The sequence below is a fragment of the Chiloscyllium plagiosum genome, unplaced genomic scaffold (assembly GCF_037043375.1).
Source record: "Chiloscyllium plagiosum isolate Xiang-an unplaced genomic scaffold, Cpla_swu_hap1 HiC_scaffold_20, whole genome shotgun sequence".
Classification (NCBI taxonomy): Eukaryota; Metazoa; Chordata; class Chondrichthyes; order Orectolobiformes; family Hemiscylliidae; genus Chiloscyllium; species Chiloscyllium plagiosum.
The window spans coordinates 50,955,113-51,099,291 of NW_028270158.1; the positions used below are offsets into that span (position 1 = coordinate 50,955,113).

The 144,179-nt window shown below is 41.7% G+C and overlaps 3 protein-coding genes and 1 pseudogene across 4 annotated transcripts; 1 reads left to right on the forward strand and 3 right to left on the reverse strand.

Moving 5' to 3' along the window:
- Window positions 1–316: 316 nt before the first annotated feature.
- Window positions 317–74,383, reverse strand: LOC122560550 (uncharacterized). Of its 2 annotated transcripts, XM_043711292.2 has the most exons (20): window positions 74,053–74,383; window positions 57,091–57,199; window positions 49,286–49,415; window positions 47,230–47,323; window positions 46,718–46,868; window positions 44,855–45,026; window positions 37,366–37,491; window positions 35,574–35,639; window positions 33,706–33,828; window positions 33,023–33,178; window positions 29,767–29,820; window positions 29,444–29,661; window positions 27,803–27,882; window positions 25,990–26,082; window positions 25,569–25,649; window positions 21,372–21,479; window positions 15,621–15,742; window positions 10,112–10,234; window positions 2,557–2,614; window positions 317–1,917 (listed from the first exon to the last, which is right to left on the reverse strand). In XM_043711292.2, exons 2-20 carry the CDS (start codon window positions 57,179–57,181, stop codon window positions 1,843–1,845), a joined length of 2,121 nt encoding a protein of 706 aa, XP_043567227.2. In that variant the 5' UTR covers window positions 57,182–57,199; window positions 74,053–74,383; the 3' UTR covers window positions 317–1,842. The 2 variants fall into 2 exon arrangements, with proteins under 2 accessions (XP_043567227.2, XP_043567229.2); XM_043711294.2 differs by lacking the exons at window positions 47,230–47,323; window positions 57,091–57,199; window positions 74,053–74,383 and having other exon boundaries at window positions 49,286–49,418.
- A 19,969-nt stretch (window positions 74,384–94,352) lies between these two features.
- Window positions 94,353–122,051, reverse strand: LOC148146620 (uncharacterized). The gene is made up of 6 exons (XM_087998071.1): window positions 121,969–122,051; window positions 118,735–118,814; window positions 115,611–115,631; window positions 108,339–108,385; window positions 97,969–98,097; window positions 94,353–95,832 (listed from the first exon to the last, which is right to left on the reverse strand). Exons 1-6 carry the CDS (start codon window positions 122,049–122,051, stop codon window positions 95,590–95,592), a joined length of 603 nt encoding a protein of 200 aa, XP_087854197.1. The 3' UTR covers window positions 94,353–95,589.
- Window positions 122,052–125,570: 3,519 nt separating this feature from the next.
- LOC148146621 (uncharacterized) lies at window positions 125,571–129,007 on the reverse strand (annotated as a pseudogene).
- Window positions 129,008–136,170: 7,163 nt separating this feature from the next.
- bud31 (BUD31 spliceosome associated protein) lies at window positions 136,171–143,667 on the forward strand. The gene is made up of 4 exons (XM_043711295.2): window positions 136,171–136,317; window positions 137,750–137,872; window positions 139,790–139,956; window positions 143,443–143,667. Exons 1-4 carry the CDS (start codon window positions 136,224–136,226, stop codon window positions 143,491–143,493), a joined length of 435 nt encoding a protein of 144 aa, XP_043567230.1. The 5' UTR covers window positions 136,171–136,223; the 3' UTR covers window positions 143,494–143,667.
- Window positions 143,668–144,179: the final 512 nt, after the last annotated feature.

The window sequence follows — 144,179 nt, forward strand, 5'->3', positions numbered from 1 at the left end:
AAAGGAGCATAAATCAAAAAGACAGCTAAAAAGAAACTTAATACCTCTGTGGACTGGCCCTGTTTCATTGAAAAAAATGCTGAATTCTGTTTTCATGTTTGGGCTCTGGAAGAGTTGAAAGCTTCTATGTTTAGAACGTGATTATGTCAGTGCACCTTTTTACTAAGAAAAATTAGTATTCTGTTCTGTAATAAGTGAAGGGTCCAGCTGTACTCTCTTTTCAAATTCAATGAACATTCCAAATAGCGTTGGACACCATGAACAATTCCTTACCAGACACAATGGACTCCAAAGTCAAACACATGTGCAAATGATGTGTAGATTCTTTAAATTGAAACCTTTATTGAATTAATACATTGAAAAACAGATTTTAAAAAGACAAACTTCACAGAACCTGTAGAAAAATATAAGTTCTTCCTAAAATCCTGAAACAAAATTTTGTGCCTATTGCAAGTTTTAGCTACTGCAACTAAAGTGATTTAGTTTGTGAGCAGGCCAAGGTTTCCTTTCTGGAAAAATAGCAAAAACATGAAGTGGTACCAACAGCCAGAACCACACACTCAATATGCAGAGACTGTTAACGACCATAAAAGAGAGGTATAAAGAGATTGTCTACTTCCTGTGAACTTTTCCAAAAGTTAAAGAGGCCTTTTTTTTTAAAAGCCTCATTAGATAGCCCTTAATTAGAAAGGCACCAAATTCGTAGATGCATTCTGAAGACAGTGACAAAAAGAAAATGCAAACTCAAAAAGTGAATGATGCGAATTCACAAAAGGACCCAAAAACTTGCATTGAAGTACATTCGGAAATGCAAGAATAAAATTGAGTTTTGGGAAATCTCAGTACATTTCAAAGGTTTTTCAAAAAGAAAATTCTATATTGCATACGCGTCATTTCTTCAAAATTTAAAAGGCACAAAGCCAAGAGCAGGAGACTGCAGTGTCAAAACAGTGCAGCTGTAGCTCTGCTGATATACAACAGAGTGTAGTAAAAAGGAAAATCAGAATCAATATAAATACAATGTTCGGGAATACAATTCCAGCCAATGCAATGTCTTATTTAAAAAAAAGAGTATGGACTCTCAAGTGAAGAAAACACTCTTGAAAGGATTCTATAAAATTATAATGCAGGCTTTTATTTTCACAGCACCAAGCGTGAATCTCCATTGTATAAGACACAATGAAGTTTTGTATTGAATAAACTAGAATGATTTTGGCATTCTAGCTGATCTGGCCTAACTATGAGAAACAAACACAGCAATGAACGTTAATTAATGGTCATCTGAAAAACACAGTTCTCTTAATTTCCATTGAAAAATAGAAAATTTGTTCTTTACTTTGTAGCACCTGCTTGGTATAAACACACTGTATCTTATGATCTTCTTGCTGAAATGCTAAATAAATAAGACAATTTCTTATTGTGTGAACTGAATATTCCCTTCCTTAGTTCTCAGTCACATTTTGTAAAATACTTGACTACTCTGAAACACAATATATTTAACCTGGTAACTGAGAAAATATTTACATACTGGACATCTTAACACCAACATTTTAATTGCTTTCTGATGAAATGTTGATATCCTTCAAGATACTCCACCTATGAACAGTGGAATAATTGTCAAAGGAGCCAGATTTTTTAAAAAAGACTGTAAAGATTCCATTTGTGTTGAGTATTCACTATTGTATAATAATTAAAATTGAGACATTTGATCACTGTAATGTTATTTAAGGACCAAATATCAGAATCATTGATATTCAATTATGCATGCTCACTGTAATCCACATTTTCCCACAGAGGTAAATGAGTTGGATATGTCCCAGGACGTGTCCATTTTCGCCCCTCTTAAATTAGCTGGCTCAATTTATTCCGTAACTCTACAAACTGGGCAGTGTTCAACATTTCCATAGCTGGTATAACCTGCAGCAGAGAAAGAAAACAAAACTTTATAATAAATATTCCAGTGGATTCTCTCAATCTCAAGGATGCGCAGGGTAGGGGTGTGTGGCCACGCTTAAGTGCCCATAGTGTCCTGGTCTGTGCAGGCAAAAGGTGTATGTGCGTGTCTGGGTGGGATGCTCTTTGGAGGGTCCGTGTGGACCTCAGAGGCCAAACAGCCTTCTTCCATACTGTAGGAATTCTATGATTCTCAAAATGGTTAAGTGCTATAAAAAATTCAATTGAAATAGTGTTTAACTCCCAATGGAAGTGTGAGGACAGGAAGATGGTCCAATACAAACATGTACCATGTAGAACACAGGCTTGAAGCCAGGAATGTATCACTGGAATACACTTGTACAAGATGCCTTATATAACATAATGGGGCAAGGCTCTGTGGATGACCAGTTGACTGCAAATGGTGCAAGACAAGAGATATCATGAACAAGCAAGGTAATGAAATAAAAATAATTCTGAGGCCCAATTGTGAGAGGATTGAATATAGATGTAGATTCTGAGGAACTACTACATCATTACTCAAATTTCATAGCCTCCCAAAACTGCAATGTGCATCAAAGATTAAAATCAACATTGTCAAATTCTAAAAAAGTGCAAACATACCTTACTTTGTAGAAAACTGTGAAGAGTTTGTGTCCAGTGATGTCCCTTGTTTTTGAATCTGTGGAAGAAAGTGGTCACAATGAGTATATTTATTTGTTGTTTACAGTAACTCCAGGGAATTAAATCTGACCTCGGTGACCCAGTATCACACCCAACAAGATTAACAAAACAAAATTTCCTCTGCCTGCTAGCTGCATTCCTGATGAAGGGATTTTGCCCAAAATATCAATTCTCCTGCAGCTCGGATGCTGCCTGACCTGCTGTGCTTTACCAGCACCACAATCCCTTGACTCTGATGTCCAGCATCTGCAGTCCTCACTGTCTTCAGTCATGGTACCTACAGTTGAAGGCTGGCACTTATACCACAGTGACTGACTTCACAAAGATAAAAGAATTAAACTAACAAGCGCTGCATACCCTTGTGAAATCTTGCAAAGACATACAAACAGATTTTTGGTGAGCAAAGACAGACTTTAAAAAATGCAAAGGAAATGTCAAGTATAGCAACATTCTGCTCAGAGAAACGAGAGAACTGTTCAAAAGGATGGAAGAATTTAAGCTCAAGCATAGAAATGTGTATTCTTGTAAAGTATCTGCACAGAACAGGTAAGACATGAAGTAAAGGATGAATAAAAATATTTTGCCAACTGGGTGGTGTAGCAAAGATGTGGTAAGTACAGGGTTATGGAAGTTAAATTAGAATTGCCATGTTGGGAGAATGCTTTAGATTCTTATGAATTAAGTTGAGTGTAAAACCACTGCTTCCATCCAAATGATGTCCACATTTGAAATTCACACAATGTGGCAGCACAGTTTAAAGCAAACGAATACAGATATTAAAATTTTTCATTTACAGGAAAAAATTCTTCCTGAATGTAGAGACTGCATGCTGTTAACAACTTGGAATAGGGAGTTTCCTGCTTTCAGCCTCTTCTCTAGATGCAGCAGTGACCCTGATAATCTTTAAAGTGTTGAAGGAATTCTGCAGCCTGAACATAGTGATAGTTTTTCCACTTAGAGGAGTCCAAACCTGAGCCCATAAATGTATAGGGGCCACTAAGGAATCAAAAAAAAAGATTTCTAGAGAAACTGCTTTACCTCAGAATGGTTAGAACGCACTACTACGTGGAATGGAATACCATTTAAGGGAAAACCTAAATAAGTATAAAGAGGAAGAAACTTAGAGAAGAATATAACGATTTAGGGAGACTAGAGTGGAAGGATAAACATATCAAATGATATTTCAGCTGAATTGCCGGTTTCCATCCTTTCTTAAATATGTGCAAATTATTAGCAAATGTGCAAAGCCATCCATCCAGTCAATTTAAATAATGGTTCATACTTGCACAGAATGGAAAGGATCAGCTGGGCAGAACATCTAACTAATGAAGGGGCCTGGAGCACAAATGAACAAGTTGGCCGAATGCATTTTGGAAAAGACCAAGAGGCTAAGTCTGAGACTGAGGCTCTTACAAGAAAACAGACCTGCAAGAAATATTACGGAGGGAAGATTTCCAGGAATAAGTGGAAGACAGAGAAAGAGAATTGAGGATATTAGATGGTTTGAAAATTGAAATAAGTGATTGGCAAATGAAAAGAAAACTGGCAGAGAGACTTGGAGGAAGCCATAAGTCAAGACTCTGCCTTTGGAGAGAGCACACACCACGATGATGATAAGAAAAATAGAACTGTGACAGAATTTTTGCAACAAAGAGTGTCCTATTAACTTGTTGACCAATTCATTGGGAATTGTTTAAAATACTAATACCAAGGTGGAAGCTAATCATCTAAAATTCTTCTCTGCATCCAAATGAGTTTTAAGCCTGTTTTAAGTTTTGCCATTATGGGTTTCAACAAACTCTGATCTCCCTAGGTTTCTCTATTTGTTGAACATTTTACTCTACATCTCTTGGAGATCCATTACTTAGTATGGAACCAGAAGTGTTTTCCTATCATTACTTGGTCAACATTGAGGACAATATCAGAGAAATTTGACAGTGTTTGCTGAGACTTTTCAAAACGTAGAAAATAAAATTCTAGGCTCTGTCTCACATTGGAGAACACTAGCAAAACCATCAGATATTATCAATCACTTGATCCTTACCAGATTAGGAGGAGAAAGTGAGGTCTGCAGACGCTGGAGATCAAAGCTGAAACTTTATTGCTGGAACAGCACAGCAGGTCAGGCAGCATCTAGGGAACAGAAGATTCGACGTTTCGGGCACATGCCCTTCCTCAGGAATGAGCAGAGAGTGTTCAGCAGGAGAAGATAAAAGGTAGGGAGGAGGGACTTGGAGGAGGGGCGTTGGAAATGTGATAGGTGGAAAGAGGTCAAGGTGAGGGTGATAGGTCGGAGTAGGGTGGAGGCGGAGAGGTCAAGAAGACGACTGCAGGTCAGGAAGGCGGTGCCGGACTGGAGGGATTCGGCTGAGACAAGGTGGGGGGAGGGGGGATGAAGAAACTGGTGAAGTCCAAGTTCATCCCCTGTGGTTGGAGGGTTCCCAGTCGGAAGATAAGACGCTCCTCCTCCGACCGTCGCGTTGTTGTGGTTTGGCGGTGGATGAGTCCAATGACCTGCATATCCTCGGTGGAGTGGGAGGGGGAGTTGAAATGCTGTGCTACAGGGTGATTGGGTTGGTTCGTCCGGGTGGCCCAGAGGTGCTCTCTGAATCGCTCCGCAAGTAGGCGGCCTGTCTCCCCAATATAGAGGAGGCCACACCGGCTGCAGCGGATGCAGTAGATAATGTGGGTGGAGGTGCAGGTGAATCTGTGGCGGATATGGAAGTTTCCTTTGGGGCCTTGGAGAGAAGTGAGGGGGGAGGTGTGGGCGCAAGTGTTGCACCTCCTGCGGTTGCAAGGGAAGGTGCCGGGAGTGGAGGTTGGGTTGGTGGGGGGTATGGATCTGACAAGGGAGTCGCGGAGGGAGTGGTCTCTACGGAAAGCTGATAGAGGAGGGGAGGGAAATATATCCTTGGTGGTGGGGTCCGTTTGGAGGTGGCGGAAGTGACGGCGGATGATGTGCTGTACATGGAGATTGGTGGGGTGGTAGGTGAGGACCAGTGGGGTTCTGTCCTGGTGGCGGTTGGAGGGGCGGGGCTCAAGGCCGGAGGAGCGGGAAGTGGAGGAGATGCGGTGGAGGGCATCGTCGATCACGTCGGGGGGGAAATTGCGGTCCTTGAAGAAGGAGGCCGTCTGTGTTGTGCGTATTTTGAACTGGTCCTCCTGGGAGCAGATGCGGCGGAGACGAAGGAATTGGGAGAATGGGATGGCGTTTTGGCGGAGACGAAGGAATTGGGAGAATGGGATGGGGCGGAGACGAAGGAATTTCAATCAAGACCCTCACCCACCCTCTGACGACCCCTTCTCCAACCTCCAACACACCCCGTCCACCTGGACACCCCGTGCTGGCCTCCTACCTGCCCTCGACCTCTTTATTGCAAACTGCCGCCGCGATATTAACCGCTACCTGAACTCCCACACCCCTCCCACCCACTCCAACCTCTCACCCTCGGATCGCACAGCCCTCCACTCCCTCCGTTCCAACCCCAACCTCACCATCAAACCAGCTGACAAGGGAGGAGCAGTAGTAGTTTGGCGCACCGACCTCTACACCGCTGAGGCCAAACGCCAGCTCGCAGATACCTCCTCCTACTGCCCCCTTGACCATGACCCCACCCCCCACCACCAAACCATCATCTCCCAGACCGTCCATAACCTCATCACCTCAGGGGACCTCCCATCCACCGCCTCCAACCTCATAGTACCACAACCCCGCACCGCCCGCTTCTACCTCCTGCCCAAAATCCACAAACCTGACTGCCCCAGACGACCCATCGTCTCAGCCTGCTCCTGCCCCACCGAACTCATCTCCTCCTACCTCGACACGGTCCTGTCCCCATTAGTCCAAGAACTCCCCACTACGTCCGTGACACCACCCACGTCCTCCACCTCCTCCAGGATTTCCGCTTCCCCGGTCCCCAACGCCTCATCTTCACCATGGACATCCAGTCCCTGTACACCTCCATCCCCCATCACGAAGGACTCAAAGCACTCCGCTTCTTCCTTTCCCGCCGTACCACCCAGTACCCTTCCACCGACACCCTCCTTCGACTGACTGAACTGGTCCTCACCCTGAACAACTTTTCTTTCCAATCCTCCCACTTTCTCCAAACAAAAGGAGTAGCCATGGGCACCCGCATGGGCCCCAGCTATGCCTGCCTCTTCGTAGGGTATGTGGAACAATCCATCTTCCGCAACTACACTGGCCCCACCCCCCATCTTTTCCTCCGCTACATTGATGACTGTATCGGCGCTACCTCGTGCTCCCACGAGGAGGTTGAACAGTTCATCCACTACACTAACACCTTCCACCCCGACCTCAAATTCACCTGGACAGTCTTGGACTCCTCCCTCCCCTTCCTAGACCTTTCTGTTTCTATCTCAGACGACCGAATCAACACGGACATCTACTACAAACCGACCGACTCCCACAGCTACCTGGACTACACCTCCTCCCACCCCGCCCCCTGTAAAAACGCCATCCCATTCTCCCAATTCCTTCGTCTCCGCCGCATCTGCTCCCAGGAGGACCAGTTCAAAATACGCACAACACAGACGGCCTCCTTCTTCAAGGACCGCAATTTCCCCCCCGACGTGATCGACGATGCCCTCCACCGCATCTCCTCCACTTCCCGCTCCTCCGGCCTTGAGCCCCGCCTCTCCAACCGCCACCAGGACAGAACCCCACTGGTCCTCACCTACCACCCCACCAATCTCCATGTACAGCACATCATCCGCCGTCACTTCCGCCACCTCCAAACGGACCCCACCACCAAGGATATATTTCCCTCCCCTCCTCTATCAGCTTTCCGTAGAGACCACTCCCTCCGCGACTCCCTTGTCAGATCCATACCCCCCACCAACCCAACCTCCACTCCCGGCACCTTCCCTTGCAACCGCAGGAGGTGCAACACTTGCGCCCACACCTCCCCCCTCACTTCTCTCCAAGGCCCCAAAGGAAACTTCCATATCCGCCACAGATTCACCTGCACCTCCACCCACATTATCTACTGCATCTGCTGCAGCCGGTGTGGCCTCCTCTATATTGGGGAGACAGGCCGCCTACTTGCGGAGCGATTCAGAGAGCACCTCTGGGCCACCCGGACGAACCAACCCAATCACCCTGTAGCACAGCATTTCAACTCCCCCTCCCACTCCACCGAGGATATGCAGGTCATTGGACTCATCCACCGCCAAACCACAACAACGCGACGGTCGGAGGAGGAGCGTCTTATCTTCCGACTGGGAACCCTCCAACCACAGGGGATGAACTTGGACTTCACCAGTTTCTTCATCCCCCCTCCCCCCACCTTGTCTCAGCCGAATCCCTCCAGTCCGGCACTGCCTTCCTGACCTGCAGTCTTCTTCTTGACCTCTCCGCCTCCACCCTACTCCGACCTATCACCCTCACCTTGACCTCTTTCCACCTATCACATTTCCAACGCCCCTCCTCCAAGTCCCTCCTCCCTACCTTTTATCTTCTCCTGCTGAACACTCTCTGCTCATTCCTGAGGAAGGGCATGTGCCCGAAACGTCGAATCTTCTGTTCCCTAGATGCTGCCAGACCTGCTGTGCTGTTCCAGCAATAAAGTTTCAACCTTACCAGATTAGGCAACAACTGGTTTCCATCCCAAGAAGACACAAGTGAACCATCTATGATAAGACCATAAAATGTCCGACCATCAGATGCTGGAGCAGAAGTAAGACATATAGCCCATGAAGTCTGCTCCGTTATTCAAAGGGATCATGGATGATCTGATAATCTTCAACTCCACTTTCCTTTCTTTATGAAAACCCTCAATTCCCTTCCTGATTAAAAGTCTCTCAGCCTTTTCGTCAGACAGCTTTATGATCACTCATTTACTGGTACTAACTTTTTAAAAGTTAGTTTGAATTCTGAAATTGCTATGGTTAGTTTTGAACTTGTGCTCGCAATTATTAAATCTACACCAACGCACTGAAGCTTGTATTTTGTAGGCTGATTTCAACTAAGGTAAACATTGGTTTCTGCAACCCCCTCAGCTGAGCACAGCTGGAGGGTAGGAAGAGAAATAAACAGAATCAAGCTTCTATTGAAGATCCTGATGGTTAAATAACAATTAAAGATGCACACATTTCAGCAAGCTGTCGGGGACATAAAACCCTTGGACCTGTACGTCAGCAAGGAGAAGGAAAGAAAAATACTAATTTCTAAAAACATACCATTTAAAAACACAGGATTGAATTCTCAAGCTTGGATATCACCCAGGAAAATAATGGTATGGGACTCCCTGGGTAAAGAGCGGTCTTCCAATTTTAAAGATACAAAACCTACAGCAATGTAGTATTTTGTTTGGAATATAAACAAACAGGTCACAAATATTACAGCACATCAGATTGCAAGAGAAATCACTTTTCAGCGATTCAAGTGCCTATTAGCACCTAGCTTTTGAATGATGCATTACAATAATATAAAATATAAACGATGATCTCTGAATTCCATTGGCCAATTTAATAACTTGCCTCCCATAGAATGAGAAAGGGACCAAAACAGTTGTCTAATTCAGATTTGTTTCATGAAACCTGGCCAATTGTGTGGGTTAGGTGATCACTGCAGCTGGTTTAAGTCAAAAACAGCGTTCTGAAATTAATGTTTGACCAGCCAAGGGCAAGGAAACCAGTCAGACAGGCTACATGCGAAATATACAAAGATCCTCATCTATTGATTTGCACAATTACGAGAATCTTCACACATTAGAGATGAAACCTCAGCTACAACCATCAAACCTGAAAACACAGCCCTAGCAGACAGAGAGTACAAACAAGAAGTTATTTCAAGGTAAACCAGGGGAGATGGATTTGAGAATGCAAAACTGAACAGGCTCAAGGAGCAAGGGGCCTGCTTTGACAGCATTGATCTGGAAGTAATATCTTGGAACAGAGAATTTAACAGATAATTTCTGCAGTCCAGTTCTGCTGCTGACAGTCCAAGAAAGCCAACTAACCACGGGCTCAAGTCAAGAACTCTTCATTTTAAACTCCAATCATTTATTAACTTTGTGCCAGCCACTTGAGCCACATACACAGGTACAAAGGCTGTATGTTTGCCAACACATCTTTTATTACTGTTCGAAAATAAAGATGTCTTTTCTTTCACTCAAGGAAACCTTGTGGTTGGCTCCTTGTTGCTTACAATGAAAGCAGTTAAACTACATTTTTAATTAGGGAAAGGTGTGGTTCCAAGCCAAAACAAACTTAAACCTTTGTTGCAAACAGTTAAAGAAGCTAAATTAAAAAGGGAGTTGGCTTACTCCTCATTTGATTGTACGGGTGTGGGTAGTGCATCTCTTCATGTGAATTACTTTTGAAAACATCGCATTAAAAGGCCAATACATTTAAAACCCACACGCCAAATACATTTTAAAAATCATCTCACATCACAAGGCAGCCAACTGGAGACATCTGACATTACCTTCAACATTTAAACTACATCTTTGCAGATCCCAGAAATACTCACTCGTGCCATGACTCCACAAGAATGGTGAGCACAGGGATACTAACAGATTGGATAGTTGCTTGTTTAAAAGTCAGGAAGAGGGTCACCAGATCAGAGACGTAGTCAGCATCATGACGCTTAAACCTAAATAAATTTAGAAGATAAAATAAAATAGCACATTACCACTTTTCTCTCAAAGATTTTAATAACAGTGCAAGAATAAACCCAGTATGAAAGGAGAAGAAAACCACAGAGGTATTTGTAAGAAAACAATGACAAACTCCAAACAACTGAAACTGAACTTTCAAACACATTCTTGAAAAAAGAATTAAAGGAGACAAGGGGTGGCTCAGTAGCTAGCGCTGCTGTGTCTCAGTGCCAGAGACCCAGGTTTGATTCCACAGTTGGGTGACTGTCTGTGTGGAGTTTGCACATTCTCTTAGGGTCTGCTTGGGTTTCCTCTGGGTGTGCTAGTTTCCCCCCTCAGTCCAAAGATGTATAGATTAGGTGGATTAGCCATGCAAAATGCAGGGTTACAGGGACAGGGTAGCGTCTGGGTCTCAGTTGGATGCTGTTCGGAGATTCAATGGACCTAATGGTCTGCTTCCACACAGTAAGGATTCTATAGGGCAGAACTGCTGAATTCTTCTCCCTCACCCCTATTCAGTGAGCACGAAATTATCAGTGTATCCAAACTGAGCTCTATTTCGTTGGTAGAACAATTTCCTCAGGAAGACCAGTTTTTCACATACCATTTTAAATGAAATGTTTAGTAAAGTTAAGGTATAGTCAAACTCAACCATAGGGCTATCCTTTCGTTAGAGAGATGACAGGTGGTGGTTTCACTCAAGGGTAACCACGCCTCAGGTGAAGGGAGAGACTAAGAAGGACAGTCCTTCATGATAACCTCAGTGCGGGGTTTGAAACTACTGTTTGTATCACACTGCATTGCAGACCCAACATTCAGCCAACCAAGCTAACTGAGCCCTGAAATTCCTTATTAACCTCAATTATAATGGTATTCTGTTTGCACACAGATTGGCATCACTGGTGACCATTAGTCATTGTACGATAAATTGAAAAGCTCTTCACGAAACAACAGTCAGCTATAAGCGTAATTGACATGCAATAAATCAGGTCCTTTGACAAAGGTACGTGTTATTGGATAGTTAATTGCAATTACAATTACAGTAATCTTGAGAAATGTTTAAGATATGGGTGATCATGTGAAGTGAATCATAGAATCCCTACAGGCCATTTGGCCCAACAAGTCCACACTGACTCTCTGAACAGTAACCCACCCAGGCCAATTCCCAAACCCTGCTCCTCTACATTTACCCCTGACTAATGCTCCTAACATACACACCCCTGAACACTCTGGGCAGTTTAGCATGGCCAATTCACCTAACATTAACATTTTTGGACGGTGGGTTGAAACTAGAGCACGTAAAGGAAACCCACGTGGACATGGGTAGAATGCGCAAACCCCACACAGAATCAAACCCAGGTACCTCATGCTGTGATGCAACAGTGCTAACCACCGAGCCACCTATTCAAATACTTGAATAAATGTGTATGTCTTGCAACCACAGTCTTGCAAATGTAAAGTCAAGAACTCAGGCCAGCAGGGTTGGCAAGTAGCAGGGGTTAAACAGAGCCAGCTGACACTGTCATAGAATCAGAGATGTACAGCATGGAAACAGACCCTTCAGTCCAATCTGTCCATGCTGACCAGATATCCCAACCCAATCTAGAGCGGGGTTTGGGAATTGGCCTGGGTGGGTTACTGTTCAGAGGGTCAGTGTGGACTTGTTGGGCCAAATGGCCTGTAGGGATTCTATGATTCACTTCACATGATCACTCATATTTTAAACATTTCTCAAGCTTACTGTAATTGCAATTAACTATCCAACAACACGTACATTTGTCAAAGGACCTAAATTTATTGCATGTCAATTACGCTTATAGCTGACTGTTGTTTCGTGAAGAGCTTTTCAATCTTTCGTACAATGACTAATAGTCACCAGTGATGCCGATCTGTCAGCACCCGGTCCATATCCCACCAAACCCTTCCTATTCATATACCCATCCAAATGCCTCTTAAATGTTGCAATTGTACCTGCCTCCACCACTTCCTCTGGCAGCTCATCCGATACACGCATTAAAGACTTGCCTCTTAGATCTCTTTTATATCTTTCCCCTCTCACCCTCAACCTATGCCCTCTAGTTCTGGACTCCCCAACCCCAGGAAAAGACTTTGTCTATTTACCTTATCCATGCCCTTCATAATTTTGTAAACCTCTATAAAGTCACCCCTCAGCCTCCAACGCTCCAAGGAAAACAGCCCCAGCCTGTTCAGCCTCTCCCTATAGCTCTAATCCTCCAACCCCGGCAATATCCTTGTAAATCTTTTATGAACTCTTGGTATGATGGAGGCAGAAGCAGACTGGAAGGAGTAAGAAAAAATGAAGGGAAGAGGAAAAGGCAAATAATTCCCAGCTGTCCAAAGTTCAATGGTGCAATACCTTAGCAGGGATGACAGTGGAGGAACAATGGCAAATATTTCTGTGTATAATGCAGAAGTTGCAGGATCAGTTCATTCCAAAAAGGAAGAAAGATCCTAGGAGGAGGCATGGGTGGCCGTGGCTGACGAGGGAAGTTAAGAAACAAAGTTAAAAGAGAAAAAGTATAACATAGCAAAGATAAGTGGGAAAACGGAGGGCTGGGAAGCTTTTAAAGAGCAACAGAGGATTACTAAGAAAGAAAGATGCGGAGAAAAAATGAGGTACGAAGGTAAACTGGCCAATAATATAAAGGAGGATAGTAAAAGCTTTTTTAGGTATGTGAAAGGCAAAAAAATGGTTAAGACTAAAATTGGGGCCTTGAAGACAGAAACAGGAGAATATATTACAGGGAACACAAAATGGCAGAAGAATTGAATTGGTACTTCAGATCTGTGATCACTGGGGAAGACACAAGCAATCTCCCTGAGGTAACAGTGGCTGAAGGACCTGAACTTAAGGGAATTTATATTTGCCAGGAATTGGTGTTGCAGAGACTCTTAGGTCTGAAGGTTGATAAGTCCCCGGGGCCTGATGGCCTACATCCCAGGGTACTGAAGGAGGTGGCTCGAGAAATCGTGGATGCGTTGGTGATTATTTTCAGATATCGATAGATTCGGGATCAGTTCCTGCGAACGGGAGGGTGGCTAATGTTGTACCACTTTTTAAGAAAGGTGGGAAAGAGAAAGCAGGAAATTATAGACCAGTTAGTCTGACCTCAGTGGTGGGAAAGATGCTGGAGTCTATTATAAAGGATGAAATTATGACACATCTGGATAGTAGTAACAGGATAGGTCAGAGTCAGCATGGATTTATGAAGGGAAAATCATGCTTGAGTAATCTTCTGGAATTTTCTTGAGGATATAACTCTGAAGATGGACGAGGGAGATCCAGTAGATGTAGTGTACCTGGACTTTCAGAAAGCTTTTGATAAAGTCCCACATAGGTGGTTAGTGAGCAAACTTAGGGCGCATGGTATTGGGGGCAAAGTACTAACTTGGATTGAAAGTTGGTTGGCTGACAGGAAACAAAGAGTAGTGATAAACGGCTCCATTTCAGAATGGCAGACAGTGACCAGTGGGGTACCGCAGGGATCAGTACTGGGACCGCAACCTTTTACAATATATGTGAATGATATAGAAGATGGTATTACTAATAACATTAGCAAATTTGCTGATGATACTAAGCTGGGTGGCAGGGTGAAATGTGATGAGGATGTTAGGAGATTACAGGGTGACCTGGACAAGTTAAGTGAGTGGGCAGATGCATGGCAGATGCAGTTTAATGTGGATAAATGTATGGTTATCCACTTTGGTGGTAAGAACAGGAAGGCAGATTACTACCTAAATGGAATCAATTTAGGTAAAGTGGCAGTACAGAGAGATCAGGTTGTTCTTGTACACCAGTCAATGAAGGTAAGCATGCAGGTATAGCAGATAGTGAAGAAGGCTAATAGCATGTTGGCCTTCATAACAAGAGGGATTGAGTATAGAAGCAAAGAGGTTCTTCTGCAGCTGTACAGGGCCCTGGTGAGACCACACCTGGAGTACTGTGTGCAGTTCTGGTCTCCAAATTTGAGGAAAGACATTCGGGCTATTGAGGGAGTGCAGCGTAGGTTCACGAGGTCAATTCCTGGAATGGCGGGATTACCTTACACTGAAAGACTGGAGTGACTGGGCTTGTATACCCTTGAGTTTAGAAGACTGAAGGGGGATCTGATTGAGACATAAGATTATTAAAAGATTGGACACTCTAGAGGCAGGAAACATGTTTCCGCTGATGGGTGAGTGCCGAACCAGAGGACACAGCTTAAAAATACTGGGTAGACCATTTAGGACAGAGATGAGGAGAAACTTCTTCACCCAGAGAGTAGTGTCTGTGTGGAATGCTCTACTCCAGAGGGCAGTGGAGGCCCAGTCTCTGGATTCATTTAAGAAAGAGTTGGATAGAGCTCTCAAGGATTGCGGAATCAAGGGTTATGGAGATAAGGCAGGAACAGGATACTGATTAAGGATGATCAGCCATGACCATATTGAATGGTGGTGCAGGCTCGAAGGTACTCCTGCACCTATTGTCTATTTTTTTCAGTCTGAAGTCTCTAACTGCTGCTCTACTTGGTCAGATTTTACTGCCAGGAGTTGAGGGTTGGTGAAAAACATGCAACAATCTTCACCCTAATATGGCCGTTACCAAGTTATTAGGTGAGGGATATCAGAAAGGGATTGAATGAGAAACAATTTCCTCAATCATGGTTACCAAAGAGCTCATTTGACTAGTCAGCCAAGGCAGGGGAAACTGTGGAATTCACAAATCTGCACAATTATCAGACTTGAACTTGGGCTGATTGTTTCGACCAGAGTTAGCTTGCACTCACTGGGTTCAACAGAACAAGTACGAATTTTAAACTGATGAACGATTTATTTGTTTTGCGTTATTTCAGTTGCAAGAAAGGTTTTTTTTTTAATTAGGCAATACAGCGTTCTTGCTCCAGCCTGGGCTTGGCTGGTGGCAGCAAATGCTGTTGAGGCAATTTATTTCAGGTTCCTATTCTAACAGGTCGCAGTAGCAACCTCATTGCTGCTGCTGGGACAAACAAACAGAGGAGCCTGCACAACATCCACAATTGTTCAGCAAACTGCCCTAAACATTGGTACAGAAGTTTACACTGAGTGAAACTCAGCAAGCACTTTAAACCAATGGTGAATCACAATGTGCCTACTTAATGCCTCTCTTAGGAGGCATTTTCCCATTGGAGGTAATATAATGCTGAACTTGTCAATGTATTTAGAAAGATAATATTGTGACAATTTATGGTGGTTATGGAGTTGATACTATACACAATATTTAACAATGCAATTCCTCATATAGTGCACAGCTTACACTAAAGCTTTTATCAGCCTTCAACATAACTATCTAAACAAAGTACTGGGTGTTGAGAGATCTATCAACAGCAGTTAAATTATACTTACGCGTCAATCAACATGGTTTTATATACATAAATATTGCTGCACAGCATGCCACAGAAATGATGCAAGATGTCCTCTTTCATGCTCAGACAGTCAAACAGGAGTTTCAGGGCCCAGAAATTTTTCTAGAAGTTTAACAGAGAGTATTAAACCAGCATAAAGAAATTCAATCCTGACTTCTTGCATCATGCATCACCGAACAGCAGTTTGGAATGTGGTGCTGAAATGGGCTAAGTGGACCAAATGTCAATGGAAGAACATCTGGGTAAGAGCGATCTCAAATTACAAGGTTTAGATTAGGTACATGTCAGCAATGGTGCAAAGCGAGGAAACCAAAGCCACAGTACTCTCAGGATGAGAGAGATAGAGAATGTGCTAAAATAAGTGGAGGAAACACAATGCAAGTCAAATGAATTCTTTAAGCAAGAATCAAGACAACTACAATAAGTTGATAGGGGAATTGAAGAGAAAACATGAACAAAGAGCATCAGAAAACAGAATGGCAATTAACAAAAAGAAATTCAAAAATTCACTGCAATCATAGAAATAGTATGAAGTAAAATATTATTATGAAGGATGGAATGTGAGACAGGCACGGCTAGAATACTGAATGAGTACTTTGTACCATTGTTTATCAAAGGAAAAGTACTGATAATATTGATTAAGTGAAGCTAGTAGGGGTAAAGGATGCACTGGAAATCAATAGTAATGATATATCAGAAAGTTATAATTCTACAATTCTAAGTGACACAGCAGGGGAATAAAGTTATTTGCAAGGTTTGAGATCAGAAAGTTACATTCTGTTCCAAGTTCCAATTCCTGAAATATACTACATTTCAATGGTGGGGTTTGAAATTTGCAGGTTGACAGTCAATTGGGCACATCACATTTACAAATGTTTCACAAGTGACACACTTTAAGCTCACACTTCAACAGGCTCACACTTCAAGGGAACCAAAGCTGCTTAGAGTGTTTTCGCACCCTCCTCCCATATCACATCAGCTCTACACCCACGATGACAGAAAGATAGCATCTAGACCACATATTAATAATAGTTTCCAGATACCTTCAAGTATTTCTGTCCAAGAGGCACATGACTATACATTACCCTTTTACAGCAGCCCTTTATGTATAATTTCCCAAATACAGATCATCAGGACAATTCAGCTAGCATTTATTTCCATCTTAACCTCTAACCCATTTACTCTCTTCCCATCTAAACATATTCCACTTGTTAAAATGGTGCAGTTTCAGCATGAGCAAGTTCATGCTGGTCACCTATCTGGGCATGCAGCATCTGGTACACACTAATTCTACAATATTATAGATGCTCTAATATTTAAGAGTATTTTTGCCAGAGGGTGCATTCCTCTTAAAACACAGAGGTCAACCATGCAGTTTTCTTTGAGTTTGTTGGACACAAAGAATCAAAAGTTTCAAACCTGCTAACCAGTTTGCAAGCACTGAGGGCTTTGATGCCATCCTGTGGCCAACAGCAAGACTGCAGTGCAGCAACACAAAATACCAAACACGTACAAGGCTCGATTCCAGAATCCAGACCGAGACTCAGTTTTACAAATACGGGGCAAATGCCAACCCTGGAAATTAACATATGGGACAAATCCATCATCCAAGTTCAGTTTGTAATAGGGGAAGCAAATGGAAAGCTGGCCTTTATTTCAAAGGGAATGGAGGATAAAAATTGGGAGGTTTTGCCAAAACAAGACACTAGTCAAACAACAGCTGGAATACAGTGAAGAACTTTTGATTCTTTATCTCAAGGAATAAATACTGGTATTGGAGGTTCAGAGAAGGTTCACTAGGTTGATACCAGGTGTGGTGAGATTGTCTCATGAGGAGAGGTTGAGTAGGTTCAGTCTGTACTCATTAGAAGAATGAGGGGGATCTTATTGAAACTTACAAGACTGTGAGGGGATTGGCAGAGTTCTTTCCCCTGCGAGAGAATCTGGGAGCTGAGGGCATATCTCAGAATAAGTGGTCGCACATTTAAGACAGACATGAGGAAGAATTTATTCTCTTAGAGGGTAGTGAATCTCTGGAATTCATTATTGCAGAGGCTGGGTATCTTCAAGGCTGAGACAGATAGAATCTGTACAGGAATCACAGGTTATGGGGAAATGACAGGAGGAAAGTGAAGCTGAGGCCTATCAGACCAGCCATGATCTTATTGAATAGCTGGGCAGACTCAAATAGACCGAATGGCCTCCCTCTGCTCCTACATCTCATAGACAATGCTGTAAAAAAAAAAAAGGACGGGTGGTCAGCCTGGTATCAATGGCAATGCTCCAGAAAGACAATCAAAAGGATGAGTATGGCACAGAGGCTCAGTGGTTAGCACGGCTGCCTCTCAGCGCCAGGGACCTGGGTTCGATTCTAGCCTCGGACAACTGTGTCGAGTTGGCACATTCCACCCCGTAGGTTTTCCCCAGGTGCTCCGGTTTACTCCCACAGTCCATCGAAGTGCAGGCCTTTTGGGTAGAGGGTGGGTCAGGGTGGGATGCTCTTCTGCGGGTCGGTGTGGACACTATGTGCAAAATTGGCATTAAAATGTAATGATCCCAAATTCCCAATTCCAATTGAACTTTAACTGGAGTAGTTATATGGATAGTATGGCAATGTGAGCAGGTCAGAGATTAGGAATTCTGTGGTGACTAACTGACCTTTTTTATCCTGAAAGCTTGCCCACCCCCTCTACAATGGACGAATCAGGAGTGTGATGGAATATTCCACATTTGTCAGGGTAAGTGCAACTCCAATAATACTCAAAAAAGCTTAACATCCAATACAAAACTGCTTCTTTGATTGACACCTCATCCACCTTCACTATCACTGCACAGCTGCAGAAGAGGGCACCATTTGCAAGATGCAAATTCTCCTCAGGTCAGCATCTTCCAAACTTGCAACCTCTACCAGAGGAAGACAAAAGGAAGCAGATACAGAGGAACCTCAATTATCTGGCATTCGATTATCTGAAGTTCGGATTATCCGGACAAGATCTCTCGGTCCTAATGCTTGGCTAAACTGTGTTATCCGGCACTCGATCATCCGAACAAAATACTCCCTGCCCAAGGCAGTCAGATAATCGAGGTTCCTCTGTACACAGGAACACCACCACCACCTACAGCTTCCCCTTTAAGCCATTTATCATATTTGCATGGAACTATATCACTGTTTCTTTATTACCACTGGGTCAAACACTTTGAATGGCCTTTCTGTGGGTGTCTCTATGGCTCCAGGACTGCTGCAGTTTAAGAAGGTTATAGTCCGATAGGTCTATTTGGAAGTACAAGCTTTTGGAGAGCTGCTCCTTCACTGGGTAGCTAGTGGAGCAGGAAGGCCAAGTTCGGTAGCTATAAGGATGGCCTCAACTGGGATCTTGGATTGATGTCACACTACAGGTGACCCAACTACACAACACACACTCTCGCACATTCTCTCTCTCAGACGCACACACCCTCTCACAGACATATACTCTGGCGCACGCACGCACACACACGTGTCTACTGGATGAATTTGCATTTGCAGATACATTCTATTTTGCTCAAAAAGCACACAATCTGTAGGCAGTTAGTCTATGTGACTTTTTATAAATTCCTACTTTGGAAATAGAAGCAGTTTGACTCAACGTTGGAATACAGACAGACTCTAACCTCACATCTTCAATGCATTGTCTGAGCTGAGATGTCACTTTTTCTTTTATAAAACCATAAGTTATCCAGGGACTGTGAAAGCAGCTCTGGGATTTATTGATTAATCAATCAAAACCTACATCCCTATTCTAAGTGATTAAAGAATAAACAGCAATCTAGGTTAGTTCAACACATCGCATCAATTGTATGACACGTTGATCTCTTACTATAAATTCTGTGTCCTATGATCCTGCCCCACTAACGATCTGACGAAGGAGCAGCACTTCGAAAGCTTTTACTTCCAAATAAGCTGTTGGACTATAAGCTGGTGTTGAGGTTTTTAAACTTTGTCCACCCAGTCTAACATCAGCACCTCTAAATCGCAGTTTTAAGAAGGCAGCTTACTGCCAACTTGATGCATTAAACGTACAATAACAGAAATAGGTGGTGAGAAACCTGTAAACAAACTACAAATAAAAATTGTGACTGTAAGAATGGTTCACATTATTGAAGTATTCAGAATTCAAAGTGGAAAAACTGCAAATGATACGTGGGCTAAAGCTTTTTTGTTAAAGAGATGTAACAGTTGTCTTCATCACAAGCTTAAATTATTCATGTGGTTTCCCAGTACAAAAAGGAACTTTTGAATTGGGAGATAATGATATCTATCTGCAATATCCCATGCATGTCACATTGCCATGGGAATATATTGCAGTGAAATTGTTTTGGGATTGGGTTTTGTTCATATATTTTCTCTCTGAAAAAGACAGTTACTTTAAAGACTTGAAACAGTTTGGGAGACAGAGAGAAACCCACCAGGAAAAAAATAGGCCAGAAGAAAAATGGCAACTAAAACTTTTTGGAGGTGGGACGTGCACAATTAAGGAGAGTTGGAGGGTCATCTAGCTAAATGCTGTTGAAATGGCTGCAAGAAAGCTCACATCTATCCATCTGGGTTGGCTCAGTGGTTAGCACTGCTGCTTCACAGTGTCAGGGACCCAGGTTCGATTCCGGCCTCAAGCAACTGTCTGTGTGGCATTTGTACATACTCCGTGTGTCTGCATGGGCTTCCTCCAGGTGCTCCAGTTTCCTCCCACAATCCAAAGATGTACAGGTTAGGTGAATTGGCCATGCTAAATTGTCCCATAGTGTCCAGGAATGTGTAGGTTAGGTGTATTAGTCAGGGGTAAAATGTAGAGTAATAGGGTATGAGAATGGGTCTAGCCAAATGGCCCGTTTCCACACAGTAGGGATTCTATGATCTCAAAAGAATAGCAGGTGCATGAAGAAGAATCAAAGTGAATTCTTGAGACCTGTGGCACATCTTGGTTTGGTTCCAAACATTAAGGATCCATCAATATCCTGCCAAGTATAAAGGAACTCTTGGGTGGAAAAACAATAAGGGAGGGGGGGGGTCCTGTTGCGACTTTTGGGTTTTAAGAATAAACATTGCTTGGTTTAACTCGTCTTTTTGTTCAAAATGCAAAATCTTATGGCTAACAACCCTGAGTTTCAATTTCTTTTTAAAAAACAAAAAATTGTTGCTGGTTTCACTCAAGATCAGGAGAAGATGGAACCAGGCTAACTCTATAATGCTACACCAAGTACATATGCCCTATGAAAAACCACAGTCTTGAGGACTGATCTGGTTGAGGCCACTTTGAAAACTCCATCTGGGTATTTTCAATCAAAAACATTTAGGAAACATAGTTACCATCTCCCTCAACTGAATGCCAGCTCTCAGTTTATGATTAGGAACTAAAGATCAGGAAAATGTGGCATTCAATGAGTAGAGGTCTTCAGAAGACTAGAAGGAATAGAGGAAGAAAGAAAATTATTAGGATTAAAAAAAGGGATAGAAGATCAAATAACAGAATAAAGTAACCGGGTAAAACAAAGTTAAAATTAGTGTAATTGTAAAATGGAATTCTAAATAGTCAAAATTAGTTTTTTTAGAATAGAAATTGGAAACTAAAAAGATGGTGAAGGAATGAAGAAAACACCAGCTATAGAATCACCATCTCCTTCAAACCAGAGAAGAGTTATAAGACAGGCAAATTTCAAAAGGGAAATAAACTAATTACAGTAATTTTACTGTTCTTACCCCATAAGCTACAACTAATGGCAGAACAATGTTGATCACAGAGAGATTCTGATGAAGCATCTGGGCAGCAGCCACCGTTACAAGAATCAATGCAGATTCTCTGTGAAACTGTAAGAAAAGATATTCATTCATCTAATAAGCCATGGAAATCAATACAACGTTTAACTGCAGTTAAACCTTTTGAATGTCTGTAAAACAAAAGATATGCTTAAATAACTAAAAAGTCAGCACTTTCAGAACAAACAGTTGGAAGTGATATAGGATTGTAATACCTACAATTTATTTTAGTCCCAGGCTTTAGGAGAGAGATAAATTGACTGCCGTTCTTGCAAGAGTTCTTCATTGATCAAGTGCAAGAAGTGTAGGTGTAGGTGGTGTTTGAGGATAACACTGGAGAATGATGTATGGTTCACCTGATCAAGTAACTAACCAATACTCAAGTCTATGTCAGTGCATGAACAGGGGCAGGTAGTGGAGAACTCAGAATATGTAGAACCACACAAAAGACAACTGACATATTTAGAATAGCAGTTTTAAAAGTCATAAAGTAGTAACTGAAACATTCAGTCTGGAGTAAATGTACAGGTTTCCGTACAAATTAAGGGAATGCCCTGGTCAAAACCCTTAAGAGAGTGACTATTTCCTCCTAAAAGTCTCCCTGGGGAGAAGATGCAAGAACTTGGAAATAGTTCCAGCTCCGGTTTCTCATCCAAAGTGAAAATTTAACAATTTAGATGTCAATGGCCTGGTAGTATTAGCACTGGGCTCTTAATCCAGAGACCCGGGTAATGTTCTGGGTACCCAGGTTCGAATTCTGCCATGGAATTAAGAGCCTAATGATGAACATGACAATGATGATTATGACTTTGTTGGAAAAACCCATCTGGTTCACTAACGTCAAGGAATGTGAAGGAAACTGCCATCCTAACCTGGTCTGATCTACATGTGACTCCAGACGCTCAGCAATGTGGCTCACTCTTAACGCCCTCTGGAAAAATAGGGATGGGCAATAAATGCTGGCCTACCCAGCAATGCGCTTATCCCATTAATTAACCAAAAAAAGTCCAGAAAGGGAAAACAGGCCAAACTAAGAGCCCAAAAACTTGGCTATTGAATAGCGTTGACATTGCTTCTTGGAGCATCTAAAGCAGGGAAAGGACGAGTGCTGAAGCATAATTAAATTGCAATAGTTACTGCAAGCCTGCTTGCATCACTGATACTTCTGCTTGTCACAGCATGGCTACTGTGGAGCATCTGAACTGCTCCATGTCGCCCGACTATTCCCCACTCACTTAAATTATTTGTCTTTAACAAGGTCCTTAACACATCTAATTAGTTGCCTGCCTCATGAGGGTGGGCAGTCTTTACAGACCCTGAAAGCACCACAAATTGGCTTGAACCAGTAAGCCAACATGCTGCTTGGAAATACCATTTTCAGATCTGAACTGATTACTTTGGCTTCTGAACTGGATAGGTCCTAAAATCTCCCCAAATAGATTTCCACTAACTCAAAGACTAAAGGTTCCACAGTGGGATGTGTTATTCACTGTCATATCAAGTTACCACACAAAACAAATATTCAGACTATCAGACAATAGAATGCATATGCATAGAACATGACTGTGTATTAGAGGCAAACCGTTTTAAAAGACAGCTAGTACACTATGTGGAACATAAGTTGCATGTACACCATTAAAATTGATTGCAAAGATTAAAGTTAAATGTGGGATTTAATATAATGAAAACAAAGCACATCAGATAAAATTTGAAATGAATTACTTAAAGTGATTTTAGATAGCTAACCAGGTCTTTAAAACGTTATACAGGTCACTAAATATTTCATTGAGGCTGCAAGTAGCAGATGGCTGCAGTTTTGTTTTCAAACTGTTGACATCTCCAAGTTTTACATATGGCATACAGCTGCCCAGAATGGAGTTTGCTGCACCTGTGCTTACACAAACATCCTGAATACCTCTCTCAACAGGCAGAATTCAATTGTTTAGACAGCGTGATCAATAGCATCCGCAATATTAAAATAATTTACTAATAATAAATAATAGTTTAATATTTAATTTATAACTTAAAATAATTAGAGGTGGATTTAGGTTCAATCAATTTAGATAGCTGGTATGACATACTGAATTTATACTCTGCAAGTTGAGGTACAAGCAGGGATCTTCAGTATCCTTCACTTCAGAGTCAGAAAGCACCCTGACTGCAGGCTCACACTGCAAATTTACCACTGGTTCAAGCATAAATTCTAAACATTACCAAAACAACAGCCAAATACTGCAGATGCTCCAAGTCGGAAATAAAAATAGAAATTTCTGGAAACACTTAATAGTCATACAGCACTGTTGGCAGGAGAAACAAAGACAATGTTACTGATATTCGGTCATCAAGCCAAATATCAATTCATTGTCTCCACAGATGCAGTCTTACCTGCCAAGTGTTTCTAGTACTTTGTTTTCAAAACACAATTAATTTACCAAGAACTTTTGAAAGAAAAAAGCATGACATTTAGGAATTAGAAATATAAAATTTAAATACCAGGCCAATTAACATTTCAGAAGAAAAACAAATATCTCAGAGACAACTTAAAGTAAAAATTTGCAGACGTTGGAAATCTTCATAAGAAACAGTATTTGCTGGAGAAACTCATTAATCTGGCACCATCTGTGCAGAGAAAGCACAGTTAATGTTTTGAGTCCAGTGATCTTGCTTCAGAAATTCATTGCCAGATCTGAGTTTCTCCAGCAATATTTTGTATGTAAAAAAAGCTAATAGGGCATTGTGGTGGATCAGTGGTTAGCACTGCTACTTCACAGTGCCAGGGACCCGGGTGTGATTCCAGCCTCTGGCGACTGTCTGTGTGGAGTCTGCACATTCTCCAAGTGTTTGCGTGAGCTTCTGGATGTTTTAGTCTCCTCCCACAGTCCAAAGATATGCAGGTTTGGTGGATTGGTCATGGGAAATGTAGGGTTACAAGGATAGGGTGGGGTGGGGGGGTCTGGGTGGGACACTTCAAAAGGGATGGCATGAACTCAATGGGCCAAATGGCCTATTTCCACACTGTAGGGATTCTATAATGCCAGCTCATGAAGCTTCAAACAAAAGGAAATTAATCTTTCTTCTTTTTCGGATGTTCAAGTTAAATAGTGTGAATGTCCAGCATTCTCTATTTAGCTTTGTTATGATTGATGAAGACTCAGTTGCACTCATTCGAGAGATGAGTTGTGTACTGATGAGAGGAGCACAAGTCTGAAAGTATGGGGATCGAGTAGTCCTATACTGGATGTTATTCTAAGAATGATCAATGTTCCAAAATTAGTATACAGAATGAACAATTGCTTAATTGCAGCATATTTTGTTTAGGCTGTAATTTTAGAGTTTCTTTTTAAAAAAATGCCAATATTCTCCAGCCCATGTCATTTACCCCTTAAATTACCGTATACTCAAGTAAGAGTTGAATTTTTTGACCACTTTTTAAGGTTAAATTTATGGGGTTGACTATTACATGGATACCACTTTTGAGGGGCTGAAATTCATTCCTGTCAAAATTCATAACATAACATTAGCAGAAGCCCAATTGATCTCTAAACCAAGAAAGAAAATAATGAATTATGGTAATTCTGAAAACCTGGAGCGGAATATAACAGCAAGTGGACTGGGTGACCAGGAGCAGAGTGGAACAACCGGCATACTGGAAAGCTGGAGCAGGATGTGACAGCCAGCACACTAACTCCTAAAATGTTGATCTGTTACCTGTGAAGAACTAGGGTCAACTGTTTCATGAGATATATGGAAAGATTCCAGGTCATTTGGCCAAAAATAGGAGGTCGACTTATGCGAGATTGACTATTACTCGAGTATATACGGTATAGCTACCCATTTAGCATTAAGTAGGGATAATTAAAAAGTGATATGGGTTTGATATGTATTATACAGGAATAATGTAATGGAAAGTACTTTGCATAAAAAAGGGAGAAAAACCAGCTGACTGAAGGGAACATTGTCACATTGTTGCAAGTCTAGACCAATAAGAGAGGGCATTTATTTACAGCTCACCGGTAGCTTTACAAAAGAAGCTGAATTATTCTAATGCTTTTAAGTATTTAATACGTGGAACTAAGAGGATGTACTGCCTTTATTATGTACAACCCTGCACAGTATTCAGACAAAAGATCTTTCACCTACCGCAGATGAAAAGGCTTTAGGTATGCCCACTATTCCATTCTTCAGATCTTCAATGATCGCTGCTGCATGGACAGTTGTGGTCTGAGAAGAAATAAATGTTTTCAACATTTTTTAAATGGAGGAAACCATTTCTAGATGACAATCTCAGGACAGGCAATAATTGCTGGGTTTTACATCCTCATAATAAAAAAGAAGAAATACAGATTAAACTACAGAGGAACCTTGGTTATCCGAAGGACATGGACGGGGAGTATTTCGTTCAGTTAATCAAATTCCAGGTAATTGAATGCCTGGTAATGTAGTTTAGCCAAGCATCAGGACTTTGCGATCTTGCCGGATAATCGATATTCGGATAATCGAGGTTCCTCTGTATACCACCTCACTACAGACCAGCAAGTTTCAGCTCCTAGAAGTTACTTACTTTCACAAATATATGAGGTGGTACCTGGAGCACATCTTCTGTCAATGTCAATGAATTGCATTGAATTTGAATCAGTCCGCTCCAGCAGTGAACCTGAACAAGGAAGAAATATTTTTACACACTCCAATTCTGCTCAATAAAAGACTTATGCGCAAGCAGAACCCGTCACTTATCAATTTAGACGCTCGCCTGAATGTAGGGTACGCAGCATGCAGAAATGTGCTATTTGGCCTAACCAGCTCAAACCAGTTTTAATCACCCACCTAGGTCTCCTCCCATTTATCATCATTTAAATCCATTATTGTGACCACCTATTCCTTTCTTCCTTATATGTTTCTCTAACTTTGCCTTGAACACATCTATATGCTTTTCACTTCCACTCCCTGTGGTAGTGAGTTCACAACTCTTCAAGTAAAGAAGTGAAAACAGGAGCTGGACACTTCACCTGTGGAAGATTGGATGCAGGCGGTTTAAAAGGCCCACCTTAGTGCTCTGTGACTTTATCTCAGTTGTGATATTGAAAGCAAAGCAAAGCATAGTATTCTCACACTCCTCCACTTACTGTCTATGACCTATTCATGCCAATTCAGATGCTCTAGAACACTGTCTCTCCACTGTTGGTTCATACCCACCATGCCAAGTTTTCATACTTCTACGACCATCCACCCAATACACACTCGAAATAAAAAAATAAATTAATGGGGACTTACTGCTTTTGTTACAACCTGTATTTCATTCTTGGCTGACAGCCTGGTCATCCACTTGTGTAATGAAAGGGAAATCATTTTTGACAACTTTTGTTCTGCCATCTATTTGGTCAGTTGCACAATGTTTACTTACACCAGATGAAGATGGTTCAAGTTTCTGCAATTGGTACAGTCAAAGATCTGAATGACCGAGTCTTTTATAGAGCTATAGTAAAAGCAGGCTCAGCAAGCTGAAAGTCTGGACAAGTTACATCTATTGTATTATCACTACCTTGTCTTGCCTCCCCAGAAAATTCAATAAGACTGATCAAGTAAGGTCTTCCCTTTTAAAATCCAAGCCAACCATTTCATCATTATTTCTTTCTTATCTACACCTTTCTTAAATATCACCAGGAGTAGGATACTATTATTTTCCCCCTCACTCTGTTGTTAAACTGACTAACCTACAAGTCACTGGGAATTCTTCCCTCACACCCATGATGCAATTCCAATCACCCCCTTATTTCCCATTGTAAACCCACTGCTTTGCTGGCAAGGAACAAGGTCAATAGTTGAATTAAAAATTATCGATGCACAAACATTTATTAATAATCATACAGACACCTCAATGCATTTGCACCATTGACAGCAGCAAGAGTTAACCCACATACTACAAGAGCCAGACCTATCCTTGCCCTAAGAAGTGAATATTAGACAGATCATAACATATTCCAGTCTAGGTACAGGAAACAGATGGCAACAACTTAAACCCAAGTGCAGAGTATGGCTAATGCAGAATATAAAATAACAAAATTTGTAAGAAAACTCTGCACTTTAATACATTTGCATAGCTTTTTAAAAACTTTTCTGGCACAGGAAAGAGAGGTCTCACACACACACACACACACACACACACACGTCAGTGTGTTTGCGATAGTCATCAGCAATATCTATGACAAATAATTCTAATGGACATTGATCCAGAATATGGATGTCATGTTGTAGGACAGCAACGATGATGAAATACTGAAAGCTTGAGAAATAAAAAAAAATACAAAAAAAAATTCGGTAGTTGACAACTGGAAAATGGAAAAATGCAGTAAAGTACAAATCAAAAATGTACTTACAGTTCTGTAGAGTACTTCATTCACAAATAGGATCCTGAGTGCACACTTTAGCAGTAAACAATCTTTTACCAAATTAGCACCTTCAAACAGAACAGATAATGTGGATAAAATCAATGGAAGCAAACTCGCAAAACATACAATAACACAAAATGCTCCAATTATGGCTCTCTGCAAATTACAACAACTTTTTATGCTTTAAACCAGACCTGATAGCAGGCACAGCTTTTCATTTCTCGTTATTAATAATGATAAGAGCACAATAGAGAGTGGTGACCTAACTTCAGGTAATCAGGATGTAAGCGAGGCTTGGGTAGAGATCAAAAATGATAAAGGTTAGAAGTCACTTGTGGGGAGTCTTATACAGCTCCCATAACAACAATAGTAGGATGGAGTAGAAGGGGAAAAGTCATGGGATAATAAAAATAAAATACTGCAGAAATCAAATATAAAAACAAAATACTGGAAACTCAATAGTTCTGGGTGCAACTGTGCAGTGACAAATGGAATTAGCATTATGAAACCAATAACCGTTTGGTACTGAACCAGGCTGCAAAATTATTATTATGCTCTTGACAAAAGGAGGGGAGGGGCAATGAACGTAATGGATGGTGAAGTGCTCAGAGCAAAACCACAAAAGGAGGAGCTAATGGTGGTAAATGAGAGATTGTGATATAAAATGATTAGCTCGGCTGAGAGCAGAGCCACACAATCAAGAATCAGAGATGAGGATGGAAGACAGTTTTCACACTCTGAGGTTGTTGAATCCTGAAGGATGTAAAGTGCCCAACTGGAAAATGAAGCGCTGTTTATCCAACTTGAGTTGAGCTTCATTAGCTTCTCTCATGTTCCTTGTCCTTGCTGTTTCACAATCTTTCTGAACTAACATTTTCAAATACCCTCATTGATTCTCCCTTCCATGATGTTCAGCATTTCTTTGATATTCCTCTGTCCTGGACTTCACTGATTCTCTTTGTTCCTCTCCTCGAAGTTTTGCATCCCTGTTATTCTCTGAACTCCATTTTCTTTGTTCTCCTGGGTGTTTCTCCTTTTGTCCAACTCCTACTCATTCGTCAAGAACCATTTCGCTAGGCCTGGCTGCTCCAACAGGCTGACCTCAGCCCTCAAGTACTCCTAAACTGAACAGTCACAATTTCTGTCTCTGGGGGCCAAGTTCTGATTTGCTTCAACAGATAACATTGGACGAGATTCAGCAGCTGAATCTGGAGGGACAGCAACGTTGTTTGGAGGAGAAGCTGTGGTCTTTTCCTCTCTTCAATCACAGCAGTGCTCAGAGTTTCCATTATTAGCAATAGCTAGCTTTACTTTAAATATCCTTTTATGAAAAAAAAACATGATTTACAGTAGCTCAGAGCACCTTCCTAATTTGGGTTTAGGAAGAGTCAGCTTTGTGGATTTCTGACCAGCCAGGCTGAAAACAATATGAATTCTCTCTCTTCTGCTCAGTTTGACAAATGCATCTAAAACTATACCTAGCAACTTTAAGAAGGCATAGGAGAAAACTGGAGAGGAGAGAATGGAAAGATTGGAGGACTAGGTGGATCTAAGGATTAAAAACAATTTTCTTAGAGTTCATCAGTTTAAACATAAGTTGATTTATTGGGTTAAAATCTAGAGGCTGACCTTTCATAAATACCCATCTTCCTTCCTCCGAAAGTTCACAACCAACGGGTACAGATCCAGTCTTGAGAATTTTCAAGTATATCATGTATTGGTAAGATGTTAAACGGCAGGCTGTGCAGCAAGAAAGGTTGGAATTAGAATGAAATGATTGCGTGGCAGCATGAAAATCTCCACACTTGCAAAAGTAGAATGGAATTTTATCTTGTAGGGCTCGTAACCTGATCAAAAGGAAAAAAAAACAACTCATGCACTGTTCTAAGAATTTTCAGTGTACTTTAACTCAAAATTATTTAATCATTTTAAAAAATGCATTACATACTAACTTTAATGTGTCACTGCATTTTACCACTCGTAGGTATCGGATCAACTCCCTGTATCTGAAAGAAAAATGTATTTAAAGCTGTCAGCAGATTCTTAACAGCAAATTGCAGAACTTAAGCAGCTCCAGACATCAAACAACTATAATCGCTCTGTGCATAGAGCTCTTAAAACAGGGTCCGCATATTAGTCAGTAAAATACTACTAAGGTGTTAAGGACCAGACCAGACTCCTAACTTTTACATCCTTTTTTGTTTAAAAGGGAGGTTTGAGGTGTTGTGCTCCATATGATTTGATTGGTCCACCACTAAATTTTAATCAAACAGTCTTGCACAGTTAAAATACAAAGAGATGAATTTGCATAACTTCACAACTGAAATACTTAGGATAATGTATTACTTAACCACTGATCATTAACTGTTCCAATATAGGCAACATCCTATAAACACACTCTTGGCAAAGGCAATTCAACAAAACTATTAATCTCATGTGCTGTCTCTCTCCAGTCAGTAGAAAGAAGCAATCTGCCCTTTTTGAATTTTTAAAAGGGAAGCCTCTTCGTTCTAACAGCAGAAGACTTCATTCTAACAGCAGAAAACTCAAGCTTTAAGCTCCAGCAGCCAGCAAAAACTACCAACTAACTGAAAGCAAAACTAAAATTCTCTGGGTCGGTGAGCCTAGCCCCACCCACTAATGCATTTTTTTGTCTTACATTAAGAGAAAACTCAAAGCGGTTTCCCAACAGTCTAGCTTGTCTCAAGGAGACATTTCAGCACCACTGTGACAACACCTCCCTGCAAGAGAAACAGGAGAGAACACACCTCTTGAAGGCACAGTATTGTCAAAGGCATAAGCTGTTCGTCTATTACCATGTAGGAGGTATGAGGTGAGGATCACTACAACAGTAATCTGCACACCACGCAGTGGGTCTAATTCATCTGTGCACAAAATTGGATGATAGATGGGCATCAAAAGTTACTTACAGCCTACCAGTGAAAAATTGTCACCCCCTGTTTGAAGTTGAAGAGTGCGGTGGTGCAAAAGCAGACAGCATCAAGGAGTAAGAGAATTGACATTTCTAGCACAAGTCCATCACCATGCTTATGCCCGAAACGTCAATTCTCCAACTCCTCGGATGTTGCCTGACCAGCTGTGCTTTTCCAGCATCAGCAGTCCTCATTTTCTCCTAGTACATTATTTACACCTTGTTTGAACCCAGTAATAAAATAATACAATTAAAACAAATCCATATTTGAATCCCTACAATGATATCTATAGTAGAAGTTCAAGTGCAAATCCAGATATAATTAGCACTGTTGGATAATTACCAAAAGTGGCTCAAAGTCCCTATTCAACATGTCTACTCTTAGAACTAAGTCAGCTGAACAATTTATACTTTTTTTTAAGAATCCCTACTGTGTGGAAACAGGTCCTTTTGGCCCAACACATCCACAATGCCTCTCTGAAGATTATCCCACCCAGATCCATTGCCCTACATTTATCCCCGACTCTGCACCCAACCTATAGATCCCTGAACACTATGGGCAATTTAGCATGGCCAATTCACCTAACCTGCACATCTTTGGATTATAGGAGGAAACTCACAATGACAGGGAAAAGTGCAAACTCCACACAGACAGTCGCTTGAGCCTGGAATTGAACCCGGGTCACTGGTGCTGTGAGGCGGCAGTGCTAACCACTGAGACACTGTGCCAACAGACTTGGAATTATAACACAACTCTGACAAGTGTCTCAAAGTGAAGCAGTGCACAGTCTGTTATGTTGACAGCTCAGGCTGGTTAGCTTTTGGTGACAAGTTGATAAATGCCAAGTACATACTTTGCCAACACTAAATATTTTAAGAACCTTGCATTTTCAAAGTTCACTTTGCATCAACTGGTATGGTGCAATGCCAGACAGTGTGGCCCTACATCTGAGACAGTCTCACACTGGCTTAAAGGAACAAGGTCACATTGTGGAGTGTGCATCACATTGTTGATTCTGTTGAATTAATGTAGTAGATTAATGTTGTCTACTGTGAAGGCCTGCAATCATTTTCCCAAGGCAGACCAGATGAGACAACAGGGAGGGATAAAAGATAGGGTCTGGGCTGGTGTCATAAGTACTTGAATCTGTGAGTAGCAAGTTAGTGGATAATGCAAATGGAATTTGTTTGTGCCACTTCATTGAAGCAGGACCTGTTGTAAACCTGGATGCACTCAAAAGATAAACGTCTTTTAAATTCTAGGATCTCCACAGGAGGAGAAATCCTACAGAACTTAAAAAAGCTGGGTTTGAGGACTTGTGTGATACAGTTTGTCCCAAACTCTAGGACACAGGCCTGGGTTCAAGCCCCATCTGCTCTACAGGCATGTCATAAATGTTTGCAGAGATTGATTAAAAGTATCTATAAAAGCTGGTAAACCTGAAATTAACTTCCATGTTAAACCTGCATAACAGATTTGTTCTATAACATTATGGCCTGTAATAATGGACAATCTTCTGACAATTAAGGCAAACTTCTGCAATGTGTAAAATCACTAAGGCACGAATATTAAGAAATTAAGTATTTAAGTGATTGATTACCATTGGAATTCCATAACTATTTTTTATTTCATGACTACAATACTTTATCAATGCACATAAGCTTTGGATTTGTTAATCAACTTGCATCATAAAATAATTTTATTTCTTTCTTGACTCTTAAGGTCAACTCTTTTGCAAGATACTATTCAATGGATGCCAGTGACTTCTACAAGTGCATTAAAAGATGACAACAGGCTCCTTGGCCCATATCTATTGGGATTTGTCCTTCTCACAAACAGCCTGAATTGCCTGTGCCCACCCTATTCCCACATCTCTTTTATCCTACATCTTACACCTTACTTCTTTCTTTTAGCCATCTATCTTAATCGGATATTGTCTCATTTTCAACTGCCAAATCTGGCACTGTATCTGCTGTCTCAGTCCTATGTACGGTAAGACTCTTCCTGCTCACTGTGCTAAATTGCTTTCATTTAATATTATAACTGTCTACTTAACACCAGAAATAGACTGTTTCTATTATAGATGTTTAAACTCTCGAAGTGATTATAGGATGAAATGTTAATTTCTACAGTCACATCTCTTAATTTGAAAGCTTTGAGGTGAATACAAGAAACATAGCAAGTGCCAAATTAGACTTTTATTAAAAAAACGAACTATACTCTTTGTTAATACTCGTTGCAAAACAGAATTAACTATTATTAAAAGGAAACATACTCTTCTCTTGCCTCCATTCTTTCCACTCGTGCTTGCACAACAGTGACATCCTCCCACAACATTTCTTTCTTGCCTTTCTTCTGTCGGTGCCCAGTGATATTTTGACCCCTTAGGATGGAGGTCAGAAAAGGGTCATCCCAGGACAGCACATTAAGACTGTAAATTTATAAGAATAAATAACTTAATCAGTAATCTTACACAGTGAAAAGATTAAAGAACCAATCAAACTTTATGATGGAAGATACTTTGATCATGCACTTAACTCACAATCACCTCAAAGAAGTTAACTAAGAGATGCAACAGAGGCATTAATGAGGGGTTCTACCCAAGAAAGAAACAATGAATCGTCACTTTCAATGCAGATTTTGCACAAAATGACCATTCCTCAGGTGGATGACTGAATATCACATATCATTGCTTCATTTATTATTGCTTGCTTCTTGGTTTATCTTCTTAGTCACCTCTCAACCTCAAGGCAGTTGCAAGGAAGGAAAGCCAAGTGTAAAACCTGTTTGGAATAGAAGATTCCCTTAATCAAGAATGTAGAGAAGACCGCCATGTGGAACCTACATCAGTCTTGCCACGAAACCTTTTGAGGTGGCAACAATTCATCATTCTCTCTTCTTATTTAAAATAATACAACATTCTCAAACACAAATTTAATATTGCGTAAAAAAACTCACCAATTAGTAAATGCATAGCAGTAAGAAGGAAGTGGAAGGGTTTTATAAAAGGCCTTCAACTTGTTAAATAGATAAGGAGGGAAATCACTCAATACCAACATTCTCTGCAATGCATTGGTGATTCTGTAAAACAAAAATAAGACCATATTAAGCAAGATAATCCGCCAACATTCCTGAAGAACAATGATAAACTAGTGCAATAAGTGTAAATATGGAGAGTTTGATTCAGATTTCTTGTTCGGAAATTTTATTCTTCCTTTACTATCCTGATTTCCAACTTTGAGAGACATTAAACTCCTTTTGGTTTTATGTTTGAATTTCGTATTCTAAAGCAGGTACTATTTAGTCCTCTATAGTAGAAACAGAAGGCAGATGCATCAAATTATTGTTGTTGGCATCACTGGAAGAGAGCTGCTAGACAATTGGGATCGTCTTCCATAGACAAACGATTGGAAGTAAATTTAAAATAGTGCTCAAAAATGACATGGGGTTCGAAAAAGAGTGAACAAAGTTGAACGGTTTTACAGGTAAGAGGTCCAATAACCAAAGGCAAGAACTCAACAAAATTAGCAATAGATCCAGAGGGAAAGCTTTCTTTTTAAGCAGTGAGTTGCTGTGATCTGGCATCAGCTGCCTGAAAGAGTGATGGGAGCACATTTGAGTGTAATATTTCAAAAAGGGAAAAGGAACACACATTTGGAAAACAAAAGCTTTCAGGTAATGAAGAGGCAGCAGAGAGTGGAATTAGATGCCTTTCTCAAAGAGCCAACATGACAAAATGGCCTCCATTGGTACTATAAAATTCTACTAGCTGTATGGAGGTTACGTAGTTAACTTAGTGTTGTAATGCCCGGGATCACATTATAGGGCTCCAGGAACAGATAATGGTAGTGCGTTGTGATAGGCTAGTTGAATCACTGGTAGATGAGCTAATGCTGAAGATGATGGTGGGGTAATGTGATATGTTAAGTGTAATGTCGGGAACCAGTATGGCAGACGATAAAAGACAAAGCAAGCCAGTGTGATTAGTTATGCTAATGTTATCCGATAAGCGTGGGAGCGACAACTGTATAAACTGCAGAGAGACAAAGGATTGGTGGACAATCAGGAAGCCATTAGCTGATTGCCACAGCCTTTCTTTGCAAATTAAAGTTTGACTTCTTGAGGGATTTTCTACATCTCCTAGTAATTTTTACAGAATGTTGAGTGATTCTTCCACAACAGCTGTAAATAAGTGTGCAACAACCATGATCAATAATCATAAAATGTGTCAAAGTGCACAACCTAATCATTCAGGCTGCTTTTCCACTTGGTGTTAAATGTGCAAATCATTAAGTCAGGATTCAGTACATAAATTCAGGCAGTAAATTCAGTGGCTAAGGCATATATCTCATGAGAATTGGCACCTTTGGATTTGTTACATGATAGAGTGGAGCAAACTCAAAGAAGTTAACAACCACCTGAATATATTTTGCACCTGTAAAATCTTCATTTCTTGAAGTGCATTTTCTCAAACCAGCAGCTACAAGTAAGCAAGCTTCAACTGATGTCATAAACAGGACAGAAAATGAGTCAGGTGAAAATTACAAAAGGTTCTGAAGCACCCCTGTGGATTAACCGCGACCTTGAAATGCAGAGAGCTTACACATTGAAACCATTTAGTCCATGTTATTCCATACATTGAATAGCAAGGAGGGGAAAAAAAGCACATCTAAAAAACTGAAATGCAAAGCCAGTCAGTACCCAAACTAAAATATGTTCAATTGAGGATATATTTTGCCAGAAGCCTCAATTCCAAGGGAATCCATCTTAAAAGTGTAACAACATCCAAGATCAGCATTTTAAAATAAAATCAAGGCACACCTTACCTGCGCATAAAAATTGGAACTGCCTGCCGTGGAGACGATGTCTGGTCATCCTTGTTGAACGTTTCCCTGTTACAACACCACAGGAAATGAAATGGGCAAAAATCTTCTGTATTATAAAATGACAAGACAGATCAAGCAACTATTCTTTATAGATTTTGCTGGATAGGAATGTCTTAAGTGACCTCGTCCTGATGTGACTTATTGAATGAATGGGGTCCTACAACCAGTTACAGTATATCTGGCTGTTTAGCTTTGGGACAACCAAAAGATGAAAGGAAATTATTCAGCAACTAGCATCAGGAAGAATCTAATAACCAGCCTAAAGATGGGTTTGGAAATATATTCGCTGCTGCTGGTAACTTAATGAACACACGTTTGCAAGTTAAAATTATACTGCCCTGATTAGTTTGATACAAACGTGAGCACATCACCTCGTCTCTATGCTTCAAACAAAAGAAATTCCTTTGGCCTCTGCACCAGCTCTTGAATTATTATTATTAGCTCACAATCTGGAACCTCAAAGTTGTTTGCTGCAATTTAGATTTGGAAAACTTTTTGGTTTTATAAATTGGAGAAGGAACAAAAATTCAACTGTACACTTTCTAGAAACAGAGTTAAGGGGATGGATGGGAGAATTATCCAACTTGATACATCCTTTTCCTGCAATTGGGGAATAAGGCAGTAGAATAGTAAACAAAGTAGAGGAAAAACAGTAAAATACATGCAGTGGGCAAGTCACATTCCCTCACTCTCAACCTTTATCTGCTATCATTTAGTATGGTCTGAAAGGACCTCATGGACAAAGAGGGAACTGGTGAAGGATATATTAAATCAGAGTTAACTGTGCTTGAAATGGTTATGTAAATTTGAGGAGCCAGTAACTAGTGGGGTGTGAGATAAGTCTTTCACTATGGGTGGACTGAACAACACTCAAAGTCCTAGAATGAAGTCAGTTTTTCAAGGAGAGTGGGCTGAAAGAGCTGGAGCAAATGGAATTTGAGGGTTATGTAAAAGCAACAATTTATATGATAAAAAGTTTCTTGTTAATAAAAGGACCATCCCAAGGCAAGGTTTATATACTTTGTTGGGATAATATGGTTACAGGTTACCTACTGTGCAGATGGACACAGTAAAGAGCTCCAGTCTATTGAAGAATGTTAGCGTGCAACAGAGTATTGGCGAAGGAGGATGATTCAGACAGCTCACTGACATTAAGACTAGGTGTCTTATCTTGGATTGATTGAAGACCCTAATGTTCTCTACCAAAGATTCCAAGGTTTTTTGCTGACGTGAGTTAATCGGCTAGTAGAAGACGGGTAAATTCAAAACAACTTAAAAATCTCTAGTGGGTGGGAGGAGGTTCAGAGTGGGGCTTAACTACACCCGCACAAAACTTCTGGGCACTGGCTCGGGCACACTTCCATTGGCACCAACAACCTTTTGGTGCTTCCTTCAAAATGGCATTCTTCAGACATGAGCTCAGGCAATAGGACATACCTGTAATATCCTTTACAATAGCAAGCATGAACTCATGCTTTTCAGATGTGTATATCTGTACGTTTCAGCAGGAGCAGTGGCACAGTAAAGAACAGTCAGAGCTCTGCTCTTTCTCCCCCATGCCAGAGGAACTAAGGATAACAGTAAAGATTAACTCTTGATTGGGATCTTCGAATAAAACCTGGAACAAGAATCAAAACCAAGGCCTTCTGGCTCACAAAACGTATTAATGAACCACTTTACCAGGGTGATCATGTTCAAATTTTCAAAAAGCAAACAAAAAAAGTGAACCAACTGTGGAGGCTGTTTATGGAGGAGAATTTCCTTCGCCACTCCAATCATCATAATGGCAGCTGCTTTTGGCTTTTCATTTTCTGCTTGATTCAGAAAGTTGTTCACAACATTAAACACTGTAGTGTAACTGTGGGGAGAAAGGAGTAACATTAGAAAATAGTCAAACTATTCAAGTGACAACTCCCTGTAAAAGATCATGCCAGTTCATAGAATATCATGTACTTTGGAAAGAACAGGCTTAGTAAGAGCTAGATTCTATATTTACAACATAATTTGCTCAACACAATCACAGTATGGTTATCAAGAAAACCACTAATGATATTTTTAAACTTTTTCATGATGTGGGCATCAGATGCAAGACTAATACTTGAATAAAATTAAAATACTGCAGATGCTGAATATTTGAAACAAACAGGAAATGCAGGAGAAATTTAGCAGGACTGGCAGCATCTGTGGAGAGAGAAACAGAGTTAACACTTAAAGTCTGGCATGACAATTTTAATGATTAAAAAAAGTTTTGACAGTGGCAGAGGAGGAGCAAGAGGAGCCGCAGAAAGGTTGGAGGCTCAACTCAAAAGACAAAGAGGTTTTTAAATGGTGGAAATTGAAACAAAAATGTAAAGTAGATATAAAGTAAGATGTGAAAGAGAGTCAATGGGTCCCCTCTACTAGAAAGAAAAGGAGAACAGAGAGAATGCAGTCAGTTTCTAAAGTTGGGGAAGTCAGTTTTAAACAGAGGCTATAAGCACCAAAGCAGAAAAGGAGATGTTGCTTCCTGAGATTGCGTTGCACTTTGATGGAACATTATAGCAGGCCCAGGACAAAAATGTTACCATTACAGCAAAAGTGTTTATTGAAATAACAAGCAACTGGGTGGTCAAGGTCCATCCTATAGACAGAGCAGAAGTATTCCATAAAGCAGTCTCAGTCTGAGTCTGGTCTCTTCAATATAAAAAGGAGACAGCACCTAGCAGCGAATGCTGCTTGCACAAGGTTAAATTCGAAAAGACAGGAATAGCTTCCAGGATCTTGGCCATGTAGCTTTCTTGCTCCAACTGGGTCAGGACACTAACACCCAAATAGGTGAAACAGCATCCATGGCTTCACACAAAGGGAATGGCTAGAAAAGGGATGGCTAGAAAATGGGAAGCCTTCAAATGGGATCATGAAAATCTAGAGGCAGTATGTAGGGTGAAAAGGCAAGGCTGGTAGGTGTAGGGAATTTCAGATGACGAGAGAAATTGAGATTTTAGTCAAGAAAAAGAAGGAAGCATATATCAGATATAGACAGCAGCGATCAAGTGAATCCTTATAAGAGTATAAAAGCAGTAGGTGTATACTTAAGAGGGAAATTAGGAGGGCAAAAAAGGGGACATGAAATGGCTTTGACAAATAGGATTCAGGAGATTCCAAAGGGATTCTATAAATACGTTAAAGGACAAAAGGGTCACTAGGGAGAAAATAGGGCCCCTCAAAGATCAGCAAGGCAGACTTTGTGTGGAACCGCAAAAGATGGGGGAGATACTGTATATACTCAAGTATGTACTCGAGCAAAAGTCGATGTAAAATTACTTTTAAATTACATTACTTTTGGCCAAAAAAATCTTGTATTTTCCATCTATCTCCCATAAAAGTTGACCCTACAATATCACATTATAAACCTCTTACAAAAGGAAACTGCATGTTGTCATTAACCCACTTAAACAAAATCACATTCTTTCATTCATACCGGTAACTCTACTCGTCGCTCTTTATTTACTATATTGCGTCTCTACTCATTCATCCATCCATCCATAACTCTACTTAGCCCACCTCATTTACTACAGCATGTTTTGACTGATTGATTAATTGATTGATTCATTCAGACCAGTACTAAGTCTATTGGTACTTATCACACATGGTTCACCATAAATCCAAAAGTTAATATCGTTAAAAAGTTAATCACTTTAATTGTGTCATTATAGCCAAATAAAAGTGAGATATATTAGCTACATATAATCTTTAATTCTTTGTCAAATTTGTTAAAGTTCATTACATACGAGTGTGAATGGAAGGGAAATGGAAGACTTTGGCAGGAATGTTCACGATGCTTACACATTCAGAATTTAATAGATGTTTCATTTTAAGTATGCCATTATACCAGGCCATGATGTTGAAAAGTGATCATGTTAAATTTTCATACCAGTATGTATAAATAAAATCTCCTACCAGTAATTCATTCTTGTTTCTCTTGCTTTTATCTGGTAATTACCTTCACCATAATTCATTGTGTTTTTCTTCTTTACCCAGGATTACTTGAGCGATCAAACAGACTTCTGCTAATAATACGGTATTTTGAACCGCAGCATGAATTTCAGCCCCTCACAACTAGTTCCCATGTAATAGTGGACCTTTAAAAATAATCTAAAACATTTGACTTTTACACGAATATATGCAGTACTAAATGAGTATTGAGCATCAGTGTTTACTGTGAAGGCGGCCAAGGAAGATATAGGACGTGGTGACATCTTGCAAAATGTCCATACTACAGAGGTGGTGGTGCTGGATATCTTGAAACACAGAAAAGTGGATAAATCCCTAGGACCTGATCAAGTGTACCCTGGAACTCTGAGGGATGCTAGGGAAGTGATTGCTGGGCTGCTTGCTGAGATATTTGTATCATCGATAGTCACAGGTGAGTTGCCAGAAGACTGGAGGTTGGCTAACGTTGTGCCACTATTTAAGAAAGGTGGTAAGGAAAAGCCAGAGAACTACAGACCGGTGAGCCTGACATCGGTAATGGGCAAGTATTTGGAGGGAATCCTGAGGGACAGGATGTACACATATTTGGAAAAACAAGGACAGATTAGAGATAGTCAACATGGCTTTGTGCATAGGAAATCATGTCTCGCAGACTTGATTGAGTTTTTTGAAGAAACAAAGAGGATTGATGAAAGGAAAGCAGTGGACGTGATCTAATATGGGCTTCATTACGGCGTTCAACAAGGTTCCTCATGGGAGACTGGTTAGCAAGATTAGATCACAAGCGATACAGGGAGAATTAACCATTTGGATACAGAACTGACTTGAAGGGAGAAAACAGAGGTTGGTGGTGGAGGGTTGCCTTTCAGACTGGGAGGCCTGTGATCAGTGGTGTGCCACAAGGATCAGCCCTGGTTCCATTGCTTTTCATCATTTTTTAAAACAATTTGGACATGAACATCAGAGGTATAGTTAGTAAGTTTGCAGATGACGCCAAAATTGGAGATGTAGCTGACAGCGAAGAAAGTTACCTCAGATTACAACAAGATTTTGATCAATCAGGAGGGCAAAAAAGGGAATGAGAGATGGCTTTGGCAAATAGGGTTCAGGAGATTCCAAAGGGATTCTATAAATACATTAAAAGGACAAAAGGGTACCTAGGGAGAGAATAGGGCCCCTCAAAGATCAGCAAGGCAGCCTTTGTGTGGAATCGCAGGAGATGGGAGAGATACCGTATATACTCATGTAAAAGGTGATCTCATGTAAAAGTTGACGCATTATATTTGACAAAAAAAAATCTTGTATTTTCCATATATCTTGGCCCCAGTGGGCAGAGGAGTGGGAAATGGGAGTTTAATTTAGCTAAATGTGAGATGTTACATTTTGGACAGACAAATCAGGGCATGATTTATACACTTAATGGTAAGGTCCTGGGGAGTGTTACTGAATAAACAGACCTTGGAATGCAGGTTCATAGTTACTTGAAAGTGGAGTCACAAATAGATAAGATAACGAAGGTCGTGTTTGGTATGTTTTCCTTTACTGGTCAGAGCACTGAGTATAGGAGTTTGGAGGTCATGCTGCAGCTGTACAGGACATTGTTCCAGAAGTGGCCTAACCATTGTGTGCAATTCTGGTCTCCCTCCAATATCTGGAAGGATGTTGTGAAATCTGAAAGGGTTCAGAATAGACTTGCAAGGATATTGCCAGGATTGGACGATTTGAGCTAAAGGGAGAGGCTGAATAGGCTGGGGCTACTTTCCCTGGAGCAGAGGATGAGGGGTGACCTTATATAGGTTTTAAATCATGATGGGCATGAATAGGGTAAATAGACATGGTCTTTTTCCTGGGGGGAAAGAGGGGGGAGTCCAAAACTGGACAGCATAGGTTTAGGGTGAGAAGGGAAAGATTTAAAAAAGGGACCTACGGGGCAAGTTTTTCATGCAGAATGATGCGTGTATGGAATGAGCTGCCAGAGGAAGTGCTGGAGGCTGGTACAATTACAACATTTAAAAAGGCATCTGGACATGTATATGAATAGGAAGGGTTCAGAGGGAAAAAGGGGCCAAGTGCTGGCAAATGGGATTAGATTAATTTAGGATATCTGGTTGTCATGGACGAGTTGAACTGAATGGTGCTATTTCTGTGCTGTACATCTCTGTGACTCCATGATTTCTGAGATTATGTTATTGGTTTAGGTGGATAGGCCAAAAAGGTTGAGCGTTTAGAGGAATAAGAGGTAATCTTATTGAAACATAGATTCCACAAGAGTTTGACAGTGATATTTCCTCACCTGAGTGAGTCCAGAGATAGGGTACAACTTAAAAGAAGGCACCTCAGATTTAAGTAGATAAGGAAAAATTTAATTCTCTCAAGGTCAAATGACTGAAAAATTCACTTCCACAGTAAGATGTGGAGGCTAGGTCCTTAAATATATCCAAGCTGAGTTTGCCAAATTTTGATTGACAGGAGTTATTGGTGGGGGCAGGCAGGAAAGAAGAGTAAATGGCAGAGTGCTGAATATGAATAATCAGCCATCAGATCTTAACGAGTCAAAAACTGAAAGGATTTGCTGGAGAAACTCAGCAAGTCTCATATCTCTCACTGCAGACAGTGGAAAGAAAAGAGACCAACACAACTCTGCTTCAGAATCAATGCGATTCAAATGTTATACTGGACTCAATTAACGAACTTCCAACAGAGGCTGCTAGACCCAGAAAGTTTCTCCAACACTTTCTGCATTTTTTTATTTTCAGATCTCCAGCATCTGCTTCTGTTTTTGATTGTTCAACCCATCAACCCAGGATCACCAGTAGAGGTCAGTGTTTAGTAAACAAGGAGCAGGTAACATTTTTGTTCTCTCTTTTACTTGGGACACCAAAGCTAACTTTTCACTCCCAATGCTAACGTCAGTCTGGAGATCAAACCTGGGACTTTGTGGGTTGAATGGATAAGCTACTCACCTCCATAATCAGCTGAACCTACAGAAGAACTACTCATGCAAACCTCAAAAGATTCAGTTTCTGCTAAAAAGTGATTATTTACACTAAACCCAGACCAAAGGGTTCTTTGTCTTCAGTTTATTAGGTGGTCAGGTAGCATTTTGCATTGTATTAACTTCACTGCTATTTCATTCTCCTATACCATCAGGGTAGCACTGTTTCACACAGTCTGCCAGTTCCAAACTTTTTGCTTCCAAGTCCTTTGCAAACAATTGGGAAAAATTTTGGTCATCACCCAGAGAAGAACGTAGAAGCCTTGAAGAAAGCACAGATGAAATTAACTAGAATGCTTCCAGGGATAAAAATATTATATGGATGGATTGGGGAGGCTAGCATAAGGTAGAGCTAATAAAAGAGAAACTGAAGGGTCTGTAACTGACTAGAAAGCACAGATTTATGGGAAATGGCAACTAATCAGTGAAATGGGAAAAATTATTTTTCACATGATGAGTGACTCAGTCACTGACTAACTGGGCGGACACAAAATTGAAACTGGAATTGTTTTTTATTAAAAAGATTCATTCACTCAGGACCTGGGTGCCACTGGCTGGCCAGAGTGTATTGCCCATTCCTAGTTGAGCTGCCTCCCTGGACCACTGCGGTCCATGTACTATAGGTAGAACCACAATGGCAACAGAGATTTTGACCCAGCGACACTGAAAGATCGACAACATATTTCCAAGTCAGAACTGTGTGGGGTTTGAAGTGGAAGTTGCAGGTTGTGGTGTTCCAATGCATACCGGAATAAACAAAACACTGCAGGGTAATGGAAAGAGAGCCAGGGATGACCTGGGTTATTCTTTGAGAGAGTGAGGGCAGACTGGACTAAATGGACTCCTTTTGTGCTGTATTATTCAAGATTTTGGAAACATTGCTGCTGGAACACCTAATTTCAGGGAAACATGCAACCAATCTTTTTACTCAAAAATATAAACTCCAGTATTTACATGTAGAAATCAAATTAGAATGTGAGCTTGAACACTTGATCTTGCCTGAGAGAGCAGACTTATGGAGACTTGCATTTCTTATATCCTTAAAAATGAATGAGCTACTCATTCTAACAGCCTAATAGTCTTTTCATAATTTACTAATTCTAGGATTAGATAATGAAATAGGGCATACAGCCTTGTATTCAGCATCAAAGACAACTCCCATAAATGAGCTCTTGCCCTGTACAAACCATTTTGTGATCTCACATACACACAACTTGGTAGTCATATCCTTTTCTACCTGAGCCCAGCCTTTCTACTTTTGGGAAGTTTGAAGTGGCCCAGGTTAGAATTGTTTCACTTTAATCTCGGGTTAAGGCAAAAACGGAGAAACTGCTGGAGAAACTCAGAACAGAAGTCACCAGACTCAAAACATTAACTCCGCTTTCTTCCCACATATGTTGTTGGACCTGCAGAGTGTCTCCAGCAATTTCTGCTTTAGCCTATTGACTCTAACTCAATTTCTATAACAATTAATACTATTGAAAAGTCTTTTCAATAAAGTTGCAATTTTCAGGAATGTGTTAAATGAGGACACATCAGTTTACTAGATTGCCACAAACTTTCCACAGATCATACCACATTCTTATTATGTATACTGGATACAAGCTACAGTCTTTAAAGAAATGTGCCCAGTCAGTATTCCAGTGAGAGCAGACCAATATTCCCTCTAATTTCCAATGCTATGAGCAGCCCATTTCTTGCATTATGTGATCTCTAAACAATTGCTACACATCTGTACATCTTTAAAGGGAAAGTCTCTCATGTGCAGCCTGTTTGACCTGCAAGGCAAACTCTAGACATCCGTGTCGTCATAAGGCTTGGAGGAAGCATTAGATGAGACGTGTTTCTAAACCAAATAGTGGATTTATTGTACATAAATCACCAAACGTAAATTTTAATTCAGGAGGAGCTGTCAATTTCCAACCATAGCTTGTTTCATGACTGTGCTGCAAGTTTCATCCCAGAAGGCAGGGAAAAACATTGCAAGAAAAGGAAAGAATCAGCCGGACAAAAAACGATGCAGGCAGATATGGAGTGGAATACCATATGGAAGTGGCAAATAGGGCCACAACATAATTTACCAGCCTAGAGTCGACGAAGCCACAGTCATCCAACATTACAATGCTACTTCAGTGCTTAGATGTGTGACTGGATAATATGCTCAGCCTCAAATTTGATTAGAGTTTTTCTACCCCAAAAGGCATTTGAAAAAAGACAATAAAGTTGACAAATATCAGGCATGTCAGTGTCCTACCTGTACAGTCGGATCTCAACATGGTTCAAATGGCACATTTCACAGAACATTTGAACTTGTTTGTGACAAACACAGATACATGTAATCAGGCAATTCCGAGTGGTTATCATCCCCATTAAATAGTTGTTATATTCCACAGCAAGTTCCATCCAAAACTTCTGCAATAAGGCACCTGAAAAATCAATTAAGAGAATGCATTCAATTTAGATAGTTTTCTTCAGAACTCCACAATAGAAACTGTAAGTCATTTCTGATTCCAAGTCATTATTTAATTCATGAACATTGATAAAGGACTTAAAGATTTAAACATTCAGGATTATCCCCTTCTCCAATTTGCCTAAAAAAACTTAGATGAACACAAACTGAATGACACTCCATGATAAACAGTTGTCTTGAGCTAATGTCTGGACTGCCATAACTTTGTCCGTTACTCCAAGCATAAAGAATGCCAATTAACTGAGCTGAAAGCTGGTCAATAAGACTCCATTATATCTCTTAGAAATTTGGCAAAGAACATACTGCACTAGAACAAAGCAGTAATGTTTTGTGTTGATTGCACTTTCCACACAGCAAGACCCCCAAAACAACTGAATGACTCATTAACACTGTAGCTAAAGGAGCAGTATTGGTAGGATAGAGTAAAAACATTGACCAAACCCTGGAGATTTACTAAGCTGCGTTGCTGCTTAACACAGTATTATAGTGACAGCATGCATGACAGAACAAGAGACAGCTTGTGGGGGATAACAGGAAACAAAGATAGATAGGCATGCAAGATTGATAAATGCAAATTAACTCAATAGTTATGCATTATAGGGCACTTTCACTATTCTCTGGCACAAATTCGGAAGTACCTCATACTGATACTTTTACTGTCATTTGTCATTTTTGTATAAAAATACAGTTGCATCAGACTGCATTGTATTCCTTTTCTTTTCTAAAAGTTGTACTTCATGCTAAGGTATGGATTTTGTGAACCCTTCAAGCTCTGTTTCATTTTCTTTATTCACCATAATGATGCCTGTACACATGTACTCAGCAGCGAGAGCCACTGGATAGCAATAATCGAATGGAAGTCCTTGTTAGTTCTTTCCCCATCGTGAGGGGTATGAAGGTCAAACTCAGACACTCTCATGACATCCCAGTTACGTTTAATTAACCCCACCATAGCGCAAAAATAATTTGAACTTTCCTAGTTTGTATAGTTGAATAGTATACTAGATAGTACATTTATCCACTTAGTTCTGGCAATTCCCTAGAGCTGAATCTGTAATATGTAGGACTCTCATTTGTACTCTTTCATTATGTCACTTATCATCATACCTGGCATACTCATCACATATTTAAAAGAACAGAAAAATGCAACACTGCAAAAAGATTAAAAGGCAGTCAATTTGAAGCAGTAATTCAATCTTGGCTCTGTTAATGTTCATAAACGTTACATACCCTCAGCAGCTTATGACACTACAGCTGCTTCATCCTAATGCTCTTGTGTAATTAACTGCTGACTATCTTACATCACTGTCAATGCAGATGAAGCTGGATGAAAGCATAACCAATACACATGAAATGGTATGCTTAATATAGTATCATAGTGTCAATTTTCTAGCTTTCAGAGCTGAAATTACAAAGTTACATAGACATCAAGCTTTGAAAAGTGCTGTTCTCTAAAAACAGGACAGACTAAACTGCTTGGATCAGTATTCTGAACTCATTATGCTTAGAGTTGGATTTTGATACAATAGATAATAGCTGTTAAAGCAAATTACAAGCTGCACTACCCAATTGCATAGCAAGGCACGATCACTTGGAATATTGAAGTTGCTAATGAACTCTGTAAACACACCAAGCAATTATGCTTACCTCCACGTCGAAGCTCTGAATCAATATCAACCAGGTTGAAATTGAATATTGAGAGTGCACCGGTTAGTGCAACATCGCGATGTGCTTTCCAGTACATACTTTTATTGTGAGCATTGCAATGGCAAATTGAAGGAAGTTTCCAGTACTGGCACTAATGCAGAGGATAGGGGGAAAAAAAAGGAGATAGGAGAAAACACTAAATCAATGAAAAAGCATACTGACATCATTGCACAGGGATATCCAACTTAAATGCTGCCACAGCTTTCTAATCGGTCTTCGACACAGTCAAAATTAAAAGCATTTATTTTCACTCAGATTTCATGAAGATAAAAAAATTGTACGCATCAAGATAGGTAAAATATTTTAATTTCAATTTTCTCTAGTGCCCTTGATGTTAAATGTTGAATTATTTTCTCTCAGGACAAAATGCCTTTTACTATTAGGCTTTTAAATCCATAAAAAAGGAGGCAGTACGATTTCTGTGAAGATTGCAGTTATAAATATTTACCCACCTCAGAGGCAGGCTTGTCACAGATGTAACAATAGCACTGCTCACAGAAATATGCATTGCTACCCGCAGGCTCAGATACCTCATTTTCTGTGCGCCTAAAATGAAGAAGACAGTTTATTTTAAGGAAGGATCAGTCTATCACACATTCCTCAAATGAGAACTTGCAGAATAGATGTGCAAAGTGGCTAATTATCATTTTAGGACAGTGAGAACAGGAAGATGAGTGAACAGGTCTGTGTGTAGAATAGCAGCAATAGGATTCAGTAGCAAATTCTTGAGAAAATTAAAATTTACTCAAGGTGCAAGAGGAGGGGCTGCTGCAGAACACTGTAAAGTAGCATCGTAATAATAACGAAGGCATGGATGAATGTTTCAGAACCCGATGTGCAGAGCTTGAGCAGAAGAATGATATTACAGTGCCAGTTATAAAGGTAATTGGGGGCGGGGGTAGTGAGGTGTGCTTCATAATTGCAAGGAAGCTGCAACTGAGAGTACAAAATGCTTGGGGAGTGTTGATTTTTGTTCATTATGATTAATACTGGAGCATGTGGAACTTTCGGAATCTCATGAATAAAATCAAAGTGGATCTTGCGGCTGCATGTCCACTTGATTATGATTGGAGGAATTTGCTTGAAAGGGACACTGGAAGGTTCAGTCAAGTAACAGGGAGAATACAACCTGCTGAAATGATAGGTGGTTTCGACTTGAAACTATGGAGCTCTATTGCTGCCAAATAAAGTATTGTATAATGGTATGGGGAGGGGGGGGGGGATTATAGTCATGTTATGGAGTTAACTGTAGTTTAGTAAATAAATAACCTAACAAGCAATATTTAGTCAATGTTGATTTTAGTTTTTTTGTAACTGTAAAAATTTTAAAGACAAAATAGTGGGATCCTTTGCGTAGGTCACAGAAAAATACATCTCTTTTTTTAAAAAAGCTATCAGTCTCCACAGGGATTATAGCAAAAAACCTCACCCATTTCCCTGCAGGCAGGCAGGTAAGATTACAATAATGTGACTCAAAACTGCTAGTTATCTGACAGACAGAATGGATTTTTTGTAAGATAGGAAAAAAGCCAGTATTTAAAAAGGGTGTACATTTGACATTTAATCTGATGAAAGAGTAATTTTACCTTTAATATGAAAGTGCATGATGCTGACCTAGTCTCTCTTTCATCAATATATTAAAAAACACACACATTTTCCATCATTGCAGGAACTGAAATTTATGCATGCGTTCTTGCACCCGAAACTTGGCTTTGAGCTTGTCCCAAGATTTAATTAGATTATTGTTGAAGACCAGCGATTTAACGTTTTCTCCATTAAATACAGACAAAGGAGATACCAAAAACAAGACAAATCACTGCTTTTTGACAGTGCTCCATGTCGATCAGTGACTTGCAGACCATTCAAAAGTTTTAATCAATTATTCTATTAAATTCATAGGTTTCAAATTGCCCACATTAAACATGTATTCCACTTAAAAATTTCTCCGCTTAAGAAGAAATGATATTAAAGAAAAAAAATGAAACTTCTAGGCTCAACCAACAAACTCATCAGGAATTAGATACAAATGGTAAGTCAGAAAGCAAAATGCTGCAGAACATAAAAAAACTGAAAAATGCTGGAAACATTCAGCAGGTCAGGCAGTATCACCAAATAGAAGTTATTGCATCATCATAGTCAATGACCTATAATCAGTTGTATTTAAGTTTAGGGGGTTTTAAGATTCCCAATTTTGCAAAAGCATGTGAATTTTAGATATTCCAAAAACTACAGACAAATATCTCATGGAAATAATCTGATTCAAATTAGAAATACACGAATTCTGGCCTCAAAACAAAATGCACCAACTCCTCAAAATGCATTTAGTTCACAATGTACAAACACCTAGCATTAGTATCAACAATCTGCAGCACCAGTTAACCTACTGATACAACACTGTCTTAATTATTGCAACAACACCGTTCAATTCAAATCTTCACAAATGATTAACTATCAGAGTATATAAACTTTAAAAGGCTTTCACACCAATGAACACTCATTGCTACATACGTAAAGTCTTGCTCCACACAATCGTAACGTGCATGTGGCATCACATTGCCCTTTTTACTGTATGTAATGGCAAGCCCACATTCTTCGTCAATTACTTCAGTTCTTTTCTCTTTGGATGCATCAGCAACTTCTGCAAAGAAATTGAACACAATCTTAAAAAAATCAAACTCAACTATTCAGACTCACTAAATTATTTGCTAGACTTAAATGATCAACGGCCATAATGAAATGCCTTTGATAACAGGGTATACACATTAACCTATATCTAAATTAACCAAGGACATTTCCAATAAAATTTGTATCCCACATATGGCAGCATCGAAGAACCCTCAAAGTACATCTCTGATCCAAAACAGTACACTTCTGCACTGGCACTGCAAGGATACTACACTGAGGGACTTGTGGACTGGACGAGACGAAGTCTCTGGTTTTCTGTTATGCTGCTCACTCACTCATCCCCCCGAGTGCTCACAACATCTCTGTCCTGCATTGCCTGGCCTCCTTGCATTCTTCTCTCAGCGACATATACCAGACTCACATTGCTTCTGAGCTGCCTTACTGTTAACTGTTGACTCAACACTTGCTACGTTGTCAGTAGTCCTCAGTCAAGGGAGATTGCCTGCACTTAGTGAGTGAAGAGGCTCAGTAAGCTTAGGTCAGCTTCTGGCATCAGTCCAGGATCTAAGACATTGTCTATTTGCTGCTTTGTGCAGTCAGAGCCAGGATCTTCTCCCAAAGGATGAGGAGCTGAATGACAGGTGGGAAGAGAAAACCTACAATCCACATCTCCTGATAAAACTGGATCACTCAGTTCAAATACTGGCATTCAAACGCTCGACTCAAAATACACAATAAATATGTCAGGGGGATGCTGATTCAAAGTTTATTCAAACCAACTTCCGCAGTAAAATGGTACGTTAAAACTAAATCTCCAGATCTTTTTAAATTAGCATAGTCATTGTGCCAATAATATAGTATATGTTTGAGTTCAAATTCTAAATATTTATACAGCTAAATACTGGATGGCAAAAATGCATGTCTTCTTCTCAACTATTGTTATGCATGAAAAGAACATATTGTTGGCTCTGTTGGCACCCTATTAGTTTATTGATCAGACGGTGTATTGTATACATCCACAACAAAAGCTTATTGCTGAAACTGGCCATAATTAGTTTCCTGTAAGGAACAACATTAGAAAATATTTCTAAAGGAACAACTCTACTATTGCTCTTCGCATTGGTGAAGATACACAACAATGCACAATTAATAGAATGTACTACTACAACGTTTACAAGAAAAGACTAAAACATCAATGGAATAAATGACTTGCATAAATCTTGTACTTGATATCCACTCGTCTTATCATGAGCAATGCAATGACTGAAGCTGCAGCAACTGTGATTTGGAATTCAAGGTGGTGTGCAAAAGGTTAAATGAATGAGATGAAGGGTCAGAACCACCAATGTTGAACACTTATCCAAGAATGACTAAGGCTGTTCTGTATTGCATCACTGGTCATTCAACTCTCTCTAATGCTGCTTCCTCAGGTGAATTTTTATTGCTCCTTTCAGGACGGGGCACATTTTTGACAGGTGTTCCCTTGACAAAATCAAACAGCAGCACAATCTTCCTCCTCAGTTATATTACATTTCTTTATGGGCTGCAAGCAATTCCACCACATAAGCCACATCTACTTCAAACCATCTCTAAAGTATGGTTTTACACTGAAATTGAGGCAGTGTTGATATTCTCCTTGCCTAGTAATATACTGAGCCTATAATTTCAGCCACATATCAAACATGACAACATGACTTGATGCCATGAATCAGTGGTATTGTAGCTGTGCAAAGGTTCCATAGCTGATGGAGTATTCTCCCAGTAATTGTCTGAACATATTAGGAGAAGGTGGTTGACCTTGAACATTGCTATTGTTCTCACGTGTGACTATTCTTGAGCATGCTTTTCAACAAGGTGTGATTACTCCAACTGAAGTTGTTCCATTCTTCAATCTTTGGCACCGGATTATGACTGAAACACCTTCTTCTACTTTTCATCATTTACATACTGATTCGGATGTGAGCATAAGACATATAGTTAGTAAGTTTGTAAATGACACCAAAATTGGAGATGTAGTGGACAGCGAACGTGGTTACCTCAGATTACAACAGAATCTTGAACAGATGTGCCAATGGGCTAAGTAGCAGTAGATGGAGTTTAATTTAGATAAATGCGAGGTGCTGCATTTTGGGGAAGCAAATCAGAGCAGGATTTGTACACTTAATGGTAAGGTCCTAGTGAGTGTTGCTGAACAAAGAGATCTTGGAGTTGCAGGTTCATAGCTCCTTGAAAGTGGAGTTGCAGGTAGATAGGATAGTGAAAAAGGTGTTTGGTATGCTCTCCTTTATTAGTCAGAGTATTGAGTACAGGTGTTGGGAGGTCATGTTGCGGCTGTCCAGGACATTGGTTAGGCCACTGTTGGGATATTGCGTGCAATTCTGGTCTCCTTCCTATTGAAAAATGTTGAAAGGGTTCAGAAAAGATTTACAAGGATGTTGCCAGGGTTGAAAGATTTATGCTATAGGGAGAGGTTGAACAGGCTACAGCTGTTTTCCCTGGAGTATTGGAGGCTATGGGGTGACCCTACAGAGGTTTATAAAATCATGAGGGGCATGGATAGGAAAAACAGACAATGCCTTTTCCCTGGGGTGGGGGAGTCCAGAACTAGAGGGTGAGAGGAGAAAGACATAAAAGGGACCTAAGGGGCAACTTTTAACACAGGGAGTGGTGGGTGTATGGAATGAGGTGCCAGAAGAAGTGGTGGAGGCTAGTACAATTGCAACATTTAAAAGGTATCCGGATGGGTATATGAATAGGACGAATATGGGCCGGGTGCTGGCAGATGGGACTAGATTGGGTTGGGAATCTGGTTGGCATGGACAAATTGGATCAAAGGGTCAGTTTCCGTGCCATACATCTCTATGACTCTACATCTCTTCCGTTGACTTATCTAACTGGCGAATGAAATATAAGGTAAATGCTTTGGCCAACTATCTTTTACTTGGACTATATTTATCATTAAAGTCTCATGTAAACTTGTTTTTCCCTGAAAACATATTACCTAAGCTTTCACTACTATGAAACTCTATACTTAACTAACTTCTCAAGTTACCATCATTTTTTCAAAATTCACTCCTGTGATGTGGGCATCGCTGGCTGGCCAGCACTTACTGCCCAATCCTAGTTGCCCTTGAGGAGGTGGTTGCAAGCTGCCTTCCTGAACCACTACAATTCATGTGAAACTTCATACCAATTGTAACAACTGAGAGGCTTGCTAAGTCGTTTCAGAGCAGTTGAGAGTTAACTGGAGTCATAATTAGACAAGACCGGGGGTGGTGGGGGGGGGGGGGGGGGGGGGGGGGGGGGTAAATTTCTTTTCCTGAAGGACATTAGTGAGCCAGATGGGGTTTTTTTTGACAACGCTTTCATGATTATTAGTACACGCTTAGTTCCAGATTTCTTCTTAGATTGCAGAATTTGAATTCAATACATCCTGCCAGTGCCCACAACATTAGCTTAATTTCTGGATTAATAGACTAGCAATAATACCATTAGGTCATCACCACCCCCTAGCCTTCTGCTTTTTAACATATCTAGTTATATCAAATAAGGAAAGAACAGGAAGTACAGCTGATTTAAATACCTTTTGAGATAATAAATAAATATTTGTAGTTCTATTCCTGAAGGAATGGTGGAAATAGATTCAATAGGAATTTTGAAAGGGGAATTGGAATAAAGGTCAAAGGGGGAGGGAAAACAACAGGACAATGGAGAAAGTATAAGTCCCCTGTTCAAACCAGTAGTATTTCCATTTGAGTTTATGCAATGATGAATTGAATGGCTCTCTCCTATGCTTTATAATTTATGATAATGTACAAAAAAAAGGACCCAATTAAATATGCACCTCATATATCACCTTAGTTTGAAAACTGTGTTCGGTAGTCATTACTGATGTGCAATGCCATGGATGATTGACTAGTGTTGACTGTTGATTGACTAACTGTTGCTATGGGATTTTTAAATGAGGCACCCAGTAACTTTCTTGGCCTACAAAACACAAATACCCTGTTCCTAGGAGGAACACTTATGCTAAATTTTCATTGCTATTATCAAATAACAATTGCGGTGAAAGTTATAATTAAAGCAGTTTGTATGTGGACAAATCCAAAGATTCAAAGGTTAGGTGAACTGGCCATGCTAAATTGTCCATAGTGTTCAGGGATATGTAGGTTAGGTGCATTAGTCAGGGGTACATGTAGTGTAACAGAGCAGGGCAATGGGTTTGGATGGGGTACATTTTGGAGGGTCAGTGTGGACTTGTTGGGCTGAAGGCTCTGTTTCCACACTGTAGGAATTCTAGGACTATTAGTCAAGTATATACAATAATTAGATAATATATTAAGTCTTTTAGCTGTTGTGTAAAAGTAAAGTGTGTTTTGCTTAAAGCTGACTAGTTTGACCAATCAAATCACATCTGGAACTTCCTTACACTTGCTTTTAAGACAAACATTAGAATCTAGACCACCTCAAATGTATTTGGAGGGGATTTGATCTCGTCCATAACACAGACAACATGCAGGGTTAGTGGTATCAGAGCTGGGATGCATGACTACAAGTGGGGAAGACTGGGAGTGGAAGATCATGACAGGTGCTGTGACAGAGGACAAGTAAGTGCTAGGTACTGGGGAGAAGATGGTGACACTTACACTGGCAGAATACAGAACACCATTAACCAACCTCCTACGTATTCCTCCTGATGGCCAAGACTGTATGGATCCAGGTGGCAACCTCAGACAAGAGTAGTACGGTCTGTTGCGATGCCATCCACTGCTGGTTCTGAGGGAAAGAGCAAGCCCTCCTGTGCAGTACGCATTCAGCAGAACCCAAGTTCCTCTGCCTGCTTTTTCGTTGGTCATGTTCGGAACGAACATCAGGAACCGTACAAGGCAACTCTGGATCAATCGAGTTTGTCTGGTTGCACAACGCGCTTTTAAAAATGGTACCAACACCAGGAATGACATTCAATTCCAGGATACCTGGTGAGCAGCAAGTTATTCTAGAAACAATACATGATAAAAGTGTTTGGAATCAGACCATAGGGATGCCCTAGGGAGAGGGCTGGTAGCCAATAAGGTGGGTTTTGCAAGATATGGCAAGAAAACCTGCTGGGTCTAAATGAAAAACCCTCTATAAAAACTCAATGCAACTTGTACTTAGCCAAAAAAAAGAGAAGAGTTCAGCCTATGAGCCTGCATTCAGGTTGGTAACCTCCCAATTAGCACTACTGCCACCCAAGCAACTATATTAGTGTGGCATTGAAACCAGCTGGCTGCTTGAGTGAACTGTGTTGTGGATGGTATTTATAAATCACAAAAGTAAATGAGAGAAAGGGAATCAAAGATATGCTGACGTGGTCAGGAGTAGGATGGGAGGCAGTCATGTGAAGCATAAATGGTGGCAAAAACTAGTTCAATTGAATGGCCTGTTTCTGTGCCATAAATTCTATACAAGTATGAAAAGTTAATGATGTCTCCTCCAGGTTAAGATGCTGTTTTCTTTTGTAAATGGTTGCATTTGTGGAACAGTAAGCAAAAGACAACTGCAGTAAAGTAACAACAGTTGATCGTGATGTAAGAGAGAAACAGAAACAGGACATCTCAGGATAGTCCACCCAGCATGTCGATGCCAGCTGAAAGAGCTAGCTGGTCTGATCTTAATGCTCACTCTTGATCTGGAACCCTGTATGTTATAATACCTTCAATGCATATCTAATTTTTCCTTGAAAAGCTAGGAGGATTTCCGTATCCTCTCCACATTTACCCGGTCAAGATCCCTCACGACCTTAAATGTTTCAATCAAATCTTACTCAACACTGGAGGAACAAACATAGGCTGTCCAAGTCACCACTACTTTTCCAGGTATTAGCCCAATAAATCTTCTGGGAACAGAATTCAACACATTTACATTTTTCCTTAAATAAAAGGTGAACAATACAGTGCACATTATTCATCATGCAGTTACACTGACTTTGGATGTAGAACCTAACATAACCTTTTGTATTTACTTCCCAGCTTTCCAAATTACTTGCTGCACCTCCATATTAAGCTTTTGTGATTCACACAAGATGCCATCTAGATCCCTCTGCATCTCTAATCATTTAAAATAGCATACTACTACTTTATTATTCTTTCTAAAATGGACAATTTCACATTTTTCCACATTATACAACATTTCCCTCACTTTTATCCACTCACAACCTATTTATACTCAGTTTTAGTCTTACGCCCTTTTGATAACTTACTTTCCTACTTGTTTTGGTCTCATCAATTTTGGTAACCACATCTTCTGTCCCTTCATCCAAGTTATTTACATAAATTGTAAACAGTGGCAGTCTCAGCACTGACCCCAGTGGCATGCCACTCATTCCAACTTACAAATGCAACAATCCATTTATGCCTATGCTATTTCCTATTAGCCAGGCAATCTTTCATTCATGCCAACATGCTTGCCTTCCACCAGGAGCTCTTATTTTTCCATAATAAAATTTATGTGGCACCTTTTGGAAATCTGGAAACAGTACATCCACTAGTTGTTTCCCTTGATCTACAGAATGTGTTAACTTTTCAAACAACTCCAACAGATTGACCAAACATGCTTTACCTCCCACAAAACCATGTTGACTCATTTATAGCAACATTTATGGTAATTACACACAGAGTACCATGCTATAATTTCTTCAATAACAACTTCAAACATCTTGCCTTTGGCAGATGTTAACTACAGGTCAGTTAGCTTTTCAGCTTCCTGTCTCCTTCCATTTTTGAATAAAGTTACATCAGCTACCTTCCAATCCAATGCAGAACTCGGGAATTTTGGAAAATTACAACTGATGCAACCATTTCACCAGACACTTACAGACATAACTGGAATGAGAATAGTTATTACAAATATAGGGGCTAAGATAAAAACTAGGAGAAAACTAACAGACAAACTTGAAGCAAGAGTCCATGACGTAACATCTTGCTACCAATGTATAATCCACCACTAAGCCTACTTAAAAAAAAGTTTCAACTAACATGCCATAAACCAATACTTTTGAAAGTCTTTTGGCTTTCCTAGGTTAAGAAATCAAATTTGGTTTAAAAAAAAATCTTTTGATCCTTTTATAAAATGGGTCTACCCAAAAGTATCTGCCCATTTTTGCTGTAGATTAAAAGGCAAGAAATTCATTTATACCTTCATTAAGGCATGGTTGTGCCCTAAAGAGCAGCTTCATGTTCTGATTAATAGAAAATGTGTACACACAGACGCTTTGGATAATATTACAACTGTGGCAATTCTGCTGTTTCATCGCTAGTGCAACCAAGATGGGCAGAATGACCTTTTACTAATCTGTATCAATTCTGTGATTATCTAAATGAGTGGCTCACAGAGTAAATTCAGACATCTATCTCATTTTAATAATTGGATGCCTCAATTTCATTTCAATTTTCAAATCCCTGTTCCTTTTTATTTGGAATTTAAGTACTGCATTTTTTGGCCAACCACGCAGTTTGACCATTTGGACTCGCACTACAAGAGTTTGAAAGTTAAGTAACGGTCATCAATCCTAACATGAATTTCAGTTATATCAATCATAAAGGCTGTAGTCAAATCAAAATTGCTGAAAATACAAGCACTGCCTTTAAAAAAAAATGAAAGATTATTTAGTGTGTAGACTATATAATTTTAAACTATTACAGTCATACCTGGAGAATTTTCGACAATAAACACTGAGCTTTCACCATCATTCTCTCCTTCAGTGTCACTTATTACAATAACACTATCCTCTGGCTCCATCTGCAGTCCCACTCACCACTGTAAAGAGAGAAATTGACATTGAGATTGATTTGCTTTGTTGAGCAGATGTCAGTGCTGCTTTTGCTTATTGGATGCAACAAATTCCTTTGTATTAGCATCAATAATGCAAATGAATCACAAGCTCCCAATGGAGTCTGACTGCATATAGAAACTTCCCACAACAGTCATCTTGTTAACAGTCACAAAACTGAAGAACTCTGGAAAAACAGAGCAGCATCTGTAGACAGAGAAAACAGTGTTCACAATAAGAGTCAAGTGAAGATTCATCACCCTTCAGAGAGCAAGAGCGCGAAAAACAAAGATTGCTGATGATAAGCTGAGAGACAGAGATAGGTCAGGTGTAAACAACAAGTCTAAATATTTGAAATGGCGTCATAGGTGGTCTCTTATTAAGCTTGCCAAATTGCAGCTCCCACAGGGGATGGGGGGGGGGGGGGTGTAGACTTTCCAGATTTTAAGAAATATCAATTAAGTTTCTTATTATTCTATGGGGCTTATTGGGCTTGCTAGGACCCTGGAAGGAAGAATTCCGAATAAATATGGGTATGCCAGCTGATGGTCCCGGTGACGGGGAGCTTTGGTGGGGTTCTGCTGAGTGTTGTAACTTAGTTTAATTTGTCTTGGTTCAACTCGATATAATTGAGTTCTTTTGTCTAATTTATTTATTGGATTGTAGTTTGCATAGGGTTTTTTTTCTTTTAAGTTGTTGTTGTGGTTCTGTTCGCCGAGCTGGGAATGTGTGTTGCAGACGTTTCGTCCTCTGTCTAGGTGACATCCTCAGTGCTTGGGAGCCTCCTATGAAGCGCTTCTGTGATGTTTCCTCCAGTATTTATAGTGGTTTGAATCTGCCGCTTCCGGTTGTCAGTTCCAGCTGTGCGTTGCAGTGGTCGGTATATTGGGTCCAGATCGATGTGCTTATTGATGGAATCTGTGGATGAATGCCATGCCTCTAGGAATTCCCTGGCTGTTCTCTGTTTGGCTTGCCCGATAATGGTAGTGTTGTCCCAGTCGAATTCATGTTGCTTGTCATTACTTTTATAGGACAAGCCAAACAGAGAACAGCCAGGGAATTCCTAGAGGCATGGCATTCATCCACAGATTCCATCAATAAGCACATCGATCTGGACCCAATATACCGACCACTGCAACGCACAGCTGGAACTGACAACCGGAAGCGGCAGATTCAAACCACTACAAATGCTGGAGGAAAGATCACGGAAGCACTTCACAGGAGGCTCCCAAGCACTGAGGATGTCACCTAGACAGGGGACGAAACGTCTGCAACACACATTCCCAGCTCGGCGAACAGAACCATAACAACGAACACCCGAGCTACAAATCCTCTCACAATCTTTTAAATTGTTTGTGGAGTAGTTTGTTTACTGCTATCGTTATTCTACTAATTTTATCATTTTTGTAAAAAAATTCAAAATCTTTTTCTCAATAAAAATATTTACAAAAAAAAAATCAATGCTGCAGCTTCGTGCTGTTGTGGAAGATGGACATTTGTTCTTCTAGCTTGCTTTCGGCCTAACTCATCAGCAATATTTTTGCTTGCCACATGTTGTTTTGTCCTCTCTCTCTTTGGGCACCATCTCCACGTACTCTATTTTCTTCTACTGCACTCTTTCCCTATCTTGTCATCAAGATGAATTCAACGTTCCCCCAGTTAAGTATATTCAAAGCTGAGACAGACAGGCATTGAATCAAGGATTATGGGCAACGGCATGAAGGTGCCATTGAGGGTTATCAAATCAGCTCAATCTCATTGAATAACTGGGCAGACACGACAGGACGGATAATTTACTTCTCCTCCCCAGTCTTATGGTCTGTACCTTTTGCCCAGGAGGTCTGAGTTCAGGCTCAACCTGCCAAATTAATCTGTTATTTTGTGTCTCAACAGGTTGATTCTGAAAACTAAATTTAACACTAAACCAAAAATAAAACAAAAATTTGCAATTAAAATTATATGACAGCGAAAGCCAGTTATTGACATTGAATACAAGTCAAATTGGTCATTTACACATTTTAAAAGGTGCAATGCAAAAGATAGAGGGGAATAGAAAAGAAAAGGTAATGGGAGACCAAAGTTATCTTACTGGAGGGATTGGAGTGGGGGGAAATGATACAGCAGATAAAAGGGGCAACTTGGAAATGGTACGAGTGCCACAGAATAAAGGCACGGAAGAGAGATAGGAATGAAATGCAAAAGGGACGAAAATAATATAGTGGATATGGCATGAGGGGGAACAGCATGGGATAAAGATTTAAAAGTAGTACTGTTGAAACAAAGACATTAAATTACATTGCACATGTTTTGTAAGTCTCTGCTGATATGGAAATAATTTCCTATGAGAGTTACTGTCTGCACTTGCTATACTATATTGCCTCACTTTAAATGTTATTTCTTTCTTGAAACACTGCTTCATATGCAAGATCACATGGCAAGTGGTTTGATCTTAATACTCAGCCATAGAGTCATACAGCATAGAAACAGACCCTTTGGTCCAACCAGTTCCCAAACTAAACTCATCACATATCCCTCCAAAATCTTTCTTATTCATGTACTTAGCCAAATGGCTTTTAAGTGTTGTATCTGTACCCGCATCCACCACAATCTCTGGCAGTTCATTCCACATATGAACCACTCTCCATATAAAAACATTGCCCCTCATGTCCTTTTTAAATCTTTCTCTTCTCACCTTAAAAATATGCACCCTGGTTTTGAATTTCCCTATCCTAGGGAAAAGACCCTCATCATTCACCTTATCTACGCCCCTCATAATTTTATAAACCTCGAGAAAAGTTCACAACTACGCTCCAACGAAAAAAAGTCCCAGCCTTTCCGGTCTATTTTTATATCTCAAACCCACCAGTCCCTTCCTATTCCAGAAGAGGCCTCACTAAAACTTGTACAACCTCAACATGACATACCAACTCCTATATGCAAAGGTCTCAGCAACAAAGGCAAGCATGCTAAACACCTTCTTAACACTTCAACTCCAGGGCATCAATATGGACTTCAACAGCTTCCTCATTTCCCCTTCCCCCACCTCACCCTAGTTCCAAACCTCCAGCTCAGCAATGTCCCCATGACTTGTCCGGACTTGTCCTACCTGCCTAGCTCCTTTTCCGCCTATCAACTCCACCCTCTCCACCCTGACCTATCACCTTCATCCCCTCCCCCACTCACCTATTGTAGTCTATGCTACTTTGTCCCCACACCCACCCTCCTCTAGCTTATCTCTCCACGCTTCAGGCTCTCTGCCTTTATTCCTGATGAAGGGCTTTTGCCTGAAACGTCGATTTCGCTGCTCCTTGGATGCTGCCTGAACTGCTGTGCTCTTCCAGCACCACTAATCCAGAATCTGGTTTCCAGCATCTGCAGTCATTGTTTTTACCTCATTGTTTTTACCTTCTTAACCATCCTGTCTGTATGTGATGCTAATTTCAAAGCCAATGCAGCTTTTTAATTAGCCTCCAAGATGGGTGTTTAAATAACAAATTGGATTTTCGCCCCTTTTTCTGCTTGGTTCTCACTTGATATTCTGTTCTTTGACACATACAAGATTCTGGTTTTACCACATAACATTTTTATTCATGTCACTTCGGTGCATTTGTTAAAATTCTTTATTGAGCTTAATTCTGATGATTTTGACAATACAACAAGACCTGAAAAAACTTAGTAGATAGGTCAGAAAAAAAAATGCTAAAAACAAAATCAGAAATTGCTGAAAAAAATTCAGCAGCATCGGTGGAGAGAAAGCACAATTAACTTTTCAGGTTTAGTGACCATTCTTCAGAATGGTTTCGGATTTCCAGCATCTGCAATTCTTTGGTATTTTTGAAAGGAAAATGCTTGCTGGGCCAAGAAAGGAGCAATCATCACATAATCATAACTTGTTTGTTTGTGAATTGCATCAGCTTAATTTGGTTCACTGAACGATCAGACAAATCTTGCAGATGTTAGAAACAATGGGAAAAAGAAATGAAGAAATCAAAACATGTTTGGAAAAAGGTTAGATGAGCTGTGGACACAAACAGGCATGTGGGCACATGTCATAGATATGATCAAGACCTGGCTGAAAGATGGGCAGGACTGGCAGATCTGGTCTAAACATTCCTAGTTTCGGGCCTTCGGACAAGATAGAGATGGGTGTGGGCGTGGGGACGTTGTCATAATATTTAGATTAGATTACATTACATTACAGTGTGGAAATAGGCCCTTCGGCCCAACAAGTCCACACCGACCCGCTGAAGCGCAACCCACCCATACCCCTAACCGAACACTACGGACAATTTAGTATGGCCAATTCATCTGACCCTGCACATCTTTGGACTGTGGGAGGAAACCGGAGCACCCGGAGGAAACCCACGCAGACACGGGGAGAACTCCACACAGGGTGTCGCCTGAGGCGTGAATTGAACCCGGGTCTCTGGCGCTGTGAGGCACTAGTGCTAACCACTGTGCCACCGTGCCGCCCACTCCAATACTGCTGAGATTAGATTAGATTAGATTAGATTACATTACATTACAGTGTGGAAACAGGCCCTTCGGCCCAACAAGTCCACACCGACCCGCCGAAGCGCAACCCACCCATACCCCTACATTTACCCCTTACCCAACACTACGGACAATTTAACATGGCTAATTCACCTAACCTGCACATCTTTGGGGTGTGGGAGGAAACTGGAGCACCCGGAGGAAATCCACGCAGACACGGGGAGAACGTGCAAACTCCACACAGTCAGTCGCCTGAGGCAGGAATTGAACCCGGGTCTCTGGCGCTGTGAGGCAGTAGTGCTAACCACTGTGCCACCGTGCCGCCCACCTTTACTAAGGAATCAATTATAGTGTCGAGCAGACGAAGTCTTGGTAGGATCATCAAATGAGACCATAAAAGTAAAAGTAAAAACACAAAAGGGGCAAATATGCTATTGGGTATGGACTATATACAGACCCCAAAACAGAGAGAGATAGAGGATCATATACGTAAAAATCAAATTTCAGCTATCAGGCAGTAATAACAGGGGGGTTTTATCTACCCAAATATTATCGGAGATAATTTTACTGTGCAAGATAGGGAGGTGGCAACATTCTTAAAAAAGAATTGTATCCAGGAGACCTTTTTAGCCAGTATATAGAAAGCCCAAAAAGGGGAAGTCAGTTTTGAATTGAATATTTAGAATTGAGCCTGGGCAGGTGGAAAGTACAACGGTAGGGGAGCATTTTGGATATAGTGACCATAACTCAGTTAGAGTTATGATTATTATGAAAAAGGATGAGGATGGAACAGGAATAAAAGTTCTAAACTGGGAAGGGCTAATTTAAAACAAAATAAAATTCATAGGCTGTGGGCATTGCTGGCTGGGTGAATTTAATGCCCATTTTAGTTGCCTTTGAGAAGCTGGTGGTGAGCTACCGTCTTGAATTGCTGTAGGTTCTGAAAGAACAGTAACACATTTCCACGTGAGGATATGGAGTGTTTTGGGGGGGAACTTGCAGATGGTCCTGTTCTCATGTATTTGTTGCCCTTTTCCTTCCAGATAGCAGCAGCGGTGGGTTTGCAAGCAGCTGTCCAAAGACCCTTGGCGATTTTCTGTACTGCATCCTGTAAATGGTACACAGTACTGCTTCTGAGCATCAGTTGTGGGTGCAAGCTTTGTGTCAAGCTTCTTGAGTATCGTTAGAACTGCACTCAAATTTCCAGCTCAGCACTGTCCCCATGACTTGTCCTACCTGCCTATCTTCCACTAATATCATTTATTGTATCCGTTGCTCCCGATGCGGTCTCCTCGACATTGGGGAGACTGAGCGCCTCCTAGCAGAGCGCTTTAGGGAACATCTCTGAGACACCCGCACCAATCAACCACACCGCCCAGTGGCCCAACATTTCAACTCCCCCTCCCACTCTGCCGAGGACATGGAGGTCCTGGCCTCCGTCACCACCGCTCCCTCACCACCAGACGCCTGGAGGAAGTACGCCTCATCTTCCTTTCAGAACACTTCAACCCCAGGGCATCAATGTGGACTTCAACAGCTTCCTCATTTCCCCTTCCCCCACCTCATCCTAGTTTCAAACTTCCAGCTCAGCACTGTCCCCATGACTTGTCCGACCTGCCTAGCTCCTTTTCCACCTATCCACTCCACCTTCTCCTCCCTGACCTATCACCTTCATCTCCTCCCCCACTCACCCATTGTATTCTATGCTACTTTCTCCCCACCCCCACCCTCCCCTAGCTTATTTCTCCATGCTTTAGGCTCACTGCCTTTATTCCTGAAGGGCTTTTACCCGAAACGTCAATCTCGCTGCTCGTTAGATGCTGCCTGAACTGCTGTGCTCTTCCAGCACCACTGATCCAGTATCTTCTTTTCCACCTATCCACTCCACCCTGACCTATCACCTTCATCCCCTCCCCCACTCACCTATTGTACTCTATGCTACTTTCTCCCCACCCCACCCTCCTCTCATTTATCTCTCCACCCTTCAGGCTCTCTGCCTGTGTTCCTGATGAAGGGCTTTTGCCCGAAACGTCAATTTTACTGTTCCTCGGATGCTGCCGGAACTGCTGTGCTTTTCCAGCACCACTCTAATCTAGACTCTGGTTTCCAGCATCTGCAGTCATTGTTTTTATCTAGACAAGTGGAGAGAATTCCACCTCACTCCTGAAGTGTGCCTTGGCAGTGGTGGACAAGCTTTGTTCAGTCAAGGTGAGGTACTTACTGCAGAATTCCTAGTCTCTGACTTACTCTTGTAATCCTATTATTTACATGGCTAATCCAGTTCAGTTTCTGGTTAATTATAACCCCGGATGTTAACGTTATCGATCGTCAAGGGACAAATGGTCAGATTCTCTCTTGAAGATGGTCTTTGTCTGCTATTTATGTGGCATGAATGTTACTTGCCACTTTTCAGCCTAAACCTGAATAGCGTCCAGGTTTTGGTGCATTTGGACATCAACTACCTCAGTATCTGAAGAATTATAAATACTGCTGGACATCATGTAACTCTCACGTCATTCTTGAATTCAATTCTTTTTTCTCCAAGTTCAATTCCACAACGCTGTAATAAGCTCAGGAGCTGAATGGTCATTGTGGAACCCAAACTGAGCAATGAGCAGGATGCTTCTGAGCAACTGTTCCTTCATAGCACTGCTAATGACACCTTTCATCATTTTACTCATCGAGATGAGACTGATGGGGCGATAATTAGCTAGGTTTGATTTGTCCTGATGTGTACATGCAGAATTTATTTGGTAATTATCCACATCATGTGCCAGCGTTGTAGCTATACTGGAACAGCTTGGCTAGGGCTATAGCAAGGAGAAAGTGAGGTCTGCAGATGCTGGAGATCAAAGTTGAAACTTTATTGCTGGAACAGCACAGCAGGTCAGGCAGCATCCAGGGAACAGGAGATTCGACGTTTCGGGCACAGGCCCTTCTTCAGGAATGAGCAGAGAGTGTTCAGCAGGAGAAGATAAAAAGTAGGGAGGAGGGACTTGGAGGAGGGGCGTTGGAAATGTGATAGGTGGAAAGAGGTCAAGGTGAGGGTGATAGGTCGGAGTAGGATGGAGGCGGAGAGGTCAAGAAGAAGACTGCAGGTCAGGAAGGCGGTGCCGGGCTGGAGGGATCCGGCTGAGACAAGGTGGGGGGAGGGGGGATGAAGAAACTGGTGAAGTCCAAGTTCATCCCCTGCGGTTGGAGGGTTCCCAGTCGGAAGATAAGACGCTCCACCCCGACCGTCGGGTTGTTGTGGTTTGGCGGTGGATGAGTCCAATGACCTGCATATCCTCGGTGGAGTGGGAGTTGAAATGCTGTGCTACAGGTTGGTTGGGTTGGTTCGTCCGGGTGGCCCAGAGGTGCTCTCTGAATCGCTCCGCAAGTAGGCGGCCTGTTTCCCCAATATAGAGGCGGCCACACCGGCTGCAGCGGATGCAGTAGATGATGTGGGTGGAGGTGCAGGTGAATCTGTGGCGGATATGGAAGTTTCCTTTGGGGCCTTGGAGAGAAGTGAGGGGGGAGGTGTGGGCGCAAGTGTTGCACCTCCTGCGGTTGCAAGGGAAGGTGCCGGGAGTGGAGGTTGGGTCGGTGGGGGGTGTGGATCTGACAAGGGAGTCGCGGAGGGAGTGGTCTCTACGGAAAGCTGATAGGGGAGGGGAGGGAAATATATCCTGGGTGCTGGGGTCTGTTTGGAAGTGGCGGAAGTGACGGCGGATGATGCGCTGTACGTGGAGATTGGTGGGGTGGTAGGTGAGGACAAGTGGGGTTCTGTCCTGGTGGCAGTTGGAGGGGCGGGGCTCAAGGGCGGAGGAGCGGGAAGTGGAGGAGATGCGGTGGAGGGCACCGTCGACCACGTCGGGGGGGAAATTGCGGTCCTTGAAGAAGGAGGCCACCTGTGTTGTACGTATTTTGAACTGGTCCTCCTGGGAGCAGATGCGGCGGAGACGAAGGAATTGGGAGAATGGGATGGCGTTTTTACAGGGGGCAGGATGGGAGGTGTAGTCCAGGTAGCTGTGGGAGTCGGTTGGTTTGTAGTAGATGTCCGTGTTGATTCGGTCGCCTGAGATAGAAACAGAAAGGTCTAGGAAGGGGAGGGAGGAGTCCGAGACTGTCCAGGTGAATTTGAGGTCGGGGTGGAAGGTGTTAGTGTAGTGGATGAACTGTTCAACCTCCTCGTGGGAGCACGAGGTAGCGCCGATACAGTCATCAATGTAGCGAAGGAAAAGATGGGGGGTGGGGCCAATGTAGTTGCGGAAGATGGATTGTTCCACGTACCCTACGAAGAGGCAGGCATAGCTGGGGCCCATGCGGGTGCCCATGGCTACTCCTTTTGTTTGGAGAAAGTGGGAGGATTGGAAAGAAAAGTTGCTTTTAAAGGAGTAGCCATGGGCACCCGCATGGGCCCCAGCTATGCCTGCCTCTTCGTAGGGTATGTGGAACAATCCATCTTCCGCAACTACATTGGCCCCACCCCCCATCTTTTCCTTCGCTACATTGATGACTGTATCGGCGCTACCTCGTGCTCCCACGAGGAGGTTGAACAGTTCATCCACTACACTAACACCTTCCACCCCGACCTCAAATTCACCTGGACAGTCTCTGACTCCTCCCTCCCCTTCCTAGACCTTTCTGTTTCTATCTCAGGCGACCGAATCAACACGGACATCTACTACAAACCAACCGACTCCCACAGCTACCTGGACTACACCTCCTCCCATCCTGCCCCCTGTAAAAACGCCATCCCATTCTCCCAATTCCTTCATCTCCGCCGCATCTGCTCCCAGGAGGACCAGTTCAAAATACGTACAACACAGGTGGCCTCCTTCTTCAAGGACCGCAATTTCCCCCCCGACGTGGTCGACGGTGCCCTCCACCGCATCTCCTCCACTTCCCGCTCCTCCGCCCTTGAGCCCCGCCCCTCCAACCGCCACCAGGACAGAACCCCGCTGGTCCTCACCTACCACCCCACCAATCTCCATGTACAGCGCATCATCCGCCGTCACTTCCGCCACCTCCAAACAGACCCCAGCACCAAGGATATATTTCCCTCCCCTCCCCTATCAGCTTTCCGTAGAGACCACTCCCTCCGCGACTCCCTTGTCAGATCCACACCCCCCACCGACCCAACCTCCACTCCCGGCACCTTCCCTTGCAACCGCAGGAGGTGCAACACTTGCGCCCACACCTCCCCCCTCACTTCTCTCCAAGGCCCCAAAGGAAACTTCCATATCCGCCACAGATTCACCTGCACCTCCACCCACATCATCTACTGCATCCGCTGCAGCCGGTGTGGCCTCTTCTATATTGGGGAAACAGGCCGCCTACTTGCGGAGCGATTCAGAGAGCACCTCTGGGCCACCCGGACGAACCAACCCAACCAACCTGTAGTACAGCATTTCAACTCCCCCTCCCACTCCACCGAGGATATGCAGGTCATTGGACTCATCCACCGTCAAACCACAACAACCCGACGGTCGGAGGAGGAGCGTCTTATCTTCCGACTGGGAACCCTCCAACCGCAGGGGATGAACTTGGACTTCACCAGTTTCTTCATCCCCCCTCCCCCCACCTTGTCTCAGCCGGATCCCTCCAGCCCGGCACCGCCTTCCTGACCTGCAGTCTTCTTCTTGACCTCTCCGCCTCCATCCTACTCCGACCTATCACCCTCGCCTTGACCTCTTTCCACCTATCACATTTCCAACGCCCCTCCTCCAAGTCCCTCCTCCCTACCTTTTATCTTCTCCTGCTGAACACTCTCTGCTCATTCCTGAAGAAGGGCCTGTGCCCGAAACGTCGAATCTCCTGTTCCCTGGATGCTGCCTGACCTGCTGTGCTGTTCCAGCAATAAAGTTTCAACTTAGGGCTATAGCAAGTTCTGAGCAAGTCTTCAGTACTCTTATCAGAAAGTTATCAGTGCTCACAGCTTTTGCAATATCTAGTGCCTTCAGCTGTTTCTGGATATCATACGTAGTGAATCAAATTGGCTGAAGACTGGCATCTGTGATGCTGGGGAATTCCAGAGGAGACCAAAATGGATCATCCACTGGGTACTTTTGGCTGAAGATTGTTGAGTGCTTCAGCCTCATCTTTTACACCAACATTCTGGGTTCCCCATCATGAAGGATAGGGATGTTTATGGAGCCCTCTCCTCCAGTGAGTTGTTTAATTGTCCACCATCATTCATAACAAGATGTCGCAAGACTACAGAGCTTAGATCTGATCCATTGGTTGGGGAAATCACTGGCCTGTCTATCATTTGCTATTGGTGTGTTTCTGTAGGGGAAATCAGTTAGCCTAGTTGGTTGGATGGTCAGTTTGTGACGCAGAGTGATGATAACCACATCGGTTGAATTCCCACACTGGCTGAGGTTTCCATAAAGGACTCTCCTTTTCAGCCTCTCCCCTTGCTGGAGGCTTGGTGACCTTCAGATTAAACCACATTCTCCTGAAGGGCTTATGCCCGAAACGTCGATTCTCCTGTTCCATGGATGCTGCCTGACCTGCTGTGCTTTTCCAGCAACACATTTTCAGCACATTCTCTTTTCTTACTACATAGAGAGAGCAGACATATGGTCTGTTAGGACAGTGGTAATTTTTTTGCTTGTGCTGTTTGCCACACAAAGTATTCCGGTTTTGATACTTCACCAGGTTCACACCTCATTTTTAAGTATGCCTGCTCCTCTTGGCATGCTTTCCTGCATTCTTCAGTGAACCTGACTACATTTTCCAGCTTTTAACCCATAGCCCTGGAGGCTATGACAACACAAGTAAATGTCTTAATACTGCTCACACGTAACAAGAGTTTCTGACTCAACGACCATTTCACAATGAGTAACAGACTCCCACAACCTTCAGTGCAAAAACATATTCCTCAAAGCTCCTCTTAGCCTTCTACCGCTTATGTCCCCTGATTGCCACCAATCTACTACTAAGAGAAGTGCCTTCCTACCAACACTACCTATGTCCCTCAATCTTGTACACCTCGATTAGTTCCTTCAACTTTCATTGTCCCAAGGCAAGCAACCCTAGCTTATGCAATTAGTTTAGATTAGATTAGATTACATTACAGTGTGGAAACAGGCCCTTCGGCCCAACAAGTCCACACCAACCCGCCGAAGCGTAACCCACCCATACCCCTACATTTACCCCTTACCTAACACTATGGGCAATTTAGCATGGCCAATTCACCTGACCTGCCCATCTTTGGACTGTGGGAGGAAACCCACGCAGACACAAGGAGAACGTGCAAACTCCACACAGTCAGTCGCCTGAGGCGGGAATTGAACCCGGGTCTCTGGTGCTGTGAGGCAACAGTGCTAACCACTGCCACCGTGCCGCCCTATCTTGCCTCAGATCTCAGACCTTCCAGCCCAAGTAGCATCCTGGTAAGTCCCCTCAGCACCCTTTCTAGGGCGGTCAGAACCTTGCAATAATGCGGGACCAGACTGCATACGGTACTTCAACTTACATTTTATAAAGTTCCAGCATAACCTAGACAAAAACAAAACACTGCAGATGAGGGAACTATAAAGAGAAAGTGTAGGAGAAACTGAGCAGGTCTGCCAGTATCTGTGAAGATAGAAAATTAATGTTTCAAATCCAGTAGGGGTCTTCTTCAGAACTCCAGCATGACCTCTTATTTTTGTATTCCATGCCTCAGCTAACAATGGTAAGTATCCTATATACAGTCTTAACCACATTAATTGATCTGTCCTATTATTTTCAGGGATCCGTGTACATGAAGGCCTCTCTTGATTTAATGTACTTTGCAGGGTGCTACTATTCATGCTTATCAGGTTTTGCCTGGTTAGCCTTCAAGTGCATTAGCGTGTACTCTTCTGGATTGAATTCCATTTGGCAGTCAGCTGCCCATCTGACTAGTTCATCGATATCCTCTGCTAGTTACCATCTTCGTAACTTTTAGGTTGTGTTATCTTCAAACTTCCTGATCATACCCTCTACATTCAAGTCCAGATCATTAATGCACACCATAAACAACAAGAACCCCAGAACCAAGATCTGTGGAAACCCACTGGAAACAGTTACAGAAACATCCCTCTGTCACAAACTGTATCCCAGCCAATATTGCAACCAAAGTGCCACATTCCTTGGATTCCATGGGTAACTTTCTTGACTGCTCTATGACAGACATTATTAAAAGTCTTGCTGAAATTCACGTAGACCACATCAAATGCACTAGTCTCATCAACACTCCTGGTTACCAATACAAGAAAAGTGATCAAACATGTCAAACACTACTTTCCCTCAGCAAAACCAGGTTTGCGACCCCTTCCCCTTCATGTATTCTGTCCTTACTGAACTCTTCCGAAAGATGCAACACTAAAGGGACTGGAGAGTACTTGTGCATGATCCCAGAAAGCTAGCACACAGGTGCAGCAGGTATTCAGGAAGGCTGATGGAATGATGGACCTTATTTCAAGTGTGTTCAAATAAATGAGCAGTGGAATCTTAGTGCAACTGTACAAGATGTAGTGACATCACATCTGCAATAATGAGAGCAGTTTTGGTCCTTTTATTTGGGGAAAAATATCATTTCATGACAGGCAGTTCACAGAAGGCTCAAGGATGATTCTGGTAATGAAGGGATTGTCTTATGAGCAAAGGATAAACAAGTTGGGACTCTACTCACTGAAGGAGAGAAGAATTACAGGTGAACTCATTGAAATAAAGGTATTTGGCATGGCAAACACAGAGGATGATTCCCTGAAGAGAAAGTCTATGACCAGAGGGCACAGTCTAAGAACAAAGGGACACCAATTTAAGATTGAGTTGAGAAGCAATTTCTTCACTCAAAGGGTTGAGGATCTTTGAAACTTCTTGCCACAGAAAGCTGTGGTGCAGTGTCCTTATGGACTGAGTGCAGATTCATAGTTCCTTGAAAGTGGAGTCACAGGTAGAGGGGTTAGTGAAGAAGGCATTTGGTATGCTCTGTTCGATTAGTCAAAACATTGAGTATAGGAGTTAGGAGGCCATGTTGCAGCTGTACATTGGCTAGACCACTATTGAAATATTGTGTACAATTCTGGTCTCCCTCCTATAGGAAAGATGTTGTGAAACTTTAAAAGGTTCAGAAAAGATTTACAAGAATGTTACCAGGGTTGGAGGGTTTGAACTATAGGGAGAGGCTAGGGCGGTTTTCCCTGAGGCATCGGAGGCTGAGGGATCACCTTAGAGGTTCATAAAATCGTGATGGGCATGGATAGGGTAAAGAGACAAGGTCTTTTCCCTGGGGTGGATATGTCCAGAACTAGACAGCATAGGTTTTGGGTGAGAGGGGAAAAATATAAAAGGGATCTAAGGGGCAGCTTTTTCACTCAGAGTGGTGCATGTATGGAATGAGCTGCCACAGGAAGTGATGGAGGCTGGTACAATTACAACATTTAAAAGGCATCTGGATAGGTATATGATTAGGAAGGGTTTAGAAAGATATGGACCAAGTGCTGGCAAATTGGACGAGATTAATTTAGGGTGTCTGGTCAGCATGGACAAGTTAGACCGGAGGGTCAGTACATCTCTATGACTCTATATTAAGATGAAGATAGACTCTTAGATCAATTGGGAAAATCAAGGGTTACGTGGAAAGGGCAAGAAAGCGGATGTGAGGACTATTCGATCAGCCATAATCTTATTCAATGGCAGAACAGGCTCAATGGGCCGAGCAATCTACTCCTGTTCCCATTTCTTACGGATGTCCTGTGCAGTAAGCATCTATCAATCTTTCACTCAATGACTGTAGTGCCATTACATGTCAAGGAGTGATGGTTAGATTCCTTATTGTTGCACATGGTCATTGACAAATATTACTTTCTATTTGTCAGCCAGAATATTGACCAGGTTTTGCTGCATTTAGCCATACACTGCTTCATGGAGATGACACAATGGTGCTGAACACTGTACAGTCATCAGCAAACATTCCCACTTCTGACCTTGAGGAGGAGGGAAGGTCATTGATAAACCGAGTGATGATGATTAGGCTGAGTATATTACCCTGAAGAACGGGAGGTCTCTCGTGATGCAGTGGTAGTGTCCCTCCTGCTAGACTAATAGTTCCTTAATTCAAGCCCCACCTGCTCCAGAGATGTGTAACAATGTCTCTGAACAGGGTGATTAAGAAACAAAAGAACTACAGAAAATCAAAAACAAAAACAAATCGCTGAAAAAAATTCAGGTCTGGCAGCATCTGTGAAGAGAAATTGAAGTTAACGTATTGTGTCCAGTGACCCTTCTTCAGAACTGAAGCGTTTGTGATTAGAAAACTGGGACTCTCGTGAGACTTTTGTGACTTTGTCTCGGCCTCTGAGCTCGGAGGCTGGGATTCAAGTCCCACCTCTGAACCAGGTGATTATAAAAAGGTACCCTGAAAAGCTTGGGACTTCTGCAGCACAACAGTGTCCCACCTCTGCGTCAGAAGTCCTGGGTTCAAGTTCCACATGCTGCAGAGATATTCTGTAACACATCGGAACAGACTGATTAAAGATATGCAACCTGGAGAACACTTGCAGAGATATCATGGAGCTGACCTTCAACAAGCATTGCCATCCTTCGTTGTGCCAGGCTTCACTTCAACAAGGAGAGAGAGACATCCCCAAACCTCACTGACTGTAGGTTTGCTGGGGTTCCTTGATGGTAGATTCTGCCAAATGCAGCCTTGATGCCAAGGTCAGTCACACTCACCTCACCATTAGAATTCAGGCCTTTTGTCTATGGGCTTGGTTCTAACATAATGAGGTCAGAAGCAAGTCACCCTCATGGAACCCAAAGTGAAAGTCAGCAGCAACCTTTTGCTAAGAATGTTCTGCTTGGTAGACGGTGTCATCAACACTGCTATCTTTTTATTGATGACCAAGAGCAGACTGATGGGGAGGTAATGGAAGGAGTTGATTTTGTCCTGCTTTTTGTGTACCGACATGTGTGGGCAATTTTCCCCATTGTCAGGTAATTGCCAGTGTTGTATCTCTAATAAAATTGCTAGGTTAGGGACTTAGCTAGTTTTGCAGCACAGGTCTTCACTATCTTTGCTGGAATGTTGTCAGGGATCTATATCCTCTCGGACATTGTGCATCTGGCCATTCTTGAAATCACGTAGTGTGGACTGAATGGGTTAAAGTCTAGTATCTGTTATTCCGAGGATCTCTGGAGGAGGCCAAGATGGATTGGCCTCAACATTTCTGGCTGAAGATTCTTGCAATATTTCAATTTTTTTTGTACAATTTGGCAGGCTTCCTTACCACTGAGCCTGGAGATATTCATGTAGCCTCCTCCAGTGAATTGTTTTAATTGTCCAAAATCATTCAGGACTGTATGCGGCAGGACCTCAGAGCTTAGAGATAGAATCAGAATCCCTACAGTGTGAAAACAGGCCATTTGGCCCAACAAGTCCACACCAATCCAGACCCGCTCCCCGATCCTATTACACTACATTTACCCTGAATAATGCACCTAAACTACACAATTTGTCATGGCCAATTCTTTGGACTATCGGAGGAAACTAGAGCACTCAGAGGAAACCTACTCAGACATGGGGAGAACATGCTAACTCCCCATAGACAGTCACCAGAGGCTGGGATCGAACCCAGATCCCCGGCATTGTGAGGTAACAATGCTAACCACCGAGCCACCTTGCCACCAAGTTTTTAATAAATGTGCAAAATCATATTTCTTGCAACCATAGTTCTCCTTCAACATTCCAAACTGTGACTAAAGACAGATGTCCAACTGATTCAAAGACAGAAAAGAGTGGAAGTACACAGACCATCTTGGGAAAGTTAACAAAACTACAGTCTTATTTCTCTACAGTTAATTAGCATCTTAATATTAACTGATCAAACTCAAAGGTGGATCTTTGACTTATTCACTGAGAAATCTGTCATATATCCAAACACTAAGCTTTCTTGAGGTGCAGTCGTGATGTGCCTAAAGTCAGTCAATAGCACTTTTTTTCAATTTACAATAAACTTACACCAAAGAAAGCTTTATGTTATCCTTGCAACACACTTCCAGCACTTGATGCTCTGCAATATTCAACACACTTCTATTCACATTTTGTATGCAGAGCAGCAACATGGACTTCACTTTCATATTTTCGACTAAAGTTACGAAATATCGGACGCCTAAAAACGATCGATAAAAAAAGATTTTATCTTAAGATGCACTGAACTGCAACAGTTCATTGTGACAGCTGCACAGCACCCAGGGTTGAGATCCGAACGAGAACGATATTTTTGTGCTCACGTATGTTACGAAAATTCAAGTTGGGCGAGTCTTGGTGCGGAAAGAGCAATTTCAATGGGAAAAGATGCACATTTTAAAAGAATAAACAAGATCCTACCTGGAGATAAAAGGGGAGGAAAAAGCAATCGCGATGCACAATGGAGACGGATAGGAGCTGTTGCCCAGAAGCAGGAAGATGGCGGCAGTCAGGTTTCCCCCCGGGGGTTTGCACCTCAGCGGTGCCCTGCCCCTCCCCGGGGACAGTGTGCGGAGGGAGTCCCGGGGCAGGGTCCAGCCCGCGGCTGAGGTGGAGCAGCCAGTTCCCGGAGTGCGTGTCCAACTGGTGGGCCCGAATTAAACTCCAGCTCTCCTTACTCTCCCCAGCCTCCTCCCTCTCCCCTCTTCCTCTTTCTCAATCTCAATCTCACCCACTCCCCGTTCTCCCTCACTCCCTTTGCATTTACCGCGCCGTCCCCGCTCGCGGCTCTTCCGGGTCACCGAGTGACCGTTTCCGGGGCACGTTACCACGGCGACGGCCCGTTGTCCCGGCAACTCCTGAAGGTAAAGTCATCCTTGGCATGTTTGTCTCTAATGGTGCGTGTTTTAAATACCGCACGATCATAAATAGACTAGATTGCTGCGTGTGTTGGAGACTTATATTAATCGGAGTGTAATTTTTTCCTAACTTTTACAAAACAAACGGTCCCAGTCTGTGGGATGAGATTTTGGCGGATGGTGTTCCCGTTTGGTCAGTTATGGAATTCAGTGTCAACCTCGGCACGTTTCCTGAAGGAGGGTTATCCCCGAAACGTCCAGCCTCCTGCCTGTCTACTTTGGATTCCAGCATCTGCAGTTTTTATTTGTCTCGAACAGTCCAAACACGCGCAGCGATATTTAATTTTGTTCTTTTTCGTACCTCTCCCACCGAAGTCACAAAATAATGGAGCTCTAAAAGCGATGGGTGACGTTTTAGACTGAGCCACAAGACCTCGTTGTGACAGCGAAACAGCACCCAGGTGTGATGTGCGGTTGAGGAAACGACATTCTTTCCGTGCTCGGAGAAATCAAGAGAAATTAAGGTTGGGCGGGTCCTCCGTACACAACGAAAGCAACTTTGATCCGAAAAGCGGACAGCCTAGTTTTGTTTTTGCCAAAAACCAAACACAAATGTGCTGGAGAAACTCAGCTGGTCTGCCAACTTTTCTCGCTATAAATGCAGCGAAAACTACAGAGTTTCTCCAGCATTTAATGTCTTGCTTTATGACTCCCGGTATCCGCAGTTATACGGTCATAGAAATGTACAGCCGGGAAACACACGCCTCCGTCCAACTCGTCCATGCCGACCAGATATCCTAACCTAGTCCCATTTGCCAGTACTTGGCCCATATCCTTCTAAGCTGAAAATGTGTTGCATCCAAGGAACAGGAGAATCGACGTTTTGGGCATAAGCTCCTGAGGAAGGGCTTATGCCCAAAACGTCGATTCTCCTGCTCCTTGGATGCTGCCTGACCTGTTGCACTTTTCCAGCAACACATTTTCAGCTCTGATCTCCAGCATCTGCAGTCCTCACTTTCTCCCCATATCCTTCTAAACCCTTCCTATTCTTATACCCATTTAGATGCCTTTTAAATGTTGTAATTGCATCAGCCTCCACCACTTTCTCTGGCAGTTCATTCCATACACACAACACCCTCTCTGAAAAAGTTGCCCCTTAAGTCCCTTTTAAATTTTTCCCCTCTCACCCTCAACCTGTGCTGTCTAGTTCTTGACTCCCCCACCCCAGGGGAAAGACCTTATCTAATCACTCATAATTTTATAAACCTATATACGGTCACTCCTCAGCCTCTGATGCGTCAGGGAGAACAGCTCCAGCCTATTCAGCCTCTCCCAATAGCTCAAATCCTCCAACCTTGGCAACATCCTTGTAAATCTTTTCTAAAACATCCTTCCAATCGGACGGAGACCAGAATTGCACACAATATTCCAAAAGTGGCCAAACCAATGACCCGTACAGCTGCAACATGACCTCCAATCTCGGATACTCAATGCCTTGACTAATACCAAACACCTTCTTCACTATCCTATCTATCCATGACTCCAATTTCAAGGAACTATGAACCTGCACTCCAACATCTCTGTGTTCAGCAACAGTCCCCAGGATCTTAACATTAAGTATAAATCCTGCTCTGATTTGCTTTCCCAAATTTATCTAAATTAAACTCCATTTGCCACTGCTCAGCCCATTGGCCCATCTGATCAAGATCCCATTTTAATCTGAGGTAACCTTCTTCGCTATGCGCCACAGCTCTAATTTTGGTGTCATCTGCAAACATACTATGTTCCCATCCGAATCATTTATATAAATGATGAAAAGCAGTGGACCCTGCTTTTGGCACACCACTGGTCACAGGCCTCCAGTCTGAAAGGCAACCCTCCACCACCAGCCTCTGTCTTCTACCTTCGAGCCAGTTCTGTATCCAAATGGCTAGTTCTCCCTGTATTCTTGCTAACCAGTCTCCCATGAGGAACCTTGTTGAACAACTTACTTAAGTTCATAGAGATCACGTCCACCAGTCTGCCCTCACCAGTTCTCTTTGTTACTTCTTCAAAACACTCAATCACATTCGTGAGACATGATTTCTCACGCACAAAGCTGACTATCCTTAATCAGTCCTTGCCTTGTACCTCAGGATTCCCACCAACAACTTGCCCACCATCGATGTCAGACTCAGCGGTCCGTAGTTCCCTGGCTTTTCCTTACCACCTTTCTTAAATAGTGACACCACATTAGTCAATCTCCAGTCTGGCAACTCACCTGTGACAATCAATGATACAAATATCTCAGCAAGAGTCCCAGCAATCACTTCCCTAGCTTCCCACAGAGTTCTAGGGTACACCTGATCAGGTCCGAGGGATTTATAAATTTTTATGCAGTTTAAGACATCCAGCGTCTCCTCTCCTGTAATATAGATATTTTTCAAGATGTCACCATGTATTTCACTACATTCTGTATCTTCCATGTCTTTCTCCACAGTAAACATGATGCAAAATACACAGTTAGTATCTCCTCCATCTCCTACAGTTCCACACATAGGCTGCCTGACTGTGGTTTGATACACTTCCTACTTTTTCTTAACCAAACCCTCAATTTCTCTAGTCATTCAGCTTTCCCTACACCTACCAGCCTTGCTTTTCACCCGAACAGGAATATACTGTTTCTAGACTCTCGTTATCTCTTTTTTGAAGGCTTCCCATTTTCCAGCCATCACTTTACCTGTGAACATCTGCCCCCTTAGAGACATATAGCATAGAAGCGGATCCTTCAGTCTAACTTCTCCATGCCGACCAGATATTGTAAATTATTCTCGTCCCATTTGCCAGAATTTGGCCCATATCCCTCTAAAACCTTCTTATTCATGTACTCATCCAGATGCCTTTTAAATTGTTGTAATTGTACCAGCCTCCCCCACTTCCTCTGCCAGCTCATTCCATACATACACCAAATTCTGTGTGAAAAATTTGTCCCTTAGGTCCCTTTTAAATCTTTTCACTCTCACCTTAAACCTATGGCCACTAGTTTTAAATTCCCCAACCCTGGGGAAAAAGACCTTTGCTATTCACCCTATCCATGCCTTTCATGATTTTATAAAGCTCAATAAGGTCACCCCCACCGACACTCCAGGAAAATAGTCCCAGCCTATAGCTCAAGCCTGGCAACCTCCTTATGAATCTTTTCTGAACCCTTTCAAGTTTAACAATATCTTTCCTATAACAAGGAGACCAGAATTGAGTGCAGTATTCCAAAGTGGCCTAACCAATGTCCTGTGCAGCTGCAAGATGGCATCCCAACACCTGTACTCAATGCACTGACCAATAAAGGCAAGCATACCAAATGCTTTCTTCACTACCCTGTCCAACTGCAACTCCACTTTAAAGGGACTGTGAACCTGCACCCAAGATCTCTTTGTTTTTATTCTAGCATTTGCCAGTATCTACAAAACCCATGCATCAGGTTTTGTGCTGCAACAAGACTTCTGCATGACATCAGTTTAAGTGTGCTCAAAATGTTTGTGTTGATTGTTGTTGGAAAGCTACTCAGTTCCCTTATGATGTGGAAAGTTCTATAACGTTGTCGTTGTTTGAAGCTCTTCATTATACAGAAACATAGAGTTAACAGAGATCGCAGTCACGCTCGAGGCTGTAGGTGCTGTAATCTGTTCTGATAAAAGCAGAGGGAAAAGCCAGTAAACTGCTTGTAAATTTATGTACTGGTTGTACTGCAACTCCATTATGAGATGAATTGGACCAGTTTGTGTCATTTGCAAGTTTTAGCATTTTTAAAAAATCTTTGTGTTCCAAGTATTAGGTTCAATCCTAGAGGTTATGTGCATTTGATACTGTCTTTGTACTATCTTAAGATCATAAGACCAATGGAAGTAAGGCCATTCGGCCCATCTAGTCCACTCTGCCATTCAATCATGGCTGATGGGCATTTCAACAGCACTTACCAGCACTCTCCCCGTATCCCTCAATCCCTTGTGAGATTAAGAATTTATCAATTTCCGCCTTCAAGATATTTAACGTCCCAGCCTTCACTGCGCTCCATGGCAATGAATTTCGCAGGCCTACCACTCTCTGACTGAAGAAATGTCTTCTCATTTCCGTTTTAAATTGATGCCCTCTAATTTTAAGGCTGTGCCCACGGGTCCTAGTATCCCTGCCTAATGAAAACAAATTCCCAGCGTCCACCCTTTCTAAGCCATGCACTATCTTGTAAGTTCTATTAGATCTTCACTCAACCTTCTAAACTCTAATGAATACAATCCCAGGATCTCAGCCATTCATCGTATGTTAGGCCTAACATTCCAGGGATCATCCATGTGAATCTCTGCTGGACACGCTCTAGTGCCAATATGTCCTTCCTGAGGTGTAAGGCCCAAAACTGGACACAGAATTCTAAATGGGGCTGAATCAGAGCTTCATAAAGTCTCTGTACCACATTGCTTCTTTTACATTCCAACCCCGTTGAGATAAATGAACATTACAGTTGCTTTCTTAACCATGCACTCAGCCTGCAAGTCAACCTTTAGAGAATCCTGGACTAGCACTCCCAGGTCCCTTTGTACTTTGGCTTTAGTAATTTTCTCCCCTTTTAGAAAATAGTCCGTCCCTGTATTCTTTTTTCCGAAGTTCAAAAGCTCGCATTTGCTCACATTGAATTTCATCTGCCGTTTCTTGGACCACCGTCCTAAACTGTCTAAATCTTTCTGCAGCCTCTCCACATCCTCAGTACTACCTGCCTGTCCGACTAACTTCGTATCATCAGTGAACTTCACCAGAATGCCCCTAGTCCCTTCATCTAGATCATTAATATATAAAGTGAACAGCTGTGGCCCCAACATTGAACCCTGCGGGACACCCTTGTCACTGGCTGCCATTCCAAAAAAGAACCTTTTATCCCAACTCTCTGCCTTCTGACAGACAGCCAATCCTCAATCCATGCCAGTAGCTCACCTCGAACACCATGGGCCCTCACCTTACTCAGCAGTGTCACGTGAGGCACCTTATCAAAAGCCTTTTGGAAGTCTAGGTAGATAACATCCACCAGGTTTCCCTGGTCTCATCTACTTGTTACCTCTTCAAAGAATTATAACAGGTTTATCAGGCAAAACCTCCCCTTACTAAATCCATGCTGACTTGTTCTAATCCGACCCTGCACTTCTAAGAATTCAGAAATCTCATCCTTAACGATGGATTCTAGAATTTTACCTACAACCGAGGTTAGGCTAATCGGCCTATAATTTTCCATCTTTTGTCTTGATCCTTTCTTGAAAACAGCGTTAAAACAGCGATTTTCCAATCATCTGGGACTTTCCCTGACTCCAGTGATTTTTGAAAGATCATAACCAACGCCTCCATATTTCTTCAGCCACCTCCCTCAGAAGTCTAGTATGTAGCCCATTGGGGCCAGGAGATTTATAAATTTTTAGACCTTTTAGCTTTTCTAGCACTTTCTCTTTTGTAATGGCTACCATGCTCAACTCTGCCCTCAACTCTCCTTATTTGTTGGGATATTACTCATGTCTTCCACTGTGAAGGCTGCACAAAATACTTATTAAGTTCTTCAGCTATTTCCTTATCTCCCAGCATCAATTTGGAGCGGCCCCATGTCTACTTTCGCTTCTCGTTTGTTTCTTATGTATTGAAAGAAACTTTTACTGTCATTTCTAATATTATTGGCTCGCCTACCTTCATGTTTGATCCCCTCCTTCCTTATTTCTCTCTTTGTTATTCTCAGTTTGTTTTGTAGACTTCCCAATCTTCTGATTTCCCAGTGCTCTTGGCCACTTTATAAACTCTCTCTTTTTTTGATACATTTCCTGACTTCCTTTGTCAGCCATGGCTGTCTAATCCGCCCCCGCCAGAGAATCTTTCTTTTCTTTGGGATGAACCTCTGCACTATGTCCTCAATTACACCCAGAAATTCCTGCCATTATTGCTCTAATGTCTTTCCCATTAGGCTCTGCTTCCAGTCGATTTTCGTCAGTTCCTCTCTCATTACCTTTATTTAACTGGCACACCATTACATCCAATTTTGCCTTCTCCCTTTCAAACTGTAGTCTGAACTCTACCATATTATGATCGCTGCCTCCCTTACTTTAAGAACTTTTATAAAGTCTGGCTCATTACATAGCGCTGAGTCCAGAATAGCCTGCTCCCTTGTGGGCTCCATCACAAGCTGTTCCAAAAAGCCATCCTGTAAACATTCCATGAATTCCCTTTCTTTGGATCCACCGGCAACATTATTCACCCAGTGTATTTACATATTGAAGTCCCCGTGATCACCGTGACCTTGCCTTTCTGACATGCCCTATCTATTTCCTGGTACATGTTGTGCCCACTACTGGGAGGTCTGTACATAACTCCAATTATGTTTTTTTTTGCCTTTGTGATTCCTCAACTCTTATTCTACAAAAAGAGGTGTAATTGTTAGTGAATGTCAGATGTTACTTCTGATGTTCCTGATGTAGGGCTTTTGCCCGAAATGTCGATTTTCCTGTCCCTTGGATGCTGCCTCACCTTCTGTACTTTTCCAGCACCACACTTGTCTCTAAATCTCCAGCATCTGCAGTCCTCACTTTTGCCTGATGTTGCTTTCTCGAGGAGCTATTGCTCATGTCTACAGCTTGTGCTACTTCTACAAGTACTGCAGAAAGATGATGTAAATTCAAAATTCACTTTGCAGCACAAAAATTATATCCCACATTTAGATCTTTAAACTTTACTCCTAAAATTTTCAGCAACTCTCTTAAGTTGAAAAATTTCGACCCCTTTCACAGTCTGTGTCTCTCTCTCTCTCTCTATATATATATATATATATATCTCTATATCTCTCTCTCTCTATCTCTCTACCTATCTCTCTCTCTCTCTCTCTCTCTCTCTCTCTCTCCATCTCTCTGCAAACTATTTTAGGGTGAGACAATATGAAACAGTTGATTGATCAGTTGTGTGTTTCACAAGTACTGCACTGTTGAATCAGAATGTAACACTCTAAATAAGCATGCATTGGCAAATTTCCTTCCACTAATTCCCATACGAGGAGGAGTGAACTTCTATCTAAACATGTCTAATGAACATTATTTGATCAAGTTAAGATTTTTGGTGAAATTTACAAAGAAGGGTTCAGAAAAGATTTACAAGGATGTGAGTGTTGGAGGCTGAGAAATAACGTTATAGAGCTTTTTACATCATGAAGGGCTTGGATAGGGTGAATAACCAAAGTCTTTTCCCAAAATTAGAGGGCATAGGTTTAGGATGAGAGGGGAAAGTTGAAAAAGAGCCTAAGGGGCAAATTTTTCATGCAGAGCATGGTACGTGTAGGGAATGAGATGCCAGAGGAAGTGGTGAAGGCTGGTGCAATTACAACATTTAAAGGGCATCTGGATGGGTATATGAATAGGAAAGGTTTAGAGGGATATGGGCCAAATGCTGGCAAATGGGACTAAATTAATCAAGGATATCTGGTTGGCATGGATGAGTTAGACCGAAGGGTCTGTTTCCATGCTGTACATCTCTATGGCTGTGTAATAGAGAACAATACAGCATAGAACCAGGCCTTTCAGCCCTCCAAGCCTGCACCAACTCATTTTGTATTTCCATATTAAACATATTTTCACTTACAGGATCCGTATCCCTGTAAAATCTTTCTATTCATGATTTGGAGGTGCTGGTGTTAGACTGGAGTGGACAAAGTTAAAAATCACAAAACACCAGATTATGGTCCAACAAGTTTATTTGGGAGTACTAGCTTTCAGAGGATGAAGGAACGGTGCTCCGAAAGCTAATGCTTCCAAATAAACATGTTGGATCATAATCTGGTATTGTGTGATTTTTAATTTCCTGTTCATCCAGGTGTTTCTTGAATGCTGCTATTATGTCTACTTCCACCATCTTCTCTGGCAGTGCATTCCAGGCACTCAGCACCCTTTCTGTGAAAGACTTGCCTTGCGCATCTCTTTTAAACTTCCCCCTTGAACCTGTAAGTTGACCCCTCCACCCTGGGGAAAAAGCCTCATACTTTCCACTCTATTCATGCCATTCTCAATCTTATAAACTTCTATCAGGCCGCCCCTCAACCTCCTGCATTCTTGTGAAAACAAACCAGTCTATCTAACTTTTCTTCAAAGCTAAAATCCCCCATACCAGGCAACATCCTGGTAAACATTTTCTGTACCCTTTCTAAATCATCCACATCCTTCTGGTACTGTGGTGACCAGAACTGTACACAATATTCCAAGTGTGGCCTAACTCATATTCCATAAAACAACAGCATAACTTGTCTATCCTTATCATCAATGCCCCTTCCAATGAAGGTAAGCATACCAGAGGCCTTTTTAACTACCATATCTACCTGCGATGCCACCCTCAGTGGTCTGTAGACCTGCACACCCCAGATCCCTTTACATATTAATACTCGTAAGGGTCTACTATTTACTATATAATTGCTATCTGTACTTGACCTTCCAAAATGCATCATCTCACATTTGCCTGGATTAAACTCCATCTGTCATTTTTCTGTCCATGCCTCCAACTGATCTATATATACTCTGACAGTCCTCCTCACTATCCATAATTCTCCAATCTTTGTATCGTCCACAATATAATTTTGCATTTAAATAGCTTAGTTGATGATAATGACATGGAGGTCACTAAATTGCACTGTGGGAATTACACCTTCCAACAAGCATGGTTGAAAGGCCAGCCATCAGCAAGGGGAGCTTTGTACAACAATAAATATAGTGAACTTCAAACCAAACTTGCAGAATGAATGGAGGAGTGATAACGTTAAAGAAATCCAGATGTAGGCCAGTTTACATGATAAAGTACTACAAACCATCTATGGTATTCCAGAAGGAGCATTTTTCTCATTGGTATTGGTAATGCTTATCCTGTTGACTGACCAATCTTGGACTTGGACAGATCAGCTAATAATTTTAATCCAGTACAGGAAGTTAGGTCACAGATCAACCTGCACAAAATTTGAGCGTAATGTCTCTCTGAAGGATTTTCATTGGATAATTAGGCTATTAGTCTCTCTCCAGTGTCAAAAATATTAGCCGTGGTGCTATTGTTGTAAGGTCTATTGATAGCACTGAATAGCTTAGTCTTTTGAGTTCTTCTGGCTGCTAGAGTATAAGAGATAAATTCATCAATCAGAAGTGTGTGACAAACGTAGAGGAAATTTCTGATTTATCATTATAAGGAATGTCCTTGCTAGGGTTATGTTCAAATGTTATATTGTGCACATAGCTGAAAAAGTCTTGCCTGATAGCCACTATGGATTCAGAAAGCCAGAGGTACTATGGAGGGCTTCACTGCTACACAACTTCAGGAAATGTGTTGAGAACAAAACTTGACTTTTAATGCATCTTTGTTGATCTCACAAAACACTGTCAGGAGAGTGGGTCTCTGGACTCTACTGGCCATAATTGGTTTTCTTGAAAACTTTATCCAGATGATTTTCCTGTTCCTTGCTGGCCAAAGTCATAGAAAAAAGTGAAATTTCTATCTCCTGCTCTGTCTGTCATGGTGTAAAACTGCTTTGTGTTTTAGCCGCTGACTTGTTCATTACATTGTCTGTTTTGCTGCTGTTTATGCCAACATGAATTGGGATAAAGAATTTGTCTTTGCTTTAAAGTGAGTGACAAATTATAGTTTAGACAGTTTGGATGCTGTTGTTTGCTGATTACTGTATCCTTGCTATCTACACTGAAGAAGACTTCCAGATCGTAATGGAACATTCCCAGATAAGAAAACTTGGACTCATTATCTGTAGAAATTATATGCAGTTTGCCTCATAAAACTTTGTGGTGCATGATATATTCATTGACAGGCACATTTTGTCTGAACTGAATAGTTTTATATAAGGGCATAGGGAATAGGAGCAGGAATCAGTCATTCAATCCCTGAAGCCTACTCTGCCATATGACTGATCTTTTACGTCATTGTCATTTTCCTACATTTTGCTCATATCCATTTAATATTTAGGAATCTATTGATTTCTATTTTGAACATATAATGACTGAACCCCTCCACAGCTCTCTTGGTGTAGAGAATTTAAAAGGTTCACCACCCTTAAGTAAAGAATACCTCCTAATACCCCATAAATAATAAATAGGAGGATATTGAGAGGGGCAGAGGGACTGAGAGACCATTGAGTACATGTCCACATGTCACTGAAGATGGCAGCACCATTGGGTGAAAGGTTACATGCAAAAGCAGGGATGTAATGCTGGAACTATACACGACGTTGGTTGGGCCAAAGAATGGAGTTTTGTGTGCAGTTGTGTTCACCATGTTACAGGAAGAATATATTTGTTCTGGAGCAGGTACAGAAGAGAAGTATGAGAATATTTCTAGGGCTTGAAAATTGCAGCTATGAAGAAAGTTGGACAGGCCTTGGTTGGTTTCCTTAGAATGGAGGATGCTAAAAAGTGACTTATCTGGGGTGCACAAAATTGCACAGTGCTCACATAGAATGGACAGGAAAGACCTGTTCGCACTCGCAAAGGAATCTGGATCTGCACCTGAAGAACTGTAACCAACAAGATTATGGACCAGATGCTGGAAAGTGGGATTCGTATGGGCTGCTAGTTTATTCAGCTAATGTAACCACAGTGGGCTGAATGGCCTTTTTCTGTGCTGCAACCTTTCTATGGTTCTATATTAGACACAAACTATTTGTTTGGCACTTTTCTCTTTTTTAATATATAATTCTAATTCTCCTGTTTCTGCCTGAATGGGTCCATAGTTGCCTTTGCTAATATTTCCTCTATATGTCCAGTATCTATCAATGTTTCTTTCAGTTGTTTTTTGTGTTTCTAGCCAGTTTTCTTTCATATTCTCACTTTCTTTATCAGTTTCTTGGTGCTCCTTTATGTTCACTCTTAAGTGATTGATGGAATGACTGTTTGGTGCTCCCCACTGCCACAAACCACCTGCACTTCACACTAAAAAAGCAATGTAAGTCATAAAGCTGGCAGTGTATAACTGTGCACATAAAGGCTGGCAGCCTATAAGACAATGCTGAAGTCAACAAGTGCACTAAGAGGTAATGTGAATTTTATAAAGACTGGCAGCCTTCAAGTGTGTGACTAAAGTGAGGATGCATTAAGAAAGCAAGCTGTTATGATCCCCTCTGATGGCAATACTGGACACGTCATATTTTAGAATGAAACCTCGCATGTTAGATCATAATTTTAATTTTTGCAGTTATGGTTAGTCATTGAAATGAAGTGGCAGTTGACACGGGGCATGCTGACATGGGGCACAGACACAAGATGGCCATTGAACCATAAGTTGGTCACTTAGCACACAAGATGGCCACTGAGCCACTACATGGAAAAATACAGCGAAGTATACACAGATGCTGCCTGAGGCCAACAGGATACCAGTGCAATAGACACAGAACATAGATAATTTAAGGCGGGTGGGGGAGAGAATACAGTAACGTCTACTGCCCGCCGAAGAGTCCAGCCACCATCTTCAATAGAAATGTTTAACTGAGACTGCTTGTGTACAAGTGTTAATACCTTAGATTTGCAGTAATGGAAAATGATCTTCCTTCTCAGGAAGAACAATCACGACCAATTACTGCAGCAATGGACTTCTGTGTAGCTGCTGAAACTGACAATGATTCTGTAACCAACAGAGACTTTGCTGGAAAATCTCAGCAGGTCTGGCAGCATTTGTAAGGAGAAAAATGAGCTGACATTTCGAGTCTAACTGATCTTTGTCAAAGCTCTACAGAGAAAATGCTGGAAAATCTCAGCAGGTCTGGCAGCTTCTGTAAGGAGAGAAAAGAGCTGATGTTTTGAGTCTAACTGACCTTTGTCAAAGCTCAGCAATGATTCTGTAACATTCCTCTGAAACTGACAATGACTCTGTAATGTTTCTGTAAACAAACCATGGTGCACAAACAAAGACTCCATATTTGGATGTATAAAATATTGTGACATGTGCTCCAAGGATGAGAGAAGGCTTGCAACTGACAGCTGTGCTGCCAGAAGTCGCTTTCTCCCTGAAGCTCCAGTTCCTTTGTACAATAAATTCTGTTGTTGAATCCTGATTCTGACTCTGAGACTGGTGATTTTCCCCACAACAGAAACATATTTACACAAGTCTGCAGAAGTTCTTTTAACAAAAGAATATAAGTTTATTAAACAAAAAAGTAAACAAGCAAAGCTCGATGTAAAGAAGACAGCTAAAAAGGCTTTAAACAAAGTTTCAACATGTTTCCAAATACCATCCATTACAGAGACTCAATCCCAGAGAGATATCGCTCCTGTCTCAGATTTTAAAACCTTTACTGATTTTCTCCATTTTCTTTTTCATAATCTCTGGAGACAACTTTATGATTTATTTCCAGGGTTGGTGGTATGAACCTTTCATAATTGTGTTGGCTAAAATTTTTCATTTCTAGCTATTTGAAGATTTTTATCCAAACTTTTCTGGCTTGGAAGCTTCACAGAATAAAAACTAGGTGACTGGTTCTCTTGAACTGAACAACTAGGAGAAACAGTCCTATGCCTTAAAATTAACTCTGAGTTCTTCTGAACCAAACTTTGAACTTTCTGTTCTAAAACCAAACCAAATCAATTAACTTGATATGTTTAATGTGCCTGTCAAAATCTCAACAAAGATTTCCTCTGGGTGCACCGGTTTCCCCCCCACAAATCAAAGATGTACAGCTTGGGTAAATTGGCTGTGCTAACTTGCCCATACTGTGCAGGGATGTGTAGGTTAGGTGCATTAGTCAGGGGTAAAAAAGTAGTGTCGGGAAATGTGTCTGGTGGGTTACCCTTTGGAGGGTTGATGGGGACTTGTTGGACTGAAGGGCCTGTTTCCACACTGTAGGGATTCTATGATCTTCTATTAGTCATGCCATACTAGGGAGTGCAAAATTCCACCCATGGAAACGTTTGGAGTGAGATTTGTGATTAAAGGGCAATGCAGGTTACAAAGTTATTGATGTACATCATGCTAATTTTGAAACAGAATACTGTTTCAAACAAAATAGTTGATGCTTGACAATTGTGAGTTAATACAAAACTTAATAAACCAAAGATAGAAAACTACTCTGGAAAACAGAATACTTATTAATTTTATTATCCAATGAGTAAATTAAAAATTATGTAACCTTGTTAATGGATAATGAGCAAAAATAGGCCACTCGGCCCTTTGAGTCTGCTCTGCCATTCAATAAGATCATGTTTGATCTGATATTAACCTTAACTCTACATCCCATATAGCCCTGATAATCTTTCATTCCTTTAGTGATCAAGAATCTGCCTACTTTAGCCATGAAAATATTTAAAGATTCTGCATTCACTGCCTTTTGAGGAATGGAATTCCAAAGACTCACTGCTCTCAGACAAAAAATAGTTTCCTTATCTCTGTCTTAAATTGTAACACCTCATTTTGAAACTGTGATCCATACTGCTCGATTCTCCCACAAGGAAGGAGAGCATAGGAGACTGAGGGGAGATCTTATAGAAGTGTATAAGATCAGGAGAGGCATGGATAGAGTGAATACACTTAGTCTTTTTCACAGGGTTGGGGAATCGAGGATTAGAGGGCATCAGTTTAAGGTTAGAGGGGAAAGAATAAAAGGGAATCTGAGGGGCACCTTTTTTACACAGAGGGTGGTATGCATATAGAATGAGCTGCCAGCGGAAGTGTTTGAGGTGGGTACATTAACAACATTTAAAAGGCATGGATAGTAAAGGTTTAGAGGGATATGGGCCAAGTGTAGGGAAATGGGGTTAGTGTGGATGGACATTTTGGTTGGTATGGTCTCGTTTGGGCCAAAGGGCCTGTCTCCATGCTGTAGGTCTCTATGACCCTGTAAAAGGAAACATCCTTTCTACATCTACTCAGTCAAATCCCTTCAGGATCATGTATGTTTCATTTAGGTCACCTCTGACTCCAGAGAATACAAGCCTAATCTGTCTAGTCTTTCCTCATAAGGCAATCCACTAATTCCAGGTATTAGTTGAGTAATTGTTCTTTGAACTCCTTCCAATGCATTAAAAACTTTCCGTGAGTACGGTGACCAGTACTGAGCAGTCTGACTATATTCCCAGTATCACTGAAGCATAATTTCCTGACTCTTAGGTTCAATTCTCTCCACAGTGAAACATAACATTCGATTAGCTCTCCTGATCACTTGCTGCACTTGTCTACTAACTTTTTGTGGTTTGTACAGTAGGACATCCATGAAAGGACACACGATAATTGAAACACATTTGGCAAAGTATTCCTGTCTATAATTAATTGTTTAACATGGAAGCATTTCATGTAGCATTTTTTGCAGTGGAAATTTGCAGTTTATGCTCTGTAAATCACGTGTATGTTGTACTAATGGCGAGATATGTTGCTGATAATATTTGGAAGCCCTGTATGTGTGTTAAATTCTTTGAGTGTATTTGTGCCATTTAGCTGCTTGTACCATGGATTTCTGATGACATGGTATCTCATGTTCACCTCATCCTCTTGAGTTGAGTTCCATTATTTCCTCAGATGCATCATGGTAGCAGGAATGGGAAGGATTGGGGGAAATAACCCATGGCAATAGAAGAGAACGGGAATTGTTTTGAAGCAGAAGGAAGATGTGGGAATTTAGTTAAAATGTAGCACAAGACGGCAGCAGGGGAAGGGAATTTCATTTTTAAAAAGTGAGAAAATCAGAGTAAACTTCAAGCAAACAGGAGTGGATCGGAATGTAACAGAAAATGCAAAACATAGCAACAGGGAAAGATGGAGTCAGCTTTAGTTCAGTTGACACATTCTCTGTTCTGAGGGAGCAGCTTGTGCATTGAAGTTCCATAATGAGAAGAAGCAGAAGGAAATAAGAATTTACTGTTCCCTTGCTCCAACTGGCTGAACCAGCATTGTCCTTCCTTACTCATTCCTGCTTTGTCGGTTCCCAAGTACTCCCCTGTGGTGGAAGACCTGAATTCTTTATCCCGCAATATGCCTTGGGCATGGCTCAGTTGACAGTATACATTTTTTCTACTGAGCCATAAACCCTATTCGGGACTTGAAACAATACCAATATTTTAACTTGAGGTCCTCTCTGGCTATTCAAGAGCATAAACGATTCCATGATATCATCCAGAAAGATCAGGTTTTTGTCATTCACTTTAAAATGGCACCTTGCTGAGTGCAAATCAGTGGCTACAGTTCCCAAAATGACTGTGGTGACTTTAGTTCAAAAGTAGTTTCTTTTGCCTGAGGTGATACATAAATGCAAGTTGTTATTCTTTTACCATGTAACAAAAGTGAGATTGGAGGTATAGGCCTTTGAAGAAATTGGAGCAATATGAGACCACGCTGTGACAGGTTTTTCTTATATTCCCATGTTGACATAGCTTTTGCCATCTTAAAATGTACACGTTACAAAAGAAATTTGCCATTACAGGCTTTGAACTTAGGTAGCTTAAAGCATGATGCCAATGCTGGAGTAAAAAAAATCAGGGTTATTCCTAAAAAAAGACACACATTTTGTCAAAGCTTTTCATCTTGCATTTATCAAGGTATTTCACAAGAATACTAATTTATTGGAAAACCAACATTTATACTGCATGTGTGTTGACAGGTGGCAAATGGACTACGATCCGTGGAGATGTTGCCATAGATAATGCACCAGAGTGATGATTGACAATTAACAGTCTGGCTTTAGGTAAATTTTAAACCAGCAGATTGGTCAGGGAATTGGCATAGGAAATTACCAAGAAATAGCTGTCACCTATTTTGTTGAGTTGAAACTGGTACAGTATATGTACATCTTTCTAACTGCAGAATCCAGGGCCCGGTGTGTTAACATAAGTAGATTCCAGTACACACGTGCACCACTCTGCAAGCCTGATTGATAATACTAAATTGGGTGTCAGCATAATTCCTTCCATATTCAAAATTATCCAGCAAAAGTTGTCCAACTGCAGAGTTACATCTAATGTTATACATTATGTTGCAAACTTTTCAAGCTCGGGCTAGTTGAGCGTTGTCAATACCTTGCTTGATGCAAACAGCCAAAGAGACATGCTGTTGATATGATCCATCAGTCTTTGGGAAGGCAGACATACCTGGCATCACACAGGCACTGATACACCATACACCATTTCACTCAATGGTGTGATAGTCACAATACCTTTTTGCTTTCATGGCAGTGACCACTACTTGTACTGCTACTGCATAGTAGCAGCATGAAACATCTAGCTTCGTCTCTTGCTGAAACCGTTGAGATATTGTATTGAAGGTGTAGAAGGTGTACCTTTAAGAGAGAGAGGAAGCTAGCAAGGACTGACTGAAAGCACAGAGTGTCCTGAACAAGGTAAAAATGTAACACTTGTTCGAAACAAATAGCTGGAGTTGCGTTGCCATGGAACAAAACAAATTCAAGTTCGGCCAATCAGTTTACATTATGCCCCAGATACCAAAATCCAATCCAATTTGAATTTAGTGTTTTGATGACATCAAACCAATGAAATGATCCAATGTTTTGGGGTATAAACCGGACATTTTGAACAGTTGGGGGAGAACCCACCGAATAGCTCTTTGAAAGGTACCTGTTCATATGAAAGACCTGTGAAGCAGAATACTGAAGAAAAGACGACAGAGGAAAATCTACAGAGGAAGATACAAAGAGAAGATTCGACAGCTGGCTAGTTTTGAAATGTGAATTTTTTTGTAAATCCTAGCTGGGGCTTTTATCGGACCAGTATTGTAGAGTGAGAGGTAAAATATAGGTTTAAGAGAAAGGAATTGTAAAGAGTTGTTGGTTTTAATATTCTCTGTTGAACTTAAAGAATAAAATTGTTAATTTTTGCTTTAAATAGTGACCTCTGGGATAATTCTTTGCCTCTCAAAATTTAACAGATTATGGCACAAGGTGAGCTTCTCTGTGCGTCAGGTTTAAATTAGCAGAGGGGTTTACACTGTGTCATAACAATATGCTCCCTGGATAATCTGAGGTAAAACTGGCACTTTTGAGTGACTGCCTTAGGGCCTTCCATGAGTTTGTGCAATGTACAGGAAGATACGATCTGTTCAGGGTAATCATAATCTTGTTGGATATCTTTGTGTCCTATTTAGTGGCAAGTTTGATTGGTGAACAAATGAGTCTGGGTCTGTTTATAAGGTTGCTGATAAAACCAATCTCATAGCGTGTTTCAAACGTGTATACTGACTGGTAGGTTGCAGCGGACAGTAGTAGAACATTTGAGATCTTGTGAACTATCCTGGTGAGTGCAAGACAAAAAGCTTTGACAAAGTGGGTCTCTATTCATCAATACTTAACTTCTGTACTAAATACTTTCTCTCCCTCTGAATGCTGTAAACCAGTCAAAATGGGAAGTAGGACAAAGGAATGCCTTCAGCCTCCAAAACCACAATTTTTGAAAATTGTCTGTTTAACTGCCAATGTCACTGTTACTGCTGCAAACCACTCAGAGCCATGTGCCACTTTTTCTGCACTTCATAAACAGTTCGGAGACTGAACAATATAACCTCTTTTTACTTTGAACTTTTTTGTCTCACTTCTTCTAATCTCTGTGTGCGTGCGTTGTGGCAGTATCCTTGGGTGCCATAATTAATAAACTCTCTTTTTATTAATTCAAGAAAACCTGGTTAAATTGTCTCCTTGAAAAACTTAAGCTCATTTGGATGTGGAAGAAAAGTATCCATAAGGAAGAGGTTCCTTATATATTAATCTTGTGACCAATCTGTGACCAGTGGAGTGCCACAAGGATCGGTGCTGAGTCCTCTACTTTTTGTCATTTACATAAATGATTTGGATGCGAGCATAAGAGGTACAGTTAGTAAGTTTGCAGATGACACCAAAATTGGAGGTGTAGTGGACAGCGAAGAGGGTTACCTCAGATTACAACAGGGGGATCTGGACCAGATGGGCCAATGGGCTGAGAAGTGGCAGGTGGAGTTTAATTCAGATAAATGCGAGGTGCTGCATTTTGGGAAAGCAAATCTTAGCAGGACTTATACACTTAGTGGTAAGGTCCTAGGGAGTGTTGCTAAACAAAGAGACCTTGGAGTGCAGTTTCATAGCTTCTTGAAAGTGGAGTCGCAGGTAGATAGGATAGTGAAGCAGGCGTTTGGTATGCTTTCCTTTATTGGTCAGAGTATTGAGTACAGGAGTTGGGAGGTCATGTTGCGGCTGTACAGGACATTGGTTAGGCCACTGTTGGAATATTGCGTGCAGTTCTGGTCTCCTTCCTATTGGAAAGATATTGTGAAACTTGAAAGGGTTCAGAAAAGATTTACAAGGATGTTGCCAGGTTTGGTGGATTTGAGCTATTGGGAAAGGTTGAACAGGCTGGGGCTGTTTTCCCTGGAGCGTCGGAGGCTGAGGGGTGACCTTATAGAGGTTTACAAAATTATGAGGGGCATGGATCGGATAAATAGACAAAGTCTTTTCCCTGGGGTCGGAGAGTCCAGAACTAGAGGGCATATGTTTAGGGTGAGAGGGGAAACATATAAAAGAGACTTAAGGGGCAACTTTTTCATGCAGAGGGTGGTACATGTATGGAATGAGCTGCCAGAGGATGTGGTGGAGGCTGGTACAATTGCAACATTTAAGAGGCATTTGGATGGGTATATGAATAGGAAGGGTTTGGAGGGATATGGACCGGGTGCTGGCAGGTGGGACGAGATTGGCTTGGGATATCTGGAAGGCAAGGACAGGTTGGACTGAAGGGTCTGTTTCCATGCTGTACATCTCTATGACTCAATGACTCTAACTGAGGCAATGGTTGAATAAAGAAGGAGATACATTTCATCCTTCCACACCAGTGAGCTTAACCATTTGAGATATCCCATTTAGAGTGAATTGGGGCACTTTATCTGAGATCTGGTCATAACAAAAATAGACCATGCACCGAATTGAAGGGGAACCTAATTTATTTGACCAGTTTTTGGATTTGATGCAGTTTGTTAATCAAAAAGGCTTCAGCTTATCCACTAATACTCATCCATGGCCAGAAGAGGGCACCCCTGCCATTACTACCTTTTGTTCCAGATATGGTGCTAAAATATCCTATCAGCCTGAAGAATGCTGAAGAATCATTAACACAGGCTGTTGGGCCTGCAAAGATTTCAAAGCAGTGCTGCAGCAAGAAGCTTCCGTATTCTGGGACATGAGTCCCATCAAGGCTCCAAAAACCTATTGGCATACAAGAAGTAAAAGACCCCCACCCACAGTTACCTAGAAGTAACCCAGGTGACAGAGGATTTCTGGAGCACAGAGCTCTTAATGGACACATGATTTAAGTTCGATACTGGAGAAGCTGTCTCCATCCTCTTGAGTTGCTGTGCTGTGCAGTGCTGAAACTAGAACCATGGCCTGGGGGCACATCATTGATGATCGTATACTTCATGACAGCAAGAAAACAGCATTTTATAGACCCTCTATGCCATTTTGAGTCAACTATCGCTGAGCAAGGAAGCATTCATGACCTGACAGCTCATTTACCGTCTGGAGCATAAGAAATCCACACCATGTCCAGATCACTTCACGACAACCCCAATGTATCCTACACTGTATACCACCCTTCAGGGAATAAATGGACAAAACAGCCAATCGGAGCATCACGAACCACAGCCAGAACAGGAAATTCCGGATATCACACAACTTTGCAAGGAGACAGTGGAGGGAGCAACTGCCAAGATGCTACAGAAGTGGTAATAACATGATGCAGCAATAGGGCTTTCCAAACAGCCCAAGAATATCTGGAATGTATCCTTGCATAATGAGGTAAAAACAATGACTGCAGATGCTGGAAACCAGATTCTGGATCAGTGGTGCTGGAAGAGCACAGCAATTCAGGCTGCTCCGCTGCTCGTCGGATGCTGCCTGAATTGCTGTGCTCTTCCAGCACCACTGATCCAGATCCTTGCATAATGAGCCTGTCCATGCAGCCACAGCCAATAAGAATTCAACAGTTACAGCCAGTCAAGTGGTTGACCTGGAAGTTACACCAATAGAGACTTGATGGACAGGTGAGCTGGTTACAGGTTCATAACGAATTGATATGTAAATAATGGGAAAATGTGGACATATTTATTTCCAGGGAAAGGTAAACACTTAGACACAGGATGAACACCTAGAAGGAGATGTGGTATAATGTAGCAGCTGTCAGTAGGATAGAAAGACTGACTCTATAGTAGTCATGTGGAGATCTCTTCTTGTTTTGTGTATAATGTACTGCATATAGTTCAATAAATAGTTCTGGTTAGTAATATCTTTAACCACACTTACAACATTTGAACAGAGAAGGGAGGTTAGAGATGGCATTGTATAAGGATGAAGGGGGTTGGGTTTTTTTTCTTGGAGGAGAGGAGTGATGTTAGATGTTAACAAGAGGGACCGTACCTGAGGGAGATAATTGTTAACATTATCCGATAACATGAGCCAGAAAGGGAAGGTGAGTGGTCAGCAGTTTAGTGGGAGTGAGATTATGGATGGGTCAGTTCAGAGACAGTATGAGGAGAGTTAGGAGAAAAACTAGAAAAAAGTGCAAGTTGACACCGAGGGTGGGGGGAGACTTGGAGGAAGTTTGGACTGGTGGGATAGAATTTGCAAGGCATCTGCTTTAAATGGCCTCAACCTTAGTGACAAAAACATTGATGGAAGTGAGATTGGGGAAGGTAGGAGATAGGGTTTAAGAAGAGAGTTTGCAAAAAAAAGTAAACAAAATGTGAGTTACCTTTGCATTCCAGATTAATCCTGAACCAGTGAGCAACGTTTAGCAGTCAAGAGCAAGACCCAATGGTGAATGGTTGAACCAGTCATCTGCCAGATTCATTCTTGTTTGTGTTCCTTTGGCAATTCATTGGGGTCAATAAGCATGGGATGGAAATGATGAGATCAAATATCTTCACAATTACTGTTAATTAATTTACTATGTAACGATGTCAGTGGTATGGGTGCTCTCACATTGACAGCTGCAACTCATGTGAAGCAGCAATACCATAGATTGGGCTGTCAGTTGGAATCATGCAAAATGATAGAGGATTATGTGGAGTGACTCCATGTGAGGATTTTAAAATGTTTGGTCTCAGAAGTTTTAACATTTTCCTCTTATATCATTGATTTCATTGAAATGAAAAGTGAAAAAATGGCAAGCATGTTACATGTGTCCTCTCTTATCCTGGTGCCATGACTGAACAATACTTCCACATTGCACTCAGGATCTGGGCAACACTTGATGCAATACGTCATGTCCATCACCTCATTGCAGCTCTCCTCTGCATCGGCATTCGTGCAACTTTCCCTGCAACCACGGGCTACAGTAGTTTCATTTCCTAAGATAGTCATCCATATCTGCAAAACATTAGAAGTGCACTTCAATTAATAAAACAAAGAGTTTTTCTTTTCGTATTTAGAATCATTTTAATTGGATCTCCATGGAGCCCCAGCATCACAGATGCCGTTGATTAGCCAATTTGATTCAATCCATGTGATATCAAGAAACGTCTGGAGGCACTGTATACTGCAAAGGCTATAGACTCTGACAACATTCTGGCAATATTATTGAAGATGTGTGCTCCAGAACTTGCTGCTCCCTGAAGTGTTCTAATACAGTCACAACACTGGTATCTACCCAACAATGTGGAAAATTGCTCAGGTATGTCCCATAAACAAACAATGACAAATTTAACCCAACCAATTACAATCCCATTAGTCTAGTGTTGATCATTCATAAAGCAATAGAGGATCACATCAACAGTGTGATCAAGCAGCACTTGCTTAGCAATAACCTGCCCAGTGACACTCAGTTAAGGTCTCGCCAGGGTCACTTAGCCCCAGACTTCATGACAGCCTTTGGCCAGACATGAACAAAATATCTGAATTCATGAGGTGAGATGAAATGAGAGTGACTGCTGTTGACGTTTGAATGAGTGGCATCAGGAGCCTTAGACAGATTTAAGTCACTTAGAACCTGGGGGAAAACTCAACTGGTTGGAGTCACACCTGGACAAAGGAAGATGTTTATGCTTGTTGAAGGTCAGTCATCTAAACTCCACGACATCTTTGCAGAAATTCCTCAGGGAAGTGCCATAGGCCCAAATAATTTCAACTGCTTCATTAAGGACCTTCCCCCCATTATAAGGTCAGAAGTGGGAAATGCGCAATGAACAGTGAACAATGTTCAGCACCAATACTAAAACATTTGTGTCCACATGCAGCAAGACCTGCACAATATCTAACAATGGCTGACAAGTGGTATGTAACATTTATGGCATTACCATCACTGAATTCCTTACTATAAACACCCTGTGAATTACTATTGACCAGAAACTGAACTGAACTAGTTTTAAAAACTGTGGCTACAAGAACAGTTCAGAGGTTCAGAATTCTGCAGCGAATAACTCACCTGACTTCCCAAAACCATCCACAAGGCACAAGTCAGGAAAATGATGGAATACTCACCACTTGCCTGCATATGTGTAGCTCCAAAAGCATGTAAGAAGCTTGACACCATGCAGAACAAATAGCCCACGTGTTTACACCACATTGACAAACAATCACTCCTTCCAATATCACCAATCACTAGCAACAGTGTGTATCATCTACAAGATAATGCAGAAATTCATCACGGCTTCTTAAACAATTCATTCCAAACCCATGACCAATACCACTAGAAAGAGATGGATATCCCACCTGGTGCAAGTTCTTCTTTAAGCCACTCGAGGGACATAGGGATAATTGGTTATATCGAGTTCAGTTGCAGGTCTTATTGGATGTTGGCGGAACAGGTCTGATGGGCTCTATGGCTTATTCCTCTTTAAATAATCCTATAGACTTTGTTAGGGTGAAGGAGGTAAGGATCCAAAAGCTCAGGATCTGGCGTACTTCAAGAATAATTAAACATAAGCTGAACAGTTACACAGCAGCCAAAGGAAGTGAAAAAAAAACTTCCAATTTTGAATGACCTTTGAACATGTTGTGGTGTTTAATTACTTTTGACCTCAGCACTGGAAGCTGTTGAGTACAATTTCTAATTAGTCCATGCTAAGATTTAGGTTTTGTTTGCTTACTTTTTCTATAAGTTAATCTTCAGTGAGCAGATAAACTTAAATTTAATCTTTCAGGGATGAGCAACCCAAATCATCTCAAGGAGTTAGTTATTTCCGTCCTTCATCCCAGTAGGTTTTCTAACAACAACATGAGATTGTGAATTTACCGTAGTGAGCAAACATTTGCATAATTACCATACTACACAATGCATAGGAGTTCTGCCATGCTACTACTAAAATTAATGTGCTAATGAAGTATTATGGAGTAGATTATTGGTGTGAAAATTAGAGCTATACTAATCACACCCTCTTGAGTTCTGTTGAGACTGGTTTGCAACAACAGGTCTAAGACATCAGACTTTATTACACAGAAGATAGATACTTAAGTACTATACTGGCATTTGGGGTAAAGACAGGGGGATTATAACCATAGACATACCCAGCAACCAGCATTGGGATCTTCACATTTTTCTGTTGTGTAGTTGGCAAGTTGATACTCAGTACAATCCTCAGTGTCATTGCATGCGTAGCAGGAGGTTGCAGTCCTGAGCACAGAGGTTGTAGTTCCCTGCAAATTGTGGAGAAAATTGAGTTTCTTTGTGATATCATCAGTTTGACATTTGCTCCTTGTCATGTTTCAGCTTGAACATTTGACAAATCGGGAATTACATCAGTATTTGAAAATAAAGAATGTTAGCTAACACAGGCAGAAGTTGCTGGAAATGCTCAGTGGGTCTGGCAGCATCTGTGAAGAGAAATCAGAGGTAACACTGCAGATCTGGTAACCGTCAGAACTGATGATAGCTCGGAAACTGTGGGTGTATATGCAGAAGATAGGGTGGGGGAGAGGGTCAGGAGTAAATGATAGGTGAGGACAGAGCCCAAAGAGAGAGAAGAACAATTGGACAGACAAAGGAGTGGATACCGATCTTGCTAGGAGGATGAATGGCTGTTAATGGACACTGTTAGTAACTGTCAATAGGTATTGTTTAATGGCACATTATGTGGTAACAAGGCCTGGTGTGTGGAGTAGAGTAGGACATGGGAGAGTTCAATTCCTAAAATTATTGAACTCAGTATTGAGTTTGGAGGGCTGCAGTGTCCCAGAGCAGAGAATGAGGTGTTGTTCTTCCAGCTTGCACTGAGCTTCACTGGAACACTGCAGCAAGTCTGAGACAGAGATGTTAGCCAGGAAATAGGGTGGTGTGTTAAAGTGGCAGGTAACTGGAAACTCAAGGTCTCTTTTACAGGCAGGATGTAGAAGTCCTGCGAAGCAGTCACCCAGTCTATGCTTTGTTTCCCCAATGTAGTGGAGACCACATTGTTAGCAGTGAATGCAGTAGACTAGATTGTGAGAAGTGCAGGTAAAGTGCTGCTTCACCTGGAAGGTATAGAGTCATAGAGACTCTTCGAACCACCTCGACCATGCCAACCAGATATCCTAATCTAATCTAGTCCCATTTACCAGCACTTGGTCCACATCCCTCTAAACCCTTCCTATTCATATACCCATCCTGATGCCTTTTTAATGCTGTAATTGTACCAGCCTCCACCATTTCCTCTGGCAGCTCATTCCATACATGCACCACCCTCGGATGAAAAAGTTGCCCCTTAGGTCCGTTCTAAATCTTGCCCCCCCCTCACTCTAAACCTATGCCCTCTAGATCTGGATTCCCCCACCCAGGGAAAACTTGTTTATTTATCCTATCCATGCCCCTCATGATTTTATAGACCTCTACAAGGTCAGCCCTCAACCTCCGACGATCCAGGACAAACAGCCCCAACCTATTCAGCCTCTCCCTGTAGCTCAAACCCTCCAACTCTGGGCAGCATCCTTGTAAATCTTTTCTGAACCCTTTCAAGTATCACAACATCCTTCCTATAGGAAGGAGACCAGAATTGCATGCAATATTCCAAAAGTAGCCTAACCAACGTCCTGTACAGCCGCAACATGACTTCCCAACTCCCGTACTCAATGCTGTGACCAATAAAGGAAAGCAAACCAAACGCCTATCTACCTGCAAGTCTACTTTCAAGGAACTATGAACTTGCACTCCAAGGTCTCTTGTTCAGCAACACTCCCCAGGACCTTACCATTAAATGTATATGTCCTGCTCTGGTTTGCTTTTTCAAAATGCAGCACCTCGCATTTATTTAAACTCCTGCCACTCCATTGGCCCATCTGATCAAGATCCCATTGTACTCTGAGGTAACCTTCTTCATTTATATAAATGATGAAAAGCAGTGGACCCAGCACCGATTCTTGAGGCACACCACTGGTCACAGGCCTCCAGTCTGAAAGGTAACCCTCCACCACCACCCTCTGTCTTCTACCTTCGAGCCAGTTCTGTATCTAAATGGCTAGTTCTCCCTGTATTCCATGAGATCTAACCTTGCTAATCAGTCTCCCATGAGGAACCTTGTCGAACACCTTACTGAAGTCCATATAGATCACATCCACAGCTCTTCCCTGATTAATCCTCTTTGTTACTTCTTCAAAAAAACTCATTTTTTTTTAGACATGATTTCCCATGCACAAAGCTGACTGTCCCTAATCAGTCTTTGCCTTTTCAAATACATGTAAATCATGTCCTGCAGGATTCCCTCCAACAACTTGCCCACCACCGTTGTCAGGCACAGCGGTCCATAGTTCCCTGGCTTTTCCTTACCACCTGTTTTAAATAGTGGTACCACGTTAGCCAACCTTCAGTCGTCCAGCACCTCACCTGTGACTATTGTTGATACAAATATCTTAGCAAGGGGCCCAGCAATCACTTCCCTAGCTTCCCACAGAAGTCCAGGGTACACTTGATCAGGTCCTGGGGATTTATCTACCTTTATGCAATTCAAGACACCTAGCACCTCCTCCTCTGTAATATGGATGTTTTTCAAGATGCCACCATCTATTTCTCCACATTCTATATCTTCCATGTCTTCATTCACAGCAAACACTGATGCAAAATACTCATTTAGTATCTTCCCCATCTCCTGCGGGTCCGCACATAGGCTGCCTTGCTGATCTTTTTAGGTCCTTGGATACTGAGGAGGAAGGAGGTAAATGGACAGGTGTTACACTTTGGCAGTTGCAGGGAAAGGTGGTGTGGTGCTGTAGGGGTGTGTTGGGAGTGAAGGGAGAGTGGACCATGGTGTCCTGGAGGGAATGGTCTCTGCGGAAGATGAACAAGGGAGGGGAGGGGAATATATGTCTGGTGGTGGCATCCCACTGGAGGTGGCTGAAATGGTGGTTGATAATCTTCTGGATGCTGGTGGGATGGTAGGTAAGGACAAGGGGAACCCTATCGCTGTTGCAGGAGGGAAGAGAGGGGTTGAAAGCAGAAGTGCGCGAGATGGGTCAGACCTATTTGAGGGCCCTGTTGACAACAGTGCTGGGGAATCCTCTGTTGATGAAGGAGGTGGATATTTTGGAGGTTGTCTTGTCAAAGTTAGCCTCATTGGAATATATGCAATGGGAACAGAGGAACTGGGAGAATTCAATGGAGTCTTTACAGGACTCTTTCCGGGTCTGATACATCTTGCGCACTTCTGCCCTCATCGCCTCTCTTCCCTCTGGCAACAGCGATAGGGTTCCCCTTGTCCTTACCTATCACCCGACCAGCATTCACATTCTGAAGTTTATCAGCTGCCATTTCATCCACCTCCAGCGACATTCCACCACTAGACACATATTCTCCTCCCCTCCCTTGTTTGCCTTCCGCAGGGCCTATTCCCTCCAGGACATCCTGGTCCACTCTTCCTTCACTCCCAAAACTTCCCAACAGCCTCATGGCACCTTTACTGGCAACTGCCAAAGGTGTAATGCCTGCCTATATACCTCCTTCTCCCTCAGAATCCAAGGACCCAAACATATCTTCCAGGTGAAACAACACTTTACCTGCACTTCTCACAATCTAGTCCACTGCATTTGCTGTTCACAATGTGGTCTCCTCTACATTGGTGAAACAAAGCTTAGACTGGCTGACCGCTTTACAGGACATCTATGTTTTGCCCACAAAAAAATCCCTGAACTTCCAGTTGCCTGCCATTTTAACACCCCACCCTGTTCTCTGGCCAACATCTCTGTTTAGGCTTGCTGCAATGTTCCAGCAAAGCTCAGTCCAAGCTGGAAGAACAACACCTCATTTTCCACTTGGGGACCCTGCAGCCCTACGTACTCTAAACCGAGTTCAATAATTTTAGGAATTGAACTGTCCCATGTCCTAGCCCCCTACTCCACACACCAGGCCTTGTTAACACATAATTTGCCATTACACTACACCCATTGTTAGCCACTAACAGTATAGGTAAAAACAATGACTGCAGATGCTGGAAACCAGATTCTGGATCAGTGGTGCTGGAAGAGCACAGCAATTCAGGCAGCATCCGAAAAGCTTCGAAATCGACGTTTCGGGCAAAAGCCCTTCATCAGGAATAAAGGCAGAGAGCCTGAAGCGTGGAGAGATAAGCTAGAGGAGGGTGGGGGTGGGGATAGAGTAGCATAGAGTACAATAGGTAAGCAAACGTGGCTGTGGTAGCGGGTTTGTTTCAGGTCATGGTTGAAGAGCTTCAGGGCAGAGGAGATGACCTGGGATTTGCAGTGGGAGAGAGACACCCTGAGATTCTTGTAGAGAGAGGAGGAAAACTTCTTCAGTGGAGTCTAATTGAACAAATAATTAGCAAATTATTCTTTAAATTAGTATAATACAATTTGACTTTCATTATCCATCCAGCAGCTGAAGAAATTTGGCTAGTCACTATGGGTCCACAAAGTTTAGTTTTATTCTATTCATTCATAGGATATGGGCATTGCTGGATGGCCAGCATTTCTTGTCGTTAGTTGCCCTAGAGAAGATGATGGCAAGCTGCCTTCTTGAACTGTTGCATTCCACATGCTGTGGGTTGACCCACAATGTTGTAAGGGAGGGAATCTCAGGATTTTGACACAGCTCTCTCTTCCTCCTCTGATATCCTTGGCTGATGACGGGAATCTAGTCATGGCCACAAGAAGCCTGCCAGACGTTCCCCGGGGTGTGGCGAAAATATGGCAAATATTGCATACAGCTTTGCAGGGGGAAGGAGTCCATGCATGCCATGGGCTGTGCTCTGTTCCAGGTGTTTGACCGCATAGCTTTCTCCAAAGCATTCTGACCTGCATTCCATCGCTCTAGCCATGGGCTCAGTACAGCAGTGACTGGGAAGAGAGAGGGATGCTGAGGCACTGGACCATCTCCAGCTGAGGTATTTGCTCCTTAGGAAGGCAGGGAAGTGCTTTTGTGCACCTAGATGTTGGAGCAGTCCTCTCAGGCCACCCCAGAATGAGCAGCGACTCCGCATCACCTGTATTAATGACCATTACTGCTCTTACGAGCAATGTTGAGGGCATGACTCTGCAGCACCTTAAGACTGCATGCCTCCAGAGGATGCTTGGAGGATTGTCACAGTCATCCAAGAGAGAATAACAGTAATCTGATTACCCCACCTCAGCTGTTAATGTCAGGATAGTTCCTTTATGTGGCAGAAGGAAAAGGAAACTTTTAAAATTCTGAACAAACGTGACTTTGATGATTTTACCACATTGTTTGCCCTTATAACATACACATGACATATTTTGTTTACTGCGACCATTTTGATTAATTGTGATTAGGTGCGGCCTGTCACAATACCAGGTGATATGGCCATGTCAGTTCCATATTTCTCAGTAAATTGGTTAGGGAGGACATAGGGAGACAGACAGTAATTCTGACTGTGATGTGTTGCATTCTTGCACACTCTATTGAATGTTTATATGAACTGGTACACCTGTGATAATCATTCTGTGGAGCAAAGATCTAAATGCGAGCACAACTGCTCCCCATCCATCCGTTCTGGAGCATGTTGGCTGATTTGCACCTCCGCAACAGTAAATGAGACAGCTGCAGTTGCATTCAAAGCAATTGAGAACACTGTCATTGGCACATTGGTAGTGTCCATATCTCTAAGCCAGAAAACCCCTGTTCAAATCCCATCTGCTCCAGAGGTTTGTATTAACATCTCAGAACAGGTTGATTTAGAAAATATCTTCAAAGCAATTCAACAATGGTAGATTGGGCAAAGAAGGCATGTAACATGGAGACTTGAATGCTTCAAAGGTATTCTCATTCAAACGCTTGTCTGAGTCAAGTTCTGTTCACCATATTATTCTAGGTGGTAGAGGAAGCTGACTTAGTTTAATGTGGGTGGATAGCAGGGCTAGTTGTACACCCCAGGAAGGTGATGGAGCAATGATTGTGCAGATGCTTTATCTTTCTGAAAACCTTGAGTGGATCAGGTTGGCCCTAGCATTTTTACCTATCCATGATGAATGGCTTATACCAGAAACATCAATTCTCCTGTTCCTCGGATGCTGTCTGACTTGCTGTGCTTTTCCAGCACCACACTCTCGACTCTGATCTCCAGCATCTGCAGTCCTCACTTTCTCCTGGCATTCATGTAAAGCCCATTTGTTTTCATGATGACCTCCTCGTTCTTTATGATGGGTCCACTGCAGACATAAGCTTGATTACAATACTCCAGAAATGCATCACTCTGGAGATGCCATATTGGTGACAAAGCTGTGTATGCAGGACATGGCCCTTGTCACTCAAGATCCATCCAGCGATCTGGGTTGGGGCTTCAAAAGCTGTGGGATCAATGAGTTGTGCAAGATGCTCGTGTTATGACAAGTCCTTGGGAAATGAGCACAGACCTAATCTTTTCCAAGGGCACACCAGTTGTACATCAATGGAGTGAAATCCTTTATGATTACAGATGCAGCTCAGTGTTCCCAGAGAGCTTTTATAGCAACATGAGTACATTGGATGATTCATAAACTTAAGAAAACCTAGCGATGACACTGAATTTGCAGGCTGCTGTTTTCATTCAGGGTGCTTACTTATTTCATCATGCAGATGAGATTATCATTCAGCTATATGCACCTTTGTGTGGCAGTCAGTTGGATGTCATTTGAAACTACCACTTGTGTAGAAATTGAGGGCTGCTTTAATCTTGGGGTCAATAGCATAGGGTTCTCACCAAATTCACATGGCCTTTTCTAGGGAATCTTCTAGTTGGCCAGTTGTGCACAACATGAACGCCACCCAAAGTGACCATCCTCCCAGTTTGATCTATCATACTTATAACCAGGTGTGTGGTTTCAGTGAGCCATGAAAAATGGTGTGTGTTACATGCAAAACCCAATCCTGTGCCTTCTATCATCACCCTGTTGCATCACTTACATCTTTGACTCAACAAGTGTTACCATTCCTTTCCCCACTGTTAGTCTTGAACCTCCCCTCACCAATCTGGATTGTAATATGATTTTCCTCCACAAGCCATTGCTGACCCTGAACACTTCTGTTATTTGCCTCCAATTTTCTGTTTGCTCCTGTGACTCAGCCCATGAGACTACCCAACAACTGAGCTTAGTTCTGGTCCTGGCCCCATTCTCAGTACTACTTTTAAAAAGAAGTCATTCAACCTAAAGTAACTGAGAATGTAATTTCTGAGCAAATGACTGTCTGGGTGGCTTGTCTGCCTTATCCTCAGCTTTGAGAAAGACCATGGTATGTCACCTGTTGGCTGTCAAGGAAGCTTTAAAGAGAAGGACTTCACCAGGAGAAACATATTACAAACTAAATTGTAATCTGTAGTCTCCTTTAATCCTACAGGCAGTGAGCATGATGTAAGAAAAGGGCAGTCTGGGTGACATGCATATTTTTATTTTCTTCTTTCAAGTATACACAGGGACAATGGTTAAAAGTCAATTTCACCCCTTGTCTGTGGTTGCAGGTTGGTGAAGATGTCAGCTCTGAGGGTCAAAGCTGAGAAAATCACCAGTCATCCTTGCACTGCAAGGAAAAAGAAAGGAACACTATCTCTACTTGAAGCCAGGAAGCAAATGAAACTGCATTCAAAAGGGAATGGCATGAATGTCTTTCAGCTGGCCTGCAAAGCCAAGTATTTCAAAATCAGTTGCTAACCTCCAACATCTGTGCTATTTAGAGTCATAGAAATGTACAGCATGGAAACAGACCCTTCAATCCAACCCGTCCATGCCGACCAGATATCCCAACCCAATCTAGTCCCACCTGCCAGCACCCGGCCCATATCCCTCCAAACTCTTCCTATTTATATACCCATCCAAATGCCTCTTAAAATGTTGCAATTGTACTAGCCTCCACCACATCCTCGGCAGCTCATTCCATACACGTACCACCCTCTGCGTGAAAAAGTTGCCCCTTAGGTCTCTTTTATATCTTTCCCCTCTCACCCCAAACCTCTGCTCTCTAGTTCTGGACTCCCCAACAACAGGTAAAAGATTTTGTCTATTTATCCTATCCATGCCCCTCATAAATTTTGTAAACCTCTATAAGGTCACCCCTCAGCCTCCGACGCTCCAGGGAAAACAGCACCAGCCTGTTCAGCCTCTCCCTATAGCTCAGATCCTTCAACCCTGGCAACATCCTTGTAAATCTTTTCTGAACCGATTCAAGTTTCACAACATCTTTCCAATAGGAAGAGACCAGAATTGCATGCAATATTCCAACAGTGGCCTAACCAATGTCCTGTACAGCCGCAATATGACCTCCCAATTCCTGTACTCAATACTGTGACCGATAAAGGAAAGCATACCAAACGCCTTCTTCACTATCCTATCTACCTGCGACTCTACTTTCAAGGAGCTATGAACCTGCACGCCAAGGTCTCTTTGTTCAGCAACACTCCCTAGGACCTTACCATTAAGTGTATAAGTCCTGCTAAGATTTGCTTTCCTAAAATGCAGCACCTCGCAATTATCTGAATTAAACTCCATCTGCCACTTCTCAGCCCATTGGCCCATCTGGTCCAGATCCTGTTGTAATCTGAGGTAACCCTCTTCGCCATCCACTACACTTCCAATTTTGGTGTCATCTGCAAACTTACTAACTGTACCTCTTATGCTCACATCCAAATCATTTATGTAAATGACAAAAAGTAGAGGGCCCAGAACTGATCCTTGTGGCACTCCACTGGTCACAGGCCTCCAGTCTGAAAAACAACCCTCCACCACCACCCTCTGTCTTCTACCTTTTGTATCATCTAATGTAACGGATGCAGCATCCCATCATTTTTTCATGAAACTCAGAGACTGATCCATATGTCTTCAACTTTTTTCTTTTTTGAAAATATCTCTCTTCTATTCTATGTATATCTGTTTTCTTCCTTATTTTTCTTATGTTGAGTAACTAATTAAGTCACTCTTTGATTAGCACACGAAAGCCCTGTAAATTGGCTCCTTTTAAAGGTATAAATTCATTTTGTTTGGGGAACAGGCATCCACAAGGAAAAAGTGAGGACTGCAGATGCTGGGGATCAGAGTGAAGATTGTGATGCTGGAAAAGCACAGCAGGTCAGGCAGCATCCAAGGAGCAGGAGAATTGATGTTTCGGGTATAAGCCCTTCATCAGAAATGAGGCTTGTGGACCATGTAGGCCATAAATGGGAGGGGATGTGGGGCTGGTGGGGGGGGGGGGGTGGGAGGGAGAGAGAGAGAGAGAAAGAAAGAAAGAGAGAGAGAAGGAAGCTTGGAATGTGATAAGTAGATGAAGGTGCAGGTGGAAGTGATAGGTTGGAGGGGAGGGTGGAGCGAACAGGTGGGAAGGAAGGACGGAAGATGGACAGGTAGGATCGGTCAAGGGGGCAATGGCGAGTTGGAGGCTTGGGAGTGGGATAAGGTTGGAGGGGAGGAAATGAGGAAACTGGTGATATCCACATTGATCCTGTGTGGTTGCAGGGTCCCGAGGCGGAAGATGAGGCATTCTTCCTCCAGGCTTTGGGTAAGGTTATGGCGATGGAGGAGGCACAAGAGCTGCATGTCCTTGGTGGAGTGGGAGGGCGAGTTAAAGTGTTCAGCCACAGGGCGGTGGGGTTGGTTGGTGCGGGTGTCCCAGAGATGTTCTCTGAAACTGTTCACAAGTTGGCGTCCTGTCTCCCTGATGTAGAGGCGACCACATCGGGTGCAACAGATACAGTTGGTAACTTGCGTGGAAGTACAGGTAAATGTCTGTCAAAAAAGGATCCATAAGGAAAGGCTCCTTTAAAAATTAACGTTGTTGTGACCAATTGAGGGAGTGGTTGAATAAAACAGGGAGCCTGTTCATCCCTCCTCACCAGAAGTTGACAATTTGGGCATCCTATCTGGAATCTTATTAAGATGGGGGTCCTCGTCTTGGGACTGATCATATTAATACCAGGCCACTAAGAGCTAAATGATCGAAATGCTTTTGTTGGAAATGATAGAAATTAAAGGTATAGGAAGCACAGTATGTTAGCTTTTGCACCCTTGGATTTTAAGTGCACTGTGTGAATGCAGCCACCTGTTACAAATGTTTTAGCTGCAGTCATCCAGCTGATTCATGAATGACTCTCAGGTTTTTGACATCAATTTCCCAACCATTATTCATTAACGGGTTCTCTTGGTGTCCCAACCAATTTTAATCCATGAAACAGTATCACTGAAACCAATTATCTGGTCACTCATCTCCCTGCTGCTTGGAAAACGGTTCTGTATTCAAATTGAATGTTGTACTTCTCCATGTTACAACTGTGACTGGCTGCACTTCAAAAAGTGGCTAGGGACATCCTAAGGTGGTGCATATTTTTCTTTCAGATACTTGTCAGTAAGTTTATCTTTTCCTCATTAAATTATAATGATACATTTAAAGGTAAAATAATTAAACACGCTTCATATATTTTTACTTCACATACGAAAACTTGGCCTTGAATAAAAAGAGAGAGATACTGAAGCATTCTTACTGTAAATCTATAATCTGTAGGTTTGAGATCAATATCTGTGCCAGGTGCTGAAGAGAGAATGCACAAATCATTATTACATCTGTCTTTGTCGAAAAATGCACACAATCACAAATTATCAGTCAAAATGCAATTTAAGCAAGAATTGTCGGAATAGAAACATTCAGCCTCTTGTGTTATTCAATTAAGTCATGACTAATCTATATTTCATATTGTTTGTTTCACATTTCCTTAATACTCTTATCAAATAAATCATCTTAAAAGTTTCAATCAATCAATCTAACATCCACAGAGTTTTGGGTTGGGGGTGGGGCAGTTTACAATTTCACTGTCAATAAGCCCACAAGACATAGGAGTGGAAGTAAGGCCATTCGGCCCATCGAGTCCATTTCATCATTAATGTGCTTTCTATATTCACTCCTCAATGACCTAGTTCTGATTTTAAAGTTTAAACTCTCTTGTACTGGATTTCCCACTAAAAAAACTAGTTTTTCCCTACTTGCCCCTTTAATTCCTTTATTGTTTTAATCACTCAATTAAATCTATCTTTGCCTAAATTCTTGCTGTTGACTTTTTTTTGGATCTAAACATTGAACTCCACTTTACACAGTGTTACCACTCACCTAATTTGTCTACATTCATTTTAACATTCTGGTCCCTTTTACACTGCAAACTATACCTTTCACTTCATGCATCTGCAAACTAGTGTACACAAATAAATCTGCATAATGAAAGTGCAGAATGCTAACTTCAGGGTTTTATTTTGGAATGTTGTTTTATTGCTATTGCAAATATAAAATTATTTGGGGACACTTATTTCAGTGGGTTTAACGGAGCTCTCTATTGTAAGTAATTTTACTTTGAGATTTTAAAGGTTTGCTATTGAATCTCTGCTTGGGTTCAGCAGCCAGTTATGTGAATCACTCCAATCCCTTGCATGTCAGCATGGTTTCATCGGGGGAGGTCATGCCTGACAAATCTAGAATTCTTTGAGGAAGTAACGAGCAGGTTAGACCAAGGAGAGTCAATGGATGTTATCTACCTGGACTTCAAAAAGGCCTTTGACAAGGTGCTGCACAAGAGGCTACAGAATAAGACAAGGGTCCATGATGTCAGAGGCAAGGTGCTAGCATGGTTAGAAGCTTGGCTGTCTGGCAGAAAGCAGAGAGTGGGGATAAAAGGGTCCTTCTCAGGATGGCAGTTGGTGACAAGTGGTGTTCCGCAGGGCTCAGTGTTGGGACCACAACTTTTCACTTTATACATTAACAATCGGGTATTCTGGCTAAGTTTGCAGATTACACAAAGATAGGTTGAGAGACAAGTAGCATTGAGGAGGTGGGGAGGCTGCAGAAGGATTTGGACAGTTTAGGAAAGAAGTGACAGATGGAGTACAAATGTGGGAAAGTGTGACGTCATGCACTTTGGTAGGAAGAACAGAGGGATGGGGTATTTTCTAAATGGGGAGAAAATTCAGAAGTCTGAAGTGCAAAGAGACTTGGGAATTTCTGGTCCAGGATTCTCTCAAGGTAAATTTGCAGGTAGAGTCAGTAGTTAGGAAGGCAAAGACAATGATGGCATTTATTTTGAGAGGACTTGAATATAAAAGCAGGGATGTCTTTCCGAGGCTGTATATGGTCTGGTGAGATCACATTTGGAGTATTGTGCGCAGTTTTACAAAGAACATTACAGTGCAGTACAAGCCCTTAGATTCTCTATAGCACTGACCTGTGGAACCAATCTGAAGCCCATCTAGTTTTAGGTCCCATATCTCAGGAAGGATGTACTGCACCTGGAGTGTGTTCAGAGGAGATTCACAAGAATGGTCCCAGGAATAAAAAGCTTAACATAATGTTTGAGGACTCGGAGTTTAGAAAGATGAGGTTTAGAATACTGAATGGCCTGGACAGAGTAAATGTTGGGAAGATGTTTCCATTGCTAGGTGAGACAAGGACCCAAGGGTATAGCCTTTGAATAAAGGGAAGACCTTTTAGAACCGAGATAAAGAGGAAGGTTTTCAGCCAGAGAGTGGTCAATCTGTGGGATTCATTGCCACAGAAGGCTGTGGAGTCCAGGCCATTGTTTAAGACTGAGATAGATAGGTTCTTGAGTATCAAGGGAATCAAGGGTTATGGGGAGAAAGTGGGAGAATGGGGTTGAGAAATTTATCAGTCATGATTGAATGGCAGAGCAGACTCGATGGGTTGAATGGCCTAATTTTCTGCTCCAATGTTTTATGTGCTGAAGCAGCTTTGAGAGATAGGGAAGGGTAGAGAGCCATTAGAAAATTAAACATGGTGGTGAGAATTTTAAATTGAAGGCCTGGGGATTCAGGAGCCAGTCGTGGAGTGATGGATGAACAAGGTTTGATGTGGGACCAATATGCGAGCATTGGAATTTCTACTTCTATTTATATGTATATATTTCTATTTATTTACCATTTTCTATATTTCTAATTGCACATTTGAGAGTTTCAACAGCAAGTGAGCTGATGAAGAGATGGACGTAGAAATGTTTTGGAGATGCACTTTTTGATGTAAAATTTATATAGTTAGATGTTCAGCTCGGGATTTTGTGGGATGCTAAGGTGGAGACAGTCTGATTCATTCTAAGAGTGTAACCAGTAAGTGGATGACAAGTTGGCAAGAGTAGAGAGTTTGTGGTGGGGGAATTTGGGGTAGTTCCTAGAGTGGGGGAGGCAAATCAGGACTGAGTGCAAGAAATGAGTGCTGGGGTGCAGTGAAATAAATCAGGCCCAGATCAGAAGAAGGGGCAGCTGAAGTGGGGCAAGGGAGTGTACAGGTCTGCAGGAGAGAAAGAACTGATGTGTCTAGAGTAGTGGAAGTGGGGGTGGCAAGTCCCTGGAGGAAATGGGTAAGCAGATTAGATCCAGAGGAGTGGGGTACGGGGACATTGGGTCTGAAATAGGAAAAGTCAGGAGCAGGGAAATGAGGTAGGAAGGTGACCTGTGGAGGCGCATGGTGTCCAGAGCAGAGGAAGGGGACAGTGGGTCCAGAACACACTCTGGGGGATGTTAGTGGTTCGTAGGGAGGTGTAGTTAGGAGTCTGTCCAATAAGATGGTCTGTATTGAATGATTACTCAGGAGTTAAATCATGTATTTGATAATCTAGCTTCTCCTGAATAATTATTTTTAATTTCATTGGAACCCTCCAAATTCTCTCATTTAAACAGACACTTTTGGAGCATTCCAGACGAAGGAGAATTGCCCAGGGGAATCTTCAATTTCCTGGCTGTTTATTCAGAGTATGCAATAATGGGGATTTCCCATGGTCCTCATCCACAATTCCTCTTCACACTGGCCATCGGAAAATCCAGGCCAGTGGTCACAATCATGGGTGATGTGATTTCATTACACCTGAGTGATGTGCTTTTAGATGTTTTTTAGTGTTAAAGCAACTGTGTGTTTGTAAGTTACTGTTGTAAGATGCGTAGAGGGTCAGGCTCAACCAATGAGTTTGGAATCCCCTCCAAACTGGACTTTATGAAATATGCTGGGGAAAGGAAAATCAAACCTTAGGGACATAAATACCATAAATAACAGCCAAGCCTAAACAATAAGCAGGCTACATTTTGTGTGTGTGTGTGTGTTGGGTGTTTGGTGGGGGAGGTGGGTTGTGGTGTCAGGTGGTGATGATATTAAAAGGACTTGAATTCTGGACATTATCACAATAATGACAGGAGATAATCATTGAAATGGAGGAAGCCATTGTCATAACAAGATGGCTTCAGAATTCACTCCTGTCACAGAAAGAGAGAAAATTTTACATGGAAATCAGCTTTGCCTCTGGAGACACCTCAACTTGGTTGGATCTATTATTTTCAGTTGTAAAAATAACATCAACACTGAGTTGGACAATCTGAAACAGACTCAAAGGATCAAAGAAGATTCCAAGTACTGACCATTGAGCAGAATGACCTCAGGAAATATGTTTTTGATGTTTCAAGAAGTGTCATTGTAAAAGAGACAAGTGAAGGGGCTAACACTGCCATGGAAACAAAGGTCAGGGTCGGTTAGCCTGACTCAGGCCTACAATTATTGCAGGACAGACCAGCCATGTTTATTGATTGTAACTGTTACAGCTAAATCATGATCCCTGAGTGAACAACAGCCACAAAAGAGGATCTGAAATGGTCAAACTGGCTCAAGGATTTATAATTCTCACCAGAACAATCAACTGCATGGAGGATTATAAATTATCAACCGAGAGTTTAAAGTATAGGAGTGTAACAAAGAAATGCATGGAGCTTGGGTCCAAATTGAGCAAGATTTGAGTAAGAACATGAGGTTTTGCACATGCTTTCCTGGTAGAGATTTATTTTGAATAAATCATTGGTCATTGTGTCTGTTTTGGGTTGCAATCGATGTTAAATCGTGGAAGGATTTAAATTGGACAAAACAATCAAGATAGTGTCATTCAGATCAGCTTAGAGCTTTTGTATCAGGGAATCAGGTGGTTTATTTCAATAACAACGAAGCCTGTGTCTGTGCCATTTTGTTCTTTATAAAAATCCTAAACTGCAAGAGCTATATTATAAAAAGGAATTGGGAATGAAAGTGTAGTTGAAGTTCAGAACTAGTTTGATGCCTGGTATATGGGCCACAAGTTCTGAGGACTGGCAGAACATATCAGACAGCATATCTTTGTTCAGCTGTTTATTACAAGCATGGCACTGACCATATATAACCAGGTCACACTTGCAAAACTCTAGTGTGCAGTATAAAATGTGAGACTGCAATTGGGCAACATTTGACAGTTAATCCTGAGTGTGTGAAGAATTACACTGGACCTTGGTGTAGGGTTGAGTTGATACTTTGGTGCATTTATGTGTACAGGAAGTTATACATATTAATACATATGGCATATTATTTGCAGTCAGAAAGAACATGTATATGATATGCATCTATTTCAAATCAACAAAATAGCTGGCAGCCATTTTCCGATTCATTTGTCAAATGATGTCTTGACCTATCAGAATCAGAATTATGAGGTTTAAAATTTAAACAACACCAGGCAGTTAACTGTCATTTATTATTAAATAGTGTGGTCTCCATAGCAACACCTCTACCAATCAGAATCCACATTTCATCTCGTATTAATGTTGGCTATCCCCTTAATTTGATATTTCTTGAGAGTTGACTTGGTGAGTGCAAGATGAGAAGTTTTCATAAAATTATCTTTCTTCAGCAATACTTAAGTTGTAGATGTACACTTGCTCGCTGAACTGAAAGGTTCATTTCCAGGCGTTTCATTACCTTACTAGGTAACATTTTCAGTGGACTTTATGCAAAGCAATGCTGAATCTTCCTGCTTTCTATTTGTATTTTGAGTTTCTTTGGGTTAGTGATGTCATTTCCTTTGGTAATGTTATTTCCTGTGGTGAAGTCACTTCCTGTTCCTTTTCTCATGGGGTCTAACTCGACGTGTTTGTTGATAGAGTTCTGGTTGGAATGCCATGCTTCTAGGAATTCTCGTGCATGTCTTTGTTTGGCTTGTCCTAGGATGGATGTATTGTCCCAGTCGAAGTGGTGTCCTTCCTCATCCGTATGTGAGACCATTAAAGACACTAAGATAGAAGAGGATGAAATAATGGTCTCCTTTGATGTAACATCCCTTTTTACATCAATCAACATTAACCTGGCCAAGGAAACACTGACTACACTATTAGAAGACCCAAAGACACAGACACCAAACACCACTAACTTCATCAACAAGGAGAATATCACCAATCTAGTGGACCTATGCCTTAACACCCACTTGACCTTCGACAACAAAACTTACAGACAAACCAATGGAACACACATGGGATCTCTGATATCAGGGTTCTTAGCAGAGGCAGTAATGCAAAGACTTGAGCAAACAGTTCTGCCAACCATCCAACCCAAACTCTGGGTCCGCTATGTGGATGACACCTTTGTTATCACTAAACGAAACAAGTTAGAGGAAACCTTCAAGACCATTACTAATACCCTTACTGGCATAAAATTCACTAAAGAGGAGGAAAACAACAACAAGCTGCCATTCCTAGATGTCACAGTGGACCGAACAACCAATGGTGAACTTCAAACCAGCGTCTACAGAAAAACAACACATACAGACCAGATATTGAACTACAGAAATAATCATCCCAACACCCACAAATGAAGCTGCATCAGAACATTATTTCAATGAGCCAACACACACTGTAGCACAAAGGAACTACGCAGAGCAGAGGAAAATCACCTATACCATGTGTTCAAAAAGAATGGGTACCCAATGAACACGGTCCACTAATTTCTCAGTAACAAACCCAAACAAGCAGACAAAACATATCCAGAAACCCTATCCACTCTCCCCTACATCAAAGGCATCTTGGAAATGACTGCCAGACTACTCAGACCCGTTGGCATCATGGTAGCCCCCAAACCCACCAACACACTAAAACAGCAGCTAATGAATTTGAAAGACCCTATACAGACAATGAGCAAAACTAATGTCATTTACCAAATACCCTGCAAGGACTGTAACAAACAATACATTGGATAAACAGGCAGAAAACTAGCCACCAGGATACATGAACACCAACTAGCCACAAAAAGACATGACCCTCTCTCACTAGTATCCTTACATACGAATGAGGAAGGACACCACGTCAACTGGGACAATACATCCATCCCAGGACAAGCCAAACAAAGACATGTACAAGAATTCCTAGAAGCTTGGCTTTTCTTCTATGTTCTATATTATGGGCATTTAAGCGGGCATTGGATGGGCATATGGAGGATAGTGGGCTAGTGTAGGTTAGGTGGGCTTGGATCGGCGCAACATCGAGGGCCGAAGGGCCTGTACTGCGCTGTATTCTTCTATGTTCTATGTTCTTGGCATTCCAACCAGAACTCTATCAACAAACCAATCTACCACACCCTGAGAAAAGAAACAGGAAGTGACTTCACCACAGGAAATAACATCACCAAAGGAAATAACATCACCAAACCAAAGAAACCCAAACATATAAATAGAAAGCAGGAAGTTTCAGCATTGCTTTGCATAAAGTCTACTGAAGATGTTACCTAGTAAGGTAATGAAATGTCTAAAAATGAACCTTTCAGCTCAGCGAGCAAATCTACATCCAAAACCTCAACCTGAGTTACATATCTTCTCAAAACTCGCTAACACTTAAGTTGTGTCCATCAAATGACTGAAGAGCTTTGGTTAAAGTATGAGATATATACTGATTACATGCACTGATACACTCATTTAGTAGGAAATGTAGCTTACAGTTTTGGGCACCGCAGAATCCTAAAAATGTAAAAAAAAACATAGTTATGATCAAACATATGCCAATTCGCAAATGTGTTAGCAAATTTTATTCAAAATTGTACCAAATGTGTACTGGCACCGTAGGGTTGTTCTTTGAACACTTTCCGCTGGTTATCAAATTGAATAGAAACTATAGCACTTGGCAGCAGCTTTGCTGCACTTGGTATGGCTCACAACTTACCAATCTTACATCCTAACTACAGCTGGCACATTTCAAACAAACATGGGCCCTTCACATGCAGCTGCTTGTGATACAGGCTCCTCATGATGGTAGCAAATATGGAAAAAGAAACTTGTCAATTGTGAACAAGAACAGTGTTAGTGCTGATACACTGAAGGAGCAACTATTTTTCCTTTGATTTAATGGAGAGAGAAAGAGGAAAGCTACATTCATACATTATCCTTCTCCGGAGGATCTAAAAGGATCTTTGAGGAATTAATTCCCAGGCATTACTCAGTAGTTTGTCTTATTGTCAAGAGTGGCCCATTTAAGACAGTGATTAGACAAATTCTTTTCTCTAAGAGCATTAAGAATTTTTGGAACTCTGTCCCTGAAAAGATGGTGGGAGCAGTGAACTTGAAAATGTTGAAGGCAGAGGTAGTTAAATTCTTGTTAAGCAAGGGATTGAAAGGTTATCAAGTTAGGTGGGAATGTGGATTTGAGGTTACAATCATGGTCTTATTTAATGGCAAGCAGGCTGGAAGGCTTGAATGACCTACTCCTGTTCATGGGTTCATGAAAGAAAGGGTTGAGGGCTGACCTAATATTAGTATTTCAAAATATTTTTAACCTTATAAGAGTTAAGACATGGGAGCACATGTGGGCAATTCTGCCGATTGACTAAATGAAACAGACTCAAGGAGTTGAATGGTCTATTCCAGTTTCCAAAGAAAATGCCAGGACTGAGGAAGAGAAGGTTAAGGGAGCCCAGACTTCCAGGTAGGTCTAGTGCATTGGTGGAGACTAAGCTGTCAGCCCGTGATGAAGGGAATGTGGGGTGGGGGTGGGGGATGGATTTGAGAGTTTGGGGCCAGGATTACAGTGAGGTATGGACACTGGGGGTTGCCTCCATGAGGTCCTGTTATCCTTGCCAAACAGCAGCCCGGGCTGTAAAGTCTGCAAAGCTAGCCATCTGGTCTGAGTTTCTTGCTGCTGTTGTAAAAAGAGGCACAATGTGGCACTTAAGAATGCAGTCGATAAGTGTGGCGCTGGCAAAGCAGCATCCAAGGAGCAAGAGAGTTGACGTTTCAGGCATAAGCCCTTCATAAGGATTCCTGATGAAGGACTTACACGTGAAACGTTGACGCTCCTACTCCTCAGATGCTGCGTGAACTGCTGTGCTTTTCCAGTGCCACACTTTTCGAGTTTGATCTCCAGCATCTGCAGTCCACACTTTTCACTTAAGAATGCAGTAAATCAAAGAGCTTCCTCTATCTGGTAAAATGGGAGACAGGTGAGGCATTGGTTAGGTCCAGTGGAAAGTTCACAGACTGCATTTTGTAATCTCACCCCACCTTCAAACATTTATATTGGTGGAGGTCGGGGTAGATTGCGAAAAATGAAGCCTTATGGTTCAAGTCAAGTGAGATTCCAGTTCTGAAGAACAGTTTCGACTGAAAACTTTGTGTTCTTTCTCTGTAAGTGCTGCAAAGCCTACGGAGTGTTTCCAGAACATTGTTTTCATTTCAGATTTCCAGCATCAGCAGTATTTGCTTTGGAAACTGGAATAGACTATTCAACTCCTTGAGTCTGTTTCATTTAGTCAATTGGCAAAATTGCCTACTTCTGCTCCCATATCTTAACTCTTACAAGGTTAAAAAAAAAATCACACAACATCAGGTTATAGTCCAATAGGTTTATTTGGAAGTATAAGCTTTCGGAATGCTGCTCCTTCATCAGGTAGCTAGTGGGACAGATCATAGGACTCAGAATTTATAGTAAAAAGTGTCATACAACCAATTTGATGCATTAAACAAACCTAGATTGCTGTTCAGTCTTTAATCACTTAGAATGGGTCACAGGTTTCAATTCATTAATATGTAAATCCCAGAACTTCTTTCAAGTCCCAAGATAACTTAAGGTTTCATTAAAAAAAAAGTGACATTTCAGCTCGGACAATACATTAAAAGGTTACAGTCTGTCTGTATTCCAACCTTGAGTCAGACCAGTTCTATTTCCAAAGTAGGAATTTACAAAATGTCACATGGACTGACTGCCTACAGATTGTGTGCTTTTTGAGCAAAATAGAATGTATCTGCAAATGCAAATTCACCCCATAGACTTGTATGTGTGAGCGTGTGAGAGAGAGAGAGCGTGCACGAGTGTGATGGATATATGTCTGGGAGACAGTGTGCATGTGTGTGTCTGACAGAGAGCGTGTGTATGAGAGAGGGACTGCATGAATGTGATCATGTGTAAGAGTGTATGTGTACAGTATAGTGGGGTTACTAGTAATGTGACATGAACCTAAGGTCCCGGTTGAGGTCATCCTCATGGGTTCTGAACTTGGCTATCGGCCTTTGCTCGGCCACTCTGCGTTGTTGCGTAATATTAATGAATCAAAACCTGCAATCCATTCTAAGTGATTAAAGACTTATCAGCAATCTAGGTTTGGTCAATATATCGCATCAGTTGTATGACACTTTGATCTTTTACGATAAATTTTGTGTCCTATGATCCTGCCACACTAACTACCTGACGTAGGAGCAGCTCACCAAAAGCTTGTACTTTCAAATAAACCTGTTGGACTATAACCTGGTGTTGTGTGATTTTTTAAAACTTTGTCTACCCCAGTCCAACACCAAAACCTCCACATCTTAACTCTTATAGTTAGATTAATTCCACTTACTCAGTTTAACTCCATAATCTTTTGGTACCCAAGACCCTCACCTAACAAAGAACCTATTGGTCTCAGCCTTGAAATTTCAATTAACTCTGCACCTGTAGCCCATTGGCAGAGTTCCAGGTTCCAATACCCTTTGTGTGAAATTGTTGATTTTGTAGCTATTTTTTCTCAAGAAAACAGGCACACACTAAAATTCAACAGTGTTCAGTATTCCGGATTGTTTTACTATAACTTACCAGAAAGGGTAATTTCAAGTGCCAAAAACAAAGCGACTGGGTTCTGCTGGAAGGAAATTTTCTTAAACATTTTCAACAACCTGAAATTCAAACAAAAAGCCTGATAAAATTACAAAAGTCAGAAAGATTGGGGAGAAAGTACAGCATAAAAATCATTACTACCAGTATTGAAGGCCATCTTTATGAAAGACTGCTTAGCAAGTGTTTTGCATTTGTTTTAAACAATCACATGTAAATTGATCCTAATGGCCCCTCCTTGTGATACCTCATGACACTTTATTATAGTAATAAGTTAAAAGTTCTCAATAATGTCAGCGCTGGAAGTAGCAGACTGGGGCCAAACTTCTTCCCCACTCCCAAACCACCTACTCGTGCTGACAATTATTGACATTAGACACTATAATTGATGTGGCTCTGTAAAATCCATGTGAAACCTGGTTGACTTATTGGCTAAAATAAACAGCATTACAGAAGGTTTTGTCCAGCAGTTTTTGAATTGGTAGCAATGATGACAGTATTTAGTTTTTACAAGAATCACGATCAATTAAATTTATTTTATAGATCCACATCATTTTGACAGCATTATTTCTTTTGCCCTAATCTCCAGATACTTACCACAAGTGCCCAGTTGCTTCCCTCACTGTGCTTCCCTTCATCAGCTGTTGAGAAATAGTTCAGGGAAAAGGTTGCCTTTACAATTGATGCAGCAATGTTTGGGTATCCATGACAACTGCTAGTAAATAAGAGAACTGGACTGGAGTTTGAATTATTGTGAGGGAGAACTTTAATGCAGGAAACAGCCATATTCTAGCTGTGGAAAAAGGGAGTCCTGGTATTTTGATAGAAAGTATTTTTGGATAAAGTAAATTTTAATTTTTGGAATATCACTATTTTCAGGCACAGCTGTTATAGTGAAGAGATATGATGCTGCTCACCTCATATTTACAAATGTATAAATATTTAACAGAGCTTGAGAGAAATAAAATTCACAAGAAACAAATGTTGGAGGCATTATATTTATTAAAGATCATTAAGTTCAAAATAATGACTGGAACATTTTGAAACCGTGGTGAGTAATAGAAATGTAAACATTGCAGAGGGAGAGAAAGCATATAACAATTTAGTTAAGTTACAAACACAGATATTCTTCTTATTAATAAAATTTCTGAGGCTACCTTCCTACCTGAATGACACTTCTCATCTTCTGTATAAACATTATCTTTGTCAAAACATTTTTTCCTCTCACCCTCATATTTACATCTTTGCGTACCCATTGTTATTCTCTAACAGTACAGTTTGCTTTAACAGGAGGACCAATGTGAGAGGGCAATCCTCTTTGGCTTCTGCTAAATTTTAACTAGAACTGTTGAGTTAGGATTGAGACTTAAACAGTCATCTCAATCAAATACATCTCAAAAGGGTCAAGGCAATGCAGTCATTGAAGTCAATGAGAATGAAAACTGATACTGATATAGAATGGGCTGCTGATTTAGAATCACTCATTTTACACCATTACACAGTCTAAATTATGCCTATTGAGTGCAAATGTCTGGAAAATCTTTGCACAACATTGAAAATTGAAGGAGATAAAAATTCAACTTATAAATTGCAAACATCAGAGTTAAAAATAATTTAATACAATACTCAATTTAGCTGTTACTGTATTAAGTTACATACTCTTCTTAAACTTATTACTTTATTAATGCCACAATTACTGCCCTGAACTTTTTTATTCTATCTAATGCTAAATCAGCTATTCTCGTAGTTCCCTCCTCCACAGTATTGAAATCTAAAATAATTGCACAGTCTAATCATTCTTTCCCAGCAACTCAGAACTATGGAATTCCTCACCGTCCTCAGTCTTTGGTCTTGCTACAGTCCAGAGGGGTTTCAATGTTCTATCCTGCCATTTCATGGTGATGAGTTCCTGATTTATTTCATCCCTTTAATTATTGGTCCTTGGCAGTGACATAACACTAGTGAGGCACCCACACAAACTACAGTGACCATTTGTTTCCATGACAATGTACCAACAATTTTGCTTGCCAAAGACAATCCTCACAGTGAAACAAACTTTCACAGCCCTATCAGCTGAAATATTCAAGACTCATCTACAGATTATTTCCATATCAAGGTTATTATTATCAGGATGACTATATGTTACAACAGGTCACTGGGCAAGGGTCCCCAACTGGTTATGCCCCAAGGTGAGGAGAGTTGGTCACAACAAGGTTAACTTTCCCTTCCCTTGTGTACAATATTACCATCGCAAGGGCTGAATTTTCCCAGCTTTAAAATCTGTTGTTGCTCTTTCAATGTTGCACTTTGAATCATAACAACACGTTAGATTGCAATGCTGCAGCCAGGCTGCGCTGCATGAAGGGATGGTCACAAATCTCTCTTCAGTCCAATTAATTCAAATCCTACAAAGCACCCCAATTGCTATGATCTCAGTGGCTTTTATTACTGGACAAGTCAGATCACAGACTGAAATCTGGCTTGATAGACTTCTTTGTAATGTAATGAGGTGGTCTTTTACTGAAACACAAGCACAGAATCCTGCAGAGTTGGTTTTACCAACAAAACAGAAGTTTATTATGCAAATGATGAAATAGATTAAGCTATTGACAATTTGAAAGATTTAGAAACACTCAGTAAAAATATAATATTCAATCTATCACAATAGCATCTATTTACAATACTCAAATACCCAAGAGAATTTCCTCTGTGGGAGGCAGAGGGTTGGTGGCAAAATCAGTCATTCTAAATTGACCCACAGCCATGGAAAGTGGGCCTGACAGAAAATTGGCAAAATGAAATTATACAGCTGCCAGCAGCTTTGAGTGGCAGAGAACTGTAGAAACCAAAGTCAAAGAGCTCACAAAGTTTCATGGGAGAACTAGTTACAACCAGCTCGAATGTTGTGTATTGGGGAAGATTTGACAGGTCCTGGCACAACCCCTTTGGATGCTTTGCACCCAGCTCTTTTCCTTTTAATTCAGGAAGATTACGGGTGAAGAAGGATAAGAACACACTTGGACATCACCCCCTCACCGAAGACTCGACCTGGCCCATCAGTGGAGCTTGACCACCTGGGAGAGAGAGAGAAGGATTTGGGCAAAGTGCTGGCAAATGGGACTAGATTAGGTTAATCTGGTTGGCATGGATGAGTTAGACCGAAGGGTCTGTTTCCGTCTGTGCCTCTCTAAAACTATGACTAAGATCAGCCCTCACCTGTCACACCCACCTTCGTGGAAGAGAGACAGCCCTTTGACAGCGAGGAGATTCCAATAGCCCGGCTCAAACACGTGGATCATTTTGGGTAATGTCCTTTCTCAGATGGATGGAGTTAGATAAACAGTAAATATTGTTGGAATTTGGGAAATGCTCACGTGGTGATTTTAATGAGGAATATTTTGTGAATAAAATCGAATTGAATTGCAAAGTCCCTTTGTCTGCCTTACCAACAAAATCACTCAGGTAAGGTGTTTTTAATACATAAGATGATCAAAGTGCCCAAAGCACAGTTAACACTTTCTCTATTACAATTTTAGGTTGACTTAACTGTTAACTGTTCCCTTGTGAATACAAAGGAAGAGACTATCAGACTCTCAAGAGAGTCTTGAGAGTCTGATAGTCTCTTCCTTTGTATTCACACCGTTGAGCTCAGATTTTATCAGCTTTGATTACCCCATTCAGAATTCTAATCAAACTCATCTGCTTCGGAACATTCAAACTAAAATCTTTACAGTGGGATAACCTGTTCTCCTCATTTTTTTTCTGAACTCCTTTCTTAGGGAGAAACATTTCGTCTAACTTCAGCCAGAACATCTATGAACGAAAACCAAAAGGTTTTCTGAGCTACTCATGTTTCCCCTAAGTAGAACAAAAATTACTGATCATTCTGAAGCTGTCAAATCACAAATTTATTATGGTGCAGGAGACCAATTGGCCCATCAAGTTTTAAGCAGTTCTATTACAGAATGCCAGTCTCCCCATATCCTTGCGCATTCTTTCTTTCCAAATGATCATCCAAGATCATCCAACACCTTCTTCAATTTCTGAATAGAATCTGTCTCCACCACATTTCCAGGCAGTAGGTTCCATATCCTAATGACTCGCTGTATGAAAATGATTTTTTTCTCACGTAACCTTGTTTCATTTGCACATCACTTTAAATCTATGCCCTTTCATTTTTGTTCCATTAAGAGTGGGAACAACTTCTCTCTGTCTACTCTATCTAGTCCACTCATGATTTTGGAAACCTCTAACAAATCTCCTCTCAGCTTTCTAAGGAAAATAACCCCAACTTCTTCAATCTATCCTAATAACTGAAGTTTCCCATTCCTGAACCATTCTTGTAAACCTGTAATGCTCTTCAGTGCTTGCTTTGTTCACTAATAAAAAACTTTCCAAATGCAAACAAATTGCCATTTGTACTTCAGAAAGTTTCTCTCTCATGCTGTCTTTCAAAATATAACCATAACTCTAGAAATGAGAATCTTCTTTAAATCCCTTAATACAAGCCAACCTTCCACCCACTGACTCCAGCTACACTCCTCGCTGCCTCAGAAAGGAAGCCAACATTAAAGACCCCTCCCACCCAGTTACAATCTCTTCCAACCTCTTCCATCAGACAGAAGATTCAAAAGCTTTAATACATGTACCAACAGGTTTGAGAACAGCTTCTTCCCTGCTGTTATTAGACTTCTGAATGGACCTCTCAAACTTCAAATCTAATGTTAACCTTGCTTTTTGAGCACATTCTCTGCAGCCATAACTTTGTATTCCTCACTCTATTCTATCACCATATTGTCTAGCTATCACCATTGTTAACAGCTAACCCGAGAATGCAACTTTAAAAAAAAGGGTTTTGTGATTTACACATGAAAGAAGTGAAACTATCACTATATTCTAACAGATGAAAGGCTTAACAGACAATCAATTCTTCAATGTATAATTTCAGTTACATCACACTGCAAATTTTTGCTATAAATTCTGTGTTACGATCGAGCCCTCCACAATCACCTGATGAAGGAGCGTCGCTCCGAAAGCTAGTGTGCTTCCAATTAAACCTGTTGGACTATAACCTGGTGTTGTGTGATTTTTAACTTCATATTATCTTTGTGTGGTATGATCTGCGTGTACTGCACACAAAACAAAACTTCTCACTGTATCTAGTACACATGACAATAATAAATCAAAATAATGTACACAGACCAAAACCCACATGCCACTAGTTTGTGTAAACTCTAAAATAAATGATATTAAAATATTTATATAAATCACACACTCTCCATCACCCATGCCACCTATTTGCCCTCAGAAGCTATTCTTGATTGTTTCCCTCCCACTATGTGCACTGTCAAATTGTTATTCATGAATGGTAGTGATTAATAATCTGTTGCACAGTTGGGCTTTAAATATAAGCTGAAATAAGTCCCCAGAGCACAGTCAACACTTTCTGTATTACAATTTTAAGTTTGACTTAACTGTTGCTTTTTATTCCTGGTCTTGAGAGTCTGATAGTCTCTTCTTTTGTATTCATACTGTTGAGCTTAGATTTTCCCAGCTTTTATTACCCCATTCAGGGTTCTAATCAAACACATCTGCTTTGGATGGGCTTTAAACATTGTACTGGCAATGCAAATCCCAGAAAACCCAGGCAGTAGTATTTCCAACTCTGGTGACAGCATGATAGCTTAAACACAGCATGTTAAGTGTGTGGTGTTTACAGAATGAGGTGAGCAGAATAGGTTTTGTGAGATAATTTGTACATGATCACTAAGTGAAATTCTGTGTGAAACTCTACGAAATTGACTCAACTCATTTCTGGTAAATTTCAGACCCAAATGTATTGAAGCTTCAAAAGGAGCCAATTTAGCCAGGCTTTTTTGAGCTAAATAGAAAGTGAGTTTCTTCACTACTAAAACACAAGGAAACCTAATAAAATGTTATTTGAATACATTCAGATTAGAAATGGCAGGTGAGTCCAAAAAGTAAAAGTCAGCAATAAAATAATGATGTGGAGGAGCCGGTGTTAGACTGCGGTGGACAAAGTTGCACAACAAATCACACAACACCAGGTTATAGTCCAACAAGTTTATTTGGAAGCATTAGCTTTCAGAGCACTGCTCCTTCATCAGGTAGCTGTGGAGCTGGACCATAAGACACAGAATTTATAGCAAAAGATTAGAATGTCATGCAACTGAAATTATATATTGAACAAACATAGATTGTTGTTAAGTCTTTTATCTTTTAGAATGGGTTGCAGGTTTCGGTTCATTAATACATAAATCCCAGAACTTCTTTTAAGTCACATTCTCAAGATAATTTAAGGTTTTATAAAAAAAAGGTGATATCTCAGCTCAGGCAGTGCATTAAAGGTGTGAGGTTAGAATCTGTCTATATCCCAATCTTGAGTCAGACTGGTTCTATTTCCAAAATGGAATTTATAAAATATTACATGGGTTGACTGCCTGCAGATTGTGGGCTTTTTCAGCAAAATCAAATGTATCTGCAATTATAATTCTGTAAATGCAAATTCACCCCACAGACTTATGTGTTTGTGTGTGTGCATGGGAGAGAGAGTGAGTGTCTGCAGGTGTGCGTGCATGTGAGAGAGTGTGTGTTTGCATGTATGCGTGCTGGTAAAGTGTGTGAGTGACTGTGATGGAGTATAAGCCTGCAAGAGGGTGTGTGCGTGGGTGTGATTGTGGGGGGGAGTGGGGTGTATGTGTGTGTGTATGAGAGAGAATGCGTGTGTCTGAGAGAGGAACTGTGTGAGTGTGTGAATATGCAAGAGTGTGTGTGAGAGAGTGTGTAGTGTAGTGGGGTCACCTGTAGTATGACATGAACCCAAGGTCCCGGTTGAGGCCATCCTCATGGGTACCAAACTTGTCGATCAGTCTCTGTTCAGCCACTCTGTGTTGTTGTGTATTGCGAAGTCCGCCTTGGAGGATGGTCACCTGAAGATCCGAGGCTGAATGTCCCTGACTGCTGAAGTTGTTTCCCAACTGGGAGGGAATGCCCTTGTCTGGCAATTGTTGCAAGGTATCCATTCATCCGTGTTCATAGCATCTGCCTGGTCTCACCAATGTATCATGCCTCAGGGCATCCTTGCCTGCAGCATATGAAATAGACAATGTTTGCCGAGTCACACGAGTACCTGCCGCGTACATGGTGGGTGGTGTCCCCACTTGTGATGGTAATATCCATGTCGACACTCTGACACGTCTTGCAGTGGTTGCCATGACAGGATTGTACTGTGTTGTGGTTGATGTCCTGAAGGCTGGGCAGTTTACTGCAAACAATGGTCTGTTTAAGGCTTGGAGGTTGTTTCAAGGTGAGAAGTGGTGGTGTAGGGAAGGTCTTGGTGAGGTGCACATCCTCATCAATAATGTGTTGCAGACTACGAAGAATATGGAGTAGTTTCTCTGCTCCCAGGAAGTACTGGACAATGAAGGGTACCCTATCGCTTGCATCCTGTGTCTGTCTCCTGAGGCAGTCATTAGAGTTTCTCGCTGTGGTATGTCAGAACTGGCGATTGATGAGTTTAGCATTGTACCCGGTTCTTATAAGGACATCCTTGAGCACCTTCAGGTGTTGTCACGTTCCTCCTCATCTGAACAAATCCTGTGTATGCATAGGGCATTTCCGTAGGGAATGGCTGTTTTGATATGTTTAGCATGGAAGCTAGACAAGTGTAGCATTGTGAGGTTATCCATGGATTTGCGGTAGATGAACAAAAAAAAAGATGAATTGGTCTTTGGTTTGTCCATGATGCATAGATTGTGAAACATGCAGCCATTAAGCTGGGTGATTTCTGATAGTGTTGACTTTGACAGTTGAGTAGTTGTCTGACAGTTGAGTAGTTGTCTGACAATTGAGTAATTGTCAAACCCCAAGCTAACACACCAGCACTATAATATTCAAAAGCTAGGTGTTGCAGTTGGTTTTTAACCCCCTTTGTTATGGTACTTCCCCCATATGACAAATTAAATGAGATTCATTATTATTTCATTTAAAATGATAATAAATGATCAAATATGAACAACAAACACACTCATGAGCTTTTATTCTCCTTGGCTTAGTCAATATTAAGTTTTCAGCTCTATTTGAGTCTCTAGGTTATTGACAGGGAGATGTGGGGTATATTAAACCAACATTCGATGTAAGGTTCAAATCAATATTTCAAGCACCTTTTATTACACCAGTGGGGAACCAATCTCAACTGGAACACAAGAAAACTTCTGCTATGAAACAAAGGATACAAATGTTTTGTATACCTTTTGATCATGTTAACCCCTCCTGTTGTATTACATTGTATCAATCACATTATATTACATCATGCCATATGATCATTCATTTGCCAATTTAAAAAAGATATCACAACAACCTTCACCAATCACAACTTATCCACATATATCTATGGTATCAGTTTAACATTCCTGTTATATCGAGGTTACAACATTTTTGTTCTTTAAGAGCTTGTCCCTCCCATTATCCTTATCTTTTGCGAGCACCTGCTGTGTGACTTATGTAGAAACCCCTTGCAGTCACCAAAACGTCCCTTTATTCTTATTTCCACCTGATCGGTACTTTTCCATTGTCTCCCTGTTAGTCCTTTCCACACGAGCTATATACTTATTCCCACTTCGCAGTGCAACTTTAACTACATTTCATTTTTCAGTATTGTGGGTAATGTTTAGGTGGTATTGTTGAGGAAACAAACTGATGGAATAACCTTGATTCAGAGATGCCGGTGTTGGACTGGGGTGTACAAAGTTAAAAATCACACAACACCAGGTTATAGTCCAACAGGTTTAATTGGAAGCACACTAGCTTTCGGAGCGACGCTCCTTCATCAGGTGATTGTGGAGGGCTTGATCGTAACACAGAATTTATAGCAAAAATTTGCAGTGTGATGTAACTGAAATTATACATTGAAGAATTGATTGTCTGTTAAGCCTTTCATCTGTTAGAATACAGTGATAGTTTCACTTCTTTCATGTGTAAATCACAAACCCTTTTTTTTAAAAGTTGCATTCTCGGGTTAGCTGTTAACAATGGTGATAGCTAGACAATATGTTGAAGGTGTTAGCCCCCTGTGTTCTCTGTCTATGACCTGATGTTTAGATTGATTCTAATCTAAAAAGTGAGATAACAGAGTTTTACATAAATTCATGCAGTTTTTGAGCTCAGAGTTCTACATGAATGTATGCAGTTTTTGAGCAAAGTGCAATGTAACTCTGCAAGTGCAAAAAAATTCACCACACAAAATATATGTGGGCATGTGGGTCTTTGTCTGTCTGTGTGGGTGTCTGTCTGGGGTGTGGGTTGTGAGTGTGAGAAAGTGTGTGTGTGTGTGTGTAGTGAGTGCAGAGTGTCTTAAGTCTGTGAGGGGGTGCATGTGTGGGAGTGTGTGTGTCTATAAGAGTGTGTGTGGGTGTCTGTGTACGCATCCGTGTGTACCTGTGTCCATGTGTATGTGAGAGTGTGTGTGTGTGTAGGAATATCTGTGTGTGTGTGTGTAGTGCAATGGTGATCACCTGTAATGTGACATGAACCCAAGGTCCCGGTTAAGGCCCTCCCTATGGGTACTCAACTTAGCTATCAGCCTCTGCTCAGCCACTTTCCTCTGCTGCCTGTCCCGAAGTCCACCTTGGAGGATGGTCACCCGAAGGTCCGAGGCTGAATGTCCTGGACCACTGAAGTGTTCCCCAACTGGGAGGGAACCCTCCTGTCTGTTGATTGTTGTGCGATGCCCATTCATCCGTTGTCATAGCCTTTGCTCGGTTTCCCCAATGTACCATCCCTCCGGGGATCCTTGCCTGCAACGGATAAGATAGACAACGTTGGCTGAGTCACATGAGTACCTGCCATGTACAAGGTGGGAGGTGTTCCCACGCGTAATAGTGGTATCTATGTCCATAATCTGACACGTCTTGCAGCGTCCACCGTGACAGGGTTGTATGGAGTTGTCCTGAAAGCCAGGCAGTTTGCTACGAACAATGATCTGTTTGAGGTTTGGCGGTTGTTTAAAGGCAAGTAGTGGAGGTGTGGGGAAGGTCTTGGTGAGGTGCTCATCCTCATTGATAATGTGTTGCAGGTCACGAAGAACATGGTGTAATTTTTCAGCCCCTGGGAAGTACTGAACAATGAAGGCTACCCTGTCAGTTGCAGCCCGTGTCTGTCTCCTGAGGAGGTCATTACGGTTCCTTGCTGTGACACGTCGGAACTGGCGGTCAATGAGTTGAGCATCGTACCCCATTCTTGTGAGGGCATCCTTGAGTACTTCCAGGTGTCCGTCACATTCCGCCTCATCTGAGCAGATCCATGGGGGTGGTCCATAGGGAATGGCTGTTTTAATATGTTTTGGGTGGAAGCTGGAAGCTGGAGAAGTGTAGCATTGTGAGGTTGTCTGTGGGTTTGCGGTAGAGTGTGGTGCTGAGGTGTCCGTTCTTGATGGAGACACACGTGTCCAAGAATGAGACAGACAGTCGAGAGTAGTCCATGGTGAGTTTGATGGTGGGATGAAACTTGTTGCTGTCACTGTGTAGTTTTATCAGTGACTCCTCACCATGGGTCCAGAGGAAGAAAATGTCATCAATGTACCTGGTGTACAATGTCGGTTGGAGATCCTGCATAGAGAAGAAATCTTGTTCGAACCCTGTCACGGTGGACGCTGCAAGACGTATCAGATTGTGGACATAGATACCACTATTACACGTGGGAACACCTCCCACGTTGTACATGGCAGGTACTCATGTGACTCAGCCAACGTTGTCTATCTTATCCGTTGCAGGCAGGGATGCCCGGAGGCATGGTACATTGCGGAAACTGAGCAAAGGCTACGACAACGGATGAATGGTTACCGCACAACAATCAACAGACAGGAGGGTGCCTTCCCAGTTGGGGAACACTTCAGTGGTCCAGGACATTCAGCCTCGGACCTTCGCGTGACCATCCTCCAAGGTGGACTTTGGGACAGGCAGCAGAGGAAAGTGGCTGAGCAGAGGCTGATAGCTAAGTTCGGTACCCATAGGGAGGGCGTCAACCGGGACTTGGGTTCATGTCATAGTACAGGTGATCAACATTGCACTACACACACGCACACACAGATATTCCTACACACACACACACTCACACAGACACACGGACACAGGTACACACAGACGCGCACACAGACACCCACACACACCCTTATAGACACACACACTCCCACACATGCACCCCCTCACAGACTTAAGACACTCTGCACTCACTACACACACACACTTTCTCACACTCACAACCCCCACCCCAGACAGATGCACATACAGACAGACAAAGACCCACATGCACACATATATTTTGTGTGGTGAATTTTTTTGCACTTGCAGAGTTACATTGCACTTTGCTCAAAAGCTGCATACACTCATGTAGAACTCTGAGCTCAAAAACTGCATGAATTTATCTCACTTTTTAGATTAGAATCAATCTAAACATCAGGTCATAGACAGAGAACACAGGGGGCTAACACCTTCAACATATTGTCTAGCTATCACCATTGTTAACAGCTAACCCGAGAATGCACCTTTAAAAAAAAGAGTTTTGTGATTTACACATGAAAGAAGTGAAACTTTTAATGTATTCTAACAGATGAAAGGCTTAACAGACAATCAATTCTTCAATGTATAATTTCAGTTACATCACACTGCAAATTTTTGCTATAAATTCTGTGTTACGATCGAGCCCTCCACAATCACCTGATGAAGGAGCGTCGCTCCGAAAGCTAGTGTGCTTCCAATTAAACCTGTTGGACTATAACCTGGTGTTGTGTGATTTTTAACATGGAATAACCTGGCATTCTGGTTCTTAACCCTTTCTAACGTGTTGTGATAAGTGTCAACTGTAGTCTCTCTGTACCCATTTTGGACATAACATCTTATTGTTCTGAGAGCCAGTAATAAACAGACAGTTTCTGTCTTTAAGGTGGAGTACCTCTTTGGATGAATGTTAATCTTTTTGAGAATCTACTGATTCATCTCCCTAGAAGAAGACAGTTCGTAACCGGATGTCATTCACATCAATGGCTACTTTAAATGCTTAATTAAAGCCTCAACTGGGACCTTGGGTTCATGTCATACTACAGGTGACCCCACTACACTACACACTCTCTCACACACACTCTTGCATATTCACACACTCACACAGATCCTCTCTCATACACACGCATTCTCTCTCATACACACACACATACACCCCACTCCCCCCCACAATCACACCCACGCACACACCCTCTTGCACTCTTATACTCCATCACAGTCACTCACACACTTTACCAGCACGCATACATGCAAACACACACTCTCTCACATGCACTAGAATCCATCTGGAGTTACAAAGGAGGGTATCTCCTTCACATGGACAATAGAACATAGAAGATTACAGCGCAGTACAGCTTCAGCTGGCGATGTTGTGCCGGCCTGTGAAAATAATCTGATGCCGATCTAGCCTACACCGTTCCATTATTATCCATATGTATGTCCAATGCCTATTTAAATGCCCTTAACGTCGGTGAGTCTACTACTGTTGCAGGCAGGCCGTTCTACGCCCCTACTACTACTCTGAGAGAAGAGACTACCCATAATATCTTCCTAAATCTATCACTTTCAGTTTAAAGCTATGTCCCCTTATGTTAGCCTTCACCATCCGAGGAAAAAGGCTCTCACTGTCCACCCTATCTAACTCTCTGATTATCCTATACATCTTGATTAAGTCACCTCTCAACCTTCTCCTAGCCAACGAAAACAGCCTCAGTTCCCTCAGCCTTTCCTCGTAAGACCTCTCTTCCATACCAGGCAACATCTTAGTAGATCTCCTCCTTCCTATAATGCGGTGACCAGAACTGCATGTAATATTCCAGATGCGGCCTTACCAGTGTCTTGTACAGCTGAAGCATGACCTTGTGGCTCCGAGACTCAATCCCCCTACCAATGAGCGCCAACACACCATACGCTTTCTTAACAATCCTATCAACTTGGGTGGCAACTTTCAGGGACTTATGCACATGGACACCAAAATCTCTCTGTTCATCTACATTGCCAACAATTTTACCATTAGCCCAGTACTCTGCATTCCTGCTATTTCTTCCGAAGTGAACTATCTCACACTTTTCTGCATTAAACCCCATTTTCCACTTCTTAGTCCAGCTCTGCATCTTATCTATGTCCCTCTGTAACCCACAACATCCTTCGGCACTATCCACAACTCTGCCTACCTTAGTGTCATCTGCAAATTTACTAACCCATCCTTTGACTCCCACATCCAGATCATTTATAAAAATTACAAACAGCAGTAGCCCCAAAACAGATCCTTGCGGCATACCATTGGTAACTGAGCTCCAGATGAACATTTCCCATCAACCACTACCCTCTGTCTTCTTTTCTGATTGAAACTGCTAAATCATCTTCAATCCCAAAACTCCTTATTTTATACATGGCCTACCGTGTGGAGCCTTATCAAATGCCTTACTGAAGTCCATATACACATCAACTGCGTTACCTTCATGTACCTATTTTGTCACCTTCTCGAAGAACTCAATAAGGTTAGTGAGGCACAACCTACTCTTCACAAAACCGTTTGACTATTCCTAATCAAATTATTCCTTTCTAGATAATTATAAATCCTATCTCATATAACCTTTTCCAACACCTTACTCACAACCGAAGGCTCACTGCCCTATAATTACCAGAGTCCCCTTCTTAAACAAGGAAACAACGTTTGCTATCCTCCAGTCTTCTGGCACTACACCTGTTGACAATGATGACATAAAGATCAAAGCCAAAAGCTCTGCAATCTCCTCCCTGGCTTCCTAGAGAATCTGAGGATAAATCCCATCTGGCCCAGGGGTCTCATCTATTTTCAGATCTTCCAAAATTGCTAAACCTCTTCTTTGTCAATCTCAATCCTATCTAATCTTGTAGCCTGTATCTCCATGTTCTCCCTAACATTGCCCTTTTCCAATGTGAATACTGACAAAAAGTATTCATTAAGCGCTTCCCCATGTCCTCAGATTCCACACACAACTTTCCACTACTATCTTTGATTTCCCTAATCTTAATCTAGTCATTCTTTTATTCCTGATATACCTATAGAAGGCCTTAGGGTTTTCCATGATCCTATCCACCAATAACTTCTCATGTCCCCTCCTGGCTCCTCTTACCCCGCTCCTTAGATCTTTTCTGGCTAATTTATAACACTGAGGTCCCCTACCTGAGCCTTCATGCCTCATCCTCATATAAGCCGCCATCTTCCTCTTGACAAGAGCTTCAACTTCATTAATAAACCATGGCTCCTTTGCTTGATAACTATCTCCCTGCCTGATAGGTATATCCTTATCAAGGACCTTCAGTATCTGTTCCTTGAATGAGCTCCACATTTCGATTGTGTCCATCCTCTGCACTTTGCTTCCCCATCCTATATCTTGCCTAATTGCATCATAATTGCCTTTCCCCCAGTTAAACCTCTTTCCCTGTGCTACATACCTATCCCTGCTCATTGCTATTGTAAACATAACCGAATTATAGTCACTATTGACAAAGTGCTCACCTACCTCCAAATCTAACACTTGACCAGGTTCATTCCCCAGTACCAAATCCAATATGGCATCACCTCTTGTTGGCCTGTCTACATACTGTGTCAGAAAACTGTCCTGCACACATTGAACAAAAACTGATGCATCTCAGCTACTTGAACTATAGTATTCCCAGTCAATATTGGGGAAGATAAAGTCCCACATAATAACTTCCTCTTATCGAGAATCTTTGCTATCCTTTCCTCTACATCCCTGGGACAATTCGAAGGCCTATAGAAAACTCCCAACAGGGTGACCTCTCCTTTCCTGTTTCTAACCTCAGCGGATGAGTCCTCAAACAATCGTATTGTACTTGCAGAGTTACATTATACTTTGCGCAAAAACTGCATGAATTCATGTAAAACTCTGTTATCTCACTTTTTAGATTAGAATCAATCTAAACATCGTTAAGTTTAAAATCATCTGTTACAATATCATGATAGTTTCACTTCTTTCATGTGTAAATCACAAAACCTTTTTTAAAAAAAGTTGCATTCTCAGGTTAGCTTTTAACAATGGTGATAACTAGACAATATGTTGTTAGCCCCCTGTGTTCTCTGTCTATGCCATGATGTTTAGATTGATTCTAATCCAAAAAGTGATATTCTAACAGATGAAAGGCTTAACAATCAATTTTTTAATGTATAATTTCAGTTACATCACACTGTAACTTTTTACTATAAATTCTGTGTGTTAGGATTGAGCCCTCCACTACCACCTGATGAAGGAGTGACGCTCCGAAAGCTAGTGTGCTTCCAATTAAACCTGTTGGACTATAACCTGGTGTTGTGTGATTTTTAACTTTGTCCAACGCTGGCATCTCCAAATCTAAACATCATGGCATAGACAGAGAACAAAGGGGACTAACAACATATTGTCTAGCTAACATCAATTGTTACAGTTCACCTGAGAATGCAACTTTTAAAAAAAGGTTTTGTGCTTTACACATGAAAGAAGTGAAACTATCATGGTATTTGAACAGATGAAAAACTCAACAATCAAGGTATTTTTCAATGTATAATTTCAGTTACATCACACTGTAAATTTTTGCTATAAATTCTATGCCTTACAATTGTGTCCTCCACAATCACCTGATGAATGAGCGGTGCTCCGAAAGCTAGTGTGCTTCCAATTAAACCTGTTGGACTATAACCTGGTGTTGTGTGATTTTTAACTTTAAAGGTGTAGCAACTGATTTCCCTCAGCCAGTGGCTTAAGTGTAGCACTTGTAGTAAAACCTTCGTTGAATTTGTTCATCTTTCAAACATGCTTCATTCGTTTCTTGCAGGAATAATTACTTTTTTTTAAAAGGAAGAGGAAGGGTTTTTTTAATTTCAAAAATATACTTTAATTCATAAAATACTTTAATGGTCTGTACAGTTGGACATGCCATACATATGTAAACATTCCATTTGTTTGCATACCGAAACAGAGTAATCATTCCTATTTATAGGTCAGTACGATTACATTTTTAGCTGAGGCATCAGCAAAGCCCAAATGACTGCGAGGGCCCCCTGTTTTTCTTTAAGCAGGCAGATGTTACACGGTGGACTTTCCCCACCGCTCCTTGGCGGCAGCTGCCCCAAGCTTCAGCGCATCCCTCAACACGTAGTCCTGGACTTTGGAATGTGCCAGTCTGCAACACTCAGTCGGGGTCAACTCCTTCAACTGGAAGATCAACAGGTTTCGGACCGCGCAGAGAGCGTCCTTCACCGAGTTGATGATCCTCCAGGCACAGTTGATGTCGTCTTGGTGTGCGTCCCAGGGAACAGGCCGTAGAGCACGGAGTCCTGTGTCACTGTGCCGCTCGGGACGAACTTCGACAAACACCACTGCATTCCTCTCCAGACTTCTGCGCAGGCACATTCCAGAAGGAGGTGCATGACAGTCTTGTCCCGCCCGCAGCCGCTTTGAGGGCAGCGTGCGGTGCGGCTGAGAGTCCGTGCGTGCATAAAGGATCTCACAGGCAAAGCCCTTCTCACCACCAGCCAAGCCACGTCTTGGTGCTTGTTGGAAAGTTCTGGCGATGAGACATTCTGCCAAATGGCTTTGACAGTCTGCTCAGGGAACCGCTCGATAGGATCCGCCCTCTCCTTTTCCCGAAGGGTCTCAAGGACACTACGTGCTGACCACTTCCTGATGGACTTGTGGTCAAAGGTGTTTTTCTTCATAAACTTCTCCACGAAGGACAGGTGATACGGAACAGTCCAACTACTCGGAGCGTTCCGTGGCAGCGAGGCCAGGCCCATCCTTCGCAACACTGGGGACAGGTAGAACCTCAGTACAGTGACTCTTCGTGTTTGCGTACCAGGGATCCACGCACAGCTTGATGCAGCCACACACAAAGGCGGCCATCAGGGTGAGGGTGGCATTGGGTGTGTTTTTTCCCCCGTTGCCCAGATCTTTGTACAGCGAGTCCCTTCGGACCCGGTCCATCTTTGACCTCCATATAAACTGGAAGATGGTCCGGGTGACTGCAGCGGCACAGGTTCTGGGAATAGGCCAGACCTGTGCCACATATAATAGCAATGACAGTGCCTCGCACCTGATGACCAGGTTTTTTCCCGCGATGGAGAGCGACCGTAGCTTCCAGCTGCCCAGTTTCTGCCTCACTTTGCTGATACGCTCCTCCCAAGACTTGGCACCCACCCCAGCCCCCCCGAACCAAATACCTAGCACCTTCAGGTGTTGTACTAGCAATCCTGACTGCAGGCCAACTTATTGTCTTTAGGTTCATTCTCTGAACATTGACCCAATTTTATCTCCAGGCAGGCTGGTGACGTGTTTACTAAGGGCCTATGGGTACAGGAGGACCCGACAGGCGGTGACGTATTATTTGTGGGACGGCGTTGGTCCCGGATGTGCCGCGATGCCGAAGGTGAAGCGAAGCCGCAAGCCGCCTCCTGACGGCTGGGAGTTGATCGAACCCACCCTGGATGAACTGGACCAGAAAATGCGAGAGGGTGAGCCCAAGGAGAGGGGGGTGCGCACGGGGAAGGGGAAAAATTGTTTTTTTCCCCCTCTTTCGGGAGTTGGAGGGGAGAGAAGGCCGCGAGTAGTTCATTAGGGGAGACTTGCATTTACGTAGCGCCTCTCGCGGCTCGAGGACTCCGCAAAGTGTTTTTTATAGCAACGGAAATGCTTTCCGAGGTATAAGAGTCGCTGCTGTGAAATGGGGGAAACGCGGCAGCTGGTTGGTGCACAGCAAGATCCCACAAATGACAACATGTTCGTGATGGATATCGTGGGGTGTGCTGGAGAAACTCAGCAGGTCTGACAGCATCCCTGCAGAGAGTGTAACAGTTAACGTTTCCAGTCCAGCGTGACACTCTTCGGACAGTTATTACCGGACTCGGAACATTAACTCTGTTTTCTTTTCACAGATGCTGCCGCACCTGTTGAGTTTCTCCAGCACTTTTTGTTGTTTGTTGCATGTTTCCAGTATCAACTGTATTTTTCTCTCACTTAAAATGATCGGATCATGTATTTTTGAAATAGTGTTCGAGGGACATACATTGACATACCTGGATGCTGAGATTTACTGCCCTCTGGGACAGAAAGGAAGTCAAGTTGCAAATAGCCTGCTTCAACCTTAGACTGTAGCTGGAGAGGGAGGACGCAGTCTTGGCTAGGGAATTAAATTTCTGTCAGAGGTGCTGGAGACAAATGCTGAGAATGGCTTGAGAGATCATGGATTTCTGGAGCACTGCCTTGAAGTTAAGAGGAAAATAGCATTGGAATGTTGCTGGAATCAGCTTACCTACCTGCCCCCAAGCATGTTCACATTATATGGTGAAGAACTAGAGGATGTATAAAAGAAGTTATATTTTTAAAGTGAGAAGTTTTAAAATGGCACAGTATTCTCCTCACTCACATATAGCCAGTGTAACTTGTCATCAACAGTATTGATTACCAGCCTAACCACTGAACTGATACATTTTAAGGAAAGTGAATTCACTAATTTTAATTCCTCAATCAACAGTTGGAAGAGGTAAAGAATTATATTGTGAATACGTAGCGTGAAGAATACTTGCATCACGGAAATCTGGGAACTAATGAATCAAAGATCATCCAGAGGGGGGAATAATTCCTACCCTTGCCCTGCAGATTCCTGAAAGTCTGGTTTATAAGATTAGATGCTGTCATTTATAAAGTTTATCAATGTTTCTGGAAGAAAGTATGGATATTCATTGATATTATGAATTGGTTTGACTATCCTCAGGCAATTACTGTTTTCCTGTGTGTATATATATAATCCTAATATAATGTGAGTCCTTAATCATTGTATCCAAAGGGAGGTTTCAGTGAAGTACCATTACTTTTATGAAGGTATTTAATTGCAACAAAGTCTCGTATCTTGACTTTCCACTATATTGTTACTCATTCTTTTTGTAGCTGAAACCGAGCCTCATGAAGGGAAGAGGAAAGTAGAGTCACTGTGGCCTATCTTCAGATTGCACCACCAGCGAACACGTTACATATTTGATCTATTCTATAAAAGAAAGGCAATTAGCAGAGGTAAGAAAGGAAAGTTTTAAGGTAACCTTTTTGAGTTGCTGCTTTTTTTTTATTGCAGCCATTGTTACAGATGTCGGTGGATAGATACTGAGTGCATTCACTGTGATATTGACTTAACAAAGTACTATGATCTGCTTTTTGATGATGACTCATGGCAAATTGTTTAGTGTTCCACTTCACTTCTGATTTGAGATACCTCGATGATGGAAAAGTTTTGAATTGGTCAGGAGGTAAACCATTCTTCACAGATTATACAGCCTGTGCCCAGCCATCGTAATAACACTATTATAACTGGAACAGTTCAGTTTCCGGCTAATGAAGACTCCTGGATACTCACCCACTCTGTATTCTTGACAAGTTATAGGGATGAAAACCATTTTGTTTTTTGATCTTTACTTGATCCTTATTTGCTAGAAATGTTATCCACTGCTTGTCAGACAAGACCAGACATTAACTAAGGTCTTGCTGTCAGCTAGTATTGGCTGCTTTGTTATTGGTGGAAACGCGAATTATGCTGAATGCTGAAGTCACAAACAAAAGCCTTCACTTCTGACCATGTAATGTAGGGAACATCATTGCTAAAACAGCTGTAAACAGGTGAACTGAAGATCCTTACCTGAAGATCTCTTGCAGTTACATCCTTGGGCTATGATTAATGATATCCAACAATGACAGTCATCTTTGCATTGTATATCACTTCTCTTACTGGAAGTGCTTTCCATTTGGCTCCCATTCGTGTTTTTTTCGAGTGCCTTTTTGTGCCATACTTGGTCAAATGTCTTGGTTGAAGGATCCATTCTCACCTCACCCCTGGCATATGCTTTGACATCCATATCTAGAACAAAACTACAATGATTGACACTTTGGAATTGACAGGATCCAATGAGTGGGTTTTGTTTGATGACTTTGATTTCCTTAGGAGGAAACTGATCAGAGAAATCTTACCTGACCAATAACCATTCTGCTTGTTTAGTTCACCTTTTACTTTGTCAGGTAAATTCCAGTATCATCTCTACATGGGGAAGCAGCTAAATTTGGTTCAGTTAATCATCTTGAATCCTGTCAGGCTTTAGAAATTTTCCAAATGCTGAAATATCTGGTGTCATGTAGAATTGAATCATCCAACTTTTCACTGATTTGCTTACCCAGGCTTCTGAAAAATTAAAATTGCCACAGTTCCAGGCAACCGTCGGGCTGCTATCTCATTAGACAGAGATGACTGGTGGCGATTTAACATGAGGGTAAATGAGCCTCAGCTAAGGGGCACATTTTAGAAGGGAGGCCTTCATAGAAACCTTTTGTGGTGTAAAATTGGAATCTGCACGAGCTACTATATTATAATTGTTTACAATTTTTTTTCTTGGTTTTTTTGAAAGATGTTTTCTTTCTCATTCATTGCCTTCCAGAATATTAAGAAACTGAAGCAACCAGCTTCTTTTATAATAGGACACAAAGTTGATTAAAATAATCAGTCCTTACTGTGACCGTGTTTCTTGTGTATATGTTTAATATGCATGTCCATCAGTGTTTATTTGTGCATTAGTATTGGAATTTCTGACATTTTCCCCTGTTTTAGTGTGTTTTATAGCGAACAAAGCTCCTGTAAGTATTTGCAATGTATCTGAAATTAAGTTCCAGCAGCCAGGCAGGAAACTGATAATTGGTGCTTTCTGCTATTTCAGTAATTGCAGCATTGGCAGTGTGATTTCTCATGCACTCAAATTTATTGCATTGGTGAAAGATTGGAGTGCCACGTAACTGGTGTTTAAATCCTGGGAAGAGCGAGTAATATGTTTTGTTTGTCCGTCCTACGTACAGGCCCTATTCACAGTGCACAATGGTTAGTCTGATAGTTCTGAAGATTTTGAGATTAATTCACTATAATTAAGTGGGCTCTTTCACAATCTTGTTTTGTAGAGCTCTATGATTATTGTATAAGGGAAGGATATGCTGACAAGAATCTCATTGCTAAGTGGAAGAAACAGGGCTATGAGAACCTGTGCTGTCTTCGCTGCATTCAGACCCGAGATACCAATTTTGGAACAAACTGCATCTGCAGGGTCCCCAAGAGCAAGCTTGAAGTGGTGAGTCTCTCTTTCTACACTGAGATCTCCTCTCTACAGTGGATCTGTTCAGAGCTCACAAACTTAATCAGTCAGAGCTGTGACATTTAAGTTGACATCTATTTGTTTAAGCATACCGTTGTGAAAAAAAACTATAAACTCCTTTACATTTTCGGTATGCTTGTGACAAATTAATAATTCACCCAAGTGTCTGACTTCTAAAAAGTTTACAATAATTAAAAATATAAATATTGAAGCATACTTCATCGGGATGTATTTTCAGTGTGAAGTCTTCCCATAATGCACACTTCACATATTTAATGGATAATAATTTAATATATACATATAATTCAAACATTAATATTAAAAGATAATTTCATAAGTTATATAAAAATAATTTAAAAAAACAATACATTGTAAAGATCGCAATTTTCTAATTCTGTATCGTCAATGTTTCATGAACTCCATTCAGTTTTGAATGTCAAATCTCCTTCCTTGTGGTCAATATGCAAGATTTAGATTAGACAAAAGTGCATAAAATATAAAATTCTCTAGGGTAGCATGTCACTGTGTTAAATAATTTATTGTTGTGTATGTATGGACAGAACTTTGAGGTTCAAGACACCATTAGAACAGTACAGCACAGGAACACTCCCTTTGGCCCTCCAGCCTGCATTGACTCAGATTGCCCTTCTGAACTAAATCTATCTTCACTTACTGGATTAGTATCTCTCTATTCCCTTCCAATTAGTGTACAGTCAGTTCTGTAACAAGATGGTTGCATTCTTGTGCAATCATGCTTTAGAAACAGCACTTAAAATGTTGGTGCTGCAATCACGATACAGCCAACACGTTCTAAAAGTTTGTGCTGTAGAAACAGTGTCACCAATTTGTCAATGGCGTGATGGTGAATTGGCGTTGACAAAATGCATGTTATAACAGAGCGACCTGTATTCATCCAGGTGCTTCTTGAATGCTGCTATTTTGTCTGCTTCCACCACATCCTCTGGCAGTGCATTCAAGGTACTCACCACCCTTCATATGAAAAACATGCCTCGCACATCTCTTTTGAACTCTGCCTCCCCTCCCTGAGACCTTGAACCTGTGTCCCCTAGTAATTAACCCCTCCACCCTGGGAGGGTGGGAAAGCCTCATACTTTCCACCTTCCATTCACAACTTTAGAAACTTCTGTCAGGTCACCCCTCAACTTGCTGTGTTCGATGGAAAACAAATCCAGTTTATCCAATTTTTCTTAATAGCTAAAATCCCCCAATATTTTACACTGCAGAGGTACTGCCATTTCTTTAAACTGGGTGGAGTGCTTTTGAGGATGGTTAGATAGCTGATTTAGATCATAAAGCTGGGACAGAAATGTCATTGTTATTTGGAAGTTGTAATATGAACCCCAACTTCAACCAGATTTGCCTCAAAGGTCCACAATTTTGATATGTAGTAATTTGAAAATTTTATCTAAGTTTACTGTGTTGAAAATATTTCACAAAGTGTAAATAGATAAAGAAAGATGTGAAGCTGAAGAAAATATTGACAGGAATATTGAAACCCTTGGACAGTGGGTTCTGGTAAGAGATTTCAGAAGAAACCCCAAGCAAGTAGGAACAAAAACAAAAATTGCTGGAAAAGCTCAGCAGGTCTGGCAGCATCTGTGCAGAGAAGTCAGAATTAATGTGTTGGGTCCGGTGACCCTTCAACAAAGAACAAAGAAAAGTACAGAACAGGAACAGGCCCTTTGGCCCTCTAAGCCTGTGCTGATCCAGATCCTCTGTCTGAACCTGTCGCCTATTTTCTAAAGGTCTGTATCCCTCTGTTCCCTGTCCATTCATTATCTGTCTAGATGCAGCTTAAATGACACTATCATGCCCGCCTGTACCGCCTCCGCTGGCAATGTGTGCCAGGCACCCACCAAGAACTTTCCATGCATCTCTCCCTTAAACTTTTCCCCTCTCACTTTGAACTCATGACCCCTAGTGACTGAGTCCCCCATTCTGTGGGGGGGGGGAAAGCTTCTTGCTATCCACCCTGTTTATACCTGTCATGATTTTGTAGACCTCAATCAAGCCACGTCCCGCCCTCCAACCTCTGCTTTTTTAATGAAAATAATCCTAATCTACTCAACCTGACTTCATAGCTAGTGCCCTTCATACCAGGCCACATCCTGGTGAACCTCTTCTGCACCCTCTCCAAAGCATCCACATCCTTTTGGTAATGTGGCAACCCGAACTATATTCCAAATGTGGCCAAACCGAAGTTTTGTACAACTGTAACATGACCTGCCAACTCTTGTACTCAATACCCTGTTTGATGAAGGAAAGCATGCTGTATGCCTTGACCTGCGTTGCCACCTTCAGGGTACAATTGACCTAAACACTCAGATCTTGCTGTGCATCAATTTTTCCCGGGGCTCCTCCAATTACAGAGGAACCTCAATTATCCGAAGGACACGGGTGGGGAGTATTTCATTCGGTTAATCGAGTGCCAGATAATATAGTTAGCCAAGCATCGGGATCTTGCGATCTTGTTCAGATAATCCAAAATTCAGTTAATCAAATGCCAGATAATCAAGATTCCTCTGTACTATATTCCTTTGTACTATATAGTTTGCTCTTGAATTTGATCTTCCAAAATGCATCATCTTGCATTTGCCCAGATTGAACTCCATCTGCTATTTCTCTGCCTAACTCTCCAATCTATCTATATTCTGCTGTATTCTCTGATAGTCCCCTTTACTATCTTCTACTCCACCAATCTTAGTGTCATCTGCAAACTTGCTAATCAGACCAGCTATATCTTCCGCTAGATCATTTATGTATATCCTTCCTCAGGACAGTTCTCAGGAAAAGACGCTGGAGCTGAAACATTAACTCTGATTTATCTTCACAGATGCTGCTAGATCTGCTGAGCTTTTCCAGCAACTTCTGATTTTTTTTCTGATTTACAGCATCTGCAGTTCTTTCTGTTTTTATCCAAGCAAATAGGGCCGACTGCCCCCTCTGAAATTTTATTGTTTTGCACTGTCAGTAGTTTTCACAATGGGTGGGGTACTTTATTTTGTCTGCCATTTAGCATAGAACAGAGTCTGTGTGATACCTTTCATGCTCCTCTGGTTGTCTGCATGCAGCTTAGCTGTAACATTGAACCAAGTTGGTTGAAAGCATGGATATAATCGCTGAGAATAAGTATTCTCAGCGATTATGGTGTTGGTGTTGGTCCTGCCAATCAGGAAATGCCACCTCATTCAGGATTGGATATTGGGACAAGTGGCCTAACAACAGAATTAGTGGAAATTGGTGGGTGACGCTGAGGGCAATGCTAAACTCAAACCCATGTGCTTAGATGATATTGCTAAGGCCCAGGATAGAAAGAAGAAAGCGATAATCCAGGGATTAACTTTGGCGAATTGTACAGGTATGAGTAGTTCAGATTTCTTGTGCTCATCAAAATTCAGGTTGAGACTGCTTTATAACCATTTCTCTTTTATCCCCTCACAGGGCAGGATTATTGAGTGCACACACTGTGGATGCAGAGGCTGCTCTGGTTGAAATTGTCCTTATTGGATTAAAGGGGTTTTAATTTGTGTATAATCCAGTTTTATTTTGACTCAATATATGGACCATAATTATGACAAGATGTACTGTGTTTGCTGTAGCTCTCTTCTAGGTAGCTTTGTTCCTTGACATGGAGTATGATGAATTAAAATGTATTTTAAAACTGAAGCTTTGGAGTGCCATAGTCTTTATAAAATAACAAATAGTTATGGAACCAGTGTAATGCACAAATGGACCCAGATGGCATCCATGTCCACTCTGAATCGCCATGTTACAAAGGGAGGGAATTTTATTTTTGTGCAATTACACCTTTGGTTTCTGCAGACAGCCTTTAAAAGATGACCATGGCTACTCTGGGCTGGCTCATTCCTTCAAAGCAATTACATCAACAATCAACTATAATTGAAGGTCATCCTATTCTACATCCAATTTCAAGATTTCTGTTATTTTCTGACTGTTGATTTGATCTGCATTGAAAGTTTCTGTGAAATAAAGTCTTTGTTCATTTCCCTGCACTGTTGTTTTGTTTAAACTTCCTACAAAACAAAACCTTTTTTTAGTGTCTTGAGTGGAAATTCTGACCTTTCTGTTTTAAAAAAGTAAACACTGATGCATGCAAATTGTAACCGTCATGTCAACTTGGTCCTGATGTGATAGATGTGCATTTTTAATTTTTTATC

What these genes read in the sequence shown, in the direction of transcription:
- LOC122560550 (XM_043711292.2), bottom strand. Translation starts at nt 57,181, where the DNA reads ATGGAGCCAGAGGATAGTGTTATTGTAATAAGTGACACTGAAGGAGAG. An exon ending in ATGAAGTACTCTACAGAACT is followed by an intron (nt 26,083 to 27,802) that starts GTAAGTACATTT and finishes TTCCTTGTTCAG; the next exon opens with GTTCACTGCTGGAGCGGACT. An exon ending in CACCTCATATATTTGTGAAA is followed by an intron (nt 25,650 to 25,989) that starts GTAAGTAACTTC and finishes ATTTCTTCTCAG; the next exon opens with ACCACAACTGTCCATGCAGC.
- LOC148146620 (XM_087998071.1), bottom strand. Translation starts at nt 122,051, where the DNA reads ATGATCCACGTGTTTGAGCCGGGCTATTGGAATCTCCTCGCTGTCAAA. An exon ending in ATTCTGCGGTGCCCAAAACT is followed by an intron (nt 108,386 to 115,610) that starts GTAAGCTACATT and finishes TTCTCTCTTCAG; the next exon opens with CACCTGGCACAGATATTGAT. An exon ending in CTACAGATTATAGATTTACA is followed by an intron (nt 98,098 to 108,338) that starts GTAAGAATGCTT and finishes CACAATTTGCAG; the next exon opens with GGAACTACAACCTCTGTGCT.
- bud31 (XM_043711295.2), top strand. Translation starts at nt 136,224, where the DNA reads ATGCCGAAGGTGAAGCGAAGCCGCAAGCCGCCTCCTGACGGCTGGGAG. An exon ending in AAGAAAGGCAATTAGCAGAG is followed by an intron (nt 137,873 to 139,789) that starts GTAAGAAAGGAA and finishes CTTGTTTTGTAG; the next exon opens with AGCTCTATGATTATTGTATA. An exon ending in CCAAGAGCAAGCTTGAAGTG is followed by an intron (nt 139,957 to 143,442) that starts GTGAGTCTCTCT and finishes ATCCCCTCACAG; the next exon opens with GGCAGGATTATTGAGTGCAC.